Genomic DNA, 123,863 nt, shown 5'->3' with positions numbered 1-123,863 from the left:
TATGTAATAAAAATAAGATAATAATGGGCTTGGATGAAAATGGATGAGCAGACACATTGTTAAGTCTTTAGCTCTTATCTAAAAATATGTTAAAAGCTCCAGTAGCATCACATTTATTTGAAAATAAAGACTCTGGGTAACTTTGAGGGGTTTTTTTTAAAAAAAAAATTAATATTTGCATCAATTTATTTATTTATTTATTTATTTATTTATTTGGTATGCTTGTATACCGCTAATATCTCAGCCTGTGCGGCGACTCATTGCGGTTTACAACATGTTAAAATATACAATTCATTTAAGCATATAAAATTAAAATTAAAATACATACAAAAAACATACACAGTATTGGGCCACCAATACAGATCGGGACATCTCATAGTCAATTGTGTTTATTTGGCTTCAATTTCAGCAAGATCCAATTCAAATCTCATTCTGAATTTTAAAGGAATACTCCAAAGGACTGAACCTTCTTGGGGAAGAGATTTCACCCCTTTGAATAGTCCTTTAAAGTATGGGTTCGCTACTCCAGTAAAAGGAAAGCCATCAACCACCATGGATTTGCATTCATAGCCTCTGGAACAAATACCCAAATTCCACCATCTTCAAACTGTCCACAAATGAAGAGATATACCTATGTCTTTAAGAAAGGGTAGATTTACATATGGTTATTTGGCTGCATAAGAGAAGACAGTTAATATTTACCCTTTTCTGTGATGTTTGTGTAATCTTTCAATGCAGATTTCCAAATCAGTCTTATAATATATATTAAAAACAATATATCTTTCTAAATGGCCAGTATAACACCAAATACAACAGCATTTGAGCACTCTCTTTTATTTTATTGCAAATTGCCCAGAAATCTTGCGATATGGGCAAAACCAGGCCCAGGGTTCAGATGTGGCCCCTTGGGCTCTTTTCTCAGGCCCTCCTTTCTCTCATCAGCCTATCCTTCCTTCCTTCCTTCCTTCCTTCCTTCCTTCCTTCCTTCCTTCCTTCCTTCCTTCCCTCCCTCCTTTCCTTCCCTCCCTTTTTCTCCCTCCCTTCTTCCTTCCCTTCCACCTTTTCGTCCTTCCATCCCTCCCTCCTTCCATTTTTCCTTCCTTCCCTCCTTCTTCCCTTCCATCCTTCCCTTCCACCCTTTCCTCCTTCCATCCCTTTTGTCTTTCCTTTCTCCTCTCTTTACTTCCTCCCTTCCCTCCTGCTTTTGCTTTCCATCCTTCCCTTCCACCCTTTAGTCCTTCCTTCCCTCTTCCCTCCCTCTTCCCTCCCTCTCTCCCATCTTCTCCTTCCTTCCCTTTTGTCTTTCCTTTCTTCTCTTTTTCCTTTATCTTTCCCTTCCATTCATCCTTCTTTTCCTCCCTCCCTCCTCTTTTGTCTTTACTCCTCCCCTTTCTCTCTCCCTCTTTCTCCTTCCACCTTTCCCTTCTTTCTTTCCATCACCAGGCAGCCAGTCTTCTTAGCAGGGAGTGCTAGCATGCGGCCTCCAAGTTACAAAGTTTGCCCATGCCTGCAATACAGGATTGGATAGAAATATTGTAAATGAACAAGCAAATCAAGGATTTTTTTTAAAAAAAAAGTTTTGGCCACTTACAACTAATTGTGTGACAGCTGAAATTATTTAAAGTGAGAAATCCTTTGATTTGGGGAAAGGTAAGGAAAGACTCAGATGTCTTTTCCCACATGGAGGACACCCCAGCATAAACAATAAGAAAGCACAATAAACAAATACCCCAAGAAAAATGAAGCTGTGTATTTGAAGATGCCAGCCACAGATGCAGGTGAAACGTCAAGAGAAAATGCTTCTAGAACACGGCCATATAGCCCGGAAATCAAACAATACTCCACCAAAATAAAAAACCTTTTAAACATCATAGAAACTTTTTTTGTATTAGATCATTACTGAAGGAGACAATTAAAAAGGATGTTAAATATCTCTGCTTTATATCCATTATTTTATCCTTCCCCACACTCTATTAATACAAATGATTAAAAACAAAAAATACCACTACATAATGTCGCTGTTTAATCTCACCAAACTCATGAATGATGTTCACCAATTTGGATCCAAGTTGTACGTTGTATCCATTTTAAAAAATCAAATGAAAAAACTTGACTTATTGTATCCTTTGTATTATGTATACAAAGGAGGAGCAGTATCTGTAAGAAAGTGTGGGCAATTCCTGGCAGTTCTCACGCTGCAGCAAGAGGGGGAAATGCACACACCACCAGCTTGCTCCTGCCGTCTTGCATTTGCTTCAGGGACCCAAGTGCCTTATGCTGCTTTCATATGTGTTCAGGCTTCACTTTTTGCAGAATGAGGCTGGACAGGAACCCAATCGTTTTGCTTACTATACAGAATCTAATGGCTTTTTGGAATACAGGGAGAAAATACAGCTTTTCCAACAAAGTTTTTTCAGTTCTGATTTAATAGCTAGTGGCTACCACCTGCCTCGCTGCTGTCTTTACAAGTAAGTAACTATGATAAAAGGTACATCTTTTGTCCTAACCTCCCCCAGTAAAGAATAAATTCTTTATCATTCTCTTTCTCTGGTACCTCAAGTGAATGGTCATACTGAACTTGTTTTTCCCAGCATTAGATTTCAACATTTTTATCCCTGAAGGGATTTGTCTAGAGCAGAGGTTTACAAACTTTTTCAGCCACAGAGCCCTTTTTGAAGCAAAAGTTTCTCGTGGAGCTCCAAGAAATGTGTGTGTGTGTGTAGATCTATCTATCTCAGCAGGGTAAAACGTTTGGACACAGGGCCCAAATTGCATTTAAAATTTTGACAGACGGGCTGGGCTGGGCCGGGCCACTGGCTGATGGATGGAGAAGGCTTGTGGGAACTAACTGAAAAAATGAACATATTCATATGCACATTGCACATAGCTTGCTTGTAGTGAATAAAAAAAGGAAAGAAAGAACATTTGAAGTGGAGAACAACATGAAGTCAACAGTATTTCAGTGGAAGACCCCAGGGGCCATCCAGTCCAACTCCTTCTACTATGCAGGAAAAGCACCATCAAAGCACCCCTGACAGATGGACATCTAATGACAGTCATATTAATGATAATGCTAATAATAATGTTGGAAGAGACTGCATGGGCCATCTAGTCCAACCCTCTTCTGCCATGCAGGAAAAGCACAACCAAAGCACCCCCTCAGATGGCCATCCAGCCTTTGTGATGATGATGTTGTTGTCGTTGATGATGATACTTACTTTACTTACGTCATCCCTCATTGTCTGAGTGTGATGGCCTTCCAAGTGTAGTGTCTTGGCGGTGAATACTACTACTACTACTACTATTACTACTACTACTACTAATAATAATAATAATAGCAGAAACCCCAGTGGCCATCCAGTTCATTTATTATTATTGATTTATTCACGATATTTAAACCCCATCTTTCTCACCCTGAAGGGGACTCAGAGTGGCTTTACAGAACACACATACAGCAAATATTCAATGCCAGTTATAAAATAACAAGGACAGACAACACAACAGGACAAGGCAGTTCAACTCACTTCTGCCATGCAGGAAAAGCACAAATACAGACACAGTAGCAGCAGTAGTAGTAATAGGAGCAACCGCAGGGACCATGCAGTCCAGCTCCCTTCCAACATGGAGGAAAAGCACAATCAAAGCACCCTCTGAGTGGTGGGAGGGAAATAGGGTTTTGGAAGCAAGGAAGGTGGTGGGGAAGGGGAGAGGGTCTGGGTGTTGAGAAAAAGAATCTGGGCAGCAAGGGAGGTGAGGGAGAAATGGTCTGTGCCCCAGGAGGATATTGCTGCTGTTGCTGTTTTGGTAGCTCCAAATTTTTAATTTCCCTGCATTTCTAAGGAGGAGGAAGGAGGAGGAAAGAGGAGGCAGTGGGAGGCAACATGGTGCCACGGAGCCCCTCACTATCACCTGCAGAGCCCCAAGGGCTCCACAGAAACAGTTTGAGAACCCATGGTCCAGAGGGAGGATATTGATGCAATCTTGTTCTGACTAATGTAAGAGTCTTATACTTATGCATATTTCTTCTAAAAGGTGTCTAATGGTTTTCTTTTATATATATATACTACATCAGAGTTTTCGAAATATTTCATGATGGTGATATACTTTTTAGACATGCATTATTTTGCGACACAGTAATTCAGATTTATTAGCAAACTGGTGGTTAAACCAATCCCTGCATAAGAGATACAGAGACATACATAAATTATAATAACAAAATATATGGGGAAACATCATATCTCATGAAAACACACACACACACACACACTATCTGATTTATTATTTATTTTACATAGACTCAGAGGTTTTCTCCTATGTTGGCTGACACACGAACACACTGCAGTTGACATACTAACATGTCACTACACACAGTTTGGAAAGTTCTGTATTAGATCATAATATGCCACCACTGATTTCATCTATCATGAAATGATAATGTGGCAGAATTGCAAGGGTTATTTTTTGTATTTATGAGTACTTTTGGTGAATTTACAATGTGATGGCATCATGATTGAGAGTGGCATGGACAAAACTCTGGTGGTAGCAGTAAATCCAGAAGCAGTAACTATTGATTCAGTATAATGGGTTGCAATATAGTAGTAAGAACAAGGGCTCATATCTAAAATTCAAAGGTGCCTGTACTGTAACCTTCATGTACCAGGAAGGAAGAGAGGGAGAAAGCTTTGTAGCTGCAGGTGCTGAATGATTTTTTTTAATTTGATGGCAAGATGGACTAACCTTTTGTTCTGAGGATGAAAACTAGTTGCGCAGATACACTTCTGCTAAGTATATCTGCTATAGCAATTTCTCAGATGCTTATTATCCATTCTTAAAAGTTGAGAGCCAGTATGGTTTGAGCATTGGACTAAGATTCTGCAGACAGGGCTTGAATCCTGCTCAGCCTTAGAAGCTCACTGGGCAAGCCTTACTTGCATGACCTCATCAGTTGAAGACACAGAAGTATCTCCTCTTCTTCTTTGCGATGCCGGCACAGAGTCCCCTGGAGTCCATCACATGACGCAGGGCTACTTCCAGCATATCTCAGTGTGACTCTGTGCTGGTAGCGGAGAGAAAAAGGGCTCAGAGGAGTTATCTGTACACCAAACTCCTCATACAAAAATGGCAGAGTAGCCGAAGAGGAAGCGAGGAACAGCAAGGAAACATTGTGCAAAGGGATGGCACGGATTCCAGTGGTAGGGAACACAGCTGGTTCCTTATGCTGCCCCACTATTTTCCCCGCTGTCCCTCACTTTCTGAAGGGCCTTTTGATGAGGATCACCGTCTCAGAGGAAAACTGTGGCACCCCACCCCCTTTGAACAATATTCATACCAAGGAGACTATTGGATTAGGTAAGGACTCAGTGTTTCAGTTTGTCATCAGAACCATATAACTTTGACTTATTTTGTTTGTTGAAGGTGTAAAGTCTGAAGAGAAGAGCTTTAGCATTCACCTTGAAAACATTGTTTAAAGCTGGCATACAAAAGGTCTCCAGTATGTATCTTCAAATAAATCTCACTGACGTAGATGCTAACAAAAAAGTCCTTTCCAAAGCAGAAAACAGAAAGAAGATAACAAAAGGTTTTCCGTTTGGAATGAAAAATAATTAACTTTTTGAGAAATGGCAAAAAAGTGTGTTTTTCGAAGAAAAGATGTTTTTTCACTGCTTTGATTGTAACTATTGGTTCAGCTGTGGGCCAGAAGTTCAAAAGATTCAAAAAGAAAAAAAATCACAGGCTTACAGCTTTAGCTTCATCACCTAACTACTGGCAAATAGCAGACTAACTTTAGATGTAACAAGAAAGCCATGGCTCTTTTATGGTGTCCTCCCCTTGTAGCACTGCAGTGTTTTTTCAATTTATTTTATGGAACTATGTACTATTATATTTAAAAAGAGCAACTAACACTGCAAGCAGAGGAAAAGGAGGAACTCAAGCAAAAGGACAGTTTGAAAGAACACATTACTTAAAAGGGGACAAAAACATAAAAGGAAGACAATAATCGAAAGAAACAATGGAGTGAGAACAATAATTAACTATAGTAAGAGCAACAATCAATAATGACAATAATATTAGAATATTGCAGAATAGAAGAGTCAGTTATTGTTATTGTCATTATCATGATTAGTGTCATTAAACAATATCAAGACGTCCTCCAGTATCTGGGCAGTTCAGAAGAAATAATAACATCAATTATGAATACATACAAGTAGAGTTTAAAAGCAATTTAAAACTGAAAATATTAAAAATCCTGGGCATAATTCTGCAACCAGGTTAGCTTGGCAGAGTCTCTTATTGTCATACTTTCTTTGTAAACTGATCACCAATAATCAACTGCAATCAACTGTTTACTATTGATAAATAATTTACAAAGACATCTGGGAAATCTAAAAAAAAATTACAGTGTTTCCGAAGTCACCCATGACAGTCATATTACTCACCATTTTCCAAAGTTATCCATGTTATTTATATTATTAGTAAATACATTTTGCAATTATTCAAGAGATCTTCCTAGAGATCACTATGTGAAGCAGGTGGATAATAAAGGCCTATTATAGCTACAATAATGAATGGAAAGCATATTAAATAGAAAGAATTGCATGGCTGGCCTTTAATTTTTTTTCCTATATGTGCATAGTCAGCTTTTCCAAAGAGGCCAGTGACTGATGCCTTTTCTCCCAAAAGACAGATTTGTTGCATCTATCCAATGGCACCATATTTTTAATTTTACCCCCAGGCAGGGAAAGCCAATTAGCGTTTTATATAGGCTACGTTCATTAGATCACAGAAATAGTGGTAGAAAATTTATAGCTGCATCAGCTTAAACCTGCTGCACTTAGCACATCTCTTTATGCAATTTTCCCCAATTTTTTGAATCATAAAATAAACCCACCACATGTGCATGTAAGACCGTAGAATTTTCTTACGTCTCCAATATTTCCCTTTGAGATGCAGCTAAACTGTGCTGGGTTATATCACAATCTGTGAGGAGCCATAATTATTCCTTATGCGGGGAGGCTTATTTAATTTATGACGCCATAAAATCTCCAGCAAGCAAGCAAGCAAGCAAAGAATGAGGAAGTACTCCATCAGCAGGCATGTAGCCGGGGGGGGGGGGCTTGGGGGGGGGGCTTCAGCCCCCCCCTGAAATTCTGATGGTGGTCCGTGAGAAGTCCTTACTGGTACATTATTTAAACTGTTATGTTTATTCATATCATGATCTGATCACCATGCTCAGTATATCCCATATGTATGGGGGTATTGGGGTAACAATACAAAAGGTTTGTTAGGGTAGACCCTCTTTCACTCAGACTCAGCCCCCTCGAACCAAACTCACCCCCCTGAACCAAACTCACCCCCCCCCCCCCAAAACAAAATCCTGGCTACGGGCCTGTCCATCAGTGTCTCAAATGGACAGTGAAGTGACAACTCCCCTGGTAGCAGGAATACCCTCATGAAAGCTGGAAACTTAAATAGTCTCTGTTTGTCTGTCTATATATGTTGTGCATCTATGGCATTGAATGTTTGCCATGTATATGTACATTGTAATCTGCCCTGAGTCCCCTGCGGGGTGAGAAGGGAGGAATATAAATACTCTCAATTAATAAATAAATAATAAGTGGCATAGTCAGTGTCATTTGCTGCTTCCAGTTTATCCATCACTTAAAAAAAGTTGTAGGCCAGTGTGCTGGTACAGCTATATCAGAAGCTCCCACTTTATTTGCTTTGTATTAAGTGTTTGCTTGCAGCCCAAGGCTTGGGATTTTGCAGAAGGGTGGCTTCCTGTTAAAGTTTGCAGTTATAGGGCAGGCCACCTGTCCATCATCATTAGGTTCCTTAGTTCCGCCCCCTTTTGGGTTTTGAGAAGGGAAGGGAGCCATTTCAGTCAATCACACATAAGGAAGCTAGTCTATAGGACGCAGACAGCTCATCCCGTAGGAAAAGCTTCATTCCTCAAGATCATCTGGGGATCATTCAGGGAAGCAGAAAAAGAAGGAAAAGATCCCAAAGGCTCTGGCTGAGAGCTCACAGCCTCTCAGCCTCACAGCACCAGAGGGGAAAACAGCCCTGAAGTTCCCACAGGACAGCATTACAGAACCACGGAATTCCAGCTGGAATATCTTCAAGCCTTGGCTGGTAGGTTTACTCGATGTCCAGGCACATTTGGGATCGGTAGTAAGACCCAGACCAGCGAGGCCCAGATAATAGACAGCCTGGGAGAGATTATAAAGGGTTCTTCCTCATGCTGAGAAAGTACAGTTAATCCAAGTCAGTGCCAGTCTCTTAAAGACAAGAATAAGAAAACCTTGAAGTGTTATTTGAAGATTTGTTATTTGTTCCTTAATAAAGACTTTGTTGTACCATTAAAGACTCTAAAGACCATCACTTCAGGAAATCCCTAAGAATCTCTCTTTGAGGCACCCCGGCTTCCCACTGGGTTTAAAGTATATGTCCTATAGAATAAAGACAATTTGTTCAGACCCAGTGCGCGACAGAACAGCCAGTTTAGCAAAACAAACCATAAACATTAGTTGTCTCAAGAACTCCTTTTGTCTGACTTCTGCTAGGGGACCCAGGCAGGTGCAAATTCAGTGAGGTGATCCAAATATTCTTTATGGTGGATTTCAGGTCTTGATTCTTTGTTGGAGCCACCAACGATGATATTTGAACTCCGCAAATAACAGATGTATATATGTCTTCAGTACATATCTTCAAATGCATTTCATGGTGGTAGATGCTAACAAAAATGTTTCCAAAGCAGAAAACAGAAAGAAAGAAAACAACAATTATCTTTTTGAGGGATAAAAATGTATGACCCCAGAAGAAAGGAAGTCCCTTCACTAGTTTAATTGGAACTATTGGTTCAGCTGTGAGCCAGAAGTTCAAAAGATCTAATAAGAAAAATCAGACTTACAGTTTTTTCCTTTATCACTTAACCATTTGCAAACAGCAGACTAACTGAGGTGTCTTTCAGATGTATTAGGAGAGCTGTGACTTTTTTGTCAATGGAGTCCTCCCTTAGTTTTTTGAATTTGTTTTTAAAAATATCTCAACAGTGATGTTGAAACACTAGGATAGTCAGGGTTTTAGCCACCCATTGCCCTGAAGCAAGGCACCGCATACACATTCCAGAGTTTTGTTTTGTTGCTTCTGAACATGTTTATTTTCCATTGGGGCAACTTTTAGATTCTTTCGCTCTTTTGCTTTTAAAATATTTTTTTCTTTAAATGCTGAGGTTTCCCTGCACATAGTCCCACTCTTCTTCTCCCTTAGTACTCCCAATTTGGTGGCATGCATTAACCTGTTCAGCATATTTATATATTTAGAGTTTAAAACCATCTAATAACATTATCTGGCCAGTTCTACCTTAGAAACACAAAAACATTAAATAAAAACAATATAAGCAGCCTAGACAAAATCAACAGTAAAACAAGCCATGAGGATACAAACAACACCACAAATGTAAAAGTATTAAAAATAGCCTTGAAGGTCACTGGGAAAAGAAACCTCTTCATCAGGCTTTCCAACAGACTATTAAATAAGTGCTAAATGACTTTTTCTAGGAGAGGCATTCCCTAAATAAGGTACCACAGTGAAAATGGTCCTTATTGTAGTTACCATTTATTTGACCTCATAAAACATTTGGAATATGGTCTCAGGTCTGAACATCTTTATTGGAGATGTAATGAACACTGCTTCTGTTCCTTACAACCTTGGCACCCTTCTTCTCCATTTCTCTTATGCATCTTCCCTTCCCCATCCCTCTGTTCTTCCTTCCTCACTTGCCTCACTTCATGCTTGTGCACAAATTCATTTTGGATGTTTGCCTTCGGCTTGTTCAGATGCCCATAACAGCAAGGGCTCTGCCAACATTTTTTTTAAAGCCAAAACGGACTATGTAGCTGCCAGTCATGGCTACCTCTGTTCTATTCGGGATCATGAGGTGCATGGAGAGGCTTCCATGTGCTCGCACGGGGTTTCCCTGTGAGCCCTGCCTATTGGGCCAATCAGAATAGAAGAAAGTTATGATGTGTCTTACGCAAACTGTGTCTATTTAATGGAGCGAGTGCCTACATTGCTCAGTTGCGTCCTGCCTGTAGAGAGAGGCGCATCAGTCTGATCACCTTGACACTTGCTAGTAGCTTTAGGCCTGGCTCACTGAATCTAATTTTTTTTTATTTTTCTAGATTTTCCTAGATTATTTTCTTGATTTTTTATTTAGGAACTGGGAGTTGGAAAGTACAGGTGGGTGAGTACATGGCAATTGGGGACTTTAGTGGGTGTACTTTTTTTTTTAGAATGGCTCTGAGCTTTGAGTCACATTTTATTCTTTACTAAAGCCTTTAGCCTCTTCTCTTCTGTCTCCTCCCTCCTCTCTTTCAAAAAGTACTTTAAAAAGATTATTGTTATTAATAATTATAAGAATTCCAGAAAACAGCAGAGCCTCATTCTCAGAAAAATTTACCTGCCTAAACTTACCACCAATGCCTAATAATTTCTTGCCTTTGCAGTCTAATCACAAATTCTTTGTGTTGTTTTATTATATTTCTCTCTGTGCTCTCTGCATTCTTAATTTAATTTAATTTTATTATAATAATTTCTCTGTTGTCTATAATAATAAAACTATCCAGCTTCTATGTAAGCTTTGTCATCAAGAACCCATCATTTCTAACTCCAATCTCCATCAGGACATAAAAGATCATTGTTATCATTATTTGTACTATTCATAAGAAAAAATGTGGCTATTTTCATCCCAATAGCCCTAAAAATGATGGGAAGGGGAGACTGTGAAGCCCCCCCCCTTTGCCACCAATGAGCCAAATCTTGCCACATTTTTTGGCTGCAGATCAAAATCAAAAAACAGCTTTCTAGGCACCCACTCATTTTTGGGAGCTGCGGAAAACAGATCCGCGGGTCCACCGAAATTCGGATAGCAGAAACAGAACATGATTTTAATTTTTTTCTAAAAGCCAGGAGGGAGGGAGCGGATCTTACCTCATTTGGGAGTGTGTTCCATAGGTGGGGGGCCACAGCTGAGAAGTCCCCACCAGACGCATTTGTACTGTTGACGGGAGCGAGAGCAGGGCCTCCCCGGATGATCTTAGATTACGAGGTGGGACGTAGGGGTGGATGTATTCAGACAAGTAAGCTGGGCCAGAACTGTATAGAGCTTTATAGGTCAAAACCAGCACTTTGAATTGGGCTCAGAGATGGACCGGCAGCCAGTGGAGCTGGCATAGCAGGGGGGATCACATCAAACCTTCAAATGCAAGATTTTGCAATAGGAAAACTGAGAAGGAGGGAGGAATGCACTTGTAAAAATTGCTGCCATTTGAATAGCGAAGCATTGAGAAGGCTGCAAATCTGTTACTGTGGTCAAAGGAATTTGAATGTCCATGCTTCACCACAAAAATAATACTTCCATGAAAAAAAAATGTCTACTTTGTGTGGGAACACACAGACGAGCCACATTTGGAAATCCTAGTACTTACATGCAGAACACCCTGTATAAACCCTGTTTTGTTCCCCAAGTTAACTCTCCTCAGGTGCCCTATTCTCGGCAAGAACAGAGATGGAAACTCACAACAAAAAGTGTAACAGGAAACAAAAAGGACTTTAATTGTATTGAAGATCAGCTCCCTAACTCCTACCAGGGTCTGACTACACGCAATTACTTTATGGAACAGATGGAAGATTAGAACTTAGTTGGGTTTCTCTCTATTTCTTCCAAAGAGATCCTCTTTCTAGCCTTTTTTTGGTGTCCTTTGTCTGGAATTGACTTCTGTCAACACCTCTTGTTTAAGTCTCTTTTCTTCTTCAAACTGTAGACTTGGTTCCTCAATGCTTCAAACTTATTTTTCCAACTCTTAAACTTAGTTTCCTCAACCATTGACATGGAAGATATTACAGCATCTAGACTCCTTGGCACCATCAGAATGACTAGCATCAAAGGAATTACTGAGGAGGACCTCAAGTTCTGCCTCTGGGGAGTGGGTTATTAAAGGGAAAGAGTCTAGTAAAGGTTCCTTCCCACAGAAAACCATCTAAACCCATTCTAAATAAAGGAACAACAGAGGCTCAAGAAAGAAAACAATAAAAGTCTCCGTGGGGGACATGGCAAGCCCTATTATGCCCAGACTCATTGAAGTCAATACAGCAAAGACAACAAAAAGGGGCTCTGGCAGCCACCCTACAGTGGACCAGGGCTTAATATATAAGCCCCTGTTATCTCAAGGCCACTAAGACCAATGCTGCAAAGGCAATAGGAAGGGGCTCTGGTGGCTGCTCCTACGGCAAGGTTCTCAGTGGATCTGGTTGTAATTGGGATTATATACGTCCCTCTGACATCTAGGCCTATTGGGGCCAATATTGTAAGGGCAATGGGAAAGGACACAAGAAAGGTCTCTGTTGACTTCTCTTATTGCGACAGCTGTCTCCACATCACTTCCTCCCTCCCTTCATTTGTCCCAGAGACACATGCCCCATGCACTCTTCCTTCCTTGTCACTCTGTCAGTTTTATTAGCTGTCAGTGGCTAATAATTTGATCACTAACAAAACATGACTTAACCAAACACAGCTGAAGACGGATACTGGTGTTAGCAAAGTCTCTTTTATAAATAGTGTACGTCAGCAGCTGTAGCCTCTGAAAATGCGAAGAGACTCTTTGAATAAATGAAAATTAAATTTGACAAAAGGTTCCCCTGTCCCATTACTATGCTCTCTATCCTCGCTGGCCAGGGTGCTATCTGAGGGCAATTTCAAACAGAGGCTATGCCAACCTCTATGAAGACAATCACTAAAATCATCCAACAGAATGTGTCCTTTATGGAATGAGTAGAATGAGTAAAATTGTAGTAAGAGTTTTTTCTGGGGTTTACTTTTTGCAGGAAGCCACACACATTAATAGTATTCATTAATCATATTTACATAATAGATATTATTGCTCATATCAAAACAAGTTCATTATATTTGCCCAATTTTACTACAAAACATATTAATAAGGTAATATCTTAGTATTAAAAATTGCAATTAATGAAAGCTTCCTGAATTTATTTTGCAGTTTCCTTTGTTAAAATTTACTTTCAAGAAACAAAACCATAAATCAAATGATGCAAAAGAAGCAATATTTTAGTAGTTTTTAAAAATTAAAATGTATAAATCACATCCTCTGCCTTACAATAATTTTAGACTTCATCTTTATGAAGTTTGTATTTTCCTCTAGTTTCCTTCTATAACAGTTTATCTATTATAATTATAATTTTGTTATAGTTTTGAATGTTCTTTTGGAATCTGGGGTTGTTTATTTCCCTTTGTTAGTGTATTCTGGCATTGAATGTTTGCCTTTTTATTGGGAACCACTCTGAGTCCCTTTGGGGAGATTGGGTGGTATATAAATAAAATATTATTATTTTACTGACACAAAAACACAGTATATCACAGGAAATTAGATCTATATGCTGGATTTTGTATCACAAAATCACAAGTTGAACACTTCCCAAGTGTCTTGGACTGTGCGATGTATTTTTGAATGATGCATGCAGATCCAAGTAAATTGGCCTTTTGCAGTTGACAGATCATGATTTTGTTAATGTTTATTGTTTTCAAATGCCGGCTGAGATCTTTTGGCATGGCACCCAGTGTGCCAATGACCACTGGGACCACCTGTACTGCTTTATGTCAGAGCCTTTGCAATCGATTTTGAGGTCCTGATAACGGCTGAGTTTTTCCTATTGTTTTTCCTCAATGTGACTGTCACCCAGTATGGCAACATCAATAATCCAAACTTTTTTCTTTTCCACAATCATGATGTCTGGTGTATTGTGTTCCAAAACTTTGTCAGTCTGAATTTGAAAGTCCCATAGTATTTTTGCGTGTTCATTTCCCATGACCTTTGCGGGTTTATGATCCCACCAATTCTTTACTGCTGGTAGGTGGTACTTGTGACATATGCTCAAGTGAATCATTTGGGCCACAGAGTTGTGTCTTTGTTTGTAGTCCGTCTGTGCAAATTTCTTGCAACAGCTGAGGTGGTCCATGGTTTCATCAGCTTCCTTGAACAGTCTGCATTTTGGGTCATCTGCTGATTTTTTGATCCTGGCCTTAATGGTATTTGTTCTGATGGCAGGCCTTCTGTTTCCTTCTTCAGTATTCCATTCGTGAACCATAACCAGGTCTTCTCCTCATCAACTTTTCCTTCAATTTTGTCAAGGAACTGCCCATGCAATGCTTGGTTGTGCCAGCTATTAGCTCTGATTTGTAATGCAGTTTTCTTGTACTGGTTCTTTGTCTGCTGTTCTTTGAGAAGTTTCCGATTATTGACTTCAATTATCGCAGGTTCTTGGCTTTCCTTTACATATATTGCCAGGGCATGTTTTTCTTCTTCAGATACTTGTTTTATGTGTAAAAGTCGTCTGCCACCAGACTTTCTAGGCAGATAGAGCAGGTCAGCATCATACTGAGGATGTAGTAAATTATGAATGGTCATAAGTTTCCTTGTTTTTCTGTCCAGGTTGTCCAGTTCTGCCTGCATCCAGTTTATGATGCCAGCAGTATATCTTATGACAAGTATGGCCCAGGAGTTTATGGCCTTGATGGTATTGCCTCTATTGAGCTTGCTTTTGGGAATTTTTCTGACCCTTTGAATGTATTCTTTGCTGACCACAGTTTTCACATGTTCATGTTTGATATTGTCCACCTGTAGTATGCCCAGATATTTATAGGCCTCTGTTTGGTGACACTTTATCACTTGGCCACTGGGCATATTTATGCCCTCACTTTCAATGTTTTTTCCCTTCTTCAGTGCCACTGTTGAACATTTGTCCAAACCAAACTCCATGTTGATATCAGTGCTAAAGATTTGGACAATGTTAGTTAGAGACTGGATTTCAGTTTCAGTTTTCCCATACAGCTTCAGGTCATCCATGTACAGCAGATCTGAAATTTTGTGAGATTTCTTAGATGTTTGATAGCCCAGGTTTGTTTTTTGTAAGGTTGTTGACAAGAGGGGTCATGGCAATGATGAAAAGCAGTGGGGACAATGAGTCTCCCTGGAAGATTCCTCTCCTGATGTTGACAAGTCCATAGTTTTCATTTCCAATAAACAGTTCAGTTTTCCAGTGCTTCATCATATTTTCAATAAAAGTGCCAATGTTTTTACAAATGCCGATGGTGTCTAGGCACTTGATGATCCAACTGTGTGGGATTGTTGTTGTTGTTGTTGTTGTTGTTATTATTATTATTATTTCTCCACCTGTTCATATCTATTGGCACACATCTCTTTACTTTTACCTTCCTTGTGGCTTGCCTAATTTGCTTCATGTACTCACACAGCTACTATTGCACTTATGTTTCCATGGTCCATTGGCTGTCAGTTATGGTAATGGAGATTAAAAGTTTAAAAGTATAAAGGCAGACCCTGGGGCTGTGGTTTTCAACCTGTGTGTCCCTGGGTGTTTTGGCCTACAACTTCCAGAAATCCCAGCTAGTTTACAATCTGTTAGGATTTCTGGGAATTGAAGGCCAAAACATCTGGGGACCTACAGGTTGAGAACCACTGCTCTGGCAGGATTGCTCTTGGTCCTGATTGTCTGGCAGCTTGGCTTATGACTGGACCAGAAGTTTTGTGTGTGTGTAACAAGGCAGGTTTAGGAGAGGCAGCACTGGAATGGACAACACTAGTTCAAGCTGTTCTACTGTTGAACTCAAATAAGAAGAGGAAGTATGCTGTGTCCAGAGCTCCATCTTTTGTCCTAGATGTCCTCTGAAAGCAACATCATTATGCTAAAAAGATTATGCATACACAAACACAACAGAAATGACTAGAGGTCTATTTGTCTGACTAATTTTTTTTGTTGGGGGAGGGGGTTGTTAAACAGTGCATGGAAGCTACAACTTTCTAAGGGCCCTTCCACACAGCCCCATATCACAGAATATCAAGGCGGAAAACCCCACATTATCTGAGTGTGGACTCAAATAACCCAGTTGAAAGCAGATATTGTGGGATTTTCTGCCTTGATATTCTGGGATATATGGCTGTGTGGAAGGGCCCTAAGTTGGCCAATGCAGTTTTTCTTACAAGAAAAAAAGTGGGACAGGGAATTGTGGTTGGGAATCGGGGGGTTCAAGAGATGAAAAAAATAATCTTGGGAAGGACGGGAATGTAGTATATGCTAAACCTCACCAACCCCTGGGCTTAATAAACGGTAGAGCAAATGATTTTAGAGACCTCCACATGAGAATCCTAGAGAGAAAATTCCAGACTAATTGATACTGCATATGATGATCATTTCCTGGATTTTAATTTTGAAAAATTTGTTTGAAATTATTTAAAGCACCCAAGCAATACAAAAAAAAAAGGAAGGTCAGGGATAAAACCACTTGGTTTTTTTTAAAGAAAAGAAACCTAACTAGATTTTACATTATCAAAACATAAACAAATGGAAATGTTTGCCTTTCACTGGAATCCAGAAACACGTTTACAAATAAAGTCAACCATGACCTCTTGCTTTCTCTTCATTAAAAAATAGTGAAAATCAGTTTTCCTTTACAATAGTGCCTTCCATTCGTTGTAAGTTAATGATTTATTTTAACATTCCATGTGGACAGAATTATATACACATTAACAGCGTCCCACTATAAAAATCTAAAATGTCACATTCTTTTTGCTGGCTGACTTTTTGTTTCAACTTGTCTGAAGTTTTAACTCCCAGTTTGCAGGATTTTCTCTTCCATTGTATATGCTTTAAAGTGTTTTGGGTGGAAAGTGGCTCCAAGTAACAAGGCAAATGCATCAGTGCAAAAATACCATAAAAATATAGGAAATAAATAAATAAATAAATAAATATGCACAGGTGTGTTATAGCAACACATGCTATGTGCATTGTCTGCATTGTCCTTTTAAAAAAACTGTCCAATGCATGAAAAACAAAATTTTAATTTTAGGTGCCCTATTTTATGGAGCCCCGGTGGTGCAGTGGGTTAAAGCACTGAGCTGCTAAACTTGTTGACCGAAAGGTCGCAGGTTTGAATCTGGGGAGTGGCATAAGCTTCCGCTGTCAGCCCCAGCTTCTGCCAACCTAGCAGTTAGAAAACATGCAAATGTGAGTAGATCAATAGGTACCGCTCCAGTGGGAAGGTAACGGCACTCCATGCAGTCATGTTGGCCACAGGACCTTGGAGGTGTCTACAGACAACGCTGGCACTTCGGCTTAGAAATGGAGATGAGCACCACACCCCAGAGTCGGACACAACTGGACTTAATGTCAGGGGACAACATTTAGCTTTACCTATTTTTATCAGTTGTATACTAATTCATGTAATCTTTTTGATATGAAATAAAAAGGTTCCCTCATTTTGCTTCTTAATTGGTAGACACTTAGACCCCTAAGTTCTCTATTGGTGAATAAGTAATGATATGTACTGTATAGAGACCTTTGTGTCACAGGAATGAAGAGACGGGGAAGTTTTGTAGCTGTAGGTGCTGAATCAAATTTTTGATCTGATGGCAAGATGGAGTAATCTTTTGTTCTGAGGATAAAAACCAGTTGCGCCAGCAATTACTGCTGAAAGGGAAGGTGCACAAGGCAGCTCGTGGCACTCCGCATGTCCTCTCTCCTCCCCTCATCATATGGAGGAGACAGGAGAGGGTGCTGTGACATCCTTTCCATACCCTCATCAGATGGCAGAAAGATGTCCTAAGACACCTTGCTCAAATCAGTGTTTCTCTTTAAACTTGTTTCCATATTTTTTGTTTTATAAGGTTCTGTCTGGAATATTTGGATGCAAGCTCTTATTGTTTATTGTGGGCAATTGCAATTTTCAGATATCTTATCCATAGTGGTAGAAAAAAATAGACTGTAATACAGTACTACACAATGTGGTCTGAATAGTATAAATTAATGTCCTATGGGCAGAAGGTCTTCCTTTGTGACACAGGAAAGTGGCGGATTTGAGAATATATCAAACAACCACTTTAGAGCAATTGCTTTTAAGAAGTATTTTGTAAGCAGCTACCAAGTAGAACTGCCTTGTACAGAAGCAAGTGAAGGTAAGCCTAGCAGAAGCCAGGAGAAGGCAAGGAGAAGGATCCTCGGAGTCAAAGCTTGGACAGGTTGGCCAGCTGCCTTGGCAGTCTCAAGAGAGGGCAGAAGGCATAGGATGTTACCAGGCAACAAACTTCTTTGGGGGGTGGGGGGAGGGCACTGACCTAGAAAGAAAATCTCCAGCATCAGTGAGATTGCAAGTTAAATGTGAGGAGATAAGCTGGGTGCCAAACTAGCCAAGGGAAATCTCAATAGCTTCTGCAAGGCAGACTTTTAGCTCTTCTTACTTTTAATTTTGGTAATCATTCATTCATTTAATTTATATTCCACCTTTCTCTCAGCATGGGATCTAACACTCTACAAATTAGAACAAAGTGCAGCCAAAATCTTATGAAAGTTTGTAAACAACTCAATAAACAATTCTAGTGAAACTACACCCCCCCCCCCCCCAAGATACAAGACCTGGTCTCATCTCCTGAACAAATAAAGAAATAATATGAGATAGATGTTAAGAAAGTGAACAAATGCAGAATGGATTAAGGGACCAATCTTCTACTGTTATTGAAACACCAGGATCTTCAACTGAACCCTAAAATCCGCAATCCCATAAGAGCCAGTAACGAACCCCACAGTGACCTTTTCCCAGTTTCAGGTGACTTCTCAGTGAACTCACCACAACATATGCACACCTCAGACATCATTCAACATTTAGTTAAAAATAATCCCAATCCCTTCACAGTGCCCTGTGAAACACATAATGGGTTTAGGAAGAGCCAGAGGGCCCTTTCCTGATTTTATTCTAGTTTATTCCTGGGAGCATTTCCTCATCCCAATTGTGTTTTTCTTGCATGGCAGAAAGGGGGTTGTACCGGATGACCCTTAGGGTCTTCCACCAAAATCCTGTTAAATTTATCTTGATCAAAAAGTTTGCCCATGCCTGATATATACACATTATTATAATATAATATAATATATAAAATATCAAAACATTTCTTGTGACTCCACAAGAAACTTTTGCTTCAATGGCTGAAAAAGTTTGCAAACCCCTGATCTAGTCCAATCAGCAATAAGGGCTACGAAGACTTTGTTTCAAACTGCTGTCAGAGTGCTATAAATATTTCTGTATGTTTGCATTGAGTTATGTCAGTCTTTGGAACACAGATTCTGCTGACATCCTCTTTTGGCCAAAGATGAATAAACCTCTATTCTTTACCTTCATCCCATCTGTGTCTACCTTCGTGACCATATTTCTGTATACGAACCCACACGATCTCTTCGATCATATGGAGAGGCCCTGCTCGTGTTCCCATCTCCATCACAGGTGCGATTGGTGGGGACAAGAGAGAAGGCCTTCTCGGTGGTGGCCCCTTGAGAGATGGGCCAAAACTAACAAAATGAAATTTAACAGGGACAAATGCAAGATACTCCACTTTGGCAGGAAAAACGAAATGCAACGATACAGAATGGGGGACAATGCCTGGTTCGAGAGCAGTACGTGTGAAAAGGATCTTGGAGTCCTCGTGGACAACAAGTTAAACATGAGCCAACAATGTGATGTGGGGGCAAAAAAAGCAAATGGGATTTTGGCCTGCATTAATAGGAGCATAGTGTCTAGATCTAGGGAAGTAATGCTATCCCTCTATTCTGCTCTGGTTAGACCACACCTGGAATATTGTGTCCAATTCTGGGCACCACAATTCAAGAGAGATATTGACAAGCTGGAATGTGTCCAGAGGAGGGCGACTAAAATGATCAAGGGTCTGGAGAACAAGCCCTATGAGGAGCGGCTTAAGGAGCTGGGCATGTTTAGCCTGAAGAAGAGAAGGCTGAGAGGAGATATGATAGCCATGTATAAATATGTGAGAGGAAGCCACAGGGAGGAGGGAGCAAGCTTGTTTTCTTCTTCCCTGGAGACTAGGACACGGAACAATGGCTTCAAACTACAAGAGAGGAGATTCCATCTGAACATGAGGAAGAACTTCCTGACTGTGAGAGCCATTCAGCAGTGGAACTCTCTGCCCCAGAGTGTGGTGGAGGCTCCTTCTTTGGAAGCTTTTAAACAGCGGCTGGATGGCCATCTGTCAGGGGTGATTTGAATGCAATATTCCTGCTTCTTGGCAGGGGGTTGGACTGGATGGCCCATGAGGTCTCTTCCAACTCTTTGATTCTATGATTCTATGATTCTATAACTCTGGAACTCATTCCCCAAGGACATCAGGCATGTCCCAACTCTGGCAGTCTTTAGGAGGAGCCTGAAAACATGGTTGTTCCAGTGTGCCTTCCCAGAATAAGGAAACTCCCAGCAATATGTCCCTAAATGTACTTTATCAATGATCTAGGATTGTCTGCACACCCTTTACTCTCCGAAATTCTATCCTAGTTATATATTTCACCTGGTCATGCTCAGCATTATTTTTTAAATTTTTAATTATTACATTTGGCCCAGCCATAGGTTTTTAAATGTTGTCGCACTATTGTTAATGTTTACTCCTTGTTTTTTGTTTATGAGTTTCATTTTATTGTTTTGTATTGCTGTTGTTGTTGTTTTTGCTGATGTATTGTGGGCTCGGCCTCATGTAAGCTGCACCGAGTCCCTTGGGGAGATGGTATTATTATTATTATTATTATTATTATTATTATTATTATTATTACTATTATTATTATTTTGTCCTTCGGGGAGCTTGACACACCAGGCTTCTGAACCTACAGTCCTTGTGGATCTGAAATCACACAGCAAATTGATATATATTTATAATCAAAGCTTTCATGTAATCTTTATTCTTTGAGCACACAACATGTCAGCTTACTTAGGCATTATGTAACAGCGATGTTTTCTAGTACTCTTTTGCTAATTTATGGAAAACATCAAGGGCATTCTAGTACATTATACTACGGAAATGAAATTCTTAATGTTTGTGAAGAGAAAACAAAGAAGCCTTGTAAAATTGCAGGCCCATACCAGCTGCAACTTATACAATGTGTTCAAAACGACAGGAATAGCTTTGCATTTGCAAACTGGTCAATGAAGTAATGAAGCTCTTTCTTGTACCATACATGGCTTCTGAATATATCATCATAACGTATTTTATCTTTTTATTATATGTGTTTATGACATACCCATTTCTGTTCTAAGGGAGTTTGGGAACCTTCCCCAATTTGTTACAGAAGAGGCAGTAATAAAAGTACTGCAAACAGGACAAATCTTATTGTCAGTCAGAAATCAAATGAAACCCAAGACCTTTTGGATGGTAATTTTTTATTATTTATTGCGGTTGCTTATACCCCGCCCTTCTCACCCGGAGGGACTCAGGGCGGCTTACACAAACAAGGCACAATTCGATGCCTGTATTACAAAAACATAACATCAAAAACATAACATCAATAACAACAATAATTATAATACTGATAACAATTAACGTAAACAATCAATATTATCGGCAGGAATAGCCATAAACCCGTAAAAACAATTAAAACAATAAAAGCAATACAAACCTCATTGCTGGTCAGCGTTTAACCGACTCATAGTTAGGTTCTACTTTCCACACATTGTTGGTCCTATCATTCTGGTTCCATGTCTAATTGTCAGGGTGCCCAAAGGCCTGGTCCCAGAGCCACGTCTTTACCTTCCTCCTGAAGGCAAGGAGGGAAGTTGAAGCCCTGATTTCCCCCGGGAGTGAGTTCCACAGATGAGGGGCCACCACTGAGAAGGCCCTGCTCCTCGTCCCCACCAGCCTCACTTGTGATAGCGGTGGGGTCGTGAGCAGGGCCTCCCCAGATGATCTCAGATTCCGAGATGGGACGTAGAGGGAGATACGTTCGGACAGATACGCTGGACCGGAACCGTAAAGGGTTTTGTAGGTCAAAACCAGCACCTTGAATTGTGCTCGGAACTGAATCGGCAGCCAGTGGAGTTGACATAACAGGGGGGTGGTGTGTTCCCTGTATGTCGCTCCAGTAAGCAGTCTAGTTGTAAGAAACAGTTCATTTTCAACAAGAATGCCAAGAATCTAAGAAAGGTAAGATGATGCACTCAGTGGATAGGTTCAAATTCTTGATTTCTTAAACTCCTCAGCAACTTTGATGAAAAGCTGAGTAGCATAATGTGGTTCCACTAGGACTCTCTGCTGGCCAGCTGTATTTTCAACAATTGGAAAGCAGCTGGTAGATATCGCTATTCCTTTCTCTTCCACTGGCTTGTTCCATCTCTGCTGCTGTTTCCCCCTCTACCCACCCATTGTAACAGAAATATCCTCTTTCTCTCTCATCCCTGCACATTGAGTTCATGCAATTTATTTTAGAAAACTATGTTAGAAACAGCTAATTGTGGTTTTGTTTGTTTGGGTTGTTAGTTGATTGGTAGGTATTGAGGGAGGAGGAATGAGATCAACTCTCTCTTCCTACTATCCTCTTATAGTTTACTTGGGAATTTTCCTGGTGAGAGGCATCAGGAAATGTCAAAGCACAACCTGGATCTTTGTGTCACAAGCTGGCAGCCCTAATATGACTCTCCAATTTATCCCTAATTGTGCCACATATGGAGAAGGCAACCCCAGCCATCTGGCCCAATCAGTACCCAGAAATTGTTGATTCTCCTTCAGGAAGACAGGTTGACATTTTGAAAAGCATGGTTTGGATAAAGCTCAGTGACAAAACCCCTAGAGAAATTTACAAAGAAAGCAGTAGAACACAACGTATGACCTTGGTTTAAATGAAGGTCAGCAATTTATACTAGAGTGACCCAGAGTTTAGAAGTTATTCTATATAGTAGATCTCAGCAGGAAAAATATCCTCATTTCTGTTCTAAGGGAGTTTGGGAACCTTTCCCAATTTGTTACAAATTAAACTGATATATAGTCCTCTTATGCTTTATTGTGTTCCTTTCCTCTTATCCCCAAGAAGATTAAGTCAAATGATGGAAAAATAATCCTTCCCAGTAGTTTACTTTGACTCCTTAGTCATTCTCAGATAAAAAACTGAATGTCTAGAACTGACCTTCTCCTACTCCAATATGGCTTTATTTATTTTTTCCGGCTACTTGAGTAATTTCCCTTGAAATTTTCTAATAAAAAAGCACTGATTATATTATTCTAGACATTTTGAGGAAAAACAAGAAATGGCATATTTTAACCTAGGTCTGTTCCAGCAACACTGTTAGAAATGACATATTTTGACCAAAAGGACCTCATCACACTTACGTTTTTTAGTGTCCTAGGATGCTAAAGGGACGGTCCAGTAATGAATGGGCATGCTGCCCATTACATGATATTGCTGGACTTCTTGTTGAAGCTCCACCCCCAACCAGAGTGGAAGTGTTCACTTCCCTCCTAACATGGGAAGATCCTGTGTTGACTCCAATGGAGCCAGCACACTTCAGCAATGCTCTGGCAACACTTCCTCTGTGTGATGGGGAAAGCATTGTGCTCGACAGCAGTGCACAGGTGGGGTGTGTGTGTGTGTGTGTGTGTGTGTGTGCGGGGGGGGGGGGCTCCATGTGACAACAGCCTCCCGATTCTGTCCCGGTTACCCACTTTTAGGTAAATACACCAGAATACTGTTGACTGTGGCATGGGGACCTGGTCAGGGGTATGGGATCATGATAGACGACTGCAACTCCACATCACACCCCCCAGGCCTTATCTGCTGCTGGACAGAGAATCCTGGTGGGCAGAGCTGAGCGAGATTATTCCCCCCCCCCCCCAACTCAGCATCATCCAATAAAGGTCCTGGATAGTAGTTCTTTTCCCATTTACTGACCTGACATTTAACAGCAGCACTTCCAACCTAGAGGGGCTGTTCTCCTGGTTATCCAAACTATAAGCTATAGGAGACAGTTTGGGGACAATAAACACTCTATTTTACTCCTCATTTTGTTGATACTGAGACTGTCTCCCCCTTCCACATCTCCTCTTGCCCTGTATGACTCCAATGGCTGCCCCACAAGTCCGGGGACTCCCTTCCTTCTTAGAAAATTACATCCTTCCTCTTCTACATAGGGCAGACTAACAGATGGCAAATAGAACCTTATATAAAATCAGACAGGCAGCTGTTAAAATCAAGGTGATAGGCTTAAGGTCAGCCAAGCAAAGGCGACCCGGTGGGGGTCTGCAAGGAGCCAGGCACCAAGAGCTGAGGTCAAAGGCAGCCTACAGCAAACTAAGACTGCTTCTTCCTCCAAGCTTCCTGCTGCTGATGTTCCTCTGGCTCTCTTGGATCGTGCTATATGGTTTCAGGTATCCACTGGGTATCTTAGAACGTATCCCGCAAATATGGGGGTTGCACTGTATGGGGTTAACCCACAGAATAAGATATAAAAACACAGCAGCAACTGTGTGCCTGCTATATTTGTAAGAAATATAATAAAATCTGTAAGATTCATCAGTCATTGCCAAGTAGATATGCATGGCACTCGGGTAAAACAATATTTAATATTTTGTGAATAAGTTTATTTTTAGATACCTGAAGAACTTCGCTTTTACCTGCTTATGAATATGGTGATTTGTTTGTATTCAATGAAACAGCAGCTTGTGTATCTATGTCTCCTTTTAGCCTCAAAAGCAAATGATTGTTTTTGCATAAGCTTTCCTAAAGTAAAAAACACAAACACAAACCACTAACTAGATAACATGTACTCTTGATGTTGGTTGATTGATGCTATTTTACCATCCTTTTGGGGAACAGCTGTTGCTAATAAGAGGCATTATAACAAAATAATTGGGTGTCTTACTTGTGAAAACATTTTGTACAAAATGCTAATGATGTTTATTTTCCTTCATAAACATTTTCAGGGACTGTTCTTTTATCTGCTACATGGAGAATGACAAATTATTTGTAGCTTTCCAGACAGGAAAATTCTCCACTGATTTATATTTGGCTGAGTTGGGAGCAGTGTAGTATTGAGCACAAGAAAAAGCAATTCCAGGAAGAACACTGCTTTTTGCATTGCAAACTCCAGTCACAAGAAAGGTAATCCTAAAAAGCTGGTTGTTGTTGTCATTGCTGTTGCTGTAGATTGAGCACCTTCTATCTGAGTGTCCTCAACCTGTGGATCCCCAAGAGTTTTGGCCTACAACTCCAAGAAATCCCCACCAGTCTACCAGCTGTTAGGAATTCTGGGAGTTGAAGGCCAAAACATCTGGGGACCTACAGGCTGAGAACCACTGTCCTATCTGGATTTCTGAAATCCAAAAAACTCCAAAATTGTAGCCGAGATAGTGACACCTTTGCTTTCTGGTGGTTCAATGTGCATACAAAAATCTTCAGGCTATGTGTACAGAGTGTATATGAAACATAAGCTGGATCTACACTGTCTAATAATGCAGTTTGAACTGCATTGAACACTAGTATATGAGACTACACTGTTCAACCTGCATTATTTGGCAGTGTAGATCCAGCCATACATGAATTTCATGGTGCCATCCACATTGCCATATAAAGCAGTTTGAAAGTGTATTATATGGACAGTGGAGACTCGTATTTAACTGCATTGTACAACATTATGTGAGTCTACACTGACCATATAATGCAGTGTAAATGGGGCCAATGTTTAGACATGGGTCCCATCTCATAGGCATATGTAAGTATTCCAATTGTGTATATGCAAGTATTCCAAAACCAGGGGGAAATCTGAAATATGGAACTCTTCTGCTCTTAGAATTTCAAATAAGGGGCACTCAACTTGTGTTTTCTATATTATACGGCCCTCATTGCAGTGAAACTATGAGACACACAGAGTGTCTCTACAGGAATTAGGTGTATTTGTCTGTATGGGGGAAAGGGGAGATCAAGGATCTCTTCACGCGGGGCATTTTTGTCCAGTTTTGCCTCTTTTAATCACGGCAAAGACAGGACCTGTTGTGTGCTATTACACGAGGCATGGCAGGTCCCACCCACATTCCTCCTAAAGTGAAGGAGAAACTCCAAAAGGGGCTTTATTCTCCACTATGGGTAGAAAAGTGTAGTTTGAGTAGCTCCAATGGAACTACCTACACGTTCCTCCCCTTTTTGCCTGCATACATTCCCTTTTACCGGCAATATCCAGAGCAATGGCATGGCCTGAAAGGGCTGTCTGAGAAGGTTGAAAGTCATTTTTGTTGGGGCAGAGTTTGGAAGAGTTCCTCTGTTTTGAAAAAAAAATCCTCACAGAAAAGGAGAGCATTTCTAAACTCAACACTTCCTCCTTCCTTCGCACCACCTTTTCTTTTGTTGACTTTTTTGTGGTAGGAAGACTAGATAATAGTAAACCAGATGTTTGGGGAAAGAAACCTACACTGAGAACATGGTCTCAGCAGCATTCTCCTGCTTGCGTTCTTAAGCAACTAACATGCAGAGATATCCTGCCCCTGATACATCATGAAATATACAGACCACATCATGACTAGTAGCCATTGATAGTTGGATAGTCTGTGAATGAATCTAATCTCCCCTTAAAACCATCTAAATTGGTGTCTGGCACTGGTTTTTGTGGAAGAAAAATGCCACAAGTTAACAACATGCTGCGTGACAAAGTACTTCTTTTTATCTTGTCTTCGATTTCCTGCCATTTAACTTTATTTCCTGTCATTACGTATTATGAGAGAGGGGAAAATCTTATCCCTTATCACCTTCTCCATGCTGCGCATAATTTTATGTACTTCCCTTACTTGCTGTTTTTCTTATGGAACTTTTCCACACATGGGAGTCACTCCAACCCTTTCCTCATTTTGGTAGCCATTTTCATTTCCTCACAGATATAGGCAGTGCTTGTAATATGGTTCCTTTCCTTGGAAATGACAACTGTGCTCTCAAATCATGCTGCTTTGATGAAAATGACAGTTCTTTCTGTCCAGAAAGTCCCAATTGTCATTCTAGATGGGCATGGTGTGGCCAGAGTCAAAGAGAGGTCTTTGAACCTTAAGTTTTGATGCTAGGAATTCTTTTTCAAACTGCAGCATTCATAGGTAAAGGTTTTCCCCTGATATTAAGTCCATTTGTGTCCAACTCTGGGGTGTGGTGCTCATCTCCATTTCTAAGCCGAAGAGCCGGCGTTGTCTGTAGACACCTCCAAGGTCATGTGGCCAGCATGACTGCATGGAGTGAAGTTATTCATTCATATATCATAGCATTCATATCTCAGCTGAAAAGAAAGCCAAAGCTACCCCACCAACTTACAAGAGAATGTCAACCATGCATACATATGGTGGCTAGCCTCCTGTGGCAGATATATGGTTGTCTTTTTATGATGACTGCAGAAGGACAAATTCATTACCTTACTTATGCAATGACTTCCATCCCCTTACCTCCATGTAGTGATCAGGGAAAGTTGCAATAGCACTTCATTGTTGTGCTTCTAGCTATAAGATGCCTATTGGCTCCTCCAGCCTTCTTTTGCTACTGATTGTATTGGGGTGTCACAGGAGAAAGGTGAGTCCTGTAAGAGGGAAACATCTGAGCTCCATCTAGGCCAAACTTCATTTCTCCATGCAAGGTCTCAGCCCTTCTTTAAAACTTAAGCCATGAAGCAGACACACTGTGACAAGGGTCCTATCTTCCCCAGTTGGTCCAGTTGCCTATATAAAAATGAATATATTACATGGTCTTAGAGAAATACCTCACATAAACAGAACAGCTGTGGTCAAAGCCCTGTATAAGGTTCTGTTGCAAATTTGAGTGACAGCTCCATTTTCTGAATCTGTAAACATCTGTATTGGTGTGCTGTCTTTCAGTCTAACATCTCCTAAGACTGAAGACACATTATTCCTGTATGAGTTAATGAGGTAGTTTTCCTTCATGTTTGATTAGGACTGTATATTACAAAAGTAAATACTGATCCCAGTGAGTAGGACTCCTCTTACTATATGTTAGTTTTTTTCCCTCTGTCCCCATTTCCATGAATCTGAAGTCATAATGATACACAGAAACCTCTTTTTCATACTAGAAAATTAAGCTTGCATAGAAAAGGTAATATTTCTACTTCATTAATGAGAGAAAACATTTCTAAAATCCCAACCAGAAAAATAATTTATAACTTGGATTTTAATATATCAGGGAAATAATAACTACTTTTTCTCCTTCTAAATATCCCAATTTCCCTTAAACTCAGGGAAGCAGACAAATTAAAAGGAGTAACTTGCAGTTCCTTCATCATATACTTATTTTAACTCTGGATTTAGGGAACTTGCAAACCATTTTTCGTCCCTCGAGAAACTATGAGACACAGTTCATGCTGTCAGTGTTACTGTTCTTCAACATGTTATACCTCAAGATGGCAGTCTTGAACTATTCCGTTTTTCAAGGAAACTGATTAAAAATTATTCATGGAGGGAATCTTTCAGAAAACAAGATATCTTGGGGAGGTCCAACTTAAGCAGGAACAACTGCAAGCAATGTTCAAACAGAACAACCACATCAGAAGCGGACAGCACGACTTATTGATATTTGTATGCCGAGGATTATACTCTTTCCAAAAGCCAGATGAAACCATTCATTACTATTGAAATTACTGTTGTTGCAAGCTAAATGCAGTTGAACTAACCACTGTAAAAGTGGAAATGCTTTCATCTTGCTTCTGAACTTTGTAGCCCCCAAATTTTAATTATATAATTCTTCCATATGATATGAAAGAGGCCTAGGAGGATATCCTTATTATTATTATTCCTTCCAAATGCTGTTGTGATTTTTCCCCTGGATTAGCATTACAGGGGCTGTGGCTGGCTTAGTGAACTACAGAATAAGAATTAGGAAGCACAGCTGGTATTGCAAAAAGAAACGATTTCCTTCTTTGCAAGTCTCTTTTCCAAATATCAATTATTCTAAGTCCTTTCCTTCATTCAGAGTAAGACTGTCAGATCCCAAGGCTTGAACCCCCATCTCAATTTGTAAGGGTCTGGGCAAAGAAACCTGGGGAAAGAACATTTGCATTTAAAAATATGGTATATATTTTGTTCATTTTTAAGTATTTGTGTTTTTATTTAAATAGTATGCTTTTTGAAATCACAGTTGTTGCTTAATGTAGTGTGCTTAATGGGATCATCAGAGGCCATGTCTTATAACGTTATCCCTGTATTATCAATACTGCCTGCTTCTTGAGAAATCATAGGAGAGCACCCTTTTTCAGGTTCTGGTCTTTAAATCTCAGGGAATGGCACAATCCCAATTTGCCAAATCTACATTCAGAGGTGAAGAGAGGAATACGTGCTAGAATGAAAGCATCCCACCCCATTCCTTCTTGAGTAAAGACAATATAATATTATATTTTGGAGTAAGAAGACATAAGAAGAGAGAATATAGAGGAAATAAAGGGGGAATTAGGTAGAGGTCTCTAGCCCCACACATTTGGGCTCTAGATTTACTCACCATAAGCAATGTTAATATCCTGAAGTCACGAGATCCTGTCTAATCTTGGAAACTAAACAGAGTTAAGGCCTGGTTAGTACTTGCATAGGAGACCAATGAATCTAGGTGTTACAGGCTACATTTCAGAGGAAGGCAGTGACAATCCACTTCTAAAAGTTCTTTTAAAAAAACCTATGCAATTCATGATTCACCATAAGTCAACAGGTGACCTGAAGGCACATATGCACACCTATCCCTAACAGTTGGTCCAAAAGTAAGGGATATTGCGATAGTTGGCTTCTACCAGATACCAGATACCATATATATGTGAGTATAAGCTGAGTTTTTCAGCCCCCTTTTTAGGCTGAAAAAGTCCCACCTAATGATACCTCAATTAATGTAATTTTATTGGTATCTATTTTTATTTTGAAATTTACCATTAGCTGTTGAATTTCCCACCCTTGGCTAATACTCAAGTCAATACGTTTTCCCAGTTTTTTGTGGTAAAATTAGGTGCCTCGGCTTATATTTGAGTTGGCTTATATTCAAGTATATATGGTAAGTTTCAATGGGAAAGAAGAGTTGTATATGACACTAAGAACCCTTTTGAATTGTTCCATGGTCTCAAGGAGTTTTTCAAGAAGTTTGGATCCAACTTGGTTAAGAAACAGTTGGATCCAAACCTTTTCCACTTAACGTTTGCTTGTAACAATGGGATCTGTTGAATGAATCATTGAAATGCCATGCTTGAGTTGCACATATCATTAAGTAATGTAATTAGTAAACATATACACAACATGCCTGTAAGACAGGTCACTATTACCGCCATTATATAAATTGGTAAGGGAGTTGAGAAGGACTTGCTCAAAAAACCTGAGACAAAAAGCAACATTTGAATTACACTTCATGTAAACAAACATAACTGTATTCCATAAAATACATTTTTCTTTAATGAATGCATAAAATAACCTTTCTCATCCTCGGACCTACTAGTTGCATTAGATGAAAACACACCTCATCCTCAGCTGGAAGATCTGTGACCACAATGGCTAGGGACAGTGGAGTTGCAGACCAACATGTTTAGAAGGAAGTAGTTTTGGTGAAGCAGAGGAATATAAATAGCAGCTTTGTGGTCTCTAACAATTGAGTTATATTTAATGGAACCTTAGTTTAGGATTATTTTGCAGGACTTAGGAATGATTAAATGTATTTATTTATTTAAAACATTCATACCCTGTCCTTCTTTATCTCCAAGGAGGGTCTCAGAACGGCTTCCAAACAGGCAACAATTCAATGCCAACATGGTAAAAACACACAATAAATGCATCAATAGACATTAAAATAGTTAAAATATACATTAGAACCAGTTTGCCAGATTAAAATCACCATATTAAATCGTCATCCAAATCAGTCCAAGAACAGCCCAATAAAATTTTGTCTTCCCCAGTAACAAACTATTCTGTGAATGCTTGATCTCATAACCAGGATTTAAGTTTCTTCAGGAAGGTCAGAAGGAAGGGGGAGGATCTAAAGGAGCATATCTGAAGCGTCTTCCATATTTCATGGTATACTTCAGTTACTGTGTTTCACAGCATCCCCCTCCCCAGGTTTGTGATCTGTAAAACTTTTTTCTTTGGGAAAGTCTCAATGATTTGTCCTCAGTCATGTATTTGGATAGGTCTTTTGAAAGCCCTTTCTCAGAAATCAATCCATCTTTCCTCCTTACCCGCACTCAAGATTCTGCCTCTAATTCTTTCATTTTTCCAGCCAACGTTATAATTAAGACTTAGAAAAAGTCATGAGAAAATGAAACTATTTGTGTGTGGCCAACATGCTTCCTGTATCATGGTGGGTTTTTGAAAAACTTTCTCACTTAAGAAGTACTGTATTTCATAATGGGCACAGACATGCATGCCAAAAGTGGGTTGCGTGTGCAGTGGTAATGGAGGATTTCCTGGATTTTCCCAACTTCACTTCTAATCGGCACTGGGCTATAGGAATTTCAACTGACATTCCAGTACTAAAGATGTTACCCAATCCAACTGCAAGATTTCTCTGTCCTAATGTTTGTTCTTGTAGAAGTGACATATTGGTGGTTGCCCTGGTTTTTGGAATGCCTTCCATCAAGAGGCTTTTTTTTAGTGCCTTCCTATTTTTCAGCTCGAACTAAAACTTCTTTATTATTTTCCCCATAATTCATTTTTAACTCATTACATTTTTTTAAAAAATGACCTGTTTCTCTTATTCATTCTGATCATGAAAATAATTAACTCATCATGATACTTTAAAAGCAACATTTTACTCATTATTCCCAGTAAAGTAAATTTGCTCTACTTCTATTGCTTTTAAAATATAACATTGCCAATCCCTTATTATCAAAAACAAGTAGCAAGGTGCAGTCAATAAGCTTATTGGGGAGTTTTCCTCAAGCACTGCTTATACCTTTAGGCACAACTTCAAATTATGCAAACATCATTTCTTTGTTTAGAGTTTTAAGATTTCCTTTCTTCTTTAAATTGACTAGATCATGTTTTGACATGACATGCTGTAAACAAAAAGAAATGCATACATTAAAATGTTGCTACATGAGAAGAAAATACCTCATCTGGTGATCTTCATATGAATCCTATACAACCAGTGGCAGCTGATGCTTTCATGTCAGTGGGGCAATGAATCGATGGTGTTTAAAAGATAATTCAAACTACTGAACCAAGGCCATACAGTGCAGTTTCACAATGCAATTGAACTGCATTGTATGATAGTGCAGATAGGGCCTAAGTCTCCGAAATTAGGTTCAGCACCACAGAGAACCCATTTAAAGTTCTGACAGCGAGGAGTTCTCTGGAGAAGACCCTGCACAGCACTGAATGGAGAGAAGAATGACCACTATTCTTCTGTCACTAATATTTGTATTTGTTTGTCTTGTAATATAAGTCTTGATCATGTTCATTGAAATATTATGTAAGCATATTGAACTCTCCCTTTTCTTTCTCAGAAACTGACCCTATTCAACTTCTCCTACTTTATGGCTGCTGATGTGACAGCAGTTATTGTGGCTCAAGGGAGAGAAAAAACCCTTACTTCATTGAAATATGACCAAAATAATGTGTTTTCTGAAATGTTGATTTTATATTATAAGCTTGTATGATGTTGCAGTTAGTGTGCCTGACAACAACTAAGAAAAATTAGGTTCAAATCCTTTGGTTTAAAGAAGTTCACTGGATAACCTTCGGCCTTTCGTAATCTCTTAGTCTCATCTAGTTCACTAATGGAAAATAAAGTATGTATTAATGAGTTTCCTGCAACAATTGTATTTGTATTTGAGAAATGTTTTTATTTATGTTTATTTAGGCCTTATTGTTGATATGGTTTTATAGATTATTGTTATATGCATGCTGGATCTGTATTGTTTTTAAAATGTTGTGAGCCCCTTTAGGGTCCTGTTTAGGGAGAAAAGTGGGGTATGAATAAAGATTTGTTGTTATTATTATTGCTATTATTATTATTATTATTATTATTATTATTATTATTGGTTGCCACAGTGGCTCAATGAGTCAAACCCTTTTAGTGGCTGAACTGCTGATATGAAGACCTGAAGGTTGGTGGTTTCAATCCACGAGACAGGGTGAACTTCCGTCTGTTAACCCCAGCTTCTCATGCAGGGACATGAGAGAAGCCTCCCACAGGATGGTAACACATCAGGGCATCCTTGGACAATGTCTTTGCAGATAGCCAATTCTCTCACACTCGAAGCAACTTGCAGTATATTCTCAAGTTGCTTCTGACATGATAAAATAATAATAATAATAATAATAATAATAATAATAATAATAATGTGAAGATGTGAGAAAGAGAGTAAGAAGGAACCAAAGGAGAAGGTGAGATGATGATGATGATGATTATTGAGCTGCCTGTATTCCTCTCCTTAGGATCACATCTACTTGTAATATACCATACTGACATTGTATTGCTGGCCACACATTTCCCCTCTGCAAATTTAGATTAGAAACTCTTTTCCTCCCTCTCCTCGGTGTCAATGTCCACTCCCTAGCCCAGCCCAGTAATAAATGAGACTGATGGTAAGGGTGCCCTCACTACTGAAGTGGCAAACTAAATTGTGCTTTTCTTCTTGGGGCCATCAAAGCACCATCTCTGCCTTTCCAGACAGGCACATCTCCAGCATAGCTTCACTTGCAAAGCCACTTGCACTGAGGTCAGAATGAAGCACCCAAACATAAGATTGGCGGTGAAAGGTTATGGATACCAGATACCATTTAAGCCAACCTATAGTTGTCATGGCAGATATGAGGTCCTGAGTCATGAGAAGTGGGCAGCAGGGTGGGCAGGTCACCAAAATAATCTATTCCAGCCACCCAGCTTCAGGTACATGAAATCTTAAGAGATCACTGCAACTCCACCTCCCTATCAACCTTGTTGGACAAAGCTAAGAAAGAAGAATCTTCTGCTCCCAGCCTCATTCATCCAGGTCCGTGTAATACATACCGGGAGAAACTGCTCATCAAAGATCAAGTCCTAAATGTCACATGATTTCCCATTTACCAATTTGGCATTTAAGAGTGACCAACACACAGTCGTCATAGAGAGAAATTTTGAGCCAGTGCCATGGTTAATATGATTACTAGAGGCCTCTCATATGTTGCAGCCTTCATCTGCCTTCATAGCCTGCTCTACAAACAAGATAGATTCTGCAGTTTTGTTCTTAAGTTGAATTTGTTTATAAGTTGGAACAGGTACATTTCAAAATGTACCATATATTATATGTTTTGAATAGCATAGAGAAGAGTTAACACTCCTGTGGTGTTTAATTTGCTGTCTGTACCCTTGTTTAAAAGATTTCACCTCACTTTCTGTTCCTGTGATAATTGGATTTTGAAAAATTTGGCTTGCTGTGGAAACAAAGATTGGTGATAAAGCTTCAGTGGAGACTCCTTTCCGCATGATAACTCTTTCAGCACTGAATTTCCCTTTCATTCTGTCTCATTTTCTTTTGTCTCACCCCGTTCTTAACTATGAGTTGTTTGTAAGTTGGATGTTTGTAACTTGGGGACTGTCTGTACATGACTCTAACAGCTTCGCTCATAGGTTCACTGAAATACACAAGCACCCTCATTGCAACAAAGTGACGATCCAGTAAGGGGCTTCAGCATGTGAATCCTTTTTCATTCATGTGATTTATTGCTGTAAGATGGACAGACTTCCTTCCGCTAACAACAGCAGTGCATCATATAATGCCCACTTTAAAAAGATAAGTCAGATGACATTGAATACTGTGCTGCCAAAAAGCAATGATTAGTATGTTGGACTTGTGCTGGAGAGACTGCTCAAGAAACAGGGAGACCAATACAGCATAAGACAGGCAGCTTTACTATTTTCCATGAAAATTTCTTCCTAGCACAAGTGATACATACTTTTTCTCTAGAGGGACAGATGAGAAACTTAGATTATTTGAAAATATTGATTCTAAAAGTAAAGGTCAGAGTAGTATCTTCATTTTCGCTCCCCTCACAGCCATTTTCAACCACAGCACTGAAATGTTATCCTACCTTCAACCAGTTTCATGTGTTTCAACTCTAAATGTTATTTAAAGATGAAGTGGAGTCGCCAAGAAAGGAACTGTATATAGATTCCCCTTTAAACATTTGTGTTTATGCAAGAACTAATGGCAGGAGCAGTACTAACAGCTTCTTGTTGAAAAGAAATATATAAGGCACTCATGATGTAAACAAACATCAAGGACAGAAGCATTTAAAACACTGAAATGAATAGAAAGAGAAGCAGAGACCTTGATGTTTGCCCTCTTGTTCTGAAGAGATGGGTAGATGTTCCAATTCAATGCCACTAATCTTGTCATTCTTCAACATTATAACATCTCTCGGTGCTGGTCATTTATTTAAAATAAAGATCAAGTTACCTTATCAAAATCAAACTTTTCCTGAATTTCACTTTAACCTTTGGAGACTGAAAGCTTTCAATGAAAAATAATGTGCTGTGAATAATAAACACTCCATCTTCCCTTCTTTCCTAGAAAATACGAGAATTATACGAACCTAGCTAAATATATCTTTGTTTCTGTCCAGATGAAACTGTCCCAGGGAACTTCAGCCACAGTCTCATTAAAGTCTGAATAAATATTGAGGAACCATGAAAGTGCTTGAAAGGAGGTCCAGAAACCACAAGACTTTAGAAGATAAATTTTATTCATCTGATGAGTTTTTGGAGCACCCTAGAATCTATTTTCTGTCTTTCTTATTGTAATTATGGAGGGGAGATGACTATTTCTTAAACTCAATTTGAGTTTAAGAAAGGGCATTCAGAGTTATTGTTTTATACCCCAAGAAGGAAAACATGATGTCACATAATGACAGTGAGGGATCATATTACTGGATCACACTTGCTTACTAAAGAGCATAATAATAGGCATGATGAAACTGACCAAAGGACAAGGTTGGGTCTTACTTATCTCAAATGTTTGGGAGCAGAGGTTTTCAGAATTTGGATTTATTTGGATTTTGGAATACCTATATTCACATATATATAGTGAATGTGGGATATGGGGAAAGGGGCTCGTCACCAGGGCCTGCTGAGTTTTTTTCTGAAGGAGCCCTTATTTGTGTGTGGGGGGGGGGGGGGGAGAGAAGAAGGAAGAGGACTCTGCTTACACAAGACCATTGTGAAAAACAGATTTCCCGGAAACTTTCCTTGCTGCCAGCACACTTTTTGCCCTTTTAGTAAAGTAGCTGGAAAAAGGAAACGCCCCCCCCCCCCCCCGTGTCCCATTAGTCATTTTCATTCTGTCTTGGTTGCTTGCAGATTGCTCTGCATTTGCACCAGCAGCTTATTTCTAAAGTGTCTTGCCACGTACTGATATTGGAGGGAACCACAATATTTTAGGTGAGATGCCCTGTCTATACCCTTTAAAGCATAGTGTGATAATATCCAAAATACTTAATACAGGCAATCCCCAAATTATGAACAAAATAGGTTCTGTAGGTTTGTTCTTATGCTGAATTTGTTTGTAAATCTGAAAAGGTACAGTTTTTTGCGGGGCGGGGGATCGGCGGCGGCCGTTTCCCTCGCCGTTTTTTGGGCCATGCGGCGGCAAGGCTGCGAGCCGAGCGGTGTGTGGATCGCTCCAGTGGGCGGCCGCCGCTGCCGCCGGGCGTTGGGTTCGCTCTTTTATTTTTGGGCGCCGCAGGGAAATGCCGCGATATTAGCGGCACGCGGCGCGGGAGAGTCGCGCTGGGGGCCTGCTGCTCTTAGGTGTCTGCTGTGCGCCTGTGTTGGCGCCTTGGTAAAAGCCGGGAGCTTGCAACCCTGGCGCGTGCTGTGGAGCGTGTTCTTGCCGGCGGCTAGTGGGCGTCCACTGCCCGCCTGGGGTGGGAGCCTTATTTTGTTTGCGCAAACTGATAGCGGCCGCCATTTTGAGTTGGCGGTGACGCAGTTCTGGGAGTTTGGCGGGAACGGCCGCCATCCTAACCCCCTTTTTATGCGAGCGGTTTTTGAGGCTGCGGCCGCCATTTTGCTTCCCTTTCTTCGGCAGTCGCCGCCATTTTGGGACAATTTGGGGGGAATTGACGCAGTTATCGTCAATTGGGGGCAATGGTCGCCATTTTTTACTTTTAAGGGGCGTAGTTCGCACCAGGCGAGGTTGGGTGCATGGCCCTTGCATGGGGGGCGAGTTGATGTAACACTAACACGGATGGCATTATCAAACAAAATAATGGGGACATCTGAGGCTTGGGGCTGTTAATGCCTCTTACCTAGAGGCCTTAGCATATTTGTTGTATGTATTTTCTTGAGTTTTGCTGTTGGATAGTGAAATAGCAAAGCCAGCTTACAGAACTCCAATAGCTGTTGCTGATAAACTTTCCTGTGCGGTGGTGCATATGATTTTATGTGGAATATCTTGATTTGCAATGGCACTTACTAGAAGGCATAATAATAATATAAAAATAAAAATAATAATGATAATAATGAAAACAATAACAAAAAAAAAAAGAGAGAGAGGGAGAGGCAGTATGGTGCCAATTTATGTGGGCTTTCCTTAGTAGGGCGGATATTTTACGAATGTCTCATTCAACTCTTTGATTCTATTCCGCCATGCGGGATAGGGATAACCCAACACATTCTCTTTCTTGTTGCTTGGGGTCTTTTCCAACTCTTTGATTCTATGATGCTAAGGAGCTTAGCAGGGGGCTGTGGTATGTCACAGTGTGTCTCTTCCAACTCTTTGATTCTATGTTTATGTGGTGCTGTGGCACTTCCACATCTCTGGAGGGATTGGATAGTGGCCGCCATGGGGGTAATAGCGCTCGGTGTGGAGCGGGCTCTTATTGGCATTCTACTCCCTTTATTTCTGTAGGATGCCTTCAAAGAAGAGCAAAGGGGGCCCTAAAGGAAACGGTCCTGCTGTGAAGTCGGGTCACAAGCGGCCTTTACGTCAGGACGGGTCATCGTCGGAGGAGGACGGTGTTTCTATGGAGGATTTGGAGGCTCTTATTCAGCGGGTTACCCAAGTTGAAAAGAATAGGGGGGTTGGTTTGGGCGGGGCTGGTTCAGGCTCCGCTCGCCGGGCGAGTAAGAAGCAGTGGTTCAAATCTTTGTTGTCCCGGGTTTCTGTTTTAGAGTCGACTTCAACCACGGGGGCAGACAGGGCGGTCCGGCTTCCAGACCAACTGGCGGCTCCGCGGGCCGTGGAGGGCTCTTCTTTGGTGTCTTCGGCCGTGCAGGCCATTACCAGCCCCGAGGTGCTTCCAGCTGTGCAGGCTTCTACCGGGTCGTCGGCGGCGGCTGTGGCCGGACCCAGTCAGCCCGCGGCATTGGCCTCCACGTCCAATGCCGTGGCAGGGTCCACTCAGGCGGTGGGGTTGGCGGCTACTTCCACTGAGATGGCAGGGCGCGATCAGTTGGTGACGGCTGTCCCAGCAGGTACTTCCACCACACTCACATCGGCAAGTGCTACACTTACATCTGCAAGTACTTCCACCGCACTCACATGGCCCTGGGATCAGGGGCGGGCTCAACCGGTGGTGGGGGTTCTGTCACAAGCTGCAGTTGGGATTCAGACTGCGGGTGGGTCAGAGCCTAGTGTAGGGGACAAGAGGGATGATTCTGCCACTCAGTTGGCCAAACCGGCTATTGTCACCTTGGAATCGGCCCGAACGGGGGAAGCAAGCAAATTCTGGGGCACAGCAAAGTGGCCTCCGCAGGCGACTCCTACTGTTAGCCTTTCAGGTTTGGGTTCCCATTTGGCAACCAAAACGATGGAGAAGATATTGAGAAATGAATATATAGATATCTTTTCTCTGTACTTTCGGGATCTTGAGAAGAAGGAGAAGGAGGAGTTAGATGAGGACAGTAAGGAAAGAATTAAGAAACGCAAGGTTGAGCAGAATTGGGAGAACTGGCTCCCTTGTTTCACAATGTATGCGAACTTGCTTTCTGATGCTGCCCCGGAAAGGGCTACGGCTTTGTGGCAGTATCAGAATATCATTAACAAGGCTTATGTCAGCGGCCCTCCCAATGCTTGGCTGGAATATGATCGGCGGTTTAGAACTGAAGCGGCTAGTCATCCAGACAAGCGTTGGGATCTGATTGATGATCAAATTTGGATTGAAGTGATGAATCCGTCTAGGGCTTCTGCTGCATTGAAAGCAGACAGTGGGCACACTATTCAGAACACAGCGGGACAGCCTTCTCGGCAGGGGGCTCCCCAGCTGCAGTCCCAGGGCCAAAAGCCTTTATGCTGGGAATTTGTGGCTCAGGGAGCCTGTTCACGTAGGGACTGTCGATTCGCGCACTTGTGTTCTATTTGTTATGGGACTCACCCATCTCGAAATTGCCCCAAGGGGAGAGCCGCGAGAGGTAATACTAGGGACACTCAATTCGTTAAGAAACCTTCAGGACAGGCTGCGGTTACACAGGGGCCTCAGCCTAATTAAGTTAAATCAGTTGAAGGTTTGGCTGGATCAGTACTCCGATAAAGGGGTAGTTAAGTACCTATGGGGCGGTCTTAGAGGGTTTTCATATTCCTGTGTTGGGTCCCCGGTTTCTCACATCACACCAAAATGAACGGTTGGATTGGCAAAGGCCTCAACCCATAATTTAGCTGCAACTAGTATAGGAATACTTCCGAAAATGTTAAGTCTGATGTGATCCCCTGCGTGTGCCGTCTGCAGTAGCTAGATAGGGACCCCGAGCTAGGGTTGAGTCGGGGGATATTTGTTTTGCCTTCAGGACTCCACCCCCTTGCAAAATATCAGTTGGGGCCATCTCAGATAGGGCGCCGAAGATGCTGGGGTTAGGGTGCCCATAAATCTGGCACTCATTCTTTTTGTATAGGGGCGGCATCTTTGGCAGCTCACTTGGGTTATAATGTTATGGCCATTAATTTACTGGGCAGGGGGAAATAGGTCGCTTACAGGTGATAGGTTCGCTCGGCGCTTGTTTGTTTGTTGTTTCTTTTGCAGGAACTGCCAGGCTGGTGCATAGATGGAGAATCCTTGTTGTGGGCATAATTATGTCCACTGGGCGGAGAGATACGCCAGGAACTCATCCTTTGGCCAGCATCTGGGTGCGCTTCCACTGCATTGGCGAGTGGAAGGGTGTTCGTGGCCTTCGCTGGGCCGGGTTGCGCTTCCGCTGCATTGGCGAGTGGAAGGGTGTTCGTGGCCTTCGCTGGGCCGGTGCTCCATATCGGAGGTAACTTTCTGGGCCTGCTTAACAGCAGGGCCCGGTATCTACAAGCCCGTGCTGGCATTTTTAGTTCTGGCTGGCATGGCCCCGGGTTCACATCGCTTGGTCGGCCATCTTTCCACGCCTTCGGTGGCCAGGAGGCGGTGATGTCAGGAAGCTCGAGAAGGCCAGAAAGCGTGTAACCGGGCCATGCGCACTGCTTTAGCACGGGGCAGGGGGTCTTACATCCAACATAAGGACATCACGCATGACAAAACACAGTTTTACCGTTCTGATGGTGTACATTTAACGGATTTGGGCAACGCACAATTTTTGGCAGATTTGCAGTTAGGCATTCAGGAAGTTTTAAGGGGCTTGGTGGGGGATGGGGGCGAAATGGACATTTGCCCCCAATCTGTGGCATAAATAGTTCAGGAAAACACTGACATGGAGGTATACACATGGTACCCATTAAGGGTGGGGGGCACTGTACAACAAACACTCACCTAGAAGTCAACAAATGGGTGAGGGGACATCAATTGGCCCAGTAAAGAGAGAAGCTGATATCAATAATCGGACACAGGCGTCTCCAGACTTTTACCTTCAGGTTGCCCGGTTGGGGATCCAGGGCACACTGACATCACACACTCAGTTGCTGGGGACGATGCCTCAGCTTGCCACCAAGTTCCTTGACGCTTAGTTTAGTTCAGGTAAAGTTAAATAGGTAACATTCAATAAAAGTTGCCCAATTTGAATCCATACCTTTGTTGTCTGTCTCGTTATTTCAGGGGTTAAGGGGCAAGGGACTCTCCACACCAACGCAGTTGGTGGGGAGAGCGATTTGCCCCACCCCCTGAAGGGAGAGATTGGGAGGTTCCAGTTAGAACCTCCTGGAAGAGGGGCGGGGGCTGGCTTATCACGTGAGCCAGCCCCTTACCTTCAGTCTTGTCAGACTTTCCGCCCGCCACTACCGCCCATTGACAGTATATTTGGTTGCCCGTTGGAGCCGGGTAGGAATTTTTTGCCTCTCATGTTCTGGGGGGGTTTTTCGCCTACCCTATACTGTTATTAGGGGCTAGACGGAGTGGTTTGGTTTAACTAGGCCAGCATAAATAGTTCAGGAAAACACTGACATGGAGGTATACACATGGTACCCATTAAGGGTGGGGGGCACTGTACAACAAACACTCACCTAGAAGTCAACAAATGGGTGAGGGGACATCAATTGGCCCAGTAAAGAGAGAAGCTGATATCAATAATCGGACACAGGCTTCTCCAGACTTTTACCTTCAGGTTGCCCGGTTGGGGATCCAGGGCACACTGACATCACACACTCAGTTGCTGGGGACGATGCCTCAGCTTGCCACCAAGTTCCTTGACGCTTAGTTTAGTTCAGGTAAAGTTAAATAGGTAACATTCAATAAAAGTTGCCCAATTTGAATCCATACCTTTGTTGTCTGTCTCGTTATTTCAGGGGTTAAGGGGCAAACAAGGATTGCTGATAAAGCTTCAGTGGAGGCATCTTTTCCCCATGGCAATACTTCCAGGAGTGAATTTCCAAGTTGAATCTGATGGCCCATGAGCGCCTTCCAACTCTATGATTTTATGACAATAGTGGAAACAGTGTGGTGCCTACAGCAGTGTATGTTTGCATGCTAGACAATGGCATCCAGTCATTGTCATGTGTTGTGCACTGTTGCTATTTTGCCTAGCAGTTGTGCAGTGCTAACAAACCTCTGATTGCAAATATTTCTAGACAGAGGTGATGTTGGATTGCAGCTATAGTTGGTTTACGATTTGATTTTTTATATCATAAAAAAGTGTCACTATGTATGAACAGCACATAAAATCAGCTTTCCATATATCATTTTTGGTATGTTTCACTATCCAAGAGGAGGCCACAAGGAGGAAGGGGGGGGGGGGGCGCTAGACAGCAGCTAGGATGGCTGGTCTCTGAGATGGCATTGGTGTATTTCCTTCTCCACAGAATGACCTTCAACTTATCCATGGCTCATATCCAAATCCATAAATTTGGACCCAAAACCTACCCCTGACTTATATTTGAGCTTAAAGTATACATGGGCATGCAGAGCAATTCAAAGTGTTCAACCAAAGGTACTGGCATTTTCAAATTCCCCAACTTGGAATGATTAGTTCATCACTGGCCCATCTCTGTTCCATTCATTTCTAACATTTGATGGAAGTATGTTGAAGAACTAAAATTTAATATTGGAAGAAAACAATAAATTAATATTGTACCTTCCTTAGTCATCATGCTAGAGTTAAAAGTTATGCCTTTGTTTCACTTCAAGAAAATGTATTCATCCCTAAAACTTTTCAGAAAGAGGTACAAATATATTGCACATATGACCTGCTGTTCTTAGAACAAAATGCAGATACAATATTCATTTTTGTATCCCCTTTTATTCCAATTTTCACAGCATCAAATCATAATGGATAGACCATTCCCAAGGAATAATGCTTTTGACAGTTTAAAGGGAAGCAGAAAGAATTTAAAACATAACCAAGTACAAAATGTAATAAATGTATTCCCAATTAGCAACCCATCTGTAAAAAAATATGAACACATTGGATGGCTATTTTTATACTCAACAGAGAAGCTACTTTTGGATAAAATAATCTAACCTAAAGATGAAAAATGACCTTATTATCATATTAATGCATGAATATTAACTCATATTCCCCCACTTAATACAAAAAGGATGAGGAAGGGGATATGTACTATTCATATGATGTTACCAAGTTTTGCTAAACTTCCCTTCCCTTTCAGATAAGTTGCCTTTAAGGTATTAGGTGCTGGTGTTCAATGCCAAATTGTTTTGCAAGGAGGCAACTCTTAGAACAATAGAATCATAAAATTGGAAGAGACCCCGTAGGCCATCCAGTACAACCCCCTGCCAAAAATCAGGAAAATCGCATTCAAAGCATCACTGACAGATGGCCATCCAACTTCTGTTTAAAAGCCTCCAAAGAAGGAACCTCCACCACACTTGCCCAGAACTAAATCATGGATGAAGGAGCCAGTTGAGTTTACATTATCAAGATTTGGGTATTGGAGCTGAATTCTTCCACGTGGGCCCATTTGGATTCTTGAAGCAGTAACACACACCCATGAATGTCACGAAGAGGAAACATTTGGATTTCAGGATGTGAGCTCATTGCATTTGTACTTTGTCATCTCCATTAACTTAGTCTGTGGATTTCTAGTCAATTTGGACATATGCTTTTTTGCCTTTAAACCCTTCTCATCTTTTTATCAGCACAAAAAACAACATCTTCATACACTTGCCTACTTACAACTTGAGGCCCTTTGAAAGTATGGCAGGTAGCTTTCATATAACTGTTCTTTTGAGTATTGGCACACCAGTTGCATAGAAATGCCCAGAGTACTTTGTTGTAATTTATGTGGATTTTAAAAATCAGGCTTATTTCCATAGGCCTTTTCATCTTTCTTAGCTTGTTAAAACTATTTGGATCAGCTGTGTATTGTTTGCTTCTAAAATTTTTGTGCTTCATCATGTTTCATTATTTTCTTTTTTACCACTTTTGAACTTTAACCTGTGTTATGGTGTATGGCAACCTGAGGGCTTTTTTAAATACAGAACAGTTGCAAAGATCTTAATACATCTACACATGTACATATTTCAATCATTTTTCCAGGTTGTCTGTCCAGGAGGGCACGGGTCTAAAGAATATACAATAAGACCTCCTAGCTGTATCTGCAGGGGATATGTTCCTGGCTGGACCACAGTTGTGTGAAACTGCAGGTATGACTGAATGCCATTAAATTACCTTATTTCTGATCCCAGTATACAATAGAGTTGTGTTGGATGACCTAGAAATTCCTAGACAGATGTCATCTCTAGGAATTTTCTAGGTTCTCCAATGCTACTCTATGGTAACGTTTGGGCAGAAGCGTATCACATCACCTGGAAGACATAGCAAATTCCTAAAGAGAGTATTTTTCTATGGAGACTGGAAAGTGAAACAACAGATATGGGTTCTGCAATTATGAGGGTCTTACTCTACCTGGTCTTTGGGGATTTTGCCAACTACAACAACTATAGGATTGGCTAAATCTATGAAAGAGCCAAGCGGTGCTATTCTGTACTCTGCATCTGGTGGTATTACCTTGACCAGACAAGATGATAGTTGTGGGCTTGAATATTTATCAAGTAGAACTGCAGACCTTTGAAATATCAATGATTGTGCAGTAAAAGACTTATAGATTCATGCAACGTATTTTCCCTTCCATCATTTCCATACTGATTTGACTCTTTCCAAGGCAAAGTAGACAGTGTACTATTTGTTCTGTGACTTACAGTGCTAATGTACAAATCTCAAGTACCAGATGATGGAAAACACCTTCAGCTTAACAGAAAACCTTTTAAATATCTGCACTCTTAGACACAGAAGCAGTTTCAAGTGAAATTTGGCATAAACATTGGTCAAGCAGGAGAAATATTTTCCCTGTTAAGGTGGAACAAAATCATGTGTTAAATATCCAGTTTGATTAACAAATATATTAAGTGTATTGTCGAAGGCTTTCATGGCTGGAATCACTAGGTTCTTGTAGGTTTTTTCGGGCTATAGGGCCATGTTCTAGAGGCATTTCTCCTAAGAAATGCCTCTAGAACATGGCCCTATAGCCCGAAAAAACCTACAAGAACCTAAATATATTAAGGTCCTTCCTTTCTTTTTCTATTAAATCTAAAAGCTACCTTTTTTCACTGATGGATTGGAAGAGAGGAATATTTTTCCTTCCTTTGACCTAATTGAGTTCATTTTTCTTCTGCCCTGATCCAGCTAAGAGAAGTTGCATTCCAGACTCAGGGAACTAGGGATTTTGACCTCTGTCTGTACCCAGATTTTGAACAACCCATGTCAATCAATGTTGTATGCATGACTCCCATTCCCTCCAGTTCCTATGGTTTCAGGGCATAACTGCAAAGTTGAGTTCCTCTGATTAGTATTTGAAACAGACAATTAGGATTGAGAATCTAGTACCTTTTATTTCCATACACGGAACCATCCAATCCCCCTCCCCCATGAACAACGCAAGGAGTCCCAGGGAGGGGGAGGGGTAGTCTAGCTGTTTTGTTCACATTTTTATGAATTGCAATTGTACTAGTTAAATGTTGACTAAAGATATTTTGCTGCTAGAGGCAATGATCAAAGTTTCCACATACAGAATCTGAACATTGATTATCTTTACAACAGGACAAGATCTTCATCAGGTCTGAGGGGAGCAAGCTAGGTTAGGGGCTTCATGGGAAGAGTGAAAGGCCATTGCCCTACCTGCCTGAGGGTATCTCTTTCTCAGCTCTGATTTTGATAACTCTTCACTACATCCATCTTTCTTGTTAAAGTTTCCCTGCATATCTAAAGTGGGTAAGTGTTCATTTAAAAATCCTTTGTCACTATGTATGAACAGCACACAAAATCAGCTTTTCATATATCATTTTTGGTACTGTTTCACTATCCGGGAGGAGGCCACAAGGGGGAAGGGGGCGCTAGAGAGGTAAGGATTGTCCATTTTATGGGGATGGATGGAGGGATAAAGAAGTAAAACAATTTCTTCCTGTTTTCCTGTTATTCCCTCCTCCCATGTCCCCGTCATGGAAACAACCCTAATTTATGACATGGGAAGTGGGGAGGGGAAATAACCAGCGAAAATGGGGGAAATTGTTTTCCTCCTTCAACTTTGCCCCTGTAAAATGGACTATCCTTCTCTCTCTAGCACCCCCTTGTGGCCTCTGCCCAGATAATGGAACAGTACCCCATTTTTTCATACTGGACTAGGAACCATGTGCCGAGAGCAAACATGGGCTGATGGCAATATTTATAATACACATTCAGATATATGTTACATCTAATGCTAGCAGGAGGCTAGGAACAGAAGAGAAAGTGCTTTGTACTTGCCAAACCACACCTCCAACCACTGTGTCCAGACCAGACCAGATTAGACAGATTGACTTCATTATATCCAAACAAAAATAGCTACGCTATTCAAATTTGAGTGTAAGCAACAGAGCTCCACGTGGAACTGGAAAGCACATCGAGATCTTTTTTGGTCAAATAAAATATTACATGAACTTCTTACCTCAGCTTTTTAAAAAGTATCATTTTAACACCTTTTTTGCTTTAACTTAAGAGATGAGCATATATTTAATAAAGCAGGAATGAAAAGAGAAACTAGATACACTATGAAATAAAGTGAATCTTTCCTGAAATACTGAGATCCCTGGAGGTGAGATTTCTCAAGCTGAAATGACCTAACATGGATTCCACTAAATTTAACATGTGATGCAAAAAGCTTCCAAATTAAATGCATGCCCAGTTCTCAAAACCTCACCACTGCATAACTGTAATGCTTGTTGCCTTCATCTCATTGCTAATGGCATTATTTTCATTTCCAGAGCAGTTATCCATGGGTCTATGAAACCATTTGTCATGCTAAATAGTTTATTTAACCATCTGTGAGACACCAAAGTTAACATATATATAATATTAAACTACATGTTGAGGGGTAGCATGTGCATGTGTATATATCACAATACAGTTAGCATACTGCTCAATTAGATATATATTGGTGAACACTGTGCTAGCAATGTGTTTCCCAGTGTTATTTTAAATATCGTAATTGCACACAGAATGGCATTTAAACACTTCATATGTAATTAAAGCTGTACCATAGTTTTCAGTCTGTTCTTAAAAGCTATTTGGTTACTAGGCATTCCTGGAACACTTTTGGAATCTGATATATTAATATGTTTTCCCTGCTGCAGTAAAAGCAGTGCCTTGGACCCAAGCCAGAGCCCAATATGTTCACCACTGAGCTGTGCCCATGACTTCTGAATTGTGCCAATGTGCCTCCTTCCGACTTAGTATTGCTAGCATGCTCATTCCAATTCAAAATAATTTCCTTACTAAATATTGATTCCAGTATATGATTCTACTATGTGCTATTGAGTTGGTTTTTTAAAAAGAAATTGTACGAGCCATGGACCCAGCTCAGTGGTGAACATATTGGGCTCTGGCTTTATTATATAGCCTGGTGGCTGTATAATATAAAAATGATGGGTTCATTAGAATGAAAAAAAATTGTCCTCTGGCCCTTCTTACCAAAGGAGCTGCTATAGACTGAATCTGAAACATTTGCTTGCGAACATGTGTTTGCATTATGTTCATTATTTGTAAATAGCTTATTTTAAACAACGAAGTCTGATGAACTGGTCTGCATTTCCTAAATGTTTATGCAAAATAACATTTTTGTCTATTTATGGATAAACCTTGTTCTAAGGGGAATGCTCATGTGGTGTGATGGTTTAAGTATTCAGCTACAATTTGCATCCATGGAACCTACTGGATAATTCTGATCAAATCATCCTCTCTCAGCTTTAGAAAAAGGCAACAGCAAACCATTTCTGAGCAAATGTTGTCAGGAAAAGTCATGTGATAAGTTCACCTTAGGGATGTTATAAGTCAGAAATTATTTGAACACACACAACAACATCTTTAAGATGTTGCCCATGCTGCTTTGAATATCAAAAAAGCTCTATGACAATGTCATCGTCATGCTGGAAGATTTCCAGCATATTTGGCAGCTACTATACATGCAGAACTGGAAAATGGTAGGGATGGCAAACCTCTGCAGTCCAGCAATAGTGAGATCAGGATGGTATCTTCCTTCTTCAACATAACATATATTCTATTGAAGTCCCATATTTGTGATGATCGAGTCTGCTTAAAATAATTCCAATCTTTCCCCGATGGTGTAAAACAGTTTCCTATCACCTATCAGGTTGCTTCCTCTATTTTGTGCTTGCTGACAAATGCACCTAATAAATGTCAATCAAAAGAAATCTGGCAAGATCCGAGATTGCCTCTAGCTTCTTCAGCACAGTGAAAGGAAGCAGTAAACTCATATCTGTTCTCTTTCATGTTGTTACTGACCCTCTTTGCGAGACTTTTCAATTTTTTTTAACTGAATTGAAAAAGCATTTAGGTCCATTACCAATTATTGCATGATCCAACATTCCTCACTCTAGTTTTAGGAAGAGTTTTCTTTAAGTGCAACATTACAGCAACCACTTTACCAAAGATACTTTTTGAAAGATAATAAAATAAGTTGATATGTGAGTAAGGTGATCCCATGTCTTTCAGCTCTTACAACATTCCACTGTAAGGTCTTCACAGTTGCATGCTCATAATATTCATCAAGGCTCAAGTAAGGGTGGAGAATATTTTTGAAATGCACACATACCACATTAAAATAGAACTGTAGCTAGTTGGATAGCACCGGCTAAAACCCTGTGTGGTGTTCTAGCTCACATTTTTCATTTTGACCAAGACTACAACTACACAAACCCAGAATTTAGGAATGATCGAGCATGCTGGACACCAGAATGGGCCTGACAGGAGTCCACACAGGGACCCCCTCAGCTGCTCTGGGGACAGGTTTGGCACTGCTAGGTAGCTACCCTAAATAACACGACTGCCCCCTGGAGAGCGGGGGGGGGGGGGGAGAGCAATTTTCCACCCTCCTCCCCCTCTCCATTCTCCTGTCATGTCATTCTACATGCCTGGAGAGCCAGCCAAGGCTTCTAATAGAGACCACATAAATCTTATTAGTTTTATAAGGGGTCTGGGGACTTGCGGGGAGGGGATGGGTGTTAACACAGTTTACCAGGCTTATTTAACCAGGTAAACTGTGGGAATACTTTCTGGACTGCAGTATTCTGCAGCCCGGACCTGGAAATAGTGATTTATCCCACGCTTTCCAAGAGTTCCCGCAGTAAAGATACTGTCTGGATGGGCCCGCGGCTGTTTCAGGCAGGCACAGAAACCATAAGAGTTCATGTAGGTGGACAGGTGTGAAGCCCTAACTAAACAGGAAAGTAACAGTCTTGAATTGTGCCCCTAATAGCAACACATTGTGATTAACATTGTTGTCACTATCCCACATCTTAGGGATGCCACAGTGCAGGCCTCTGGGATTCCTTCTTGATCACCTTCCATATCCAAGCAGCCATCCAATCTAATTATAACCTGTTCCAGTCCTTTATATACATCTGTAAATCTGATATTATTATTCATTTGGACTCTGTAGATATATGTAGTTTTTACAAGGAAAATGGAGTAACCGAGAGAATGCAAATATTGCTTATTCCCTCAGGTCGAAGGAAAAGTATTTCTTGGCAAAGAGCAGCAATCAAAGAAAGAGAAGGATGTCAGCAAAAAACAGAAAGAGAGAAAAAGGTTTTAGTTCTGATTTAGGTCTTTATAAAACAAGCCCCAATTAGTCTTTCAAAAAGAACAAGAAATTTGTGGTTGTACAGCTTAAGTGTGTGGTGTGATGTTTTGCTAGCAGTCTGTCTTCACTGTCATCAGAATGCAATTTTTCTAGACTCGCTTTGGGCCTCAACACTTTTCTTGGAAATGGAGGCTGTGTTGACACCCACAGGCCAGCAATGCTTCTCGCAAGAAAGAACATGACTTTATATTTGATTCTCTTGAAAGGAGATTAGCAGCAATATGATTTGGAAGAAGTGCCAGGTTCACTCTGCCACCACAATTATTTTTCTCTTTCTGTGCCTTTGCTCTAGCATGTAGGTGAAACTGAATGAAACATTCTTGGCTTGATTTTATACAGACACAGAGTACAAGGACGGTAAAGCTCACACTGTGAGTAAGTGACAGGTCTGCAGAAGTAAACGGAAAACTTCTTTTAGTTCCATTTTCCCTGCAGCATTCTATTATGTTACAGGATCTCATCACACTAGAGCATTGATCCACTTTAAGTCTGGTTTCTGTCTTCTGAAGGATTCTGGGGCTTGTAGTTTAGGGAAGGGCCTTTAAACTGCTCAGCCAGCAAAGGTCCTGGGCTTCACTAAATCACAAACCCCAGAATTCTGCAGGAGGCAGAAACTGGATTTAAAGTGGATCCATGCTCTATTCAGTGGTTCCCAACGTTTTTTTTACCAGGGACCATTTGACCAGGGACCTCTTTGATCAGGAACCACTTCACCAGGGACCACTTTCCAATATTAGTACCAAAAGGGTTATTAATCAGTTTTTTGTCAACTTTAGATTCAGTTTGGTTATTTGGGGTGCTGATTCAGAAAATTGCATTGGATAGACCACATCAGCTCTAGTTTCTGATACAGAACATATGCCATCCAGTAGTCACCCACAGAAAACCATATTTAATAATCTAGGGCTGATGTGGTAGTAGTGATCTTTTGTGGGTAGTCAACTTCTCCCCTTCCAACATCCCTGTTGCCTCGGCACTCTAAGACGGTTTCACGAGACCAGTCATTCTCGTTGCTGCGTGGTTTTGAGGCAACGGTGTAGATATGGTAAGGCCATGGATCATATTTTCGTTCTTATGGACCACTGGTGGTTCACAGACCACAAGTTGGGAACCTCTGCTTTATGCAAAGTCGTAGATCAAGTCAAGTATGATGAGGCTATAAAGCTTATAAGGAGTTGACCACAGCAGCAAGACTAGTGTATGCACAGAAACAGAACAATACTGTAATTCCAAAGAATGTAGATGGGCTCTTGAAACTTACAGAATTGAAACAGACAAATTTGCTGATTAGACTAAAGTCTTCAGTGATATTTAAAAAGACTGGGAATCCTTTATTGGTGTTTTTTTTCAGAAAAAGAGAATAATTTGTGAACTGTAGATTTTGCTAATTAATTGGTTTAGTTAAGATGAAACACTTTCATCTCTTTTAATTGTATTGGGAAGTATCTAATAAAATGTTACATAAAATAAGGCTGGCACGGCTTCAAACACTTCAGTTGTGGTGGTTTAATGTTTACTTTTTGTTGATGGGCCATGAGTTCAGGCCTTCCCTGTACTATTTTCATCTCAGAAGACTTCTTGCCGCAAGTGTGTGTGTAACTGTGCATGTGTGGGTGAGGGCATACTTGCCAAACCCCAGCTTCCATACATTTAGCAGAATACAAACTGCATATGGATAGTCTCTGTTCACATGGCCTATTAGGTTTGTACAATTTCTAAGCCTTTAGGTTTTCTGCACAGATACAGTTGGATTCACAGAAGTTCAAGGAAAAACTAGTGCAGGACCAGGAAACACCACATGCTCATCAAGTACAGTTAATATCACAGTTTCCTGGGAAATGAAGGGAGATCAGAAAAGTATGTAGAATGGAAGGTGGTGAGATTAAAAACACAATTATATTTTTCTATTCATAAAAGGTGGACTTTCCATCACTGGGGGTTTTAAAACAGAAATTGGATGACTCTTGGGAGTCTCTTGGGACTACTTTAGTGCAGGATTCCTATAGGGGTAGAAGGATCAGACCAGCCGATTCTTTAAGTCCCATCCAAGTGTATGATTCTATGGTTAAGCTGCTTAACCCACATCCTAATACAGGATCCAAATCCTAATACAGGATCCAATTCAGTTTTCAGAGGCAGTTAACCTGATTCCAGAATGTGGACATTTCTCTGTTGATATTGTCTGCCTACTATCTTGTTACATCCCAAATAGATTACTGCAACACACTCTATGTGGGGTTGCCTCTGAAGAGTGTTTGGAAGCTCCAACTGGTCCAACGTCCGGCAGCCAGGTTGCTTACGGGAGCAGGGTATCGGGAGTGCACAACGGCCTTGCTACGTCAGCTCCACTGGCTGCCTATTAGCTTCCGAGCACAATTCAAAGTGCTGGTTTTAACCTATAAAGCCCTTAATCGTTCTGGCACAGTTTACCTGTCTGAATGTATCTCCTTCCACGAGCCACCAAAAACTTTAAGATTGTCTGGGGAGGTCCTGCTCTTGGTCCCGCCACCATCACAGTCACGTTTGGTGGGGACGAGAGACAGGGCCTTTTCCGTGGTGACCCCTCGGCTATGGAACTACCTCCCAAATGAGATCAGATCTGCCCCATCACTCCTGAACTTCTGGAAGAAACCAAAATCCTGGTTATGGGATCAGGCATTCACAGAATAGACTGATTTGCTGGTAAAGACATTGGTTAATGGACTATGATGGACTGTTTTTAGGATGACAACTGAAATCAGCAAATTGTTTTAAATATATGTGTGTATGTGTGTGTGTGTGTGTTTCTCTGTTTTACTGTAACATGTGTTTTATACTTTGCTTTGTTGTGTGTGGGCACTGTACTGTGGTAGCCGTCCTTAGTCCCTCTGTGGAGGTTGAGAAAGATGGGATACAAATGCCCTAAATAAATAAACAAATAAATCTTGCTCAATATCTTCCTTTATTCTTTTTTGTGTTGAGCAGCTCCAAGAATGAGTGGTAGAAAATCCCAAACCACTAGAGAGGCATGAGACCAAGGGTGTCCCCAGAGTCAATGTTAATGAGGAACATTTAAACATAAGCAGGATTTCACCTAGGTATTCACCATGGGACTTTGCAGGTAATGCAGAGTAGAGTCCAGAACAACATAGGATGCTGCTGGTAATGAGAATTAAGTCTAATACAGAACTTGGGAAAGTTACTTTTTTGGACAGCAACTCCTAGAAGCTGGCTGGGAGATTCTGGGAATTGTTGTCTCAAAATGTAACTTGCTCATGTTCTGATCTAATGTGGACAGATTCCTGCTGTATTCAACAATAGTGTAGTCATATATAATGGGTAAGATTTCCCTAAGAGACTTAATAATAATTTATAAATATGAGTGAAAAGGATTTGGTGTAAGATTTATACCAAGGAAGTGACTCACTGTCTCAGCAGGAAAGTATTCCAGAGGGGTGGGGCTGGAAACATTACCAAACCTCTTGTCACGATGCAACCTAGTAAAAGCTGCACAGAGGGGGATATTGAATCTCAGATCTATGGACACTTCCTGAGTATAGCTTGCAGTCATAAGACCTCAAGCTGTCAGATATCAATCCCTGAAGAAGGCCTGGCTTGATTCATCACATGAATCTGCTTTGAGTCCCCCTGGGGGTGAGAAAGGCGGTATATAAATACCGTAAATAAATAATGGGCAGGAGACCTCCAAAGAAAATATAGGTAGCAGGAGAATTAAGTTGGGCTGATGATTCAGTAGGTGGTACTTTTCTTAGTGAGTCATAAGCAATCTACCAGGGCTTGAGCTTGGTGCTGAGATGACAGGGGGCTCTGTGGGACACCTTCAGAGCAGCCTTAGTGGGGCAGAAAATGGGACAGATCCCACACTGCAGCATCCAGAACTCTGCCAGCACACAAGGAGGAAGGAGGAAGAAGTGGCCTGGGTTTGTGCCAATGTTTCTCTCTGTGGTTTGCAATAGAAATGGAACTGCCAACAGCCTGTGACTGATTTTAGTAAGGGGCCTAATCCTGGGGCCTCATGGAAGTAGGACAGTTTTGGCATAAACTTGTTACAAATAATGGCTTCCATGTGGTTTCTTTTGGTTTCACAATAATTAAGTCATAAACAAGTTACCGTTGAAATGCAGCACAATGTAGAATTTTATGTGTGTTAGGAGTGACTTGAAAAACATCATCACTTCTTTAGCTTTAATATAACTATTCTAGTTTTATAGTCACAGGAGTCCGTGGCCTGCCTACCTAGGTGTGCTTGCACTCTAGACTTGTAGCATTCTGATTTTTCTCACATTGAAAAGTAATTTATTTAGTTGTGTGTGTGCATGCACCTTCATGTTGCCTGTCAACTTATGGCAACCCTATGAATTACCTAAAAGGTAATTGTCAGTTCTATCCTCTGAAATATAACTTGCTACACCTGATATTCTTTGGCGGTCCCCCATCCAAGTGCTAATGAGTTTTAGAGATGTTGGACCATGGCCTGCAAGGCAGCACACTAGTGCAGATGCTTACAGGCTCAGAAAATGGACTTCCAATGAAATAACAATCAGGAACTAGAAGGATTTACACCAGAGTCTTATATAAGGCTTTGATCACAGTCATGTGTGTTCGGATTACATAAGTGGGTATTTCTCTAATATACATATCTACATATATTTAACTGGACCAAATTTGGATGAAAATCCAGGCTACCAACTGGTATAGTTAGGGATATATCACAAGAGGATGGTAAATCTCAACTACAGAATGACAACAGGGGTACTTATTATATGACCTTTTCCCTCTTTTGTTCTTCTCCACATGGGAGACCATTGGAAAACATTTCTTTTAAAAAAGTTATCTGATTTTTGAGTGTGTCTGTAAAAGAACAACTTTGCAAATGGTCTCCCATCTGAACAGCACCAGAAGAGGAACAATGTCATGTGATAAGTCCTCTTGCTATCCTGCTGTAATTGTGATTAACCTGCTTCATATGATAAGCTCCTCAGTAAGGTTTAGGAATCAGCAAATAACATTTAGGAAACTGAGTTAGCTAGGAGGAAAGTCTGAGTGAGAATGAAATGTTTGTTTTAAATGTATTCAATTATTATCTGTTTTTGTTCTCTTCAGCTTCTATAAATATAGTAATACATTGATTTTTTTATTTGATTTTTTTGCTTTATACTTTGGACCTCCAGGTAATGCTAAATATGTATGGATTGAGTCCAGGCACAGTTTCTATGGTGGCAGAAGCAAATAAAGAGGAGTGATGACTGGCAAGGATGGAAATTACACAGTATCTCATACAATAATCATGAGGGCATCCCCAGAGTTGGTGGCTGCACAAGTGGAAAGGGTTAAAGACCTTACATTGGTGGTTGAGGAGGGTATATGAAAAAGCCATACTCTGAGGTTTCTGGAAGTTCTCATATTGGATGGCAGTGAAAATTTAGGCAGAATCTCAGACTTGGTGGAAAAGTAGTGGGATAAAGGTCAGAAGCCTCACAGTCTTGCTCCCTTATTTATTTTTCTGGTACTATTAAAAATGCTCAAAATGACTATTTCTTTCCACTGGGCCCTTGTCGTGACTTTGAGAGTGGTGGGAGCAAAGGGCAGAGATGAGTAGGCAATCTGTCTGAAGAGTCTACCACATCCTTTCCTGCAGCCTGGGATAGCAGCGCACAATGGGAAAAATGGTTTGCTTTTCAGATCAATGCTGAAGAGAAGCCCAGAGATCTGGGAACCATAGCCACAGCAGAAACACAATATAAGCCAGTCCTGGAGCCAGGTGATATTATTGCTCCTTCCTTTAGTGAAGCCATACACTTACAATTATAAAAATACTTAAAGTTACAGCTATACTCAATAGGAAACAGCAATCTAACTTATGGTATTATTACATCTTAGTTATGGAAAAGGTAAGAACTAATCGCAAGTACCCTATAAGCTAATGTGCGAGTCTAAAAGTTTTGGTCTAAAATACCAATCCTCCAAAATTTAGGTTGATTTATCCATGGGTCGATGTGAGTACTGTAACTTAAGTCTGATAAAATAAGAAAGAATCACCTCCTCTGAGTAGAGTGGTGAAACTGGGATTGTTGTAAGTTTTTCGGGCTGTATGGTCATGTTCCAGAAGCATTCTCTCCCCATGTTTCACCTGCATTTATGGCAGGCAACCTCAGAAGTTATAAGGTCACCTGACAACCTCTGAGGATTCCTGCCATAGATGCAGATAGAGAATGCTTCTGGAACATGGCCAGACAGCCTGAAAAACTTACAACAACCTAGTGATTCCGGCCATGAAAGCCTTCGACAATACAGTGTGGTGAAAGACAAAAGCTTAGTCCATACTGGGAGAACCTAAAAGAAGCACTAACGACTTCTATTCTCTCCACCGTGGAGCCACTTCTAGCCTTTTTGAATTGCTGAGTTAGGAAACAGGAAAGGCAAGAAGGGTAGCTGGCCCCTTGAAATGGAGTTGAAATATGGAATAACCCTCACCCCATCCACAGGTGATATCACACCCAATAATTTAACTCCCAAAACTGCCTTCAATTTATACATGAGGTTGACTTATATCTATATAAATAAAAAAATGTAATCTTCATTTGTGGGATTAACATAACTCAAAAACCACTGTGCCAATTGACACCAAATTTTGGCACAATACACCTATCTGGCCAACAAGTGACCATCACTCATAAAAACACTGAAAAACACAGCGGAAGATACTTAAAAAGTAAAAAACAACAACATTACAACACATGTGCATAACCACATAAATACATATATACACAAATATATACACACACTTATACACATATATACACACACAAACCACATATACACAGACTGGGGCACAGCAACGTGTGGCAGGGGACAGGTAGTATTATATATGGTAACTAGTAGTTTGCGAGTAGTTGCTTCCAAGATCTGAGTAGGAAATGGAATGGGTTCTGCCCTGAGTTGTCTCTGGTATCAGCTACTGTTTATCAGTTGTTATTCTTTGTGCAGAACTTCTTTGGACTTATTTGTGAGCCTGTCTATGGGAACTCTCTTCAGATTGGCATGCAACAAAGACTCAATAATAGAGAACAGTGCTCAGGCAAAATCTATGGCAACTTCTCAGCATAACATGCTGGCTGTTTCACGTTGGCTTTCCAATGTCTTACCAGGGGTTCCTGGGAACTCTCTCTGGCTAGACAGGGACATCAGGACACTGGGATGCTGAATGCCTGGGAACACCACAGTGTACTTGAGGAATGCCAGAGTCCTGTGCTTCCTATGAACCAGTTGCTTGGGAGCTGAGATCACAGAACTGGGGAATTCTGGCTTCTTGTCTTGAAAAGACTTGAGGCAGGAAAATAAAGAACAGACAGGAGGCTTAACAATTCAGGAATGTGATGGTGGATAGAACCTGCCAAAGTGCAACATGTTCCAATGCACTGACATCTCAGACAAGCAGAAAAGTTGTTGGAACAGTATGTGAATGTGTCTCTTTGTATATATGGATTCAGTAGCTCTGGATACATCCAGATCAGAGTTTGCTATCGTTACTTTTTTGGATTACAGTTCAAACTCCCTCAGCAAGTCCAAAAAAAAATGTTAAGAAGTTGTGATCAAGACATACATAGGAAGGCATTTGTTAGAGGAGTGTGCATGCTTAACTTTGCCTTGCATGTGTGTATGTTATTTCGGGAGTGCTAAGGAATTTGGTGTTCCATTTTCTCCATTCAAAGCACCCAGAGCCCACCCAGGACCAGGCGCTGAAGCCACACCCCACCACAAGATCTGTTTTGTGTTTTGTGGAGAGCAGGCAGGGTCAGAGAAGTGTCTGATCACGGCCCCACAGCCACGTGCCAAATGATTACAACATCACTGAAACTTCTTGAAGATCCTAGCGGATCTTGGTGTTGATGAAACAATTTTATGTCTGGCAGTGGGGACATAGATTGATGCTGCTGACAGCTCCCTATGAGGCACAAAATTAATGTGCTGGGGTGGAGGGGGCTTCAGATGATATATGAGACACATCAATTTTAAGGTCAGGTCAAGTAAGGTAAGGTAAAACAGCCATTCTGTTCTGTAGTGGATACTGATGGACAACATCCCATTCCCACACATATCAGTCCTATACGCTGCAGTCATGCAGGTGATATATTTTTGTACAGGTAGCAAGTGGGTCAGGTATTACAATAGAAAAATAAAATGCAAATGGTAAATGTTATTACAGGATTTTAACTCTGTTGCTGGCAGCACTGCTAATGATGGATTTTCCCCCAGAAACTCTGCAATCCTCAATATCACCTCGCTGTAGTCTTCCAGAACAGGTTGTTTGGGTGTTGTGGATCCATAGAAGAGGGGATTTTGAACCCACAACACATTCTTGATTCTATGTATTGTTGAAGGCTTTCATGGCCAGAATCACTGGGTTGTTGTAGGTTTTTCGAGATGTATGGCCATGTTCCAGAAGCATTCTCTCCTGACATTTCACCTGCATCTATGGCAGGCAACCTCTGAGGATGCCTGCCATAGATGCAGGCGAAATTTCAGGAGGGAGTGCTTCTGGAACATGGCCATACAGCTCGAAACATACATGACCGTACAGGCTGAAAAACCTACAACAACCCATTCTTGATTCTGCTAAGTGAAGCAATTCCATCAATGGAACTCTATGGTTGTGTTTAAACCGAGGTATCTTGTGTGCAGGCATAGTGTGCACTTAATGAGGTCTGATTTATTCTAAGTTCTTGTCCCTAAGATCTTATCTTACCCCAAAGCCAAAAGTAAACTCTGTTTTCATTCTCTCACTTTGAATGCTCAAAGGGAAGATGGAAAAAGCCCCATTGCAGGTTAATATTCAATTTAGAGAGGAGGGAGGAAGAGGAACGTAAATACATCATGTACCTCTTTCAACAGTTGCCTCATAGGTGAGACCAGAAGGGATATAGGAAGGTGTTTTTCTTTTTTAAAAAAATGCACAGGAAGGTGGGAAGCAATACATCACAAAAAACAGTCAGAAAAGAGAAGAGTGGGTTTTTAAAAATGACAATGCCACATTTTGGCCCCTTTCAAAAATAAAACAAATAATGTTTAGTTGAAGAAGTCATTTACTGATAGGCTTTGCCAAGCATACACATCTGGACAGTGATGATAAAAAGCTTTCCCTGGAGAACAAATCGCTTATCAGACTGATGCAGTCTGAGGAAACATTTTGGTACAAATGATTTTGAGTTATAGAATCATAGAATCATAGAATCAAAGAGTTGGAAGAGACCTCATGGGCCATCCAGTCCAACCCCCTGCCAAGAAGCAGGAATATTGCATTCAAATCACCCCTGACAGATGGCCATCCAGCCTCTGTTTAAAAGCTTCCAAGGAAGGAGCCTCCACCACACTCCGGGGCAGAGAGTTCCACTGCTGAACGGCTCTCACAGTCAGGAAGTTCTTCCTAATGTTCAGATGGAATCTCCTTTCTTGTAGTTTGAAGCCATTGTTCCGTGTCCTAGTCTCCAGGGAAGCAGAAAACAAGCTTGCTCCCTCCTCCCTGTGGCTTCCTCTCACATATTTATACATGGCTATCATATCTCCTCTCAGCCTTCTCTTCTTCAGGCTAAACATGCCCAGTTCCCTAAGCCGCTCCTCATAGGGCTTGTTCTCCAGACCCTTGATCATTTTAGTCGCCCTCCTCTGGACACTTTCCAGCTTGTCAATATCTCTCTTGAATTGTGGTGCCCAGAATTGGACACAATATTCCAGATGTGGTCTAACCAAAGCAGAATAGAGGGGTAGCATTACTTCCTTAGATCTAGACACTATGCTCCTATTGATGCAGGCCAAAATCCCATTGGCTTTTTTTGCCGCCACATCACATTGTTGGCTCATGTTTAACTTGTTGTCCACGAGGACTCCAAGATCTTTTTCACACGTACTGCTCTCGAGCCAGGCGTCCCCCATTCTGTATCTTTGCATCTCATTTTTTCTGCCAAAGTGGAGTATCTTGCATTTGTCACTGTTGAACTTCATTTTGTTAGTTTTGGCCCATCTCTCTAATCTGTCAAGATCGTTTTGAATTCTGCTCCTGTCCTCTGGACTATTGGCTATCCCTCCCAATTTGGTGTCGTCTGCAAACTTGATGATCATGCCTTCTAGCCCTTCATCTAAGTCATTAATATAGATGTTGAACAGGACCGGGCCCAGGACGGAACCCTGCGGCACTCCGCTCGTCACTTCTTTCCAAGATGAAGAGGAAGCATTAGTGAGCACTCTCTGTGTTCGTCCACTTAACCAATTACAGATCCACCTCACCGTAGTTTTGCCTAGCCCACATTGGACTAGTTTCCTTGCCAGAAGGTCATGGGGGACCTTGTCGAAGGCCTTGCTGAAATCCAGGTACGCTACATCCACGGCATTCCCCGCATCTACCCAGCTTGTAGCTCTATCGAAGAAAGAGATCAGATTAGTCTGGCATGACTTGTTTTTGATAAATCCATGTTGACTATTAGCGATGACTGCATTTGTTTCTAAGTGTTTGCAGACCGCTTCCTTAACAATCTTTTCCAGAATCTTGCCCGGTATCGACGTGAGGCTGACCGGACGGTAGTTGTTTGGGTCATCCTTTTTTCCCTTCTTGAAGATTGGGACCACATTGGCCCTCCTCCAATCTGCTGGAACTTCTCCCGTTCTCCAAGAACTCTCAAAGATGGTTGCCAATGGTTCCGAAATGACTTCCGCTAGTTCCTTCAGTACTCTTGGGTGTAGTTGATCTGGCCCTGGGGACTTGAACTCATTAAGAGCGGCCAGGTATTCCTGGACGACTTCTTTCCCAATTTGGGGTTGGATGTCCTCCAATCCCTCATCCACTCCATCTTGCTGAGGTTGAAGACTCTCTTTTTGTGAGAAGACCGAGGCAAAGAAGGCATTAAGTAGTTCTGCCTTTTCCCTATCCCCTGTCAGCATTGCCCCATCTTCTCCTCGAAGAGGTCCTATCGCCTCCTTGTTTTTCCTTTTTCTACTGACATAAGAATAGAAGCCCTTTTTATTGTTTTTAATGTCCCTGGCAAGTCTGAGCTCGTTTTTTGCTTTAGCTTTGCGGACCTTTTCCCTACAGGTGTTGGCTATTTGTTTGAATTCTTCTTTGGTGATTTCTCCCTTTTTCCACTTCTTGTGCATGTCTCTTTTGTGTCTTAGCACAGTTAGAAGTTCTTTGGACATCCATTCTGGCCTCTTTGCACTTGTCCTATTTTTTCTCTTTGTTGGCACGGTTTGCAATTGCGCCTTGAGTATTTCACTCTTGAGAAGTTCCCATCCATCCGTAGCTCCCTTGTCTTTCAGCATCTGTGTCCACGGAATGCTGCTCAGCGTTTCCTTCATTTTTTGGAAATCAGCTCTCCTAAAGTCCAAAATGCGGGTTTGACTTGTCTTAGTTTCGGCCTTCCTTTGTACCTCAAATTGCAGGAGCACATGGTCACTTGCCCCTAAGGATCCTACCACTTCGACCGCATCGATCAGGTCCTCCACATTTGTTAGGATGAGATCAAGAGTAGCCAATCCCCTTGTTGCCTCTTCTACCTTCTGGACCATGAAATTGTCTGCAAGGCAAGCGAGGAATTTGTTGGACCTTGTACTCTTGGCCGAGTTTGTTTTCCAGCAAATATCGGGATAGTTGAAATCGCCCATGACTACTACATCTCTTTTCTGTGCCTGTTTGGTCAACTGTTGGCAGAAGACTTCATCAAGATCTTCCTCCTGGCTTGGGGGTCTGTAGTAGACGCCTACAACGACATCTTTTTGAGTCCCAGTTCCCTTGATTCTTATCCAGATGATTTCAAGCTGGTTTCCCAGATTGCTGTCTTGAATTTCTTCTGCAGCATAAGAGTTTTTGACATATAAGGCTACTCCGCCTCCTCTCCCCTTTGTTCGGTTTCTGTGAAAGAGGTTATACCCCTCGATATCTACATTCCAGCGATAGGAGTCATCCCACCAGGTTTCAGTGATGGCTATGATATCATATTTGTGGTGTTGTGCTAGAAGTTGGAGTTCGTCTTGTTTATTTCCCATGCTCTGTGCATTAGTGTAAAGACATGTGAGCCCCTGGGATCTTCCCTTGAGCTGTTTAATTGGGATTATTGTGCTTTTGGTACGTGGTCCTTGTTGTGTTTGTGCAGCCCTCCGTTTAGCCTTCTGGTGATTCCCAGACATTATGGGTAAAGTAGCGTTCGCAAGGCTGTTGTCCCCCTCCCCCGGTGGACCTAGTTTAAAGTGCGTCTAATGAGGTTTGCGAGTCTGTGAGCAAAAAAGTGTTTTCCTACTTGTGTGAGATGCACCCCATCCCTTGCCAGTAGGCCATCCTCCTGGAATAGCAGGCCATGGTCGAGGAAGCCAAAGCGTTCCTCCTGACACCATTTTCTAAGCCAGTCATTGACCTGTACTATTTTTCTGGCTCTTGTGGGTCCGTGTCTTACAACAGGGAGGAGGGATGAAAAGACCACCTGTACATTACATTCTTTTAGTATTGCTCCTAGAGCTCGAAAATCATTTGTGATCTTTTGAAACGTATGCCTTGCAGTATCATTGGTTCCTACATGAATCAACATGAGGGGAGGACGGTGATAGGGCTTGAGGAGCCTGGTGAGCCTCTGAGTGATATGGTGTATTTTTGCCCCCGGTAGGCAGCATATTTCTCGAGCCATCCCATCCGGTCTGGAAATGACAGCTTCCGTTCCTCTAAGGAGGGAGTCGCCTACTACCAAGACCTGTTTACTTTCAGGAATGACAGCGCCCCTTTTGTGCAATGTAGTGTGTAGGTCTCCAGAAAATGCTGCTGTTCTATAATTGTGGCTGCAATAAAAGATTGCTCCATTCCAGGTACTTCCTCTCGGATATCTCAAAGCTGGTGTCAGTCTTTCCTTAACAATCCCAAGTGTGGCTGTGAATCTTATATTAGTTTATGTGTTTTTTGTTTGCTCAGTTATTTGTGTTTTTTTTAGGAAAGCAATAAGCATTTGCCTTGTTTTCTTGAAAGGGTTAATGTATATATAGAAGGGAAAAACCCATGACACCTTAAAGATTAACAAATTTGCTGTAATAAAGGAGTAGTCTAAGATGTCATAAGATTCTTGGTTATTTCTTTTAGCTTAGTGTCCCATATGTTTTACTTCTTTCCGCATTTCATCCATTTCTTCTTCAGAATTTACATATTGCCATTTTATTGCTGCTTTTCCGTTTGCAATTTTAAATTAATTTGATCTCATGTTCTCAATCTGTTTTTCTCAGAATTGGTGAAAGCACTGGGTTTTCAATGCAGAGTATTTATAATGAAGGTCCAGCGGAGCAGTTGCAACAATTCCTAGACGACACAGCCGGACTAGATCCCTTCCAGTCCGGCTTCCGTGTGGGGCACAGGACAGAGACTGTGCTGGTCTCCATCATGGATCGCCTTCGATGCCAGCTTGACCAGGGCGGGTCGGCGCTGCTTGTGTTATTGGATCTCACAGCAGCATTTGACACAGTCGACCACAATCTTTTGACCCACTGCCTTGCTGTTGCTGGAGTCAGGGGGGCAGCTTTGAACTGGCTGTCCTCCTTTCTTCACAACTGTAGATAGCGAGTGGAGAGGGGAGGTCTGGTCTCTGAGCGGTCCCCTCTGTCTTGTGGGGTTCCTCAGGGGCCCATTCTCTCCCCTCTGTTGTTTAACATCTATATGCGACCACTTGCTCAGCTGGTTCGAGGTTTTGGGCTTGAGTGTTACCAGTATGCTGATGACACTCAGCTTGTGCTGAAGATGGAAGGCTGACCGGACTCTGTACCCGATTGTTTCCATCAGTGCCTCGAGGCCGTTACTGGATGGCTGCGTGCCAGCAGGTTGAGGGTAAATCCAGCAAAGACAGAGATCCTATGGCTGAGTCAACCGGGCAGTGGGGATATCCAGCTGCCTACCCTGGATGGCGAGGCACTACGCCCATCATCATTGGTAAAAAGTCTGGGAGTCCTTTTGGACCCTCTGCTGACGATGGAGGCCCAGGTCTCCGCCGTTAGCAGAACCGCCTTTTTCATCTGCAGCAGACTAGACACCTGGCCCCCTATCTGTCCAGGGATGATCTAGCTACGGTGATCAAGGCTACGGTCATCTCAAGATTGGACTACTGTAACAGCCTCTACATTGGCCTTCCTCTGTCGGTAATCCAGAAGCTCAAGTTGGTACAAAATGCAGCTGCTTGGCTTCTTGCGGGAATTCCGATGAGATGTCACATAACACCAATCTTACTGCAGCTGCACTGGTTACCAATTGAGCACCGGATCACTTTCAAAGTGATGATACTCATCTTTAAGGCCTTGAATGGTCTGGGGCCGATGTACCTGATGGACCGCCTCACCCCCTACCAACCCCAGAGATCCCTTCGTTCTGAAGACCAAGATTTGTTGGAAATTCCCAGTGTCAAGACCTTGCATCTAACAGCAACCAGATGCAGAGCCTTTACAGCAGTGGCACCATCACTCTGGAATACTCTGCCACCTAAAGTCCGTGCCTTGCAGGACTTATCAGCTTTCCGCAGGGGATGTTTTTAAATTGTGTTCAATTTTAGCCTGTTCTTGTAAGCCGCTCCGAGCCCAAGGGGAGTGGCGGCATATAAGTTCAAATAATAAATAAATAAATAAATAAATAAATAAATAAATAAATAAAGGTCCTAACACTTCTAGAGCATATGAAGCCTAACAACCAAAATTACACTCTGAGGTTGACATACTTTGGGTATATCATGAGAAAAGGATTAAAAAAAATCTTTATGAAGTGGGAAACAATAGGAAAAAGGAAAGCAGCACTGAGTCCCTTGGGGAGATGGTAGTGGGGTATAAATAAATAAATAAATAAATAAATAATTATTATTATTACGTTACCGGTTGATAGCCATAGTCAAGGAAGTCATGTCAGGAATTTGAAGTACCTGAAAAGGGTGATTGAATAAAGTAAATGTATATCTTGGACTTTGTACTATACATGAAAGCACTTTGGGAGAAAGCAATAATTATTGTTTCTATTTTTGTCTATGAAATAAATTGATTAAAAATAATTGGCTGGCCATCTGTATCACAGTTATAGATTTTTATCTAAGAGTTATGAATCTATAAATGCTCCATATTCAGTTAGTCTACATAGTCATGATTGTAGCACTGCTGCCATCATTATAAATACTCCCTTAGCCCACCTTCACACCCAGCAGCCATATCAGATGAAGGAGGTTTGTTCAGTTTCTAGCTGGAATGCAAGGTGGTTGTGTGAAGGAACTGTTGTTAGATATAGGAATGGCTGAAACAGTCTTGTGGAAAGAACGACCTATCGCTGTTGTGCGATTTCTTGGGAGAATCATTTAACCTCTTATCGCTTCAACTTAAGACCTTGAGTGATAAAATGGACCACCTCTTCAGAGGACTCGCTCTTATTATTAGAACTCCGGTGCGTTTCGATCTCCCAAGGGCGGACAATTCTCCATGTGCAGATCAGGCCGAGGACTTGTGCTCAAATGGAGAGAAAGGCTCGTTGGACCTTGGGTTGGAAGGAGGGATGAATGATAAGATGACTGAGGGAAGGGGAGGGCTGTTGGGTATGCATGAGAATGAGAATATCTTGGACTGGCGAAGGACATCTGTTGATATCCAGAGGACAGCTGCTAATTTAACATCAGATCCCATTGTTCAGCCAACTGCAGTTGGTGCCCAGGACCAACATCTCCTGATGACAGACAATTTTGCAGAGGACATTGCTGACCTAATGATAAACAGAGGCAGATGGACCTCTAGGAGGGCGGTTTGTGACTCTTTGGCCCAAATCCTATCGAAAAGACCTTGGGAAATCAAACTGAAAGCCATAACCTGGCTGCGGAGGGATTACCAGTCACCCGACCGTTCCACTTGTCTTTTAATCACACCGGATGACAACTTATGGCTTGGCGAGCTATTGGCAATGCGATCCTGCCTAAAGAAATGGGGCATTACCATCAGAAGGGTAGTTGTGGACCCTCATATTCGCCCCCTTGTTGACACAGTGGTACCTTCTCGCCTCGCTCCATCAGGCCCCTGTGATAATTCCACAAAAAGCTCCCCGGTTAGGGCCCCCCCTCCTGGTCTGTACCAATTTGAAACCCCATCTGCTCCAGTTGTCTCTACACAATCGGCCACGCTTTCCCGCCCAAGAACAATTCCCTTGTTCAGCCCACTCAGCTCCCTTGATGCCTCTCTTTCCAGCTTGACATCGGAAACACCCCTACCTGAAACCCAAGGGAGACTATACCCCAGCCTTACTTCGCCTGGAAGCTGACTAGCCACAGATTCCAACCATGTAGGGGGGGAAGGGGAGACCAGAGGAGGGGGGCACCATTCAGGTTGTGTGGGGGAGGAGGCTGGCTGGTTACCATCGTCCCAGGGAGAAGCGCAACAGAGTTCTTGCGACCCTGGAGAAGGTAGAAAGTGGTAGGCCCCATGGCAGTTCCCCCGGTCTTAAGGTCCTGCTGATCAATGCCAGATCTGTCAATGGTAAGACCGCTGCCATTCAGGACCTGATCCTGGATGAGGGGGCAGATCTGGCTTGCATTACTGAGACCTGGTTGGATGAGCTGGGGAGAGTAAATCTTACTCAGCTGTGCCCACTGGGTTACGGAGTGCATCAGCAGGCCAGGCTGGGGGGGCGGGGAGGAGGGGTCGCAGTAGTCTTTCGGCAATCCATCGCCGTGGTCAGATGCGCTGTTCCGCAAACATCTGGGTTCGAGTGTGTCCACCTGAGGGTGGGGAACCGTGACAGTGTGGGGTTTCTGCTGGTGTACCGCCCACCCTGCGACCCAGCAGTCTCCCTGTCTGAGCTAGCAGAGGTGGTCTCCAATTCAGCCCTGGCCTCCCAACGCCTGGTTGTGCTGGGAGACTTTAACATTCATGCCGAGACCTCCTTGACCGGTGCAGCTCAGGACTTCATGGCCGCCATGACGACCATGGAACTGTCACAAATTATATCTGGACCCACTCATCAGGCTGGCCACACTTTTGACCTAGTTTTTGTAGCGGACAGTGGAATGATCAGAGTGGAAGACCAAAATATCCTTCCAGTGTCATGGTCTGATCATTATCTGGTCAGTTTTAGACTCTCTGCGACCCTTAACCTCCGCAGGGGTGGAGGACAGACTAAAATGGTCCGCCCCAAGAGACTGATGGATCCGGATGGATTCCTGAGGAATCTTGGGGCTCTTCCTGCCATGGAGCCTGGCGATTCGGTCGATGCCTTGGTTGATCTCTACAATAGGGAAATGGCCAGGGCGATAGATACGATCGCTCCCGAACGCCCCATCACGTTGCGCCGTGACAGACCGTCCCCCTGATTCACTAGGGAGTTGGCTGTGATGAAGCACACGAGAAGGGGGCTAGAGCGCAAATGGAGGAGTTCTCGGGATGTGTCCGACCAAGCACGGGCTAAAGCCTCGCTTAAGGCATATTCCGTGGCTATACGGGTGGCCAGGGAATCTTTCACGACCACCCGTATAGCGTCTGCAGCAAACAGATCATCGGAGCTGTTTCGGGTTGTTGGGGAACTCCTTCACCCACCTGTGGGGGAGGAGACCTTCGACAACCCAGCAGCTCGGTGTTGCGAGCTCGCACACCATTTTGCAGGTAAAGTTGCTCGGATACGTCTTGAGCTCGACTCCAATTTCATCGCAGTACCAGGTGAGGTGACTGAGGCATCTGCTTGTCCAATTTTGTGTGATTCTTTTAGGCTTGTTCTTCCTGAAACCATGGAAGAGGTCCTTGGGGCTGTGAGGGCGACCACATCGGCTCTAGACCCTTGCCCATCTTGGCTAATTAAATCGGCCAGGGGGGGTTGGTTGATTGGTTTGTGTTGATCATTAATGCATCGTTGGAGCAAGGGATTTTTCCATCCAATCTGAAACAGGCTGTGGTTCGGCCACTCCTTAAGAAGGTTTCCCTTGACTCCACGGTGCTGAACAATTACAGACCGATCTCCAACCTCCCTTTTTTGGGTAAGGTACTGGAGCGGGTGGTCGCCTTCCAGCTCCAGGGATTCTTGGATGACATCGATTACCTAGATCAGTCACAGTCTGGCTTCAGGCCTGGTCACGGCACCGAGACAGCCTTAGTCGCCTTGGTGGATGACCTCCGTAGAGATCTGGACAGGGGGAGTGTGACTCTGTTGGTTCTCTTGGACATCTCGGCGGCTTTCGATACCATCGACCATGGTATCCTTCTGGGTCAACTCTCTGGGATGGGTCTCGGGGGCACGGTTTTGTCGTGGCTCCGGTCCTTCCTGGAGGGACGAACCCAGATGGTGAAGCTGGGAGATGCCTGCTCGGACCCCTGGCCCTTGACCTGTGGGGTCCCGCAAGGCTCCATTTTATCTCCCATGCTTTTTAACATGAAACCGCTGGGAGAGGTTATCCGGAGTTTTGGAGTTAGGTGCCATCTCTACACAGATGACACACAACTCTACTACTCTTTTCCACCTAATTCCAAGAAGGCCTCTCGGGTGCTGGACAAGTGCTTGGCCGCTGTGTCGATCTGGATGAGGAGGAACAAGCTGAAGATCAATCCCGACAAGACAGAGGTTCTCCTGGTCTATCGCAAACCGGATCGGGGTATAGGGTGGCAACCTGTGTTGGACGGGGTTACACTCCCCTTGAAAGCACAGGTCCGCAGTTTGGGAGTCCTCTTGGATTCATCGTTCACGCTTGAGGCTCAGGCGTCGGCGGTGTCTGGGAGGGCTTTTGCACAATTGAGACTCGTGCACCAACTGCGACCGTACCTCGCGAAGGCTGATCTAGCCGGGGTGGTCCATGCCTTGGTCACCTCTAGATTGGATTACTGTAATGCGCTCTACGTGGGGCTGCCCTTGAAAATGGCTCGGAAATTCCAACTGGTCCAACGGGCAGCAGCCAGGATGCTAACTGGGGCTCCTTACAGAGAGAGGTCAACACTCCTGTTCAAGGAGCTCCACTGGCTGCCATTTATTTTCCGAGCCCAATTCAAGGTGCAGGTGCTTACCTACAAAGCCCTAAACGGTTTGGGACCTGCCTACCTGAGTGACCGCATCTCCATCTATGAACCCACACGTTCACTCCGGTCATCTGGTGAGGCCCTGCTCGTGGTTCTGCCAGCGTCACAGGTGCGGCTGGTGGGGACACGAGACAGGGCCTTTTCTGTGGTGGCCCCCCAACTCTGGAACACCCTCCCAAAAGATCTTAGACAGGCCCCTACATTGGCAGTCTTTAGAAAGAACTTGAAGACCTGGCTGTTCCGATGTGCCTTTCCAGAATAGGAAATCTCCAATAACAAGTCCTCAAAGCACTTTTAGTAGAACTAAGATTATTGCACACCGCACACTGCACTTGCCCTATAATCCTTGTATACCACCTGCCACATTAGCACTTTTAATCCTGTACCCATTACTCTGGCCCGGCCCAGTTTTTATTGTGTCTTGATATACTGTCTATTGCATGTCGTTAATATTGCTTTAACTGTTTTTAATTTTGCTTTTGGTGTTATTTTGTTTGTGTTGTGTTTTGTGGCCTTGGCCTTTGTAAGCCGCATCGAGTCCTTCGGGAGATGCTAGCGGGGTACAAATAAAGTTAATAATAATAATAATAATAATAATAATAAGGTGGTTGACTTTTCTAGCCCCATCCCACCAGTGAGATGGCTTGAAGAATCGGAAGCAGGGCCTGCAGTGCCATTCCCCATTGCAACCCTATTTCCTGGTGGGAGGAGTGGAGATAGCCTCCTCCTTGTGCCCCAATTAATAGCCGGACAGATCTTCTTTGCCTGATGCAGTTGCTGGTTGTTAAGGTGAACTTGGAGGATTGGGGCAGGAGACATTGCTTACTTATATAGTTGAAGGATATTTCTTGAAATGTGACTAACAGTGCCTTCAGGTGTGATTTTATCATGTAAGTAGTGAACCCTGGTAGTTGTGTGTCTATGGAGAGGTGTTTCCTCTCCACATTTAGTTTGAGCTTTATGGGAGCTGTCCAAAGTGCTGAAACTGTATCCCCCAAATACATCCAGCACTAGATAGCTCCCTGAAAGCTAAAATATGGTGCAGATTTATCAGCTTGTTGACAAGGATTCATCAGTCACCACACCACAACTTTTAGCACTTCATATGCAAATATGGATTCAGAGAAGAAATGATGATGATTTCTTTATTTATATTACACCTGTCTCCTTAAACTAGAATTCAAGGGGGTACTTATTGAAATTTTAATTAATGCACTTTGTTTAACTCTTCACAGTTATCAAAGTGTGCATGCTTGGGGTGTCAAGGGTAAAGATATATTTATAATGTCCTGACCTATCTAAGTTAGGAAGTTAGGCCATCCCAACACATTTTGCTTCCATGGACAAAAAAACAAGGTGGCGCTCCTTCCTATCAAAATTGTTGAAGGGACTGGGTCTGGAAGAGAAAACCTAGGTTATTGATTCCAAGATAACCCATTTGACATCATACCTGAAAAGCTACTTTTAAAAAGTAATCCTGTTATAGAGCCTTCTGGGAACAGTAATTCCCTGACGTGTATACGCTGAGTATATCCCTAACTCTGTATTTTATCTTTAAAAGTTGGGGGGGGGGGGTCATCTTATACCCCTAATTGCCTTGTATGCCAGAAAATACGGTACTTTAGAAATTACAAAAAATACATGAAAATGTTTGTTTACATTCTACATTAGCTACTGAATAATACCTCCTGGACCAATCCCTCCAAGGTCACCTTAAGAGCCAGAAATCAAATAGAGCAAGAGAGATCCATTCAGCTTCTGGCTGGGGTGCATGAAGCATGACAATTCTCCTCCTGCCAGCAAATGAAGCTGTGACAATTTGAATCTGGACTCCTATCATAAGTACTTGTCATATCCTCCTTTGCTGGTGTGAGGAGATTGAAGCATCATCCTATTTGCACTCGAGTCAGCAGCAGGACAGACTTCTTTGCCAGAACCAGCTATCTCTGAAGGTGAACTGGCTTGTAACTTGAAGCGGGTACAACACAGTTCAAAACACGCAGATAAAATACAATACCATTAAAACATATATATTAAAATTAATAGTGCAAAGGTTACAACATGATACTAGTAGATATAAATTCAAATTCATGGTTTAAAATTTACTAGATAGACATAGGTCTTCGATTGTGCCTTAAATTATGACAGCTCATTTAGCTTTTGGATTTCTTCTGGTAAGTTATTCCACAGTCTAGGGACTCATAACTCTAAGTTCAAAATCAATAGTTGCAGTAAAATTATTAAACAAATAAAAAGGTAATATAATTCTCACCTATTTGTAGTATCATCGTGTTGTCATTACCAAAAGCATAATGAATTACAGAGAGCCGCATTGCTGAGATCACATTGCTTCTGAGCTCTGACATAGAACACGATTCCTTCTTGCAACAGTTTGTGGATATCTTATTATACTTAGCAATGAGAACTGGCACAGAATATTAAGACATAAAGTTGCGAGTAAGTCGGTGTCCATATTCATTGAGAGATTCACACTGCAGAGAAATTTGAAGCTGGTTTACAGAACTTATGGGGAAGGCAATATGGAAGAATTAACCTCAAAAGTCAGATGGTTCCTGCAGTCAATAGGTTACCAGATAGATCAGCAAAGAACATGATGGAGATACTATGAAGACAACTTCCTAAAACTTTAAAAATGCAGTGCTCTTAGGTACCTTAGAGGCTCTTCAAACTATTGCAAGTATTATATATTGAAAGTTTTCCTGAAAAACATACATGTAATTTTTAGCGTCAGATCACTCTGCTCATAAATTTGTCTTTTTTGTTTATTGAATAAGAATGATGACAATATTACTAGGAAACCAAGCTGGAGCATAAAAGTGTTTCGTATTCTCTCCTCATTTGACCTAATCTGCCATTGCAAGTACTGCTGACTTATGGGAGAATAGAAAGCAGAAGACTCTTAATCTCAAGATGTTAGTTGCATAGTCATTAATTGGTTATAAAAGGAATTCTTGAGGAGTGACTGGCTTGTTGTGTAAAGCAGAACAAGTATACACAAGATTGTTGCTACAGAAATAAAAGGTGAGCCGCCTGACTTCTTTGTTGTGCCATTAAAATTTGGGCACTCAGATATTTTGGATACTTTCCAAATCTAAGGTATACTAGAGTTGTTCACTGAGTTGTAATTGAGTTGAAACTAGACTCTGAAATTCCCATAATCTTTGAAAAAACGACTTTTTTAGAACACTGGCCATGCTGGCTAGAAGACTCTGGGGTTTATAGTCTAAAAAGTAACTTTCTAAGTTCTAGGTCAGATATGACACACTAAGGCTGGGGAACCTTTGGGTCCATAGATATGTACCTCATTGTTAGCCATTGGGCTGGTTAGGCCCGATGATGGGGTATTGGTGAGGGGATGTTGGATTGAGACCAGTGCATGTCTCTGAGAAACTGCACATGAGGAAGGTTGATAGCACGGGTGCGATATCTTTGATTTTCTAAATATTTTCCAACTATTTCTCGTAATTAGAATCATAGAATCATAGAATCAAAGAGTTGGAAGAGACCTCATGGGCCATCCAGCCCAACCCCCTGCCAAGAAGCAGGAATATTGCATTCAAATCACCCCTGATAGATGCCCATCCAGCCTCTGTTTAAAAGCTTCCAAAGAAGGAGCCTCCACCACACTCCGGGGCAGAGAGTTCCACTGCTGAATGGCTCTCACAGTCAGAAAGTTCTTCCTCATGTTCAGATGGAATCTCCTTTCTTGTAGTTTGAAGCCATCGTTCCGCGTCCTAGTCTCCAGGGAAGCAGAAAGCAAGCTTGCTCCCTCCTCCCTGTGGCTTCCTCTCACATATTTATACATGGCTATCTTATCCCCTCTCAGCCTTCTCTTCTTCAGGCTAAACATGTGTTGTGTGGGATTGATGGGAGCCGTAAACCAAAACACCCAGAACAGAAGTCTCCCTGTCCCTGCTGTAGCATATAAATTATGCTGTTGTCGCTATTTGCCTTCAGATTGGCTCCAAGTTATGGCAAAACCACTTTAGGATATTTTGGTAAGAGTTATTCAGAGGTATGCCATTGGTTTCCTCTAAGGTAAGGCTGAGAATATATGACCTACCCAAAGTTACCCAGTAGGTTATCCAGTAGGTTTCTCTAATGCTCTAGTCCAGCATGCAAACCAGGATACCACACCTGCTCATATAAGTTCTAGTGGGCTGCAGAAAGCTCTGATATGAAGTCTTACAGAACAGCTTGTGCAGACAGAAAAATTCTGAATCTGGATTCATTTTTCCCCTCATGCAGCATTCTCCCATCAGATTGGATGCATCCCCTCTGTAAGAGGAGAATATCTACTAATGAAAAAGCACCTTTAGATCAAAACAAGGTGCTAGAATGCACTTTTGTCATGTCCTAGGAATATCTTGGGTCTGTCCCATTCACTGACATGCAGGGAATCTAGACATTGTCACCTTCAGTTACAAACTCTTTTGTTCCCTCCATCTTCATTTTTAGCAAAGAAAAGGGTGAAAGGAAGAAAGATGGAATGGTTGCACGGTTCCTTTCAGTTCTGAGCAGAAGGAGTCCTGTGTCTAGAAGATCCCTCATTATGGTAGATTAGAAAAGAAAAGTCACATTTAGATTTGAGTCATAGAATCATAGAGTTGGAAGAGACCTCGTGGGCTATCTAGTCCAAACCACTGCCAAGAAGTTCACATTCAAAGCACCCCCATCAGATGGCCATTCATCCTGTGTTTAAAAGCCTCCAAAGAAGGAGTCTCCACCATACTTTGGGGCAGAGAATTCCACTGCTAAACAGCTCTCACAGTTAGGAAGTTCTTCCTCATGTTCAGGTGGAATCTCCTTTCCTGTAGTTCGAAGTCATTGTTCCATGTCCTAGTCTCCAGGGCAGCAGAAAACAAGCTTGCTCCCTCCTCCCTATGACTTCCACTCACATATTTATACATGGCACTCGTAATGTTTCCACTCAGCCTTCTCTTTTGCAGGCTAAACATGCCCAGTTCTTCAAGCCGCTCCTTGTAGGGCTTGTTCTCCAGACCCTTGTTTCATTTTTGTTGCCACATTCCAAATTGTCAACATCTCCCATAAATTGCAGTGCTCAGAACTGTACACAGTATTCCAGTATTTTTGCACTATTCAGTTTTAATAAGAAATATTTCTGGGTTTATTTTTATTTTCTTCCACCCTTTTAGGTGGATTATATATTCCAGCACTCCAGCAAGAGTTAAACCCTACTATCTTATATGAATGCTGCTTTTTAAAAACTCTTCCTGGCATCGCACCCACCAAATGACTTTTTTCAGTCTCCAAATTTCTAGCATTGGAGAGAATGAGGCAGTAAAAATAATTTGCACCTAAAACTCCTACCCTTTGTTTGAATTGCCCTTACCTTTCAACACCCAATCCATATCTCTAAATGATCAACTGCAATTCTAGAAACTGGGGATTGAATCAATATGTCATTGGGAGAAGGCAGAATTCTTATGAAGGAGCAATGCTCTCATCTTTGCTTCCATAGCCATTCCCTACACAACTGCTGTAGCAACTAAAAGCCTTCACATTCCTGCCTCTCAGGTTTACCCTACCACCACCACAAAGTCTGTACAGGAGGATAAGAATAACTAGCTAGTTGGGAGGATCACCATGGCAATGCAGCTGAAGGTCTTTTGCATACATAAAGATTAGTCGTGTTGTTTTCTTCCTCTTCAGACTGGCTGGTGACCTAGTGTGGTGGTGCATATTGCCACACTGTGCCATTTCTTTGCTTGGGCATCTGGATTTGATTGATTACACATGTTCCTCCCACCCCTTGTCCCATTTGGCATGATACCTCTTGATAGTCTTGCACACTTTGCTTGTGGAATAACCCACAAGAAGCCACGGATGTGGGAACAAGTCATGGGTGGATGTGGGTTAATAAAGCATAAGGGCAATGAACTCTGCCACAGGGCAATGACTTGAACTGGATGTCCTAGTGCTGTGGTTTGATACATAATATAGAGTATTTTCTTTAGGCAGCGAAATAAGTCAGCCCAATTCCCCGTGGGAGTTGCTTTTAAAGTCTCTATCCAGCAGAGGTCAGAGCTGCACTTCTGAACATACACTTCAAAATACATTTATTTAGCTGGCTTTTGGAACAAGAACTTCTGTTGGAAGGAAACAGAAGACCTAAACTCCACTCAAAATCAGAACTATTTGTCTGTGGCGTAAAGCAGTCTCCTCAGTAGCTTGCTGTTCACAATCTCTGCTGTCAAAATTCAGCAAGTGCTTTTCCAACTGCATTTCAAATAAGACGTTTTCAATGTTTTGCATAAATTTAAACTTTTCCATTAGTGGAGCTGTGGGGAGAGAGAAGTGATAACTACAAGGTTACAGAATGTGTTTACTTACCAATTTGGAAATAACAGCAGTGTCGATGCATTGGATTTGTCATCTGCTCATGACTAGCAGATGGTCCTCCTTCTTTACAAGTAAACTGCATGACTCACATGCAGTTTGCAAATTGAAGCTTGTGCTCCACTGGAAGGAAGAGGTGGACGTCCATACTGCCAGCCCATATGATGCATTTGTTATACACCAGTAATCTTCCCTTATATGTTCTGTAGGGTTATTATATGCATATGTTACCATTTTGTGTAAGCTATAGAAAAAACATTTCACCCTGCATTTGCTAGACCAAGACCTGCTTAGCTTCCTTTATTTCAGGTTTCAAAGTATATGCCTCCCTAAATGTTGTTGAACTGCCATTCTCAAGCCAATAAAGCTGATGACGAAGGATGATGGGAGCTCCAGTTCATTAGTATCTGGAGAGATAGGCATTGTCTGCTTCAGTAGATGTCTCCAGAAACTACAAAGCAATACTTCAAAATTACCTGGCAGACTCAGTGTACTTGGATGAGATTATAATCATTTTTCAAACAAATGACTGAATTACATCCATATCATGGTCTCTGGCTTTCCTGGGGATTTCCTTTGGACTGTAGTCCAAAAGTTAGTTTTTACAAGCTCTACAATGGAATGAAAATGATGAAGTGGGACACACAAGGACAAGAATTTCTCCAGGTTCAAGTACTACTTCCACTATTACTATAGATTTTTGTGATCTTAGAAAATGACTTCAGTAAAATAAAGAGCCATTTATAATATATCATTCTCCTTTCCCATTAAAACAAAGATATGAAGCAAAAATTGGCCATACCTTTGATAATCTTCTCAACAATTCAGAGGTTGTTTATGTTTACTTGATTTAAATTATAAATCCCCAATTGCTGAATTATATTAGTTTATCATTCTATTTATAGGGGTTCAAGCATCAGCAGACAAGGTGACGATGATAGTGGTGGTGGTGGTGGACTCAGAAACAGTTTTCAATAGTCAGAGTTAAGACTGGAGATAACAGTCAGTATTCTGTTGGTTATGCCAGAGATAACTTATGCCATTGACTGAATTGTATGGAGAATCAACATGTAAATAAATCACATTGATTCATTGGCTCTATGCAAATTAGGGCTGATAATAGGATTTAGGCTCACATATGCATCCAGTGTAAACAAACTATAGAGTTTGTTTACACTGGACAGAATGCTTCTGGAACATGGCCTCACAGCCCAGAAAACTCACAGCAACCCAAACCATAGAGTAATTTGGTATCACTTTAACTGCAATGGACCAGTCACACAGGATCCTGATATTTCCAGTTTAATTAGGTACACAGAATTGTCTGTTAGTACCTTTGTCTGAAGTATAATACTGTGAAATTTTCTAGCAGAGACCCCCCACCCCCCAGTACAATTGCTTTATTTATTACAGTTCTGAAAATACTTCTAAACATCTTGCTAACTGCAATCCCAAATTTTTTTTGTCATGTCAGGAGCAACTTGAGAAACTGCAAGTTGCTTCTGGTGTGAGAGAATTGGCCGTCTGCAAGGACGTTGCCCAGGGTGAATTGATGTTTTTATCATCCTTGTGGGAGGCTTCTCTCATGTCCCCGCATGAAGAGCTGGAGTTGATAGAGGGAGCTCATCTGCCTCTCCCCAGATTTGAACCTGTGACCTGTCGGTCTTCAGTCCTGCCGGCACAGGACTTTAACCCACTGCACCACCGGGGGCTCCAATCCCAACATTATGTATAAGAGACCATGGCATTTGAAATAGCATCAGTTGCAATCAATGTGTAGAATATATTTGTTCTTACTCTACAAGCTTGATTTCATATGTAAGTTATACATAGTAGAATAGTAGAGTTGGAAGAGACCACAAGGGCCATCCAGTACAACGCCTCGGCATGAAGGAATGCATACACACATACTTCAATCAATGTTATTTACATGTGACATCATATCTCACTGTTTAATATCCAGATAGAATGTCATAACAGAATATACAGTGGCTAGTAGAATCTAAACTGGGGATGCATCTAAACTGTAGAATTAATGCAGTTTGACACCACTTTCACTGCCATCGCTCAATGCTATGGAATCATGGGAGTTGGAGTATTCTTTGCCAAGTAGTGCTGATGCCTCAGCATACTACAGTTACAATTCCACATCATTGATCCACAACAGTAGTGTCAAATTGCATTCATTCTAAATGGTAGAATCGAGTTGCACTTAGTGATGACTTAAAACTCATTGATTTAATAGTTACTACATTTTTCACACCAATTTCACTAGGATCTAACATCATCTAACCTAGTCTGGATTCAACCCAATACCATTATTAGCAGGGCTGTTTTAAAGTCTTTTCTGTTTGAACTGGAACTTAACATAATCACTCTCCCCACACCACACTATTTTTAAATCATCACCCCCCCCCCCTCCATTTACAATTTGAATTACACACCTTAACATAGTGGTTCTCAACCTGTTGGTCCTCAGGTGTTTTGGCCTACAGTTCCCAGAAATCCCAGCCAGAAATGCCAGCTGTTAGGATTTCTGGGACTTGAGGGCCAAAACATCTGGGGACGCACAGGTTGAGAACGACTGCCTTAACAGTTTCCAAATTCCTCCTGGATACATTAAATAACACTATCAAATACTATCACTCCTTCCAAACAATTGAGAATTGTTAAAAAGAGTAAGTTCCTTTCCAATTCTTATGAAAGGCACTGTTTTCTCACCTACAAAGAATAAATTTATTGTTTAAGCTTTTGTTTCCATTGCCATATTGAGTTATTCTATATCCTGTTGCATTATCAGGTTCATCCCAGGATGTATTTATTTGCACCACTGTGGAGTTATCATTCTCTCTGCCATAACCATTGACATAAGAGAGATGATTCCCAGCTATGGAAGCTGATCCAATTTGCTATGCACTGTACTAAGAATTCATCTAGATTTGTGTGTCCTTCATTGTCTCCATATATGAGCTCCTTGGTGATGTAAAATGAACCTAGTATTTCTTCACATTATTCAGCAACACTGATCTACCTCTTTTCTAGCATTTTACCTGCAGTAGAAGGAAGATAGAACATGGTGCTTTTTGGTTTAATGCCGTATTCACCACTCGAAAAGGCTTTTGATTTTTTCCCTAGATCATTTGGCGGGGGGGGGGGGGGGAGTCCAAATATTTCATCAGTAGCTCATGGATCATTGTTGGAAAATTACATGCAGCTGCAGAGGACATCTTGCCCCCACCCCCAAATCATGCCTTCTTGTAAAATCCACACAGAGCTACACTAAGAATATTGGCCTTTTGAGGTTTGGTCACTTCCAGTTTATATTCCAATGGAATATAAATAAACTTTTATTATTATTTTTATTATGTTCTCACATTTGAGCCACTTACAATTAATTATCTTTTTCCACACAAGCAAACAGTCAGGAAGACTTTTCTTTCAATAAATATATTGCATTTTGACAGTATCTACTGCCATTTTCCAGCACTGGTCAGCAGGGTCATACTATTTGAGTAGAAGGTGAGTAGGACATTTGATGGGGCCATTCTTGGAAGAGAGTTCCCACAGTCTGGAAGCAGCCACCGTAAAGGCCCTTTCTAGTTCCCACCAAACGTGTTTGAGCGAGTGGTGGTGGGACAGAGAGACGTTTCTCCACAGTAAATTGTAGATTTCTACCAGGTTCATAGAACCTGGTAAACATTAATTCTTTCATAAACTCTGAAAATAGGATGGTACCTTCCATTGTATCTGAGGGAAGAATATGATTCTTGTTCTGTTCCTAGGAAGGACAAATGGAATCAGCGTTGGAAGATACCACAGGAGCCACTCAGTCCAACCCCCTGCCATGCAGGAAAAGGACAATTAAAGCACTCCTGACATATGGCCATCCAGCCTCTGTTTAAAAGCCTCCAAAGAAAAAGCCTCAATGACATGCTGCACACACAGTCTTGTCTGGTTACCTCCTCTCTGCATCAGCTGATCAGCCATATTGGGCTTTTTAAAAGCGAACATGTACTGGAGCACTTTCCACAGGGGAAAGGAAGAAAATCATGTGTTTTCCTTGAGTGCAGGGATATACGGTGATGCGAATTTTTCAGCCAGAATCACTGACAAAAAGCAAAAAGATGGTTTTGCAAAAGTTCAGGAGCACTTGGCTTTGTGTAAAGAACCAGCTTGGAAATGTAAAATGGATTGGTTCTTTAGCAGTGTCCCTCATTTAGTTAATTAATAAGTGAAATTTCAATTCAATCAGTTTAGTTAAACAAATTTAATCAAGGCACTGCCTTTATTCAGAAAATTTCCAATTTAATTGGTAACGTCACTGATTTTAAATGGTTCCTATTTTTAATTAAGAAGCCTTAGTGGTTTCATTCGGTTTAAGAAACAAGGGTGTCAGAGTCTTGGTAACTCTTCCATGTTAACACAAGGCAAGCCAGTATTTAAAATGCTCCTAAAACCTTTGATCAAATGCTTTCTCTTTGCATTTTCTAAAAGACTAGATTTTATAACTCAAATGATTTTACATATCTTTAATAACTGGGAGGTAGGATAGAATGGTGGAAGCTTCACTTTTCTTAGTAGCTAACATTTCAGATCTTGCAGTATGAACACAGAAGGACCACCAGTGATGCAATGAGCTAAACCCTTGTGCTGATAAGACTGCTGACCGAATGGTCAGTGGTTTGAATCCAGGGAGCTGGGGGAGCTCCCATCTGTCAGCTCCAGCTTCTCATGTGGGGACATGAGAGAAGCCTCCTGCAGGATGCTAAAATATCTGGGCATCCTCTGGGCAATGTCCTTGCAGACGGCCAATTCTCTCACACCAGAAGTGACTCAGGTCACTCCTGACACACACATAAATCACATAACAGACCAATAAGTTCTCTTATTTCAGATCTAGCCATGTGAACACAGATGGAGCCCCTGGTGGTGCAATGGATTAAACCCTTGTGCTAACAAGACTTTTGACTGAATGGCTGGCACTTTGAATCCAGGAAGTGGAGTGAGCTCCCATCTGTCAGCTCCAGCTTCTCATGCAGAAACATGAGAGAAGCCTCCCACAGGATGGTAAAACATCCGGGCATCCCCTGGGCAATGTCCTTGCAGTCTGCCAATTCTCTCGCACCAAAAGTGACTCAAGGTGCTCCACACATACACACACAATCACATAACAGGCCAATAAGTTCACCTATCCATATATATCTCACTTATACACTTTTTTTTTGCCTTTTGACGAATAAAATAGGGAACTTACTCAGTTCTGCTAGTTTGCTTTAAAAAGACACAGTGTAGCCCCTTGGCTTATTCTCCATTTTTATGATCTGCAGTCATGACTTCAATAGACAAAAAATTGAAATTAATGATGGAAGAAAAAAATATCATAGAGTTATTTCTTGCTTATGATATCATCAAATCATTTTTTCTTAACCCCCTCAACTCTGTATAATGAAATGATATGTATTAGCCACTTTAAAGAGTTCAAATTATAACCTTCCAAGTTATGCAAGAGCAAGATAATATATACCTTGACAATGATTTGGATAACATATCATTTGGAGTTAGCATGCCATTCGCTGAGATTTTCTTCAACATCCTCACTCAACACGTGCTAGTCCTTCATCCATGAAACTTCCATTCCAAAAGTGCTTCTCAAAACTTTTCCTGTTAACAGTTATAGGAGAATATGTGAAATGTGTATATTGGAAACAGCAACATATGATATGTGAAATGCAATCTATTCTTAATTGTTAAAATACTGAAGATTTTAAAAAAATATTGTGAATTAATTTATTAAATTGCTAAATATGGAAATGAATTAATCTTATAGAAAATGCCCCAGCATTGAAGGCATTTTTAAGCAATGGTTTTCAAGATGTGACCATGAATGGTGCTATTTACTTCACCTTTATGAGGAAACCAAGACTTTCTCCACCCTCCATAAATCTCTAGTATGTGTATAATTATTTTTAACAGATAAAATTAGTTGTTTACACATTGCCATAACTATGCAATCAACTTATGTGGGGATGGAGAAAGTGTGGCCCTAGAATCACATTTCTGATTCCCTTTCCACCAAAGATCCCAGACTTCACCCTTAATTCAATGATTAGGGGGCAAAAATGTAATTCCCATAAAGATCCTTTTACTATTGAACGAAACAATGCTCAACTTGAAAAAAAATCAAATTCACAGAAAACCCAATAAATTCTGGGTACCAAAAGCTTCCAACCATTTCAAAGGAAGTCAGTCATCATCCACAAGGAGCTGTGGTGGAATGGGTTAGACCCTTGTGCCGGCTAAACTGCTGACCTGAAGGTCGGCGGTTCAAATCTGTGAGACAGGGTGAGCTCCCGTCTGTCAGCTTTGACTTCCCATGTGAGGGCATGAGAGAAGCCTCTGACAGGATGGTAAAACATCCAGGTGTCCCCTAGGCAACGGCCTTGCAGATGGCCAATTCTCTCACACCAGAAGCGACTTGCAGTTTCTCAAGTTACTTCTGACATGAAAAAAGTCATCATCCAGCATTGTCACCTCATCCTCACAGTTAGTCAATGAACCTCATCACATGGAGGTCCAGAAGCTTGGGGACAACATGGGAAACTCTTTTCATTGTGGGTTGTGAGTTGCCATCCCATGCTGTTTCCGTGCTTCCCCAGCTTCTTCCATGAGGGGATGGGCTCCCTCTCAGTGCACTGCTCAATGAACCCCCATTAGAGGTGGCCCTGTGTCATTTGATGGGCTCCTGGCAGCATGCTGGCAGTGCGCAGAGATGGGGAAAACCACCCACCTGATGAGGTAGTAAGTATATCACATTTCATTGCCTGGTCTATGAATATACATATGAAATTTTTACCATAGGAGAAAATGAAGTTTAAAAAGAAACACAAAGTAAATAACTGTATTTCAAAGGAAATGTGGCTGCATACGTCTTAACTGCAACACAAGCTTAAAAGAGGGGTTGCAGTTCAAGGATATCCTCATAGCGCAGCATGCAAAACAGCCAAGAATGGCATGCTGAAGTAGCCAAACTGTGAAAAATAGCTATAATCCTCTGGTTTTCTATATTATTTCTAACATGGTGCTCTAACGTCAGTGATCACCCACCCCTATAGTGTTATAAGGATCTAGAGAGAGAAAAACAGGTCTCCATCCTTAGCATAAAAGAATGTTCCAGATGCAAATGTTGTTTTCTGGTAAGCAATTATTCCATCTTTTCAGGGTGCTGGAAATAACTTCGCCATTAATTCCTGGTTTCAGCACAACAGTTGGTACACTCGTAGATCCATCACACTTGGGCATTTTCTGAACAGCCTTTACAAATACCATAAAGCCACTGATGATGAAACTGCTAAGTCTTTGAAACTGTATTCACATTGACATTAACAAGCTACTTCATACAGAGGCATTCAGCTGAAGACTCTTGCCCCAATATGGGCCTCTATGTGCACGTCACTTCACTGAAACAATCTTCTTTTATAAAACAGAGACCAATTCAACTAACTACGCCCCTTATAGCCAGCATTGAGGGCTGCTATGCACACTCTTGGCTCAGTTGACTTAAAGTAGACCCACTGAAAGAAGTGGGACTTAAATTAGCCAGGACTATATTAAATTATATGTACTTCAATCTGTCTACTTCAGATGTGATCTAAACAAGATCACATCTGAAGTAGACTGATTGAAGTACATATAATTTCCTTCCTCATTGCATTAAGACCATCTTTGATTGTTGGTATGTCATCTTTGAAACCACGAAGAAACAATACCTTATCACAACTTTTAGCTGCCTTCTTCCAATTTATGTCTCTGTCTCCTGCCCAAAAGAGAGGATCAAAGGCACCATAGGATGGGTTGTTGTTAGTTTTCTGAGCTGTGTGGCCATGTTCTAGAAGTATTCTCTCCTGATATTGTTGAAGGCTTTCATGGCCAGAATCACTGGGTTGTTGTAGGTTTTTTCGGGCTATATGGCCATGTTCTAGAGGCATTCTCTCCTGACATTTCGCCTGCATCTATGGCAAGTCCTCAGAGGTAGTGAGGGGAGAGAAACATCAGGAGAGAATGCCTCTAGAACATGGCCATATAGCCCGAAAAAACCTACAACAGCCCATTCTCTCCTGATGTTTCGCCTGCATCTATGGCAGGCACCCTCAGAGGTTGTGAGTTCTGTTGGAAAATGGGGTTTATATGTCTGTGGAATGTCCAGGGTGGGAGAAAGAACTGTTGTCTGTTTGAGGTATTTGTGAATGTTTCAATTGGCCACCTTGATTAGCATTTAATGGCTTAGCAGTTTCAAGGTCAGGTTTCTTACTGCCTGGGGGAATCCTTTGTTGGGAGGTGATTAGCTGGCCCTGATTCTTTCTTGTCTGGAATTCCCCTGTTTTTGAGTGTTATTCTTTATTTACCGTTATGATTTGAGAGAGTTTTTAAATACTGGTAGCCAGATTTTGTTCATTTTCATGGTTTCTTCCTTTCTGTTGAAATTGTCCCCATGCTTGTGGATTTTAGTGGCTTTTCTGTGTAGTCTGACATGGTAGCTGTTCGAGTGATCCACCATTTCTGTGTTCTCAGATAGTATGCTGTGTCCAGGTTGCTTCATCACCATAGGATGGTTTGTTCATAGATTTCTACTAGAATTTTTCTAAAGGGTGATAAAATGTCACCATAATGTTGGGAAATATGACCTCATGTTGGTCAGCCATTAAGAGCAGGATGTTATCTCTAGTTCTATGAAAGCTTTGGCAAGAATTAAGTGGGAAAACTTGTAATACCGAGAGCTCTTCATAAGAATAACCACTGCTTGCTTTAGTGGGAGAATAGACAAAATTTATTATAAGCTTATTCTTCTACTTTGCTGTCAGAATGTAGTAAGAACTGATAATGTTTGCTTTTTTCTAATTAATAAAAATACACCAGGAAGCCAAAATGATATAGTGGCTTGAGTGTTGGATGAGGGGCACTTCCAGACAGCACTAAATCACGGGTCTTAAACGGGGGCAAAAAAATCCCAGGACTTCTAATATACAGACCTGTTGGTCTAGTGATTTCTGCCTCCATTGTCCAGACTTGATGCTTTGTTGCGATATTTAGAGAATCCCAAGATGGCCTCCGCAGGACTTCCGCATCAAACTTTGGCATTTTTTTAAAATACCCTCAAGATGCAGATATGCGGATGATCACTGCAGCAAGTCATTGCAAAAGTTCTGTTCTTTACCCTACTAGAGAAACTGCACCATCCAGACTTTTCATGAAGTATCTGCCACTCAAACAAAGTTTTTGCCTTCTACTCAAGTGTCATCTTCTTTTTAGGAACTGACCAATCAGGAAGAAACATCTAAAACCCAGGAACAGACCCAAATAAAAATCCTGTGATTTTTAATTGCAGAGACATACAGACATGTGAAGATCCGGATATTCAGCACAAAACCACAATATTCCCACACGTGGAAATCTTGTGTTTTTTGCCTTTTGTAGCAATTGCTTCCGGGTTTACAGGGAATGGCATCTGGACACCCTCATGATTGCTGTGGAAGCTCCTGGGATAAAAGTACTATCTGAATGGGCCCTAGGACTCCGGAAGAACAGTTTGCATCCCCACTCAGCCATGGAAACCCAGGGAGTATTTTGGGGCAAGTAATCGTCTTTCAGTCTAAAACAGTGGTTCTCAAACTTTTTTTGACCAGGGCCCACTTTGACCAGGGACCACTCTCCAACATTAGTACCAAAAGGGTGAGGCTGGTCATCTCTGCAGGAAGGAGCAGATTAAAATAAAATAAAATAAAATAAAATAAAAAGAGGAAGGAGGTTTGCAGACTAGATTTTCGTTCTCGCAACCCACTATTTGGCCACGACCCACAGGTTGAGAACCACTGGTCTAAAAGGAAGGCAATGGCAAACATCTGCTGGATAAATCTTGCCAAGAAAATGCCCATGAAAGGTTCATTTTAGGATTCCCAAAAGTCAGAGTTGACTTGAAGGCACCTACCAACAAAAAATACATAGCGCCAAGAAACAGTGTACAACACTACAATGAGATTTTAACTTCCCATTATACCTCAAAGAATTTACTTCTGAAAATAGCATGATGTTGTCCTGTTGATTTAATATATGTTGTGTCAAAAGTCCAAAATGTTGTCTGAAAAATATAAGCATACAGTTTATTTACAAAGCAACACATGCACTTTTTCTCTAGAAAATGGAAAGAAGGAATTTGCCCAGAAGCACCAGTTTCCTGAGTTGATTTTCTTTTACCTAATTGAAAGCTGGTTTCTTTAATGCAGAATAATATAGCAAGGTGGGATATAGCTTTCTGTTGGAACAACAAGCCATGAAATTATCAGTAGACAGATTTAAATAGAACAACACTCATGCCATGTTTTGAAAAGTGTTGCAACCCTTGCAATATATTTACTTTTTAATCACATCTTTCTACAAGCAGCTGTAAAATTTACCCCACAGGTTGTTTTTTTTTAAAAGCAAAGGTGAAAGACATGTAGGGTTTTTTTAAAAAAGCACATGTTCAGAGCAATTGCTCTATTGAGAGTAGGGTTTTTTGTGGAAGGGGATTGGCTCCCTTAAAAATTCAGCACGGGCGAAAGTACTATTGTCAGTGAGATCCTTATATAGTAGTATTTCAGAACCAATATTTGTCTCTTGCTGCCAGGACTCTCTGTTTCACAAGCTTTCCTTTTCCTTCCACACCCAGATGAATTCTTAGGAATGCAGGGAGGGGAAAAATCCTCCAGTGACTCATTAGAGGCTGCCATGTAATTATCACCAATTTTTTTTAAAAAAAGCAACTGTCTCAAACTATCATGATATTTTTGTATGCCCTAGAAAAAAACAATGCATTCAACCCCTGGAGTGAGAATGTAATACACATTTTCAGAATTTGGCTGTGATCTGAACAGAACAACGCCATTCCTGGGTGGCGCGAGCAGACTGTGTCTTCCAAAATCAGTGGGAATGCCACACTAATAAAGGCCATTGATATTTCAACGTATGTTGTGAAAATAGGTTTCCAAAACAAAAGGAACAGGGTGGATGAGAATCCAGGATTCTGCCATCATGCCATGGTCAATTGTCCATTTAACAGGGGAAATGGGAGAAAGAAAGAAAAGTGAACTGATAATGAATGACATCTCAGAGCTAATTACAGGACAGATCCTAAATTTATCCCACTGCTGTCTTATTCAATTGTGGATGGTGTGATTTTAATAGTGATTGTAATGTTTAAATGTTTAAATATGTATTAATTTTATTTTTATATGTTTATTTTAATTGTATGTTTGTTTCAAGGCAATATTTGAATGCAATATTCTTGCTTCTTGGCAGGGGGTTGGACTGGATGGCCCATGAGGTCTCTTCCAACTCCTTGATTCTGTGATTCTATGAATGAATAGTTGCCCATATGTAAGCTGCCTTGAGTCCCCTTCGGGGTTGAGAAAGGCAGGATATAAATAGGGTAAATAAATAAAGTTATTTCCCTACTTTGCACAGTTTTCATCATGACTTTATAATTCTGCTTGTCTGTCTGTCTCTTTTAAAAAAGGATTTACATAAACCTTTTCCTGCTTACTAGGGCCTTGAAGACAATGTACAATAAAAACAATATAAGCACATAATAATAATAATAATAATAATAATAATAATAATAATAATAATAATAATAGAAGAAGAAGAAGAAGAAGAAGAAGAAGAAGAAGAAGACGTCAAACTACTCTGGGACTTCCAAATTCAGACAGATGAGAGTTTTGGAGCACAATGACCTCACGATCATGTTAAAAAAATAAAGTATAGAGCATTGATATTGCAATCCCAGAAGACAGCAGGATTGAAGAGAAACAACTGAAAAAGCTGACACGATATGAGGATTTAATAATCGAACTGCAAAGACTCTGGCACTAACCAGTAAAGGTGATCCCAGTGGTGATTGGTACACTGGGTGCAGTGCCTAAAGACCTTGGCCTGCACTTAAATACAAACGACACTGACAAAATTACCATCTGCCAGCTGCAAAAGGCCACCTTACTGGGATCTGCATGCATTATTCACCAATACATCACACAGTCTTGTTTGCTGTAGACTCATCTTGTTGTGTTTCAAATAATAATAATAATAATAATAATAATAATAATAATAATAATAACAACTCTATTCTTATATCCTGCCACTACCTCCCTGAAGGGACTCTGGGTGATTTACATGAGGACCAAGCCCAGCATAACAAGGAATTCAAGTTACGTAATTTAAAACATAGAAATAAATAATATAATTAAAACAATTAGAACCAGAAAAGTAAAAACATCATCAACCCCAGTAACCGGAAAAAGTGGGTATGTTCAGATTCAAGATGGCAGGGCAAGGCTTGTGTAAGACGCAGAACAATAGGGCAAGGGCTGGAAGTAAAGTGCTGGAAAAAACCAAAACAATAGGTTAGGGCTGGGCAGACCTGATTAGGAGCTAAACCTTTATTCAAAGGCACATTGGAACATCCAAGTTTTCAAGTCTTTACGGAAAGCGGACAGAGTGGAGCTAATCTAATCTCCCTGGGGAGAGTTCCAAAATGACGTACCATTCTTCGGATAGTCGTGGTCAGTATATGGCACATGGGCCACATTCAGCTCCTTCTCACATTGTTTTCAAAAGACAGACAGTGAAAGAATTAGTGTCTCTGGAGTCTGCTAGTTTCCTTTAAAATATGGAAAAATGCATCCTTGTGAATAGATTCCACTAGAAAGAGATGGAGCAGGCATTCCTCTACATAGGTTATGAGTCCCAGCGAAGGTATTTGCTGTGATGAATTATTTGGACCTTCTCACCAACCCTCTCACTACTGACTACTTTCATCCTAGACATCAAAATTGTGCCCTTCCACGTTTTAGGGTCAGCTGTTAATTGAGACAGGTTAGTGGCAGCAACAAAAGGCAAAGCAAGAGCTAGTGCCTGAACCATCTGGTCTTCCTCCTCCATCATTTGATGAGGTCACAATCCTCTAGCTATGAAAAAAGCTTTAGACTTTTCACCTGAAAATAAATTAATTCTGTGAAGAAATAGTTGTGATGAAATGTAGAGACATTTTTGTTATCTGTGAAAATATTAAGTGCAAATAACAGATTATTTGTCAGTCCAGTTGCCCCTCCACATTTACGGGTTTGACTTTTGTGGATTTGATTATTTCCAGATTAGATTAAAGTGTTTTTTCTAGGAATAGTCTAGATCCTCCAGCCCACTGGAAACCTTTAAGACAAACAGGTTAAAGTAATTATAGTAATTAAATTCTAAGTTTTCAACTATACGTATAAGTCAGCACGTGCAAATATGTGCCCCCCTTTAGGATTTTCTTTGGTGGCATCTAATTGACTAAAGTTGAAATATAGGCTGCTCTAGATGTTAACACCTACCTGAAAAATATTTGTACCTTTTCAGCTGCAGATGCAGGTTGGTGCAGAAGTGTGAAGAAGCACAAGCGCTGCATCCCATGCTACCTGCCCTTCATTCCTACTTTTAGTTTTCTGCCTTCATGCCCAGTCCACTATCCCATCATCAATGAATAAAGCTTCAAATGCCAGGTGAATCAGCTTTTGTAAATGGAACTGGGGCTCCATTCTGGTCTACATTTTAGGCAGGAAAATGCCATGAACCAGCCCTGAAAGGAGAGCTGAAGATTTACTACAGCAGTGAGGAAAGTGTGTTTGTATATGTTTGTGTATGTCTGTTTAGTGAAAAGGGGGTTCAATGAAGTTTTCAAAAGTGGTCATACAGTTGTGAAGGGCCAGTATACCTCCAACCTGTGGCATTTTATTCCCTTGTAAAACAGGATGCAAATTGATTGGGAGAGGTCACTTTCTTGAAAAGTCATTTTGAACAGTAACAGAATTTTTCTCTCCCTCTCCGTTAAATGCATGGCTTGAGACATAAAAGAATAACATCTGACCAATTCAGATACACAAAAGGAAGATTTCTCATCACAAAAATCCTTACCCAAGTACGTTTGTGTGTAATAAGAGAAGCAAGTAGGCATTCTCTGAAAGCCAGAATTTGTTGTTTGTATTTGCATCACTTAATTCATAATGGTTGCTCAGGACAACAGTCTATTTTTGAAGGAGAAGTGCAACAGCAGAGTGTAGTCAAACAACGTAAGGACTTTTTGTACCAAGCAAACAATAATATTCCTGTTTTCCAAAGTTCATTCTAGCATCTCTCCCAACTGGTTAATAAGAACAGATTTTACATTGACAGGAATACTGTAATCGAAACACAGAATTACGATTTTAGATGACCTTCACAGATTGGAGAAAATAGCAATACTAACAAAATGAATTTCAATAAGATATAAAGAAGATATAACGCTGAGATGGAAAAAAAAACCTGTATGTGACATCTGGCTTGACAGAGTATATATGAAAAGTATTCTAGAGGTTCTTAGTAAATCAGAAGCTAAACATGGATAAGTGTGTGATGTAGCAATGCAGAGCCAATGCAATTCTAGGCAGCATCAATGGTACTATACAATATCCAGATCAAGAAAAGTAACAATACCAGCTCTGTTCTGCTTTGGATAGATCATATCTGAACAGTGCTTACTGTGACCCCTTCTAGATACTACAGTTTAAGGGGGGGAAAATCAATATGTCTAGAAATGTGCGGCCAAAACTGTAAAGAATCTAGCATATGGGCCCTACATTGGAAATGATTTTGTTTCAGTTATAAGAGAATACAAGGGATACGACAGGCCTCTTTAAACCTCATGTGGAAGATGGAACAAGCAAGTTTCCTTCAGTTTCAGAGAATAAAACTAGCATCAGTGTCTTCAAATTACAAGAAAAAATTCTGAGTAAAGATTAGGAAGAATTTCCTAAAGGTAAGAGCTGTTCCAAAACTGGACTGATGGCCCTTATGCTGTTTGCAGCTCTACAGTTCTATGATTCCATCCTAGCACTAACCAGGGCTTGGCATCCCAGGTCAGACGGGAACTGGTGCCTTCAGGGTATTCAGGCACTTCAGCAGCATACAAACAAACAATACTAATCCAAACAATCCAAAAGTTTATACACAACCTTGGCACTGTTGTATCCAAAAGATATTGTCTTGAATAATCTTGATTAGTTACAGCTAGAATTAGACCAATTGAATCAGTGCTTAATTCATTAATCAACACTTATGTGAATCCCATTGCGTCAATAGGTCTACTGGCAAAATAGTTCAAAATCCATATTCAAATTGTGTCAAAGTCTGTAATCATTCATTCTTTGAACACTTGTGTGCAAAGCCATGTCTTTAACTTTTTTTCCCTAAAAACTAGAAGGGATGAGGCCTGCCTGACATCTCTGGGGAGGGAGTTCTACAGCTGAGGGGTCACCACTGGTGGGCTCTGTCTCTCATCCCCACCAATTGTGCTTTTGAAGAGGGTGGGACTAAGAGCAGAGCCTCCCCAGGTTATCTTAAAGTTTTAGGAGGCTCATATGAGGAGATACATTTGGAGGAGATACTGAATGTGTATTGACCTTGAGGCTTTTTTCACTAGCACTGATGTAACACAATACAGCAGCCTGAAGTCAATGCATTGTATCTCAGTCCTCTTTTATATGTTGGTTTTCCATGGGACAAGGCTCTGTTCAGAAGTTATATTATTATATAAAATACAATGAATCAGGACATACTTAAAAGGGAAACAAAATGAGGGCATCACCCCTCAGATAAGAATTCTGCCCCCTAAAACAAAATTTTCTTCAGTTCTCAAAGTTCTAGCATTGCAGAGAAGTTATTTACATCTCAGAATAATTTATCTGCATTTCTTTGGTAACGTTGCCTGCCCCTTTCCTTTGGATACTTAAACTGCATTTCTAAATGCTCAGTGAAAGCTTTTATTCATTTAATAAAATGAATATTAAATGTAATATTCATTTAATGATGAGACATGCTTTGGTCTGGGAGCCAGTGTGGTATAGTGGTTTGAGTGTTGGACTACAGCTCTGGAGACCAGGGTTCAAATTCCCGATCAGCCATGAAACCTACTTGATGATCTTGAGAAATCAGCACTCTCTCAGCCTCAGAAGAAAGCAAAAACAAACTTATGAATAAATATTGCCCCAAAAAACTTGTGATGGGGTCTCTATAGATCAGAAAAGAAAGCACACAACAACAACAACAATAACAACAACAACAACAACAATGCAGGCAACCTTTGCACCTAGCTCTAACACTTGGCTCTTTTCTCTTAACATTTGCCACCTGAAGCAGCTGCCTCACTGCATCTAATGATAGGGATAGTGCTGGGAAATAGCCTGAGCTCCTGCATGCTGCAATTCTGAGTCATGTCATTTCTGCTTTCACTGACTCATCTGCAATGTGCAGGTAGTTGTGTGGAGGAGAAGTGATTGTTTTGCCACAGCAAAGTATTTCACCAAGCATTTGTCATACTGGGTCAGCATCTTATTAAACTTATTAATAAAGCCAAGTTTAACACAACACTTTTGCAAACAAATGCATTTAATGATATCACTGTAGCATTCAATGGGAAGTAAAAAGAATAAAGCTTATTTAGAAGGACTGGAGAAAAGCAATGTAATTGGAATAATTGATGCAAAACAAGTAATTCTTACCTGGGAGGAATAAAAAAAGAGCAATCAAATCTGGGGATGGGGGAGGAAGCAATTGCTGAGCGGGTATGGATGGAGCAAAAACAGTATGTATGCTTGTCCGGATTAGTATGAACAATATTATCTTCTCTTAGAATCCTGCTGATGGAGTAAGTGAGCACCCCTCCCCAACTATTATATTGCACATTTTCCCTCCATAGAATATGTTGCCAGATTAAAGTGTCCTTGAAAAGTGTACAGAAGACATAACTACTATGATATGATACCAGATTATTGCCTGGTATACATTTTGGAGGCCACATATCACCAATCCTGAACTCACTTCATTGGCTTTCAGTTTCCAAACTTAATTCAAAGTGCTTCTTTGAGGGTGTGTGTGTTGGGGGGGGGGGGATACTAGTGGCTTGGGGACAAAACATATCCTCTCATTTGGTCTTGTCTGGAGGTGAGGCTTTCTCAATGGTAGCACCTCTACTGGGAAAGTCAGACTGATTCCATTTTCCTTGAGTTTCCAGCAGGAAGTAAGAAGTGTATTATTTCATCAGGTCTTTGTATTTTGAATTGTATTTCAAAATATTCATTTTCAAAGAATATTTTGTGTGCTCTTTTTTATATTGGGATTTTCTTGGATTTTTTTAGAGGTCCTAGTAGGCAGAAAAATGGTATTACACAAAGAGGAGGAGGAGGAGGAGGTGGTGATGATGATAGCAGCATCCAGTAAAATCGTAACTTCATTTATCTAGAAAGAAAAGAATAAATATCTAGAACACTTATACCATATTCTTGTCTGTATTTTATAAATGCCACATTGACAACTTGATGTAAATTGAAGATTTGTTCAAAGAGAAGAGAAACTAGTCTCACACTAAAGAAGATTACTTTTAAAAATATCTTATGAAATGCAGAAAACATATTCAAATGTAACCAATTTCACACTTTTCATTTTGAAGCTTTGTAAAAAAAAATCCTTGGACTTGATGATAGGGAACATTCACACACAGCTCTAGAAGGCGGAATAGCAGACTTTACTTGTGGCTTTTCAATATATATATATATATATATATATATATATACATACATACATACATACATACAGAGAGAGAGAGAGAGAGAGATTTTGTTCAAATGCTGTAAGAAAATAAACTTTGGGCCATCTTGCAAAATGTGGGGATGAGGTGCAAAGTGCAAAGGGGAATTGACCCAACTCAAGAATCCCTCCCCAGCAGCCCTCCCACTCCATTCTCCGCCCCATATTGTTTGGGATCACCTCTTTCCCAACAAAAGTTCTACTCTTGTTGGGAAATAGGTATCACCAGGTGAGAATATGGCAAAAGTCATTCCACTTCTTCCGTATACTTTCTTGAGTTTTAAAATGACTTTAAAGGGTTTTTTTTGGTAATTCTAGCCATGCATCAATTGTAATTACCAACAGACCCATTCCGATTTCTGTTTACATCACTCAGTGATCAGTCAATGTATGAAGAAGGTGGACTTCCTCAGGCAGACTTGCCACAAGCATAGTCATTACAAGTGTTTCTTTCTTCCTATTCAGAAAGAAGCTAAGAGGGGAAAACAAGCATAGTGGACAAAATTTTAATTTAATTTAATTTTAGTAAATGTCATCACTGTTGTGGTTCAAAAATTAGATACGGCCCTAGAGACCAGGGTTTGAATCTCCACTCAGCCACGGAAAGTAGAAACCCATTGGGTGACCTTGGACAAGTCAAAGAATGGCAAAGGCAAATCCTTTCTGAACAAATTCTGCCAATAAATACCCATTCTAGGGTCACCATATATTGGAAATGCATTGAAGGCACAAAACAATAACAAAGTCAACACTTTGATACTATAAACTAACCAGCACCCTTTAGAAGTTCTGGACTGCAACTCCCATGGACTCAAGCTAGCATGAACAATAACTATGCATTGTATGTGTGCTGCAGTACCCAGCATCTTGAGGAATGTGGATGTGCAAAGAAAACATCAAAGTTCTTCCTTGTAATTCAAATAGATCTTGTAGCAGCTCTGAGAGCAACAGAGGCCATTTCCAGGCAGCACTTTAAGTTGCACCGAAGAGGGTTTTACAAACCTTCTTCAACATGGGCTAAAGTCCACACACCTCCTCCCAAAAAAACCTGCACTTTCCCAGAGTGGTATCTGGCTGCCTCCCCCCCCCCCCCCAAAAAAAAAAAGCCCTTAAAAATTAAAAGCACTTACTCAGCTGCCATTATGCCTTTGGACATGCTTTTTGGAATGTACCAACGTAGCACCAAGAGATGGGGGGGGGGGCAGGAGTGATCCTCCCTGTCTCTTAGCGCTACATTGGTATGTTCCAAGAAGAATGCAGAAAGGCATAATGGTGTCTGGGTAAGTTAATTCGATTTTACCGGAGACATTGTTTGTATGCCTCCAGTAAAACCATGGGAGTTCCCATGTTATGGGCCTGTCTGGATGGGCCCTGAGAGAACTACCCTGTATACTCATATATAAGCTTAGAAATGTTAGTTGAAAAATAAACCCAAAAAAACCTGAGTTGACTTACTAATGGGACAAAGTGAGTTCTATAATTTAACTATTATCAAAAAAAGAAAAGAAAAGAGGAACTATCTTTTTTTCTAAATGAAGTGGTGAAAGGCAAGAACATTGGCCATCCTGGAAGAACATAAAAAAACTGACTATTTCCACCATGGTGACACTTCTGGCTTTTCTGAGTGGGAAAATGACTGAAGTGGTCAAGGTTGGTCAGTTCCAAGGCAGCATTGCTGCTTTCCCATTTCTGCAGAATGATGCTCACTTCTCCAGAATGACTTTTAACTTATCCACGGGTCTTATCAAAACCCATTATTTTGGCTCCCAAACCTGCCCTACACTTATATATGATGTTGACATATATCTTATATAAGGTACATTAGTAGCAAAAGCTTTCCTAGACTAAGCCTACCGAATGGATTCATGCATTCCCTTGCACACTAATATTCCAGACTAACATGGCTATGACTTTGAATTCTTCCTTGTAATGTTTTGCTTTCTTGTTTGTAGAACTCTGAACAACATATCTTACACTTTGACAATAGTCGTGTAGCATACAGAGTTGAATTGCCATGGGTTCCAATTATGTCACAGTTCATTGTGCTTATTTCTCACTGAGAGCAGGTTTATGTGGAAACACTGCCTAAGCTTGCAATTAGATTCAGGAACAGCTGCCAGATCATTCCAAATCAAGTGTAATTTTGAACAGGGCAATTCAAGGATTATAAAATAGGATTATTAATGAGGGAAGTCTTTCATCAAGTATGGTTCTTACATAAACCAAAAAAGGAAGCTGTCATGATTCTCTGTGCAAGATTATCTCTGAAAGAATCAAAATACGCTTTTTGAAAGATAAATTAACTATCTGTAGAATTGTTTCTTACTTTTTAAAAAATGCTCAGGTGCTTTTGGTGAAGGTGGGTACTGTGGTCTGGGAGTGATGAGATAATTACAGTCTAGAAAACCATAATGATTTGCATGTGTCTTATTTGTAATGCTATTGCCACATCTGACAAATGCTCAATACAATTCAAGACCTGTTTGTTTCTAAGCACAGGAACCTTAATCCAGAATATATTCGGAGTGTGGGACATCTGACATGTGCACACATTCCTGAAGCATGCAATCTCCTTGTTACTGTTTGGCATGAAGCTTTCAAGTTCCTAAAGATGAAAAAGAGATGGAGACTTATGGCATTTTTGTACAAGAAAAACATATATGGAGGCAAAGACACTCCTGCAAGGCAATGGGTCTTCAACAGATGAAGTAGAAACATTATTTCTGGACAGCAAAGAAAGGGTACAAAAGACATCACTATTTGGCAATCTTATAAAAAAATGAGATAATTTGAAAGACTATTTTCCAGGCGAACCTGCTGCTTCCTCCTAACACCATCGCTTGCTACTCATAGATGGGATACTGCAAAGCTGTACGACCACTTGTAATGGAATGTGGCTTATTTAATTAAAAATCAAAAGGTGTAAAAAGCTGGAGTGCTCTTTTGGCCGAAAAACCTTTTAAAAGAACACTGGCTACCACCACACTTAAAAAAAAGTTAAGCCCTTGGCTTACTTGAGGTATCTTTAGGTTAGAATGTACTGGATTTACACACAGGTTTTGTACTCTGAGGTAACACCAAAGAGATTCCTTTCTAAATACACACTGCCACCATTTGTACTTTGATTTCTTCTATAAACTGCTTTGAAACTTCTCACACAGAGGCACACTGAGACAGTGGTTGCGAACAAATAACAATGTTGTTTATTTGAGAGAACTAGAACAATACAGGCTTTAAGCTTAGCAGTTTCAATGTTGAATAAAGCATATGGTTTCTTTAAACAGTTCAGCACTCAGTTGCAAATAACACTCCTCTCTCCCTCCAGAATCTACTGACAGGATTCCTCTCTGCGTAGTATTTCTAAACTCCACACAGACAGTCCTTTCCTTCTGGATCTGTCTGTCCACTCCAACAGCTATTCTTCCCAATAGCTATAAATCTTCTCACTAGCTACTCTGCTGACTAACTGACCAACTTCTGGCTTCACTAGCTCTTCTCTTCTTCACACACACTCCCTGACTCCTCTCTCCTTCACACCCAATCTAATCTGAGCTGTTAGGTTTTAAAATGCCCCCTTAAAGACAATTTTTTTTCCTTTTCTCCACCCACTCTCTTCCAGCCAATCACAAACTCCTCACATTTCCTTCCAAGCTGCTCATAAGCACCACCCCCTCCAGGAAATGAGATTCTAAGATGGATGCCTCCAGGAACCCTTCTAAAATGGCTGCTGAACTTCCTGGGCCTACTTTTCTGAGCTTTTCCTAGCCTAACAGGTATGGAATTCATCACAGATACCTACTACAATATTTCTACCCAGCAATGAGCAGCTGAGCCCTTGATCCTTTGCCAGCAGTTTATAGATGCTATTACATGTGCTTAATTCACAGGAACATAGAAAGGTGTCTTGCACTGAATAACCCCATTGATCTAGGTTGATGGGAAGCTTCCCACCAGAGTGGAAATCATCTATCGGACAGATGGCAAGCTATTTAACCTCATCAGTCTGAAAGCCAAAACCAAGGTCACAGCAACATCTGTTATAGAACTCCAATATGCTGATGATAACTTAGTCTGAGCACATTCAGAAGACCTACAAGCCACTCAAACACCTTTGCAGAAGTATATGAGAAGCTCGGCCTCTCATTGAACATTGAGAAAACCAAAGTTGTCTTCCAGCAGCCAGGCTTTGCTAAGAGGTGTTAGCTGGCTCTGATTGTTTTATGTCCAACAAAGGATTTCCCCAGGCAAGAATCAGCCAGATTTTGAAACTGCAAGGCCATTCAGTGCTAATCAAGTGGACAATTGCAACATTCACGCTTGCCTCAAGCACTCAAGAGTTCTTTCTTCCACTCTGGACATTACTCACTTGCCTAGTTTCCAACAGACCTCACAACCTCTGGGGATGCCTGCCATAGATGTAGGCAAAACGTCAGGAGACAATGTTCTGGAACATGGCCTTACAGCCCGGAAAACTCACAGCTACCCAGTGATTCCAGCCATGAAAGCCTTCGACAACACAATGCTATGGGTTGCAAGTCAGCCTGTAATGCTAATAGAATCTCAATAGCTTTAACAATTAGATTGTTAAAAATCTCACAATCCCCAGATAAATAAATATTGATTTCATCTTTGCAGGGGATATATTGGGATGACATGACTGTTACCAGCACAATTTTTACTGGCTGCTTCCTACCAAGTGCAATTTGAGCAGGAACCCTATCAAGCCATTAGCCAGCACTTAGAATAAGAATTGGCAGCATCCCTGAGCGCATTTGCACAGGAAACACTTACATTTGTTCTTTCATTTTCTGCAATTGGCTGGATGCTGTATTTTGTTTTAAAAGCCTTTTTTCTTTTCTTCTTATATCAACACCATACACAAGTGTGATGACGTGTACTATAAAATGCTTCACTTGTTAATGATTTTGGTTTTGAAAACTAATTAATGACTTGATTGTACTACATAGTATCAAGAACAAGGACTCAGTCATGACCTCTAAATCTTATATGGCATGGGTCCAGACTATTTGAAAGATTGCATCTCCCTATATGAACATGCTAGAGCATTAAGATTCTCTGGGAAAGACATTATGTTTGTTCTGCCACCATCAGAGCCTTCTCAGTGGTTGCTCCCAGCCCCTACAATGCCCCTCCATTGGGGGGGGGGCTACGCTGGCCCCCTCCTTTCTTTTCAGCTGTCTTTCTTCAGTTAGGCTTTTACAATACAATCACTCTCCAGGGGACTTTATAATGGAGAGCATGCTTTGTTTATTTACATCTTTAATTTTTGTATTCTTTTAAAATAGTTTCATATCCTTTTAAATAAAATAAAATAAAAATAAATTTTTTATTTTTAAATAAAAATAACTTTTTAAAAAATCACTGTTAGATTTTAACCAATTTTATCTGTGAGCCCCCTTGAGTCCCGTAGTATAAATTAAACTAAATAGTAAATAAAACGCTGAAAACGCTGAGCTGCTTGACCTAAACTTGAATCCGAAGGAATCCTGCGCCTCCCCCTCGCCAATCCATCCACAAACTGAGGGGAGAGAGACCCCCGAGCCCCAAGCTCCCCATAGAGGGCTGCAGAGCCGGGAAAGAGCCAGGAAGGCAAAGAAAGGCAGAAGAAGGAGAAGGAGAAACGACCGCCGCCATTATATCGCGGCCGACTTACCCGCAGCTTGCGGCCTCGCCGGCCTCTGCGACCCCCCCAGGAACTGCTGGCTGGCCAGACCACCGGTCGCCGCTGCCACCGCTTCCATCGGGCCCTTGTTGCCGCCGGGCCGCCTTTCCACCGGGCAGTGGCTACCGCCGGGCCTCCGCTTCTGCTAGCCGTGGCCGCCATTGCCGTTGGGCCACCGCCCGGACGGGGCCGCCGTCGCCCCATTGTGGGGCCGAGCCACCACCGGGCCGCCGCAGCAGCCGCCGCCGGAGGTCGCCACCGCGGCCGCCTCCGGGCCGCAGCTGCCGCCGGGCCGCGCCAACGCTGGGCCGCCGCCATCGCCGCGGCTGCCGCTGCTGCGGCCACCATTGCCATCAGGCCACTGCCAGGCCGCGGCTGATATCGCTGCTAGGGTCTGTCTGACTTTGTATAGACCTCAGTATAGACCTGCTGTGCGAGCCTTCTTTGTGTGGACCTCTGTGAGACATTGTATACTGGCCTTCTCTGTGTAGATCCTTGTGTAGACCTTGCTGGCCTTTGTGTGTAGACCTTTGGGAAGACCTTTAGGCGTTGTGTAGACCTTTGTGTAGACCGTTAAACTTTGTGTAGACCTTTAAGCTGGCCTTCTTTGCGTTAACACATATTGTGTAAGAGTGAGATTGACCAACCGTGCTGCCCCACCGCTGAGTTGTAATCTCCAGAAGCCCCATCCACTTTCATACCAACCGTCTAAAGAGTCCAGCTGGGGTCATAACAGCATTAAGCTAAGTTGCCATCATCTCCATCCCCATAAGAGGGTGATTATATACTACCAACTTAGTACATTCCTGGTTGTCTTGCTACTAATGTGATATAAGAGCGTAATAGAGCACTTCAAGGCGCCTGCCATCTGCCATCTGCTGCTAGATTGCACCAGCACTTACGCCCCTTTCCTGTCCCTCTATGCCGCACTTTAATTATCGCTGAACAGTATTGAGCACTGATTGCACTTTAGATCCAGCACTTTATGAATGTGCCCGACGACACGTAGTGTGGTTGCTGATTGAATATTATTACTGACGGTGTTGTACTTAAAACTTGTTCACTTTAAGAACTATCTTACTGGTGTGGCCGGAACACCTACCACCACCTGTATTGCTGCTATCCATGTGGTTCCCCACCCCCCTTTATGTGCTGTCCCTGTTACTACTGTGTAGCGGAGGGGGCAGGAGAGGAGGTGGGCTGGAGCCTGCGAATGAAAATGGGGTGGGGAGGGGGGAGGAGGGGGAGAGAGGATGTTGGCAAGAACCAAGAAATCTAATAACGAGCAAAGTAGAAAGCAAGTTCTTGACTCTGGATTGCGGCATGGAGGGGGGGAGGTGTTCCAACAGCCGTGGGGCCCCCATAGAGGTCGTGGTGGGAAGGAGGAGATGCGGAAAAAGGAGACCTCAAATTCGGCCTAATTCGGACCGCTTATCCATATTAACAACCCCCAACCGGTCTCCTAAGGTAAATTGGTGTAACCAGGTGAGCGGATCCTCTGGTTTGAAGGTGGTGTTGTTGAACGCCAGATCTGTCAACGGAAAAACGACCTGGATCCAGGATCTAATCCTGGAGGAGCGGGCAGATCTGGCGTGCATCACGGAGACCTGGTTGGATGAAGCTGGGGGCGTAAACCTCTCCCAGCTTTGTCCTCCAGGTTTCTCCGTGCAACACCAACCAAGAGCCGGAGGACGGGGAGGCGGGGTCGCAGTGGTCTATAGAGATTCCATCCATCTGACCAGGAGTCCCATCCCGCAGACCACAAATTTTGAATGCGTCCACCTGAGGGTGGGTGACCGGGACAGAATAGGGATTCTGTTAGTGTACCGTCCACCTCGCTGCACTACAGTCTCCCTACCTGAGCTAGCGGGGTGGTCTCGAGCCTGGCGGTGGAGTCCCAACGGCTTCTTGTGCTGGGGGACTTCAACATCCATGCTGAGGCGACCCTCACGGGAGCGGCTCAGGACTTCATGTCTGCCATGGCAACCATGGGGCTGTCCCAACGAATAACTGGCCCTACCCACTGCGCTGGACACACATTGGACTTGGTATTCTGCCAGGGATGGGATCAGGGTGGCGGTGTGGAGGAGTTGTCTACCTCTCCGTTGCCATGGACCGACCACTTCCTGATCAGATTTAGGCTCACTGCGCCCCCTAACCTCCGCAAAGGTGGAGGACCTATTAAGATGGTCCGCCCCAGGAGGCTTATGGATCCGAATGGATTCCTGACGGCTCTTGGGGATTTTCCCGCCGCCTCGGTAGGTGACCATGTCGAGGCCTTGGTCGCTCTCTGGAATGGGGAGATGACCAGGGCAATTGACAGGATCGCTCTGGAACGTCCCCTCTCAAGTAACCGAGCTAAACCAGCTCCTTGGTTTACTGAGGAGCTGGCAGCGATGAAGCGAAGGAAGAGGGAACTAGAGAGCATGTGGCGCTCGGACCCAAGCGAGCCAAATCGAGCACGGTTTGTGTCCTTTCTAAGGGCATATGCCGCAGCAATAAAAGCCACAAAGAAAACTTTCTTTGCGGCTACTATTGCGTCCGCAAAAAACCGTCCGGCGGAGTTGTTTCGGATTGTCAGAGGCCTTTTAACTCCCCCTACCTCAGGTGGGAGCCTTGACAATTCGGCCACGCGCTGTGAAGCATTTGCTCGGTTCTTTGCGGACAAAGTCGCTTTGATCCGCTCTGGGCTGGACACCACTTTAAATGCAGTCTCCGTGGATGTGACACAAGCACCTGCTTGTCCCATTTTGATGGATTCTTTTCAGTTTGTGAAGCCCGAGAATGTGGACAAGATACTTGGAGGAATGAGGCCCACCACGTCCATCCTAGACCCCTGCCCATCCTGGCTTCTGAAAGAGGCCAGAGGGGGATTGGCCGAGTGGGTAACGGTGGTGGTTAATGCCTCCATTCGGGAAGGCAAGATTCCAGCGAGTCTAAAACAGGCTATTATAAAACCGCTGTTGAAGAAACCATCATTGGACCCCACCAAATTCGACAACTTTCGGCCTGTTTCCAATCTTCCCTTCTTGGGCAAAGTCATGGAAAGCGTGGTGGCCTCACAACTCCAGGTATTCTTGAGAGACACGGATTATCTGGATTCGGCACAGTCTGGTTTCAGACCGGGACATGGTACCGAGACGGTCTTGGTCGCCTTAGTGGATGATCTGCGCCGAGAGCTAGACAGGGGGAGTGTGTCCCTGTTGGTGCTCCTGGACCTCTCAGCGGCCTTCGATACCGTCGACCACGGTATTCTTCTGGGGCGCCTTGCAGAGATGGGTCTTGGGGGCACTGCTTTGCAGTGGCTCCAGTCATTTCTGGAGGGTCGTACCCAGAAGGTGTTGTTGGGGGACTCCTGTTCAACACCACAGCCTTTGACCTGTGGGGTTCCTCAGGGTTCCATCTTGTCCCCCATGCTGTTTAACATCTACATGAAGCCGCTGGGTGAGATCATCCGGAGTTTCGGGGTGCGGTGTCATCTGTACGCAGATGATGTCCAACTCTGTCACTCCTTCCCACCTGCTACTAAGGAGGCTGTCGAAGTCCTGAACCGGTGCCTGGCCGCTGTAACGGTCTGGATGAGGGCGAACAAACTGAAATTAAATCCAGACAAGACAGAGGTACTCCTGGTCAGTCGCAAGGCCGAGCAGGGTATAGGGTTACAGCCTGTGCTGGACGGGGTCGCACTCCCCTTGAAGGCGCTGGTTCGCAGCTTGGGTGTGACCCTGGATTCATCGCTGAGCCTGGATCCCCAGGTTTCAGCGGTGACCAGGGGAGCATTTGCACAGCTTAGGCTCGTGCGCCAGCTGCGCCCGTACCTTGGGAAGTCTGACTTGGCCACTTTGGTACACGCTTTGGTCACATCCCGCCTCGACTACTGCAACGCTCTCTACGTGGGGCTGCCCTTGAAGACGGCCCGGAAGCTTCAGCTAGTCCAGCGCGCGGCAGCCATGTTGTTAACAGGAGCAGGACGCAGGGAGCACACAACGCCCTTGTTGTCCCAGCTCCACTGGCTGCCGATTTGCTACCGGGCCCAATTTAAGGTGCTGGTGTTATCCTACAAAGCCCTAAACGGTTCCGGCCCAAAATACCTTGCAGACCGCATCTCGGCCTACGAGCCCACGAGGACCTTGAGATCATCTGGGGAGGCCCTTCTCTCGGTCCCGCCTGCCTCACAGGCACGCCTGGCGGGGACGAGAGAGCGGGCCTTCTCAGTGGTGGCCCCCCGGCTGTGGAACTCCCTCCCTGCTGAAGTTAGACAGGCGCCCTCCCTCATGGCCTTTCGTAAAGGCCTGAAAACATGGCTTTTCGAGATGGCCTTCAACTGAGTGCTATGTTATTGGAAATGATGACCGGAATGGACTACGACTATGAGATTGACTATGACCCCTTGATAAGACGAAGCGGATTTTTAGTATAAGTAGATGTTATGTAGTAGTAGAATGTTGTTGTGCTGTCTTGATTTATTGTAAATTGTCTTTTCTATGTTTTTGTACACCGCCACGAATCGCCCTAGGGCTGAGAGCGGCGGTCAATAAGTGCAAGTAATAAATAAATAAAATAAATAATAAATAAATGTTGTGTAGGTACTGTTGCATTATCCGAGCAGACTCCAAAAGGGGGCCTAGACAGAGAAGGGTAGTCCATTTTACTGGGGGGGGGGGGGGGTTGAAGGAGGAAAAACAATTTTCCCCATTTTTGCTGGTTATTCCCCCCCCCCCCCCACCAACTTCCCATATCATAAACAAGGATTGTTTCCACCTTGGAGTTTACCATTGTTAAGAGAGTTCCTGCTCTCAATCCTGCCCCCCCTCCCCCCGTCTATGGAACGCACTCTCCAGTGAAATCAGGGTGATTCCCTCCGTCTTCTCCTTTAGAAAAAAGCTTAAATCTTGGCTTTGGGACCAAGCATTCAGGCAGCTGACCGAGCAGCAACTGCAATGACTTATGAGAACTGTCAATCAATAGACCTTGGACTGGAACTCTGGATTACGATTTAGATTTGGGAACTTAGGCTTGGTTGTGTTTTAATACTTAATTGTCAATATTTTAATATATTTTTATAATTCTCATTGCTTTACTTAATGTTAATTTTCTGTACTGCGATTGTTTGTTTGTTAGGATCTAATGATTACCAGCTGTAAGCCGCCCCTTCGGGGGTTGAGAAGGATGGGATATAAATGTTTTAATTAATTAATTAATTAATAACATAGGGAGAAAACAGGAAAACAGGAGGAAATGATTTTTTCCCCTTTAATATTTGGTACTGTTCCATTATTCTTTCAACCCCCTCCCCCCTGTAAAATTGACTATCTTTCTCTTTGGTCCCTTTTTGGTTCTTCCCCGATAATGGAACAGTACCAAATATTGTATGGTCATACAGACTGCAGCCAGGAAATCAAAAGACATTTACTTCTTGGAAGGAGAGCAATGGCCAATCTTGATAAAATAGTAAAGAGTAAAGACATCACACTGGCAACGAAGACACGCATAGTTAAAGCAATGGTGTTCCCCATAGCAGTCTATGATGTGAGATCTGGACCATAAGGAAGACTGAGTGAAGGAAGAGAGATACTTTTGAACTGTGGTGTTGGAGGAAAGTTCTCCAAGTGCCTTGGACCGCCAGAAGATCCAACCAGTCCATACTCCAGGAAAAAAAGGCTGACTGCTCAATGGAGAGAAGGATATTAGAGGCAAAGATGAAGTACTTTGGCCACACAATGAGAAGACAGGAAAGCTTGGAGAAGACAATTATACTGGGGAAAATGGAAGGAAAAAGGAAGAGGAGCTGACCAAGGGCAAGATGGATGGATGGTATCCTTGAAGTGACTGGCTTGACATTAAAAGAACTGGGAGCTCTATGAGGTCACGAAGAGTTGGAAGCAGGGAAGCAGAGTCGGAAACAAGGAGCTCTATGAGGTCACGAAGAGTCGGAAGCAACTGAACGAATAAACAACAATAAATTTAAGAGAATATCAGTAATGCTAAAAGTTAGTGGAAATGAAGAAGAAATAAAAAAATTGCAATGATATTGATCTAAACTGCCTAGTGTTTTAAGGTTGCCGTCCTGTGATCCATTGGAGCAGAGTTTCTCAATGTATTTAAAAAACCACAAAGTTTAAAAACTTGGCATTATATTATATTATCTTTCTCTGAGACCAGGTCAGTGGCCATGATAGGGCAATAGCTGTGCCAGTGCAAGTGTTACAGCACTTCCCTGTCTTGTACAAATATTTTGACCATTACTCAAGCTGAGACCAAAATTACCCTTCTATTTGTTCTGCTCACATATATGTTCAATCTTTAAACTTGTACCAGTAGATTTTTTTTAAAAGGGAGGGGAGAATGGACACATTTATTCTGAAGAGCAACATTAGAACACATCTGGGCAAAACATGTTAGAAATCTGGTGTACAAATCATCAATTCCCACTGACAATGAGAATTTGAAGGATGATAGCATAGGACTGTGCTGGATGGAAATGCATTGGATAAGACATTTGAATTCCATCCCGAGGAGAGGATGAAATGCAATCCTGAATAGGACAACAACCATTATGCTACTAACCCTAACCCTAATCTTAACCCTTAACCTCTAACCCTAGCAGATGACCCAGGGATATGGAGGGAGAAAGTAGCCATTCTAGCTATTCTAATAAGGTACAGAAAATTGATACCAGTCCAGAGTTTCAACCTCTCACCCCAAGTGAGACAAAGACCTTACAGGACCATGGACAGATCAGTAGGTGCAAGGAATTTGTTCTGATGGAATTCCCAACACCTTCCCATATTTCATGTTTGGACCACTCTATGCATTTGTTGTAGTTATTGACCTTGAAGTCAAGTATGACCAGGGGCGGCTCAACCCATTACGCAAAGTAAGCATTTGCAGTATAGTTGATTTTGCCCAGGGGCGCTCTTGGGGGAAAATAGACCTTGACATATGCGAGTTGTAGTTACTGGGATGTATAGTTCACCTACAATCAAAGAGCATTCTGAACTCCACCAATGATGGAATTGAACCAAATATGGCATACAGAACTCCCACGATGAACAGAAAATATATATCAGTGATTGGTTGGGGGGGGGGGGTGCGCCAAAATACTGTTTGCTTACCATTGAAAATTACCTAGGGCCGCCTCTGAGTATGATTTACAGTCACCAGCAATCCTAGCAGGAATTTTGCCCTTGGTCTCGTAAAGTTCTAGTCTGACACTCAAACTGCTATCCTACACTGGCTCATTCTGTGTATTGCTGAAAAATTACTGGAGCTCGGGAGATGTCTGGAGTAGGAACAGTTGGTCCTCAAGGAGGTCAGTCAGGTTCCTATCCTAGGTATAGCTGAATGATACCCACAGAAAATCTCCTAACAGCTTTAACATGTTTTCATCATTTTTTTCCTATTAAGCAGGGAGGGCAGAAGGGAAAATGTGCAAGTTAGCATAACATAAAGATTGAGTTCCTAGCTGTGCGTGGAGCCCAAGCCTTCTCCCTTTTCTCAGGCATTTTGTTGGCTTGCAAGGAGCAGTGGGTCAGAGTGGGAAAGCACTTCACACAGTCTGGGTTCAAAACTACTTCACATGTAACAATATCTTCAATGTATTATATTTAGAGGACACAACTGAGATTCCAGTTGCCAAATCTGAGAAAGCATGCTTCATGTCTGGCTAGATCCCTCACTTACACTGCTTCCTTACCCAGTGTAGCCAAAATCCAGTGCACTCACACCCGGTATATGCGAGTACAGTTTTCACATTCCATTATTATAATCTACTCTTCTTCCCATGCATTCATTACCTTTCCTGACAAGAATTTTTTCTCATGACACATGACTAGCCCTGAGGGCCAGTTACATAACCCTTCATTGTGCTTGCTGCTAGATGTTTATGCAGCCTTGAACCATACAACTCCATCGAGCTTTTCTGTTTGGCACAAATGACAAATGTCCTTCAATATAAAAATGGTGAAAATCTCACTGCCATGAAAACTTACAGGCAAGCAGGCAGGCAGTCTCTCTTCTGTGTCTGGAGACCCTGAGGAAAGGAACATTTCTATCTGAAGTGGGTGGTAGGGCATAACTTTTAGCCGAGTCCTCATAAAACCTGGTCCCTTACATGAGGAACAAGGAATAGGTTCTTGTGGGTTTTTTCGGGCTATAGAGCCATGTTCTAGAGGCATTTCTCCTGACGTTTCGCCTGCATCTATGGCAAGCATCCTCAGAGGTAGAGGTCACCTCTACCTCTGAGGATGCTTGCCATAGATGCAGGCGAAACGTTAGGAGAAATGCCTCTAGAACATGGCTCTATAGCCCGAAAAAAACCCACAAGAACCTAGTGATTCCAGCCATGAAAGCCTTCGACAATACATTGAACAAGGAATATTTGCATATTTTTTCAGCAGGTTCTTTGACTAGGTCTTGTGAAAATCTAATGTCTACAATGGCCAACAGTGTCTAAAGAAACTGCCTGAAAAACTGTTCTCTCAAAGCAGATTATCAAATCTCCATTCTGCATAATAAACAAAAGGTGTTGAAATGATCATGTTTTGACAAGGTTGTTATGAAACATTTCTTACTCTCTTTCTGAAAAGAAAAGTCTTTCTTAAGAACCTTCTAAGTCAGCAATGTGAGAACAATGCAGTTAAGGAACCATATAAATATGTGCCCAGTTAAGAACTAACATAGCACGTTGCACATTGAATTATAATTCTACTGAAGAGAAGAAGTAGATTCAACCAGTGGGCGGAGATTGATTCTTGTGACCTAAGTTCAATTCACATGAGCATTTTAAGGCTCTTTCAATATTACTTAAGAATCTCTTCCCACGTTATTGAATGCGTATTTCTACCATTTACTAGTTAGAATTTTCAGATTTATATGTCCTTATACAACACTTCCAGTGTATGTGTGTGGGAGAGAGATGCTTCCCTACATGCATTTTGCAGATGCTGATCCACAATGTTGTGAAATCTAGCCATCTTCTTCCACTACAAGTGCAAAGCAATTACCATTGCCACATTTCTTATCAATTTCACCACTGCAAGTCATTGTTAATCAGTACTGGGTGAGTTAGATTGAGAGTATCATAACTGTTTCAGATTCTCATTTCCAATTGTGGACCTATTGCTATGACCACAAATGACCCTTATCAGCTGGCTGGTGTTTTAGGTGGATTTCAGTGGGCAGATGAAAGGTTAAAGCATAGCTCAGGCATCATAGATACATGCTTAATTTTGATGACATGATTTTTAAAGAAGTCAAGAATACATTTGGAGTGATTCTCAGGTTTCAGGGGTGAAGTAGATTTCTCTCTGAAGGAACCAGAACTTAATCTGGGTTTGCATGAAACCAAACTGAATCACAGAATCATAGGTTAATAGGGTGCACAAGAGCCACCTAGTCCAATCCTTGCCATGCAGGAAACACCATCAAAGTAATTCTGTTCGAAGACCTCCAAAGAATTGGAATCTACCACCCTCCAAGGAAGTCTGTCCCAAGGTGGAACTGGCTTTCCCTGTTAGGAATATCTTTTCAATGCTTAGGCAGTATTTCCTTTCAGGCAATTTGAACCAATTGATTCATATTCTGGGCTCAAGAGCAGCTGAAAATCAACTTACTCCAACTTCAACATGGATATTATATAATCTTTAAGTCTTCTCTTCTCTAAGCATTCCTAGTTCCCTAAGCTATTCTCATAGGACTTGGTTTCCAGATCCCTTGGCATCTTGGTTGTCCTCGTCTGAACATGTTCAAGCTTGTGGTGGAACTTTACTCTGAGTGGGGTATGACCAAAGCTGAGTAGAGTACCCTTGATTTGGCTCTCCCATTGATGCAGTCCAGAATTGCATTGGCCTTTTTGACAGCAGCATTGCACTATTAACTCATTTTAAGCCGGTGATCTACTAAGACCCCCAAATCCTTTTCACCTGTACTGTTGTCAAGCCAAGTGACTCCAAAATTATATTTGTACATTTCATTTTTCTTATCTAAATGTAATGCTTTACATTTGTTCTTGTTGAAATCATCCTGTTAATTTTGGTTTAGCTGTCCAATCTAATAACATCATTTTGAATCCTCTAAAGAGCGGTTACTGAATCCTCTAAAGAGCGGTTACTGAATCCTCTAAAGAGCTGTTACTGGAAACTGAATGGAAGTCTTTGTTTTTTAAAATACGTGTTAATGTTTTAGTTGCCTAGGTTGTCTATGTTGTAATGTTATATATGTTGTATTTGTTGTTATATGTTTTTTTTTACCTTCCCCTCTCCCTCCTCCACCTACCCCCGGCTAGAAGGGGTCTTACTAGGTGTGTCTAAACAAGTCTGTATGCAAGGAAATAAATGTACTGTTCACACCCCCTTCCCACCTTCCTTGCCCTGCCCCTTCTCCCCCCCCCCCCATCCCAGAGGGCAATTCCCTCTTCCCCTTCTGTATTTGTTATTTGTTATTTATTACAAAACTAATAAAGATTATATTTTTTTAAAAAGAGCTGTTACTCTTTAGAATAACAGCTATCCTCCATAGTTTGGTATCATCTGTAAATTTAATAAATATCCTTTCTGTATTTTCATCAAACTCAGCAAATACATTGAACAACAATGAGTTTAGGTATAAGCCTTGCCAGGCCCGTAGCCAGGATTTTGATTTGGGGGGGGGGGTGTGAGTTTGATTCGGGGGGGGGGGGGACTGAGTCTGGGTGAAAGAGGGTCTACCCTAGCAAACCTTTTGTATCGTTACCCCAATACCCCCATACATATGGGATATATTGAGAATGGTGATCAGATCATGATATTAATAAACATAACAGTTTAAATAATGTACCAGTAAGGCCTTCTCATGGACCACCATGAGAATTTGGGGGGGGGGGGCTGAAGCCCCTATAGCCCCCCCCCCCTCCCTGGCTACATGCCTGAGCCCTGGGCACTCCACTACTCACTTTCCTCCAAGAAGAAGAAAACCCATTGATGAATACTCTTTTAGGTTCTTTTCTGCAACCAGTCACAAATCCACTTCACGATAGAACTACTTAGCATGAATTTAACCTGGTTCCTGTAAGAACATCATGGGGACCTTGTCAAACATACTATACAGTGTTCCCTCGCCACTTCCCAGTTTGCTTACCATGGATGTGCTGTTTTCTCTGAGTGACCCCCACATCCATCCTCCTCCTCCTTGCCTTCCCTCCCTCCCTCCTTGCCTTCCTTCTGCTGCCATGGTACCAGACAGACCCATAGCCAGGATTTCGATTTGGGGGGGAGGGGGCTGAGTTTGTTTCGGGGGGGGGGGGGCTGAGTCTGAGTGAAAGAGGGTCTACTTTAGCAAACCTTTCGTATCATTACCACATATGGGATATATTGAGTATGGTGATCAGATCATGATATGAATAAACATAACAGTTTAAATAATGCACCAGTAAGGCCTTTTCGCGAACCACCATGAGAATTTCAAGGGGGGGGGGTTAAACCCCCCCAAGCCCCCACCCCCGGCTACATGCCTGGTACCAGAGGGCGTTTCTTTTTCCCAGCAGCCCCCTCGGCGGCAGGAGAAGTTCCAGTGGGGTGGCCAGCCAATGGGAGGCAGACTCTCCTCTCCCTTGATTGGCTGGCCTGGACACCCTCAGGAGCTTCTGGCAGTCTTCAAAAGGGCTGTGGAAGGCCACACCAGGCAGCGTGCCTTCCCTGTGTCCTGCACTGGTTTCTCCGGCGGCAACTGGAAGCAGTTTTGTTTGGGCCTTTGGTACAATTTTTGTATACATTTTTTGGCTGTATAAATATCACAATTAATATAGTGTCCCTACTTTGTGGATTTTCACCTATCGCGGGTGGTCCTGGAATGGAACACCCACAATAACTGAGGGAACACTGTATATCTATAGCATTCCCCTGAACAACCAAGATAGCAATTCCATTAAAAAAGAGAAATAAGTCTGAGATGACTTGCTTTTGAGAAGCTCACACTTACTTTCATTAATGAAAGCATTCTTTTTCAAGTGCTCACATACTGCCTATTTACAAATTTGTTGTATAATCTTTCCTGGAATTGACATCAGATTGACGTTTCAAACAAGATACAGTATATTCTGGCATATAAGACTACTTTTTAACCCAAGAAAATCTTCTCAAAAGTCAGGGGTCGTCTTATACATGGGTGTAGTCTTATGCATGGGAGTTGTTTTAACTCTATATTTTAACTGGAAAAGTTGGGGGTCGTCTTATATGCCCAGTTGTCTTATATGCCGGAATATACGGTAGGTTTTGTAGGTATGTTCTTAAGTGGAATTTGTATGTAAGTCAGAACAGGCACATTTTTAAAATTTAATGTGTGTGTGTGTGTGTGTGTGTGTGTGTGTATGATAGCATAGGGAAGGGTTAATACTCCTCTGGTGTTTGTTTTGCTGCCTGTGCCCCTGTTGAGAAGATTTCTCCTCACTTTTTGTCCTTGGGATAACTGGATTTTGAAAAAAAATTGGCTTGTTGTGGAAACAAGGATTGGTGAGAAAATTTCAGTGGAGACATCTTTCCCCCATGATAACTCTTTCAGGAATGAATTTCCTTTCCAAGGGGTAGATTTCTCTCCCTTCCTGTTGTCTCTCCCTGTTCTTAACTATGAGTCATTTGTAAGTCTGGTGTTTGTATCTCAGAGACTGCCTGTAATGCAATACCTGTGGGTATTGACAATCAATTAAGTCACCAATTTTTCTTCTGTTCCTGAATGTATTTTTCTTATTTTCCCTATATTTTACAATACGATTCTTTCCCCCCTCAAAACTCATGTAACCCCCCCTGATCAGATTTGTGAGTATCTTAGTAAATATATATTTGCCAACAGCCATAAGATACAGCCCATCTCTTGCCAGAAGTACCTAATTCTTCACCGGTAACTCGTGCTTTGAGAGGCAAACACCTTGCCTCCAGAAATAGCATTGGAATCACTGGGGGGGGGGGGGGGAGGATAGGGGTCAGAAGGAGTGAGGTTGAATGGCTGACATGTCAAACTCCTGATCTAGGCCATATTTAACCAAGTACTGTACTTTAACTGAATCATAATCCATTTCCCCAATACAGTGATATTATGGTTGCTACCTCCATCTACCTCCATCTATGCTCTTTTTAAACAAGGAGAGAGAAGAGTGCAGGCATACCTATAAGAAGCTGGGATACTTTTAATAATTTTAATGTGTTTCTTTTAGTTGACTTTAATCTTCTGAAAGGTAATGTTTTATCCTGTTTTTCTAGTAGCTCAACACACACACACACACCAAAAAACATTTCCCTGGTGTTTCCTTCCCCTGCAATGTAAGAACAATCTTTGAGTTAATTAATATTGTGATATTGCTCTGCTGAGCTTTTGCGTCTGCCTGCCTTATCTGTTTTCCTCTTCCCCTATTTTTAATCTCTCTTGTATTCTCAGAGTGTTGTGGTTCTAAATCTCAAGGACTGGGAGCTCAGGGAAAGAATTTTAGGCTGAAACCATTGCCTTATAATATAAAGGATTATTGTTACTGTGTTCCTTGTTACTGGACAGTGCTTCAAACCAGCTCCTATATACTGCCCAAGGGTTCTGTCTGGCCATTTCATTTTTCTATTCCTTTGAGAAGTTTTCTAAACTATAGCTAGCACCAGATGTAAGTGGGATGGAGTGCCATTTGTAGGGAATTAATGAGCTATTTGCGGCTTCCAATATCAAAAGATATTGGTTTTACAACACCAAAAGAAGCCCTTGGAGCGCAAGCCCTAGAACAGTGGCTGGAGGGCCACAGCCTGTGCACCACGACCCCAGGGATTTGAAATTCACCTGGTATGGAATGTTTCTGACTTGATGCGTGAGTTTGCATACGTTTTGTGTATTTATTCTTCAAGCTTTGGGGCCAGAGTTCCTAGGTGACTCTGTATAGCCAAAGGCTGTGAGCTACTCACCCACACAGATCACACAAGAATAACTCCTTCTCTTTTCTTGACTGTGATGCCCTGGAGTATTAGGCATCCATAGCCAAGCAAGGTAGAAGCTGGCCAATGACCATGGCTACCCAAGAACTTCTGTCTTGCCCATCAACCAGTGTTGCAATGGGAGAAAGTTTTCCATGGTGGGGCATCCCAATATTTTGGAAATTGCTGGACCCATTCAGACATTTGCTTAAACATTACTATTCAGACACATGTTGCCCTAGTATGACAGATGTTTCTATGAAGGGCACATAAATGTGAGAGCCACATCAAAAATGACAGTCCACAAAAGTCCCAGCCTGATGCAGAAACCTCTATGGTTCTTCTAGAGCAGGGGGAACCAATGAGATGCCATTATGGGGGATGCCATTCTAGGACCTAAGAATAACTCACTGCCCAGGGAATGTCACATCACTGCTGGGCTGCCAATGGACAGATCTTAAGGCTCCCAGTTATTGGCAGTCTTAAGAAGTAGACTTGTGCATGGATTTGTTTTTTTTCCATTTCCTTCTATACCAGTGGTTCTCAACTTGTGGGTCCCCAGGTGTTTTGGCCTTCAACTCCCAGAAATCCTAACAGCTGGTAAACTGGCTGGGTTTTCTGGGAGTTGTAGGCCAAAACACCTGGGGACCCACAGGTTGAGAATCACTGTTCTATACCTTCAGTACCTCCAGGAGCCCATAACGCAAGGGCCATCCTGGTACAAAACCCCACCTGCAACGTAAGCAAGTGGGAGCCAAGCTTGGCTCCTCCTCTCCTACTTGGCATCACAGTTGAATCTTTTTGATTTTCCTTTATTTTTATTTATTTATTTATTACATTTATATGCTGCCATTCTCACCCTGAAGGGGACTCAGAGCGGCTTACAAGTAATATGTAAATACAATATCTTATATTATTGCCATAGCATAATATTAGTATTATATATTACTATATTATACTATGCCATTATACTGTAATATTATTAGTAACATGACATGTAATATGAAATATATAATTATAATATCATATTATTATTATTAGTATTATATTGTATTACATTATAATATTATCAATATTATATGTATATTATATTATATTATATTATATTATATTATATTATATTATATTATATTATATTATATCATATTATTATATGGGGGCCGTGGATGTAGCGTACCTGGATTTCAGTAAGGCCTTCGACAAGGTCCCCCATGACCTTCTGGCAAGGAAACTAGTCCAATGTGGGCTAGGCAAAACTACGGTGAGGTGGATCTGTAATTGGTTAAGTGGACGAACACAGAGAGTGCTCACTAATGCTTCCTCTTCATCCTGGAAAGAAGTGACAAGTGGAGTGCCGCAGGGTTCCGTCCTGGGCCCGGTCCTGTTCAACATCTTTATTAATGACTTAGATGAAGGGCTAGAAGGCATGATCATCAAGTTTGCAGATGACACCAAATTGGGAGGGATAGCCAATAGTCCAGAGGACAGGAGCAGAATTCAAAACGATCTTGACAGATTAGAGAGATGGGCCAAAACTAACAAAATGAAGTTCAACAGTGACAAATGCAAGATACTCCACTTTGGCAGAAAAAATGAAATGCAAAGATACAGAATGGGGGACGCCTGGCTCGAGAGCAGTACGTGTGAAAAAGATCTTGGAGTCCTCGTGGACAACAAGTTAAACATGAGCCAACAATGTGATATGGCAGCAAAAAAAGCCAATGGGATTTTGGCCTGCATCAATAGGAGCATAGTGTCTAGATCTAAGGAAGTAATGCTACCCCTCTATTCTGCTTTGGTTAGACCACATCTGGAATACTGTGTCCAATTCTGGGCACCACAATTCAAGAGAGATATTGACAAGCTGGAATGTGTCCAGAGGAGGGCGACTAAAATGATCAAGGGTCTGGAGAACAAGCCCTATGAGGAGCGGCTTAGGGAACTGGGCATGTTTAGCCTGAAGAAGAGAAGGCTGAGAGGAGATATGATAGCCATGTATAAATATGTGAGAGGAAGCCACAGGGAGGAGGGAGCAAGCTTGTTTTCTGCTTCCTTGGAGACTAGGACGCGGAAAAAATGGCTTCAAACTACAAGAGAGGAGATTCCATCTGAACATTAGGAAGAACTTCCTGACTGTGAGAGCCGTTCAGCAGTGGAACTCTCTGCCCCGGAGTGTGGTGGAGGCTCCTTCTTTGGAAGCTTTTAAGCAGAGGCTGGATGGCCATTTGTCAGGGGTGATTTGAATGCAATATTCCTGCTTCTTGGCAGGGGGTTGGACTGGATGGCCCATGAGGTCTCTTCCAACTCTTTGATTCTATGATTCTATGATTCTATTAGCACAGTGCAGGAAACAAGGTGGAACTGTCTTCCTGGCTCCCTCTCTTCACTCTAGTCCCAAAGCTAGTGCTTTGGGGGGAGGGGCTCTTTTTATTTAGTGGAACTGAATGGGAGTTGGGGACCTGAGGGATGGTAGATGGGGTGTGTGTACATGTGTTTGGGGGCTTGGAGAGCCACTCTTTTAGCTTCTTTTTCTCCTTTTCTTCCTCTCTTTCAAAAAATACTTCTAAAAGATCATCATTATTATTAATATTAGTAAGCCCAGCAAACAAAAAGAGAAGCGTACATCTCCTCTAGAATAGAAAGTAGAAACAGCTTTAAGAAAGTAAAACTACAAGCATAAAGGAGATTGCAGCCTTGCAGGTAAGAGAGGGGATTTTAAAGGTAGTCCAGGGAAGATAGCTCCTCTGGGCTCCAAGTCATCGCTCTTTCTTTCCTGGGCCCCCTTAAAATGGCTTGGAAAGCTGTGCATGGTGTGCTGCTGGTTCTGAGAGAGAAAGCATGAGCACCTGCCTCTCCTCTAGAGTAGAACAGCCTTACGAAGCATTAAACCCAGTCTCCTCTCCTCCTTTACAAACAGAAGGAAAGGGATCCAGAAACTTAAAGAGTGATAGAATTATAGAATCATAGAGTTGGAAGAGACCTCATGGGCCATCCAGTCCAAACCACTGCCAAGAAGCAGGCAAATTGCATTCAAACCATCCCTGACAGATGGCCATCCAGCATCTGTTTAAAAGCTTCCAAAGAAGGATCCTCCACCACACTCCAGGGCAGAGAGTTCCACTGCTGAACAGCTCTGACAGTCAGGAAGTTCTTCCTAATGTTCAGATGTAATCTCCTTTCTTGTAGTTTGAAGCCATTGTTCTGCGTCCTAGTCTCCAGGACAGCAGAAAACTGTCCCTCCTCCCTATGACTTCCTCTCACGTATTTATACATGGTAGCTCTGAGGCTTTTTTTTAATGCGGGTCTTAATGAAAGATATGGAAGGGGAGCATGTGAGAAGTCCCAACCCCTATAATGGGCTGGATAGGGTCCTTCCTGAACCCCATTGCTGACACCCAGGCTCCCTTGAAGGGAAAAAAGAAAATGCTCCCAAGGGAAAGGGGAGCCTTGTAAGTTCCCCATTGCCACCAACGGACCGAAAAGAGGAACTTTTTTTGGATGCGGAATGAAAACGCCTATTTGATAGTGCACCCATTATCGGGACGTGATGGGAAATGGTTATGGGGGGCGTCCGGTATCTGGCAAGCAGAAATGGATACATTCACCTGAAATACACAAGCCTAGAAAGGAGAGACCAGAAACCTGAAGTCAAAGATAATCTAAAGTGCCACTTCATCCTGGCCTTGATATATTTTACCTCGAAACTGGGTGAATACTTGATTTTAACAGAGATGTGTGAAGAAAGCTTCGAGATCTAGGACAAACAAAATGAAAAACTCTTTTTAAAAAAGATTTCACATTTGTGGAAAAACTGCCAGTAGGAAACACACATCCCCCTGGTTGCCACATCAGTGGGCAGAAATGTTCTTATTGTCATTCTTCACAAAGGCAAAGGAGGACGAGTGCCCGGAACTCTGCCTTTGTGTGGTTAGAATCAGAGGCAGAAGCTATTTTAAGAGAACAGAAGTGACTAGGGATATTTTTGTGGAACTATACTAAGACCACAGTTTCTCTTCCCCTGGCTTTTCATTTCTTTAGAGAATTTAGACACACACGTGCACCCAATATGCAAACTTTATTGTTACATATTTGAACATTAATATTTATTTCATTTAATTCCCAAGCATTTTTTATTATTTAAGACATTTTATACTGCTTATAATTTTCAAAAATCTCTAATACATCTACAATACAACCACATCGCTGCAGTTGTTATGTGCCTTCAAGTTGGCTCTACTTATGGCGACTCTTTCATATGGTTTTCTTGGTAAGATTTATTCAGGGAATTTTTCCATTGGCTTCTTTTAAGGGTTAGAGAGTATGTGATCCTGGTCAAGGTCAACTAGAGGGTTTCAATGGCAGTAGGGGCCTTGAACTCTGGTTTCCCAGAGGACCAAATCCAATACTCAGACCACTTCACCATGCTGACCCTCATGACCATGTTGAAAACAAGATTATAGTAAACTTTGTCCAGACTATAGAGTTTTGTTTGACACCCTTTTAACTGTCATGGAGCCCCCGGTGGCACAGTGGGTAAAACCCTTGTGCCGGCAGGACTGAAGACCAACAGCATGGATAAGCAACCTCTGTCAGCTCCGGCTCCCCATGCGGGGACATGAGACAAGCCTACCACAAAAGATGGTATAACAGCCAAACATCCTGGCATCCCCTGGGCAACATCCTTGCAGATGGCCAATTCTCTCACACCAGAAGCAACTTGCAGTTTCTCCAGTCACTCCTAACACACACACACACACACACACACAAACACACAAACTGTCATGGCTCAAAGCCCATGGAATCATGGGAATTGAAGTTTTAAAAGATCTTTAACATTTTTGTGAAAGAATGTTGCTGCTCACCAAACAAAAATCCCATGATTGCATAGCATTGAGTCATGGCAGTTACACTGTGGAATTAATGCAGTTAGACAGTACTTTAAAGGCCATGGCTTAATGCTATGGAATCCTGGGATTTGTCATTTGGTGAGACACCCACACACTTTGGGAGAGAAGGTTGTGGCAATTAAAATGATAACAAACTGCATTAAGTCTATAGTGTAGATGCACGCTTTGCCAACTGAATTTTCTCTTGTGTGGAGGTCAAGAAAGGGCAAATTCTTTGTGGTTGACATTATCTTGGCATTTTATTTCAAGTATTGAGGGCTTCCCCTTACAGAAGACATGGGTTCTTTGTACTGGACAGTAAAAGAGAAGATTCAGGGAGATCAAAATGCTTTGAGACTCCTTTTTTGATTTGAGGAGAAAAGAGAATTTCTTTAGAAACTTTTTCATTCAAGTGTGTGTGTGTGTGTGTGTGTGCACATTGCACTAAAAGGATTATAGAGATATAATTGGATTGTAGACTGTGTTTTAATTCACCATTCAAAAATCAAACCATTGCACAGGTTTGCAATTGTATATGCAATGTTAGTTTTAAAACACATAGAAGGCAATAAAGTAGTTAGTACAACCAATACAAAAAGACTGTTGACAATGGGGAGTGGCATATTGGTACAATTAGAACTGTTAGCTGGGAAGTTTGAAGTCATTTGTTTTTTTCTTTTGTTTCCTATCATTTCTGTGAATGTCTTCTGTAATTCTGTAGTTTTTTTAAGGTTGTTGTTTTAGTTAGAGTTGTAGTGCATTGTTTTTGGAAAGGCATGACCTTTTAGAGAGCATAACCTTTTGGAAAACCAAGAATCCCCGTAGCCTTCTGGAAGCGTGAACCTTTTGGAGATTAATTGGCAATCACACTTTTTTTTTCTTATCTTAGTGAATTGTTCTATAGATTTTATGCTTAGTTATATGGTGTTGGTTTGTGATTTGGTTTATGTATGTAAGGCATTGAATTTTGCCATTATCTCTGTGTAAACCGCTTTGATTCCCCTCAGGGGTGAGAAAAGCAGTATATAAATATTGTAAGTAAATAAATAAATAATATTTGGAATAATCATAACTTTTTTGAAAGTATGATCTTCCTGAGAAGAGTTAAATGCTCGTTTGAGTGAATCTTCTCCTTTGTGGTAAATATCCACTAGTATTGATACAAGGCAAATTAGGCTTCTGAGTTGTTAAACTGATGTGCCTAATTATCTCTGAACTGTTAGGAACAAAGATATGCCAATGCACAAAATAAACATATAGAGTTATTTCAGTTGCCCAGAAAACATCTATTCTCCCATAAAATATATTACTTATTAAATCATGCTCTCAAGAGACCAAAAATAAGTAGTCTTTGTTAAAAGTAACATAGTTGATTTGCTTACCATCTTCAGGTATTCAGCATAAAGGTACATTTCTTATTGGTTGATAGTGTAAACAATAAGTTATCTAAAGCATTCTGTTTTAGTCCCTTCTCTGTTGCATACAGACTAACACTCTCTTCAGTCTAAGAGGTTACTGAATATTGACTCAATACAGACTGACTATACACTGCAGCATAGTGACACTGACTTTACACTAACACTGACAGTTTCAGACTGTACTAACTGACTTCTAAAACTGTTCTGCTTCTGATGCAAACTGGCTTCTAAAACGGAATCTGCAAAGTCCCAGATCTGGTCACATGACCTGCAGTCCCTCCCACAACCTCAAACAATATAGAGTTAAGGGAAAACTGAATATCAAAATCAGATACATACAATATAGTAAGCAATCATAATTATATACATATCAAATAACTGGTATAGGAGGCATGTAGAAGGTTGCTATTTCCAACAATTGTTGTATTAGGTTGAGTACTGTATTTTGTATTTTCCCTATATGTTGTTTTAGACTACTGTGGGCCCTTGATATCTGCTGGGGTTCAATTTCAGGACCTCTCCCCCAATACGGATAACATAATCTATGAATGTTCATGTCCCATTATATAGAATGGTGTAATAAAATGATGCCTCTTACATAAAATGACAGAATTATGACTTGTTTTTTTGTGAGTTATTAAATATTTTCAAGCTGTGAATGGTTGAATATGGGCAGGCATGTAGCCGGGGGGGGGGGGGGGCTTGGGAGGCTTCAGCCCCCCCCCCCCCGAAATTCTGATGGTGGTCCGCGAGAAGTCCTTACTGGTACATTATTTAAACTGTTATGTTTACTAATATCATGATCTGACAACAATGCTCAATATATCTCATATGCATGGGGGTATTGGGGTAATGATACAAAAGGTTTGCTAGGGTAGACCCTCTTTCACTCAGACTCATCCCCCCCCCCGAACCAAACTCAGCCCCCCCCCCCCCCCGAAACAAAATCCTGGCTCCGGGCCTGAATATGGGGATGCAGAATCTGTGGATACAGAAGACCAACAGTATATCAGTATGTCTGTGTGTGCATGTTCATGAAGATTTTTAAGACCACCCTTTGCTTTTTGCAGACCTCTGATGCAACTAAACACCAAGGCACCAACAATTAATGCTGCACTGATACATAAGTGGCACTTAGAATGACACTAAAGACAGTGTTTGGACCTCTCTCTTCAAAACCCATAATGTCTATTGGGAATTGGTATCATTTTCTAATTCCCTTAATGAATTTTATTTTGGAACCATTAAAAGGGCCAAACGGGGTTTGATTCAAGCAGGCAAACTGATTCTGGAATAGCTTTGCTATTTTCCTAGCTTGCAAGTTTAACAGTATTTATTGTGCAACTGCTCTTCAACCTGCTTTTAGATACAAAGCAATTCAAAGGTGGGGTGCTCATGGATCCCAACATTTCTGCAAATGTAGTCAGATTAAGGGTTGAAAGATGGTGTCCTCCTTGAATTTAAAGTCTTGGGAATCACTGTTCTCTCTTTGTTATTTCCAAAAGGAGATTTCAGAAAAGTTACTTTCTCCAGTGAACAGAGCTTGGTTGATGGAAACTGGCAAAACCTTGCTCCCATTAGATTCTGCATAGCAAAAACGGCAACATCCAAAGTACTCAAGATAAACATATTTACATTTTAACAAATATTTAGTTGAGCAATTATCTGTCCTAATGATCAATTGTAAATATATTTGCAGATAACAAGTCTTAATATTGATATTTTTCTCAGATATTGAAGGAAACATGAGAGTTCCCCCCCTTGGGGGGGGGGTGAGAAGGAGGGGATATAAATGTATGAAATAATAAATAGATAAATAAATTTACAATTCACTGAGCACAAACTACCATGTTTCAAAATGAAAGACCATCTGAGATCTGCCGGGGAGGCCCACCACTGTCCCAAGTATGGTTTTATTTATTTATTTATTTAGCAATTTTGTATACCAGTCTTCTCCCCTCTATTGGGAGACTCGGGCCGGTTTCCAACAATAAAATCACAAAACAATAATTAAAAACATCATATAACATATTCAATTTAAAACGTTATAACAGCAAAATGCAATCACATAATAACAATGGTCAATCGTCATAGGGAATTCGTTGTCCATCATTCATCGTCATCTATCCAATCACAGAAATATTGATTCACTCGTCGAAAGCCAAACCCCATAGCCAGGTTTTCACCTGTTTTCTGAACGACAGAATGGAGGGGGAAGTTCTGATCTCCAGTGGGAGAGAGTTCCAGAGTCGAGGGGCCACCACCGAGAAGGCCCTGTCCCTCGTCCCCACCAGACGCGCCTGAGAGGCCGGTGGGACCGAGAGCAGGGCCCCTCCAGCAGGGCCCCTTAACAACCTAGATGGTTCATAGGGGAGAATACGGAATATGGTTGGTGGGGATGAGAAAGAGAGCCTTCTCGGTGGTGACTCCCTGGCTATGGAATGCCCTCCCTAGAGAGATTAGGTTAGCCCCCACTCTCCAAACCTTTTAATCTAGCCTTTGACCTTGAATAGACTAAAATGGATGCATGTGAGGACTGATTATTCACTCCAGCACTTTAGTTAATTAATTGATAACAGCCAGTTTTATCCGCAGGTACTTCTGTGTTTTATAAATTTTAACAATTATATTATTATGTGATGTTATATGTATTTGCTGTTGTTGCTATAATTTTGTGTTGTTATTGTTTTTATGCTTATGTATTGTTTATTTTATATGCAGCTTATGTGAGCCGCCCTAAGTCCCTTCCGGTAGATGGTGGCAGGATATAAATAAAGTTTATTGTTATTTATTATTTGATATGCTCATCTTCATTTCCCATTACAGAAATTCAGAAGAATGAACATAGCCAGGTAAAATTTTAAAAATTACCCTTATACCAATTAAAAGCTCCTTATTCAGATCAAAACGTCTCTTTAATTATGATCAATTTCAAATTAATGATTAACCTTGAAAATTATACAAATAAATCTTACAAACTTGTTAGAATGGCTTTTAAAAATATTTTTAAATATTTACCTAATGGGTCAAGGAAACCCTTCTCTTCCATATACTGAAGTTATAAAAATATTTGTGATCTAGCTGCCTCCTTTCCCCTAATGCTCCAAGGGAATGCCTTTGCTCCAACCATCAGATAGATTTTAGGATCTGAGCCTTAACAGATCTTTATATCCTCTGCAAGATAAAAGAACTCGCCTATACCATTTTATGGCCAAAGTGTTTAGAAAATGGGTTTTTCCTGTACCTGTCTTTCTCAACCACAGTTCAAGGATTAACACTATTTATATCCCACCTGTACCACCTTGACCAAACAATATGAGTCAGTCATGGAATGACTTAATATTTTGACCTATTTTTATAATCTTCCTGAATAAATCTAGTCTTATTTTACCTTATCTGACCATCATGGAAGTTATTCAGCTATGTTGTCTTGCATGACAATACTGGATTTTTTTTTAATAAGGGTGTTTCCTTCATTTTTATTATTTGTCTCTGAGTTACCAGACTAACAGCACGAGCCTTACATCTGAACTTTGATATGTTCTAAAGAAATGTTACTATGCTATAATGTGCATTTGCAAAAAAGGAGGAAATAATTTATTTCTTCTTCAAAGGACAAGGGAAAACCTATCTGAATAGCCAAGACAATCCAATGTGTCAACTAAAGATAAGAATGAATAAAAGAGGGAAAAGTTTCTACCTATGAATGCATAATTACATTAGTTACATAGCTATGTAGTATTTTCCTATTTTCACTTTCTGGGTAGCAGCCTCTGCAAATGCCTGAGGTCTATTCCCCTGTTGATTGAGAAGCAGTTCACAATCTCTCTTGCAACAGGTAGAGGGGTGTGTGTGCCTCTATCGCAAATCCCTATCACATAGGTTTACCACTATCACTTCCAGTCTGATGCTTCTTGGACTAAATTAGTATCCGTATAGAAAATTTCCAGTAGCACAGATTAGTTGTGGAGAGTGTGAAGATGCCACGCAACTGCATCCTGATTGACAGGGAAACATATCCCTGTTTCTGGCATTGGCTGCATCCCAGTAATTGTGGGCCGAGTCACTTCCACAGTCCCTAGGTATTCCTAAACTAGTGAAACATAGGTATTGTGAATATGAACCAGTCACAAATGTGCAACTCTAGCTTACACATTTGTAGCTGCCTCAATTAGTTCCAGCCATTGCCAGCATCTTTAAATTGAAAAGGATTTACTAATCTTGTCTCTTAAAAGACAGAAAATAAATACAGAAAATTCACAAATAACATTGCAAGAGATGGATTTACACACTATATTTCTATTAGCATGGTATTACTAGTTTTCAGTAATTTAAGTGGGTACATTAACCTAACCCATCCTGAAATTAAAGGGATCATTTACTTTTATGCTACAGTAGAGTCTCGCTTCTCCAACCTTTGCTCATCCAACATTCTGAATTATCCAACACAGTCTGCCTCCTGCCTGGATCCACAGCTCTTTCAATACATTGCAATGTTTTGGTACTAAATTCATAAATACAGTAATTACTACATATCATTACTGTGTATTGAACTGCTTTTTCTGTCAATTTGTTGTAAAACATGATGCTTTGGTGCTTAGTTTGAAAAATCATTTGATGTTTAATAGGATTTTCCTTAATTCCTCCTTATTATCCAACATTTTTGTTTATACAACATTTTGCCTGCCCGTTTATGTTGGATAAGCGAGACTCTACTATACTTGGTGAAAATCAAGGTCCCTGTTTGAGACTTTTGGCTTTCAGGGCCATATCTAGATCCTTTGTTACCTGAGGCTAAAATAATGCCAACTCCAATCCATTCAGAAGCTAATTTGGCTAACATCCAAATATTGAACATGGGCAACCTATACCACAGCTTAGAACAGATGGATGGCTTCAATTAGGGAGTGAGTGGTGAATGTGCAGTGTTCCCCAACACCTTTTTGCCATTTTGTTTTCTACTTCTCAGAGCGCCTCCAAACAGCACAAAAATCCGGGTTTTAAATGAGGGTTAAAAAAATCCCAGGACCTGATTGCAGGTCCCCACACAGATCTGTTTGTCATGGGATTGGGTCCTCTGCAGGCCCGTAGCCAGGATTTCGTTTCGGGGCGGGGGGGGGGGGCTACATTTTTTTCAGGGGGAGTTTCGGGGGGGGGGGGCTGAGTCTGAGTGAAAGAGGGTCTAGCCCAGCAAACCTTTTGTATCATTACCCCAATACCCCTATGCATATGGGATATATTGAGTATGGTGATCAGATCATGATATGAATAAACATAACAGTTTAAATAATGCACCAGTAAGGCCTTTTCGCGAACCACCATGAGAATTTCGGGGGGGGGGGGGCTGAAGCCCCTCAAGCCCCCCCCCCCCCCCCACCCCCGGCTACATGCCTGGTCCTCTGCTATCCTCACAGGCTTCTTCTGTATCCGAACAAGATGGGGTAGACAGGGAACATCCAGCAGAAGATTGTTTTTTTAAAAAAAAAT

General features: G+C 41.7%; 1 long non-coding RNA gene across 1 annotated transcript; it reads right to left on the bottom strand.

The window, feature by feature from the left end:
• Positions 1-7,367: 7,367 nt before the first annotated feature.
• LOC137096625 (uncharacterized) lies at positions 7,368-80,441 on the bottom strand. The gene is made up of 5 exons (XR_010909556.1): positions 80,310-80,441; positions 80,040-80,118; positions 74,780-74,988; positions 27,315-27,584; positions 7,368-8,734 (listed from the first exon to the last, which is right to left on the bottom strand). It is a non-coding gene; the product is annotated as an uncharacterized lncRNA (long non-coding RNA).
• Positions 80,442-123,863: the final 43,422 nt, after the last annotated feature.

Source organism: Anolis sagrei, chromosome 3 (assembly GCF_037176765.1).
Source record: "Anolis sagrei isolate rAnoSag1 chromosome 3, rAnoSag1.mat, whole genome shotgun sequence".
NCBI lineage: Eukaryota > Metazoa > Chordata > Lepidosauria > Squamata > Dactyloidae > Anolis > Anolis sagrei.
Note: the sequence above shows the minus strand (reverse complement) of the source record. Positions and strands in the feature narration are given on the sequence as shown.